The following is a 144,179-nucleotide window of genomic DNA, read 5'->3' as shown; positions in this document are numbered from 1 at the left end:
TATTGTTATATAGGTGTGTTTAAATTACATCGTGCACATGCAGAAACTCGTATTATCTTTCTGCAGGCCACCTGGTGCGGGACTTGAGTTGAGGGCTGTTTTGGGTCTGGGTAGGGTACCAGTGAGGCTGCGCGTGCAACCAAAGCTCTCTCGGCGCTCCTTCGGAGCACAGAACTGGCAAGAGTTTTGTGAAAAACAATTTTTATGTGGCTAAGAATTTCGTGCGCATCATCTGACGTCTTTTTATTTTTATAATTTATTTTCCCTTTTTCCCCCATATCATCTGGCGAAGTAAGCTAGCACTACGGCTCGGCTAACATCGCCGTTTTAGAGCGCAGCCCTTTGGCAGCCGTCTCTGCGCTGAGCCTCGTTGTCGGCGTAACCAAGTGAACGATGGCAAGACCGGCGAGTGAAATAAAAATCTAACGATGAAAAAAAGTAAAGGAGGAGAGTGTTGCGAAATTGGTAGGGGAGAGTGGTTCGCCGGGGCGGCGCGAGTCAGCGCTCTCCGAAAGTGCGCTGTGGATAATAAGAGGAGGCAGTTTGCTGCGCCGGCACGACTAGCTCGGAGGCGCGGCGCTTGACGAAAACGGGAGGGGGGCTTGCGCGTGACTATGATGTGTTTCCGATTAATACGCAGTTCGCGGTCCCTTTTTGAGACTCACTTCGCGCCGCCGACGCAGAGGCTCGTCATCGCTGCCATCGAGAGAACCCACGAGTGAGTTCTGCTTCAGCGCCCTGCTGCTGCGCCCAAATATCGCATTAGGGAGTATCGTAATCGCCAGCCAATTTTTCTTTTAGATTCCCTCTCTCTCATTCGGTATTTTGAACCTGTAGTCTAACTCTCCTATGCGTGAAAAGAAATGGTGTGGGAAGGAATGGACGCGCAGGAGAACCCTTAGCCCTGAGGCATGCGAAAAGGAGGAGTGAAAAGTTATTGAAGCCTTGCTTCTCACATTGAAACTTGGTTTGCAAATGGAAGAAAAAGGAAAGGCAGATGAAAAGATGCGTGTTATCCGGGTGTAGGCGCCAAGGAAACAGACTCAAGCTAACGAAGCAGGTCGGCGCCGTTGTTTTGCAGCCTGCACACACCTCGAGAATGAACCCCCAACTGGCCCAAGCCTGTAACTTAGTTAACGTTTATTAGCTGCACCGATGATGCCCCAACACACGTGTAATAGTAATGCAAAGATATGGTAAAGGCGAACGTGTTTAGCAAATCGGAATTTTTTATGTCCGCAGTTACAAATACCAAGAAATTGTCGAGCGCGCGCACGTGAGCGTGGGCTTCGCGGCGACCGGCCGATTGTATAGGGCTATGAGGTGGGCGTTTTAGCCCCAAAAAGCCACCTCGTTTCTTGGGCGATCCCCCACGTGGGTATATGCCACTAGAAGAGGAGCAACAACAACAACAACAACAACAACCGGCCGGCGGTTAACAAAACCAAGTAAATGCCGAGCGGTCGTGTGCGCGTGCCTCTCGACAACCGCCCGGTGTGCCCACCGCATGTTTGCAAGCCAAACTCTGTATACAGTTTTTTTGCTGTATATAGTTGCATTTCCCGTGGCTTTTAGGTAACATGAAGGCCTCCAAAGGGGGGGGGGTGCTCCCGTTGCCAGTTATTCAAAATCGATTTTTTTTTGTTTTTGGTAGCGTCCATTACATACGTGTACTCCAAGAAGAAACGCGGAGTAAAACTTAATATTGGGTTATGATAGCTGCACTGTCAAAAAAACCTTACCTTAAAAATGCAACAAAGAAAATATCGGCTCCTTGATAGTAATGAGGATGCCATAACAGCGAAAACATTAAGCTGCGTGAGTTCTATAAGAATCATTGATGGAGTTTTATAAAGTCATACGGACGCAAACACCAGGTTTTGAAACATCACATAAAAAACCCGATGATGGCCGAGAATATTGCTTTTATTTTCCGATTTTTTTCTCGTGCTGGAGCTGGAAGTTACTGTATTGACGCTGAAAACAAGAGCCACATTATCGGTGCAATTTTGCCTTTCCCAGTGACAGTAATGATATCGCGATTAGTGTGTCATAAAACACATTACTTGTGAAGATGCATTTATAGGGCGTAATTATGCATCCGTTCTGCTGGTGCAATTTCTGTAGAGACAGTGGCTGCCGGGGTTCGGGGCATGCAGTCACTCAGTTATCAGGTCCGCCAGAAAGGTGACGATCTCTCCAGGCAACAGCGTGACGATGGCATCACCAGTGTCCCTCTGGATGTTTATCTCGGGTGCAGGCACACGAACGTCGTCCATCCGTTTCGGCCGACCGCTCGCACCCTCCTCAGACCAGCGATGACGGGTCGCACCAGGGAGGAACTGGTTGGCGCCCAGTGTGAGCGCCCGCAAGTTGCGGAGCCGGTAGCCCGCGAGAAGTCGCTGCGTAGCACACACACAATAAGCACATATATCGATCATAAATATTGTTGTAAATTAAAGTATACGAGACGGTAAGGTCTTCGGTGGCGTTGCCGAATCACCCCCCTACCCGGCAACCCATGTTGCCAGACTAGGTTTCCGTGGCTCCGCCAACTGCAGCGGAACTTTGTTTTGCTTGTTTTTACTTTTTCCTCTTTCTCCTTGCCGGAGGAAAGAGAGGTTCGTTTGACTAAGTTCCGCGCAGTGCGCGCTGGCATTTGGTCGTCGCCGTTTCGCGTTCGCTCCTTCACGGCGGCCTCGGATGTGTGATCTTCGTAGGCCACACGTCGCAACCCTGGACTTTGACTGAGATCCGCTGTTAATTATTGATAGCGACGCTGGCTAGTCAGTGAGCGGAAGCGTTTTGGCCGGTGTGGTAAAATCAAGACAGACTGATCACTCGCAGTTGCGAAACAATAGCAGCGAGGATTGCTGTACTGGATGAGCCGTGTGTCTTGACTTTTACCCAACCGGCCAAACCGCTTCCGCTCACGGACTAGCGAGCGTCACTATCAATAATTAACAGTGACTCTGGCTAGTCAGTGAGCGGAAGCGGTTGGTCCGGTTGGGTGCAATCAGCTACGACTGCTCCCATCACGGCCATGATGCAACACTAATTAGACCATTGCCAGGCACTGCGCGGAACTTAGTCGGACGCAACCATTTTTTCTCCGGCAAAGAGAAAGAGAAAAAAGTAAGAACAAGCAAAACAAAGTTCCGCTGCAGTTGGCAGAGCCACGGAAATCTAGTCGGGCAACATGGGTCGCCGGGTAGGGAGGTGATTCGGCAACGCCTCCGAGGAGCTTGCCCAAGTAAAAAACGTCTGTTTAAAACGGATCAGAGTAACAGTGGTACACCTTGTTATCATCAGCGAAAGGGAAAACGCACAGACTGAAGACTGCCTAGCCAGAGCGCTAGCCATGGCTATAGACTGAGCGACCAAGCGCCGCCGAAGCGGCTGTTACAGAACGCTCGCCTGGTCACGTGGCATCGCAGTAGCGAGGCTATGAGCGACAGCAGCTGCGACGCCTCTCCGCAGTAGATCAGATGGTGCGACGTTACGCCTGCCACACTAGCGCTCCGGCAGCTCAAGGTCATTGCGATGCGATTAATTACCTTGCGAGACATGGTTAAGCAGACATTTTTCTCTAAAATGCTAGCCTACGTACTTATGTTACTAGGTAGAGTATTTTTCAACATTTTCTAGACTAGGCCGAAAGGGCACAGGGCGGGAAAAAAATCAATGTACAAGCTTCCGTCTCGAGGGAGGCTGACACGTTTTATGGCGAAAAGCTAGAGAACACGCCTTTTTTTCATATTGTAATAAAGCAGTTTCGCCACAGTTAAAGGTTAAGCATATTCTTCGAATTATTTGCGGTCCAGACAGCTTAGGTATGGCCTAGAAATTTTTAGCAAACACTACGTGAAAGCACTATGCACTTGGGATCAGCGGCACATGTTCTGGATTTTGAATATTATAAATGGAAGGATGTACATCAGATATATACCAAGCACTTTGCGAGAAACGCTTTTTTAGGGTTTATTGTGAAGAAGTATTGAAACGGTCACGCCTAAAAGTGACTAGATGATAAGGTGAACGAGCCGTAAGAAACTGCCACTTTTAGCGACAACCAAAGAAAAACAATTCGTTTTTTGTCTCTGCTGTTTGAAATATCTTCTATATTAACCATTTTAAGGACCCTTGAGGCTGGCTTTGGCTTGTCCCGCCGTCAGATTTGTACGCAACGTCACACACCCGGACGATACCATATATGCAGTGGCAAACGTATACGGACATTACTGTGTCTCTGGATCAATGCCTAATTGTAGCCGTACTTTTGATAAGATTTCGTGATTCCAGTGGAAGCTCAACACAAATTGGGAGATGAGTGTTTTTCGTGTATGTCAAGTAACAAAATTATTTTTCCAATGACCCGTAATACACATATCAAATGGTTGTAGCCTTGCGACGTGGCTAGTACCGAACCCGCTTTTGTCAATTTAAGCTCCTAATTTAAAGAGGCGTCTTGGGGCCCTATTCTCGACTGCACAAATTGCTGGCATTTCGCCCATGTTTTTTTGCGTAAGCACGACGTAAGCAATCAGTGACGTGCTGCACCTATAGCTATGGCGACATGCAGTGTAATTTGACGAGTCACTCATAAAGATCGCTACCACGGTATCAAATATTGTGCAAGAAAGATATAAAAACACTTGTCATGTACTATAAAAATTAAGACAGTAGCTGAGGCTGACAAGAAAAACATATTTCTGGAGGTCAAATTTGGCGCCAACACCACAAGGCGATCGAGTAACGTTGATCCAAAAGCGACCGAAAGGCGGATGTCGAGCTAAAGAACATCACACAATTTTTTTGCCGTATCTATTTATTTCTTTCAATCGCTTTTATTAACATAGCTGGGCTCTCTGCTTCAATGCAAGCTTTGTTGCGTTATCACCTTCCCTGCCGCCACCGCCGCCACGCCATCGTCTGCTGCTATTTACAAGTTTATGGCGTGATCACAGAAAAAGACGGCCGCGACAACGGAGTTTATCTTGCTCCGGGCCGCGACCATCCCTTCTATAACACATTAGAGCAGCGGAGCGCTACGCCTGATAACCGCGGAATGCACCGATGTCGCCGATTCACTCATTCGTCAAGTTCGACTTCAATCAGCGCTGTAATAAACTAAATAGTCACTTTTCATTGTTATTTTTCTCTTGAGTTCGATCATGTGACCCAACAGCTTACTAGGACAAGTATGGACAAATGCCATGCATTGGGTTCTCTTTGTCATCGAGAGGCTTGTACTGCCCTCTTATGTTGCGGTTACGCCCAACAAATAACTTTTATTTCATTGCGAAACATAAAAGCAAAATACTGCATGTTATTCGTATGTCCATGATCGCTGACTTGGAAGCAGTTGAAACTATAATTTCTTTCGGTAGGAAACTGGCATTAAACAGCGCGCATGCGGAACTGCGCCTGCTGCAAATTGCCGCTCATTTGGCGGCGCCGTAAGCCGGGGCAATAGTTTGCCCTATTTTGCTTGTATTTTGCGACAAAAACTGCCGCCATTTTCAAGCTGTTACGTAGCATTACGTCACTTTTACGCAGCCTGAAGTTGCCAATGCATGACGCGAATGTTCCCGCCAAGTGTTTAAATTACGTCACGCCTTCTCAGCCAATCACAGAGGGGGTGTGTATTACAAGCAGTATTGTTGTTGAATAGCAAAGACACGCTTACGTTGTCATGTCCGCTGTATTTAGTGTGGTTTTTCATTGCCGGCCAAGAATTATGCACCTTTAGTAACGAGAAATAAGGCAAACTTCGGAACTGGTGTCCGTAAACGACATGAAACGTCAAAATGACGACAGCACACACAACCGCTTTGTCAACCGGAAGCACGTGACCAAAATTGAAAGCCAATCAGAAAAGACTTCCGGAAAATTGCCTGAATTGGCGGCAATTTTTGCAGTCGAGAATAGGGCCCCTTGTTCTCCTAAATGGACTTGCCCAGGGGAACACTACGACGTCGCAACAGCAACAACCTCCCGTACAGTGGTCAAAACTGTTAACAACAACGTCCGAACGCCTGGCTTTCGATACGTGCAGTGCAGCCTGCTGATAGCCACCGGCGTGACCAGCGAGATTAGGTGACGGCGCTGCGGCAGCTAGGCATGCGAAAGCTATTGCCGATGCTTTCTTGTTTTTGGGGGAGAGGTTCGACGCCGAAAGTTCCTCAGCAGGACCGCCGCCAACGCCTATATTCAAGTTTATCTGACCCTGATAACCAGCGCTGTCTGTTTTAAATGCAGAGCATTTCTTAGCCTCGCCTCTTCCTGCGTCGGACGGCGTCCACAGCTCCGCGTCCGCAGCAGGTGCGCCTCTCCTCCTTCCCTCCTCTCACTCAACATCAGCTGACGCGCGCATGCGTCGTAGTCAGCCCGTTCGCTCCATCGCGGTCTCGGCGTAACAGGTGCGTGATAGCAGCGCGGTGGGGCGTGGAAGGGCGCGCGCTGCTTGCGCATGCGCGCTCTCCCCCCCGTACTGCTCTCCCTCTACTGCGCGCGCTGCAAATATAAAGCCGCTAGCGGTCGCTCGTGCTTCAGTCACTGCGTTGCTCCTTCCTTCCTTGGTGGACGCTCGCTCCACCCTAACGCGACTTTACTCTCTTCTCTCTACGCCAAACCAATACCAACGCAACTACGACCCAACTACCCACTCTAACGCAACCTTAGGCGGCGTTAACAACCCCCAATGCTCGGCATTTACTCGTGTTCCCCTCGCGGGAAGGCGCGAGAATTTTTTTTCGCCTTTGGTACGTTTCCGATATAAAAAAAAAGTTAAATGTGGGCAGGGCATGTTCAGTCTAACGTAGGATGTGCTGGAAAGGAGGAAGCATAAGTTGATGCAGTCGGGGACTGCTTTTATTAAAATGTTATTTCGCGCCAATAATAAACGTCTTGAGGCAATTTCTGAGTCAACGCTTATGTTTCCTCCTTTCCTGCACAACCTACGTCAGAATGGCTGTGCCCGACCCACATTCCACTTTTTTTTTATATCGGAACCATACCAAAGGCGAAAAAAAGACCGCACTGGTTATCAGCGTAAGATAACGTTCAATATAGGCTTTGGCGGCGGTCGGGGTAAGAGACTTTGGGCGTCAAACCTTGCCCCACAAAAAATGGAAGCATCGACAAGGACTTTCATATGCCAAGCCACCGCAGCGCCGTCACCTAATCTCGCTGGTCACGCCAGTGTCTATCAGCAGGCTGCGCTGCACGTATCGAAGGCCACGCGTTCGCACGTTGTTGTTAACAGTTTTGACCTCTGTACATAGAGTTGTAGAAATGAAACGTGGTCAGAACCAGGGGTTTATGCAGAATTTCGATTTTTTTGGGGTGTCGGTGGCATGTTTGTGGGGATGTTGTATAAATCCCTAGGCAGGGTGCTTGTGGTTGTGGAACCTTTTTGGGTTTTGGGGGGGGGGGGTGTCGAAGTCCTTTTGGGGGGTGTTGGGGGGGTGTTAGGGGGGTGTGTATAAATCCCTGGTAGAACGACAGCAATGGACTGCTCATGACTTCAAGATGGGCAGCGGCTATCGCGAAGGCCTTTCGAGTTATTCCAAACCTTCTTGCTACTTTGGGGCTTCGCGTTGCCGAGCACCGGAGCTTGTACGAATCCCTGAAACGCTGGCTGATGTTTGCAAATCCGGAGTACATACTCATTTTCCATATTTGAAAAAAAAAACAGACAAGCACACAACAATGAAGTGTTTTCTTGCCATCATTTGAAGGACATGTCTCTAGCGGAAATTGATAGGGTCATCATTGATAGTGGTACCCGCTACAACGGGGATACCATATCAATCAATCATCATCATCATCATCCTGCCTCAGCAAGGCCACCTACGAAAGCCCACATCTCACACAGAAACGTATCAAATAAATATTCTAAAGGTCTTTTCAAACGAGTTATTTCGAACACTTTGACGCTTAGTTGATGGTCGGAAAAAGAACTGCCTCTCTGAGCGGGCTGCGCGTTACTTACAGTGACGTTGAGCTGAGCGGTTTTCCTCGTCAGAGCGAGGTGTTCGAGGCGAAGCAGCGCTTCACTTTCCGACAGCCTTTCGAGCGTCACCACGTGCACTGTATTGGGGAGGTTATAGCGGAGTCCCGAAATCTGGAATGATGCAGGAAGAGGTCATCATCATCATCGTAGTCGTCGTCATAATCATAATCATCATCATCACCACCATCATCACCAGCCTATCTACGCCCACTGCAGGGCAAAGGCATCTCCCATTATCCTCCAATTACCCCGGTCCTGTGCCAACTGTAACCAATTTATCCCTGGAAACTTCTCGATCTCATCTGCCCATCTAACTTTCTGCCGCCCCCTGCCACGCTTGCCTTCTCTAGGGATCCACTCTGTTACCGTTAATGACCACCCTTGAAGGTACATGTCACGTGTCGGTAACTAACAATTTCATCGACGTCTTGCCTTGAACTTCCTAAGTTTCCCCCTATTTTTCCTAACGGGAGGGAAGCAGCTCGTAAGTGAAGCGGTGCGAACTCCAGTAGCTCGCGTACATCGTTAGCGGTCTACGCATGCGCAGTTGCAGCTTTTTTTCTTGCGGTGGGACGTGGCGGGCCGTTGAAGTACAAAGCCAGAACTAAAACTCCCCCATGTGTGTTCGTTGACGATCGCTAAAGCGGTGCAGTGAAAATCGATAGGAGGTGTCCAATGGGAATGAATGCAGTACAGTAGCCGAGCGACTTTTCGGGCCTGAAAAAAAAAAGTCAAAATAGAACAGCAGTCCGAAAAATCCGCCAGTCGCAAAAACGAACTTTATTTTATTTAAAACAGAACTCCAGAAGTCGCTAATGGTTCTTTGCCTTAAATTCCTCCTTCATTAACAACGTCTGCTTGCATCTTTGCAAGCGTCACGTGTTCTTCGTGAACACTGGACAACAACGCCAAAGCGTTGGAAATGTCTTGCTTTGACTTTTCAGGCTGGTCGTGAAGGTCTTCGTCGGAGTCAGAGCCGCTTTGCGGCAGCTAGGTCACTTTGCGGTCGATCTCGTCGTCCGTTGCCGCCGCGAAAACATTATGTTGTTGTCCACTGCAGCAAACTCTCAAAATGTCGCGAAAGCTCAAAGTTGGTTACCCCGGCGGGAGTCAAGCCGATCCCCATCCAATACGAAGCTGCCAGGTGGTTAGGATTGAAAATGGCGTCGTCCTGGAGTCGCCCCGTTGTTGTGTCGCGGAAAATGTCGACCGAAAAATCGAACATTTGGCTTTATTAGGCCCGAAATATCCGTTGTTCATACACATTACTCCTATGACACAACTGGCGGTTCCTCGTGCAAGTCCGGAATATCCAGCAACTTAAAATTTTTGGAGTCAGAATAAAAAAAGGTCGGCTACTGTATAGATGCTTATTTTAGTCCTAGACTACGCTCGTGTATTCCTGACTTCCACCGAAAAAGAAATTCTGTGTATGCACAGCCTTTAATGGAAGTTCCTGAAGCACACGAAATAGCTAATTGAGAATTTGAAGAGTGCGTGTGTTTAAAGGAGTACTAACACCAATTTTCGGTGTTAATATTATTGCACAGTTCGCTTCCTTTGCTCAACAGAATACCCTGGCTGAATGGCTGAAATATGAGTGGCCTGCACTCAAGAAAAAAGGTAGTCAGTACACAACCCTACAACAGTGATCAGTCATCAGCTGCTGGTCAATAACTTAACAAAATGATAAGTGAATATGAAAACACAAATTTTCTTAAAACTACATTTATAGAAAAAATGTTACAAGAAATAAAAGTCACGAGTTTGTCTTAGACAACATATACATTAATAGAAGAAACGTGAAAAATACAATATTCAAAATTATCACCTTAGACAACATTTGTGTCTCAAATAACAAATTGTAACATTGAACGGGTCAAGCAACACTTGAGCTCACATATACAAAACACAACTCTACAACAGTGATCAGCCATCAGCTGCTGGCTCAACAACTTAAGAAAATGTTAAGTGAATATGAAAACACAAATTTTCTTAAAACCACATTATAACAAATACTTGAAAATGTCACTTCAGACAACTGAAGTGAAAAAATTCTAGAACAATACAACTCGCAAATTGAAAACAGGACAATAAAATACACAAAACAGAGTTCGGGAGAGTGTTATTGCTTAATAAAATTGTAATCTTGAACACATTCATATTTAATGCATAAAGCTAGGTTCGGCTTTATGATAAGGCCACTTTGACACTCATACGCAATGCAAATGAACATTAAAAAAGGGTGTTAAAGAATTATTAATTGATGATTGTTATATTTTCCTGAGAATATTTTGTTCATTTTAGAGCACAGAAATTTACTCGGAGGCTATATGTTGCAACACCCACCACTTGATCCGCTGGCACTGGACAATGTATTTATTCCCTGGCTGTCCCTGCACGAGCTCTCAAGGTAGTGACTACCTTTGTCGCCGGCATTAAGGTGCTCAAGCATGCGCCCTTTCGCACCACCATCAGTTTCTCCAAAACTGTAAAGGTCTGCTTTGCAGACTTCACGTACTGCAGGTTGTATGCCCAGTACATGGCACATACAAGAGCGATTCCTGACGTGAAGTCAAAGACGTTAACGGATACATGTTCGCACACCACCTTAATTGAGTCGGACCCGAGTGGGCTGCTCCCCGTGTACAGCAGAGTCGGGTGCGAGTATGCAGTATTTGGGTCCTGTAAAAAAAGACAAATAATGCTGAAATTTAGTTGCTGTAAAAAAAGTTTATGTGAACAGCCATCAATATGTATAAATTATTACTCTGACTGTCTTTACTATGCCACGTGGACTAAAAAAGAAAATACCTGCGATGATAAGTTACAGGGAAAGCTCAGTTATAGTACACGCCCTGGTTATGCGAAGACCCGCTTCTTATGATTACTCATTGGGGTCGCAGCAACCTGCCCTTAGAACCTACGCATTAAATACACGGGTTGTATAACGCACAAGTACACGCAGCTAGCTTCATCTGATGCACGACTCGCAACCTGACACCCCTATTGCGGTTAAAAAACCTGCATACTTCCCACCTTTCAGGCCGCTTTTTTGCCACATTTTCCTTTAGGCTGTGGCTAGCGTTCCGTCCAGACGGAACGGAGCACTGCGGGTTATCCTTCCGTCCAGACGGAATACAACTGAGAACTTAGCGTTCCGTCGAGACGGAGCCGGCGTGAAATTTGTACAATTCTGTCCAGACGAAAGCAAAGCCGGCTGATTAGACGCCATCTTGAGTATTCATATTTGGTTTCTTTTTTGAGCGTCACCAAATATAAATACTCAAGATGCCTTTCTCTATCCGATTTTTGCCATTCGACCATCCTGGTGAGTAGCCTTATGACATGTTCGTGTTGATTGGTTTGTACAGTCTATGGCGATGCCGCTTATGTGATACGCATGCTGAGCCACCAAGATCAACTAGGTCCTATTTCCGAGAAACTGTGGCATTTATAAATAGTGTGTATAGTTCGCTTTACCAACTACCTGACTGGTTCCCTCTTTTGAACGCTTGTGTGTGTTTGCCTGAATTTCGATGTATATGTGCTTCTCATACCTTCAGTGTATTCTTTTGTTTGCTTGTATTCCTCGTACTGCAACGTCTGAGCGCATTCTCCCATGTGATAAAGAAAAAAATTCATATTTGGTGTAGTGGTTGCGCCTCGGATCCGGGTTCGATTCTCATGGGACATGCTTTTTTTTTGCGTGGTTGTGCCAGCGTTTTGTAACAGCTAACTTCGCGCCAAGTCGGTCTAAATTTTGTACTCAACAGAGCCAAGCCCGACGTAGCCATCGCTAGTTACGCTCGATCTCCTGTAATTATTACCAGTAATTAATTAACAGCTAGGGACTCGGGCTAGTCTCAGTGAGTGGTAGCGGTTTGGCCGGTTGGGTAAAAATCAATACCGACTGCTGTCGCTGAAATATTGTGAAGCGGGTGGCGGGCAGCGGCTTGGAGATCCGTGCGGATTGAGATAGAGTTAGTCCGATCATCTGTGATTACTAATAATAACTAATAATAAACATTGATTCTGGCTAGTCAGTGAGCGGAAGCGGTTTGGCCGGTTGTGTAAAAAGAAAAAACAAGACTGCTCTCAAAGTGAATTGTGTTTCCTCTGGATGGAACTTTAGTGACAGCTACCTTTCCGTCTGCACTGAACTCGACACTTTTCTCTTCGCGTAATAATTAACAGTGACTCTGGCTAGTCAGTTAGCGGAAGCGATTTGGCAGGTTGGGTGAAAATAAAAAAAAAGACAGATGCCTTTCCGTCTGGACAGAACTCGACACTTTTCTCTTCGCGTTCCGTCCAGACGGAATGGCAACTGTCACTAAGGTTCTGTCCAGAGGAAACATAACTCGCGTTGAGAGCAGTCTTTTTTTATCTTCAACCAACCGGCCAAACCGCTTCCGCTCGCTGACTAGCCTGACTCACCGTTAATTATTCACTGGTAATAATTACAGGAGATCGGGCGTATCTAGCGATGGCTACGTTGGCCTTGGCTCTGTTGAGTACAAAGTTAAAACCGACCGCTATCATCACGTAAATTGTAAATTGGGCGCTAAGTTAGCTAAGTTCACCAAGTTAGCTGTTACAAAACGCTGGCACAGCCACGTAAAAAAAAGCGTCCGGGGGGAATCGAACCCGGTACGATTGTGCCATTAGAGAGTTTTAGCTGACCGTTTTCGACGCTCCGCTCCGGTAAGGGCGGCCCGCTCAGCGCATCCGGAGCCAATGCCGTTCGCGGCCAAGCGTGCCACGCATGCGCAATGGCGCTTCCGCTTGCTATCGGAGCGGAGCGGACCGTGAAAGACGGGCAGCTAAAACTCCCTATTATCCGAGGCGCAACCCCTCCACCAAATATGAATGAGTCAAGGCCGCGTCTACTCGGCCGGTTTTACTTTCGCCTGGACGGAACTGTACAAATTTCACGCCGGCTCCGGCTGGACGGAACGCTAAGCTCTCTGTTGTATTTCGTCTGGAAGGAAGGATAACTGGCAGCGCTCTGTTCCGTCTGGACGGAACTTTAGAACTTGTATATCGTTCCGTCTGGACGGAACGCTAACCACAGCCTTTCCTTTACATTGCGCTATCTCCCGACTTGTCTCTTTGTGGCACCACTCTTTTTCTACTCGTTTCTTTACTACCCCAGTATGCTCAAGGCATTATCTCAAGCAATCGCGACTGCAGCCGCTCGTGCCGGTTTTTCTGTTCACAATCGGTGAAGGGTGCTCAGAGCTACAAGGTCAATTTTTATTTTTCTGGCTGAGCACAACAAACAAATGCTTCAAATGCCACTAACGCTTGGTGATAAGATCAAAATAACCGAAGAGACCGAAAAAACGCTGAGATACCGCGGACTCTCCATCTACATTCGTTGCTTCTTTGTTCACGAATAACAGCAGGCAGTTCCATTTAGCAAACGTCCTGCTTCAGAAAATGCCCTGTTTCACCCATTGCATTTGCATTCTTCTTGCACTTTTGCTATGTTCAGCTTTATCTCATGGCACACAGCTAACACAGCAAAACGTTTTTGGAGCGCACATATTGTGGAAGTAAATTTTTTTTCAGGAATAGGTGCTTAGGTCACGCACTCACAAATCACATGGGGACAAGTTACACAGTAAATCCCATGTTGCGGTGAACCATTTACAAAGCGCTGTTGTCTGTCCATTTTCGACTTCTCATGTCTGTATCTAGTCTGTGCTACTTCAAGATGTTAAAAAGCACTAGCAACTACCCCACTGTGGATCTTTCCAAAGCTTGACTTTGCTGGCTGATATCTTAAACACACTGGTTCCTTCCCAGGGCCTGGAGCTCCCCTTAAGGCTTCTCTTTATGGTAAGTTACAAAATTGAGGTTATCAAGAAAACGAAATTTTGAGTGCACTTCACCTTTAGGAAAGCAAAAAAGTACATGGTCAGGGCTATTTCGCTACCTGTGGTCAAAGTAACCATGAACGTTAAGCCTAAACACGTCAGCCAGCCTTTTAAAGAGCAACAATTTTTTCCCAGTTGTTCTCTCTTACATGTAATTCATTTCTTTTAGTTTAAGATTGGGTACACCCTAATATTTCTAATAGCGAGTGCAACTCAAGCCAAGAGCCCTTTGCCAATGTTGCCATCTAATTCGCAAATTAAGCTCACTGTTCTCACCAGTATCGTGAAGATGCCATCCTCTCTTTCCTTCACCAAATAGGGCAACCAAACAGGAGCGCTGACACCTTTTGCATCTGTAAAGGGAACAAACTAAAGTTGTACAGCCGAACCCAACTGATGGAAACCATTTTCATCGACTTATCCAGTATGTCGAACTCCTTCCGGTAACAGTATAGCTGCAGTGAAAAAGATAGCAAAAAATACGTCTATATCGAATAAAAATACAAGCGAAACCCGCTATATCAAACTGGAAATGACGCAGGAATGCCCCCCAACCCCCACACCAGCAGGCGTTCCGGTCTCCACCCCTAGGTGTGACAATTTACGCCTGCTCGTGGTCTTTCCTTTCCTTTTTCTTGACAATAAATTCATTCCTTCATTTCGCCCCTCCCCCCAAGTTGGCTTTTCCTCAAGGTGAAAGAGAAATACCGCCGGCACATTTATCCCGGCCGCTCATTGGCAGTTGGCGGCTCCTTCCCTCCTTCTCGCTCTCCCTCCCTATCGTAACGCACTTGCGCCGTCTAAGGCGAGTTGTCGCACCCCCATGCAAAAAATGATCGTGGGCTGTCCACCAGGTTTTTTTTCGTTCTTTGAGTTTGTAACGCTCGCGCTCTATAGGCTTTTTTTCCGGAGTGTAGCTGTGGTGGCTAGCGCTAGAAACGTTTATTTGACGGCTGAGCTAGCGCGAAGCGGCCGAATTTGCATTTCGCCGTGAAGCTGGCAATTATAAATCGAGTCAAAAGCGGTGTGGAGCTATAGTACTACAAAGGAATTGTCATGTAGTGCAAGATAACGCTGAGTATACTTAGGTATAGCTGGACATGGCGTGCACACAAATTTCCTAGCCTGCTTCCTTGTGTCTGATTTCCACGTAAGTGTGCTGGTTAAGGAGGATATTCCCCGCCTTTTTCTCACGAATGTGGCCTTGTGAACGCTCCCGCGCCACCCTAAAGCATATTAACAGTTCATTCCAAAGCCCACACAATGCTAATATACCTTTCGTTAGACCGGCGGCCTATGAACAAAACGCTTACGGTGCGCAAGCTGCAGCAGGATGGTGCGCAATTTCATGTTTATACAAAAAACAAAACATCTACGCGTTCCTGGAGCAGGCGAGACCAGCCTTGCGAGCAAAACAGAAATGGTCTCATAACGACCACAGTCTCTGCGCAAGAATCAGCCACAGGAGTAGCATTAAAAGCGTTCTGCGCACCGCCTATATTCCTCTAGCACCAGCCACCGTAAGCGTACCGACGCGGTATTCAGACATGATAACCTGAAAAAGCTGAAAAATAAAAACCGCATTTCACAATGCCTCGCCGTACCATTTAACCACAAAGCTACGCCAGCTTCCTCGAGATCCGTAGGTACGGGATTTCTGCGCACGTTAAAGATGCCCAGGTGGTCAAAATTAATCCGGAACCCTCCACTACAGCGTTCCTCATTGCCTGCGTTGCGTCGGTGCGTTAAACCCTTCAATCAATCAAGCTCCTCGAGGTACCCGGCGTTTCCTTTGGTTGATGGCCACTGCAATGGAACAGTTGATACACTTTCAACCGTTATCAAAGGGAACTTATTTAACACTAGTTTACCTTCTCAAACATTATAGTGACAGTGAGGGCTGGGGGAGGGTAGGAGGGCAGGCCCATTAGTGCTAGTAAAATCTGCGGAGCGGGCAGTACTGAGCATGGTTTGGGCGCGATCCAGGTGTCCATCGTTAGTTGCTCAAGACCCTACATGCAAAGCTATGTCGGCAATGTGACGCCAGCTCAGAGGGGGAGCAGGCGCTCGTGTGAGCCGAGCACACAGTGGCCGTAGATACCATACTATCTCGCACCGGATCACTAACAATTGTTGTCAGCGCTCTTGCGGCATGGCGACAAAGCAAACATGCGAGCGAGCAGACAGCAACATATCGCAGTGGGACACGCAGCCTCGCTCCCGACATCTCAACTACGCATGTCCGTGCGTTTTCCTCGACCGCTGCCAGGTGACGGACGGCACTGGGACCTCCGGCCGTGCGCTCCAAGGTTCGTATTTGAATTGTCCATGACTGTACGCGCAAAATTATATTCTACCAATACATACGCGCCTCGCATTTGTACGAAGTGACTGATGCTCGGCGCCGAAATAAGCCGCTGTCGAACACCTACTCGTTTCTTTTCATGTTGACATTTCGCCCCTCTGTCAGCCTGAGCCAAATTCATCAAAGCGCACTCAGCCTTCCGTGTTCAGGGTCAAATAAAAGCGCCAGAGGAAGTAAAACAAACTTTCACTGCGCCTTGGCGGTGGAGCGGCCATCGTGTTCAAGGTAGCCGTTTCGTCGGCGGTGAGCCATCCACGGCGGCTAGAGCCAACGGTCATGCTGCCCTGTTCGCATACTCAAGCCGTCGAAAAACCTGCCATTCACGCAGAAATGCGGTTGGACGTTTCTGCCACGACTGTCCGCATAGTGTTCAAGCAGCATATCTTACACAATTGAGCGTTATATGCAGAGTGCACGAAGTTTTTTCACGAGGGAAAATCTCTCGCCGCGGTGAATACTTCACTTACCTCTATCAGATCCAGTTGCTGTGTTGCCGCAGCTCCGTCCGTATATCTTCCCATATCATGGACGCTGTCCTCACGTGGAGCACGGCAAAAGCACTGTAAAATTGTCGCGACACTGACCAGCGAGACCACGTAGTTACGAAAACCGCCCTAACGGCCACAACACAAAGAACGCCCCTCCGGCGGAGCACGCAGGCAGTTCAAAAACTTCCACTCCGCCTGCTCGCCTGCTCACGGGAAACGCCTGACGTCACACCTGCGGCGACCAATAAGAGCGGCATCTCTTTTTTTTGTTGTTTTCTATGCTCCTCGTATCAATTCCCCTCTCCCGCAAAGTTGCGCCCCGAACCGAGTCAAAAAAGGGTCGCTGAAATCATGACTCTGATCTGTGACTCCGTTTTGACTCACCAAGCGTAAAAGGTAGTCGCGGCGCCGGGGACTCTCTTTTGACCACCTTTTTTCTTAGAGTGTGGGATTCGAATAACATACTTTAATTGGATGTCATTTATCGCACCGATGGTATACAGCTCGCAGAGTGGCACTCAGCAAATGGACGTCAGCGTGACATCATACCGTGGTAACTAAAATAAGTGACGCGAACACCGCTCGTCAAAAACTTGTGACGTCACTTCACACGCGCGTCCCCGCGAGCGGCGACTGGGCACTGGCGCCTTCACAAACGGGTGCACGTAGCCCGAGCTACAGACAAAACCCCGGGCCAGAAAGGCATTGTTGGCAAAAATAAAGTTCCCCACACTGGAAAGAAAGCGATATATAGCCCGGAATCGCAAAAGAAGTCGCCATCAGGACTTTTATTGGAAGCGGTAATCGAATTTCCGCCGCAATGGTAGGTCTAGCACCTTCAAGCAGCTCAGCTGGTCAGCTCCGGTGGAGGCGCGGTCGAAACAACGCCCCCACCGGCCTCCGCGGTGTTTTGACGTCCGCGCAAAGCGATGAGGTCATGCCGCGATTGTCATATGCGCCTTTCGGGATGAAAGCGCGGGAAATTGAAAGGAACGATTTTCAGGCCGTTCACAAATTAATTATTGCGCGCTGAAGTACTTCAAGTGCTGTGTCGGGTTCGCCAGACGATTAAGATCGATAAAAGCAATAAAAATGATACCTAAAATTTTCGTGTCAGTACTCTTTTAAGAGTACGTTGTAATCTCTGGAGTGATCAGTATCGCGAACATAAAAAAAGCCGACTCATAAGTGTCGCGGTATCTCATATAGCCATTGCTTTGATTAGCATAAAATTCATGGGAATAATCGTTGTGTCAATGCATGAACAATTACCTCAAGCGACAGTCTTTACAACAATGGCCTCAAATCGTCCCCCAGTTGACAAGCAATGTCGTAGGTATTAGCTATGCCAGCACATTGCGCGTTTGCGTGGGGCCTTTGTGAGGAACAACAAACAGCGCCGAAAAAAGGGACAACAGAAAGAGGCACAACGCACTCGCAACTAGTGTTCATTAGGAAACACAAAGAATATATGCACTCAAGTGAGTGCTTGCGCAGAGGGACAAAAAAAGGCTGATGCGGCTCCGAATAGAATAATGAGCTAAAAAGACAAAAGAAATGACAGGAAAAATGGCAGCATCACCACGCTGTGGATGATGGCGAGGGTGCGGAGTACGGGGACTCAAAATCACATCCAAGTTGCGCCCCGAGTGACATCCTATTTGCTCCCCGACCGTCATTCGTTTTGAGCCGTTAGTTGCACCTTGATTATTTCCCAAATGAAACTGCAACTCACTGCTCAAATCAAATTTCGCTTCATTTTCGCTTGATGGTGGGGCGCGCACGGATGGACGCGGACGCACATTGGGAGGTCCTAAGGTACTCCGCACCGTTACAGGCGAGGGAGTAAGCCGTTTGACTTTCGGGCACTAACTCACGGTCGTCGCCCAATGGGTAAGGCGAGTGACACTAACTCTGTCTGGCGTACCAGACGCAGACTCGAATCCTGCCGGTGCCTGTGCGATTTTTTGCGATTGTAAGTTCTATGCGCACGGACGCGAATGAAAATTGTGCGGTCCTAAGGTACTCCGCACCTAAAAAGCGTGTGCAAAAGAGCTGACAAGTCGCGCGAGCAAATGGCCGTTACGCTTTATTACGGGTACCGCTGTCTTGTAAAGAGTGTGCGAGGGGCAGACGGGGCGCTGCCTAAATATTAGACTAGGAGAACAATTAGGGACGATAACCAATGGCACGTATGGAAATGTTCCCTCACATTGCAAAAAGTGCGGATGCAAACCCCGTTTCGGTGATGCCTGAGGTGCTCTTCGAGCATAGAAATCAGATGGTGTCACAAACCCCTCCCCCGGATAATTGCGTCCGCTAGCAAAAACCACAGAAGGGGCGAGACAACAGTTATTTACATTTTAGCAGGGTGGCCGGCCCGTGAGTTTTTACGTGTGCCGAGATTGCTGGGGTGAATAAATTCACAACGGAGATGCTCGACTGCGTTTTGAACTATATAGGTTTACTGCACAAACAAAAAGATTACAGGGCACCGCCCGACACAAGAAAAAGGAACCTTCAGACTGCCATCATCCCGTGCGCGCAGGCACTAATCCGCCGTACACTAGGCGCACGCGCGCGCGGGGAGATTAGCGCACGGCGCTAACTAAGTAGTAACACAACAAAGGGAACCCAATACACAGGTGGGCCACTATGGCGACACTCGACCCACAGTGGCATACGCCTTAAAGGGACGCTGCAACACTTGCCATCGACTACTAGTACTGTATTTTGGGATAAAGTCTATTGTCCCAGAAATCTCCTCCCGCAAGAATTATGAAAATCCGTCCACAATTAACGAAACTACGCGCGATGAGAAATCGCGCATAATCGTTGCCTCTCAACTCGAGCGCGGACAAGGCGACGAAAGCGGCGCGCTCTCTCCCGGAGAGGGGGGCGGCTCGCGGCGTTCTCTTCGGTGGCCTTCGATATATCACATGCCGGGTAGTTTTCTCCTTTTCTCCGCAACGCGGAGGGGCCTATTTCCGGTCTGGTGCCACAAAAAAGCAGGCATGGGTGCCTGCTCGCAAGTGCGCGTTCGGGCTGGTAGGGCGTTTTTGAAGCAATAAACGTTTGTAGTCGAGTGGTCCCGTTGAAAGGGAAGTATTGAGCTCATCACTCAAACTCCGCGCGCGCTCAAAACACAAAATAAACGCCAAAACTGTGCCTACAGGTTCAGGCATTGAAGAGGTTCGTACACAGCGATGACGACGACGGAAATGGGAGAATCTAGCCGCGAAGTTGACCAGTGACAGCCGATCGGGCAGCCATGGCCTATGTGACGTCCCTTAGGCCATGCATAATGAGGACAACTGAAGAGAGAGCGGTTTGTTTTTCCGCGTCTTTCACATCGATTTGCGCGCTTACCGCTTCACGTGCACGTGTAATATTTGGCTCAGGTATTCCTGGCAGTGTAGTCTAAACGTCGCGCAGGTTTGCTTGTACTGCTCAAAGAGTGTTGCAGGCTCCCTTTAACCTTCGACCTCGGACTCATAACTCAGACAGCTGTACGCGACACGGGAAACACTCTAGAGGCAAACACTTGTTTACGCCTCGACAATGCAACTACAAAAAAATACTAACAAGTACGCAACACGCAAAACACTCTAGGGGACAAACATCGTTAACCCCGACACAGCATTCACTGTAGGACCCTAGCAGCTCTGCATGCTGTACGCCATACTCGAAATGTCCTCAAACATCAGTACCCTCATCAACAAGAACTACTAGAAACAAGACACCAAAAACCCAACCCTCAGCTCGTTAGCTACAAGTGACGCTAGAAAAAACCCGGAAGGAGGCGGATATCTTAATCCGGTGCAACAAACAATTACGAGGGGGTGGCGCGGCAAAAGAAAGTCTCTACGAGACAAGGAGAACCCGCCGGTTCACCGACGGAAAGTCACGACGCGGTGGAGCCGACCTCGCCGGGCAGCCGCTTACGTGTTTCGGGGCTCCGGGGTGCAGAAGCTGGTCGCCCATGGGGCTCGCGGCGACGGGCGAACTCGAGTGCTAAGCCGAGGCGTGGGTCGTTCCGTCGCGAGCCTACCGACGTATTTCCGCTAGAGCGCGTCAACACCGTACCCTTCCCCGCGTAGCACGTTCACGAATCTCCAGCCGACTGCCTCAAGCGACCGCTTGCGTCCGCTTAAATAACCTCCCCCGTCCGTCCCGTAGACCCACTCTGAAGTCTTCCCCATTGTTCCTCTGTTCCCCCCCCCTCTCGGGGCCCTCGGCAACTCGCCACGATCGCACGCGCGCGTCCGAGCTACCGATCGTGACGTCAAACCTCGCACCTGCACGTCCGCTGGAATGTGGCAGCCCGCTTTTGTCCTTGCAGCAGGTCCCGCGAAAGGAAGGACGCGAGTACAGAGCCGAAGGGGGGACCCCGGATTCCTGAGCAGGTCGCAAAATGGCCGACTCCTTCCGGGGGGCCGTCATGTCGGCCGCCCGGATGTAAAAAATAGATGGCCCGGCCTGCAGTTTGTGACAGATGGTTAGGGAGATAGCAGAATACTTCTACATTAACCTTTATCAACACGACTGCGAAGAAAGTAGTTTTGGGTGTGTTCAGCTTTTTTCTGTCGTCCCGTTCTTTTGCGCGCCGTGTTCCCTCCTGCGATGAGTTACCAACTCGCCCAATTTTGAGTGTCTTCTAAGGATCCCCGCCACGCTCTTTCTTTAAAATTTTCGCTATTAAATAAGATCTACCAGGATTCCACATTTCTATTCGGGTCGTTATAGAAAACGTCATTGGTCTGGCCCTGACCGCTGCCGAATCCCAAGGGATTCCCGCTGACGGTTAGGGGGTGAACGGGGGTCTAGGCTAAAGCCCTCTCCCTCGTCACTTTAGACGGGTGCAAATAAAAGTTAATTCTCTCTCTCTCTCTCTCGCTATTAAACATATGGACACGACTTCACATTCGTACTCCGCAGTACGATGTACGGAAAAGCACAGCGAAAGCCAATCGCTCGTTTCACAATCGTACAGCTCGGCTGGTGTAAGAGCAGCCCAATATCATTGTAAAAGTTGAGGTAACTCACAGTGCCTCTTTTGGGCTTCCACTGCGCCGGCCCAAAAGCAAGCAGGGGCCGGTAGACGAGTCCCAGTGCCTGGTGCCGCAACGACTGCTTGCCCTGTCCTCTGGATCCCAGAAAAAGTCGATGCGTTCCCTTAGCCACAGTGATGGTGTCATCATGCCGGTCTATTTCCTCCAAGGGTTCGGGGTTCCCTAGGTCGTCATTGGTCGAGTGCCAGCGATACACCTGCGCGTGGCATCACAGCCCTGTAGAGGAGGATTGTTGCAGAAACATCACAGACAACGCTGGGAGCCTAAAAATGTCGTCTGAAAGCGTAGTAAAGAGTGCGAAGCTTTTTACAAAGAAATTGTATGCTTCTACTCTCAGGCGGGGGTCGACGTCCGTCTACGCGTACCGTCGAAACAAAAAAAAAATTCGTCTCCACTTTCTCGCGAGTACTCGTTAGCTATCATTGTAAGGCAGGTATGCGAAGGGTAACAAGTGTTGTCCTTCCTCGTTTTTTTTCCTACCCAGGCACTCACTTCACGTTGCAGATATCCCGTAAATCTGGTAAGACAACACAAGTATATTGAAAAAAATTAGCAGTGGCTTACCTCCGCTATGCCAGGATATAGGTAGCGTGAGCTAAGGTTCAGCTGGTTCTTCTTAAGCTTCCTGGTTGTCTAGGATTAGCTGATTATCATGCTTACTGCTGCTAAAATTATTTCCAATCCAATCCAATCCAATCCAACCCAGTACAGTCCAGTCACTGCTCCTCGTGCATGTGCAGCACGGCTCTCCATGAGCCACGCAAAATGGGCATCAAGCGGCTTTGGCGCAGCGTCAGACTTGGCTACTGTGCAACGGAGGCGCACAGCTGTGCACGCGCCGGCGTCAGTGCGTCTGCCGCGGCTATGACGTCCATCCTGTGAAATGCGCAAACCGGCGAATGTGCAGACCCAATTCTCTACACACAGGTACTCCAATTGGATTGGAATCTAATCCAATCGAATCCAATCCAACCTACTCAAATCCAGTCTAATGTTCCTCGCGCTTGCGCAGCATGGCCCTTCAAGATCCACGCGAAACTCCTCAACCTCGACCAGTGTAGGTTACGCTACAAAAATTGGTCGCTAGGGCGACACTATGACCGCGCCAAGTTGTATTTGTGAAGTTGTAAACGCTTCAAAATGCCGCCTGCAATCAATACATTACCGTCTACGGAGGGGGTAAGGTTAGAGAAAACGGCTGTAACGCTTGTTTTGTCAGAACTATCCTGAAGGGAATTAACGAGAATTAGCCGCTATAATGACTCGAACATTACGCCGAGTTTCACGTACTAATCTTTGTTAGCTAGTTCGCGGTTAAGTTCTAAATATTCTGGAATTTCGGTGAACAGTCAATACAGAGACTCTTACGGTAGCGAAATGAACAGCCCCATGTTAATCCCCTGGAATAAATCTCTAGTACTCTCAAATTTCGTTCAACGAATTAACAAGGAAGTATGCTAAAATCGCAAATTATATAGAGGAGTGTTTTTGTTTCGTGCGGACATGGGTCGTCTAAGGTAACAGGCACCACAGCTTCGGTGCTTGTCCTTCTTCACAGAGTGCATTGGCGAATAATTTTTATTAATACGTAAGCATTCTAGGTCTTCTCCCTTGCGAAAATTGTGCATCGGTTAGTAATGCAACGCTTTGCGCTGGTATCACTAAAATATCAAATTCATATATGACTGCTCGATTAATGTGTTATGAACAATGCATATACGTAGATTAGTGATGCCTTCTTGCATGGGACTCGCTTTATAGGAGTCAAGCCAGCTAACAAATGACTTGCCCGTTCTCTAGTTGGCGTTCCCGCATTAATCAGGGTGATCAAAGTTAAGTCGACAGATTTTTTTAAAAAAATTACGCGCTTAGATATACGTGAAGACCATCACTACAGTAAGGGTATGCGCCAAGGGGGACACACAAGGAGGTGGTAACTATTGATGTCGCTGGCTAAATTAACTAAAGTTTAATCATTAACTTTTTAGCGGCTGCAGTTAGCAAGCATGTTTTGTATTGAAGAGTTAGACGCAATCTCATTTCTACGCGGCTTCATTTGGCAGACTTTTTCCAGTACATCCGTACTACGAGATATCGAACTGCGAAGTTCGATATCTTGAACTGAAGACCTCGCACAAGGCTCCTCCATATTTTGACGTGCCTGCTGTGTACGGTGCTTAGAATGACAACGGGGTAGAGACATAGGCAAAAGTGATAACTGGCACCCCTTCAGACTTGGCTGGCCATATCGCAGTCTGCACTAGGCGGAACCGCTATCGGAACACAGAACAAAAGGATGGAGGTTTGCGCCGGTCGTCGCTGTCTAGCATGCGTATCCATGCGAACGGCAATTAAGCTTCCCAGTTCAATATTTCGGAGTACGGATGCGCTAGAAGAATTCTGCCAAATAAAACTGCGTAAAAACACGATTGCTTCCAACTTTTCAATACAAACATGCCTCCTTACTCCTGCCACTATAAAGTTAATTATGCAATTTTAGTTAATTAGGCAACCGACATCAATAATTACCACCCAATTTTGTGTCCCCCTGGGCGCATAGCCTCAGTGTAGAGGTCACATTCACGTAAAGCTAAGCGCCTAACTTAAAAAAAAGCGTGTCCACTTAATTTTGATCATCCCGTATTTTGTGTACCGCAGAGAAGTCAAAGTATGTAAACAAAAGGTGTTTCGGTTAACACGACGTCCAAGAGGGACAATATAAAACCAGAACAAAAACAGAGGTAAAGTTTCAAGTACACTTTTCGACAGAAAAAAAACCACGTGAGAAATCCTAGGAGTACTCAGCCTGAGTACTACGAATGCGGACAGAACGCTAACGCACTAGCAGAGAACTTCTGGCAGCATTTTCATCAAGGCATTTTATCCATAGGCTTTAAACTTGCCCGCGAACATTTATTTTCTGTAAGAGAGGAAGAGGTGCTTGTCTCAAGCGCTGTTCCAGGGGTGTCTTCATTTGATATACGAGAGTGCGGAACTGATTGTTTGTTCCCTTGGAGCTATCTAAGATCTGAGACAATAAAATAAATTTGTGAAGGTATGAAGCAGTTTCACGGAAATACAGGCACCGTGACGAGTCACATTGAATAACGTTATTATTACCAGTACGGCATGCTAAGGAAGCAGACGAACTCATCTGATGCACGGAATGCTGGGAAGGTTAAGGTCTAACTTTTCCAACTAAGATAAGGATGCCGTACGTGAAAAATTTCTTGCTGAGACTGGGTTAATAACTTTTTGAAAATGTCTCTATTCTAAGCCAAAAAGATAACCAGCTACGTTTAAAAAAAGAGACGCCATTTAAAATAACGCATTGGATATAATTGCATATTTTAAGTGAAATGGTCTTTACGCTTCCTGTGCACAAGTGTCGCATTTTTATTGGGAAGCACGTAGCAAGTTTTTGACAGTATTTGCAGACGACCACTTATTACACTTCCTCTCGTCACCAAAGCGTGATCGAAGACTGCTCTTGAATGAGAAGATAATTCCAGGTCGGAAAGGTCTGTTATTTTGTCTACCGTATTGTTAACAAACAAAGCCGTTGAGTATGCCTGCTACCGTTCGATAGCTTAGATCCGACAAACCGCTCAGGCAGTTTGACGGCATCCACTACCTCGCTTGCTCTGCGCCAGTGTTGCGGAATGGGCTTCCAAATTCCATTCCGATGAATTAGAATGACTCTTGATTGCATTCCTTTCAACTCTTCTGAATGACAGAAGTTAGCCCATTCCCACTCCTGGAATGAACGGAAAGTTCAATTCCGTTTATTTACTCAATGTAAAAGCTGCCTCAGGTGCTCTCTCGAGTTACCGAGGAACACAACATGAATCTGACGTTATCACACGGGTTAAAAACTGCAAAAGTGACGCAAAATGCGTCACTTGTCACCGAAGTTGGGAGGTGGTGGTAGGTTGGTTACATATTTTGCCCAGAACAACCACCCATTGCAAAAAATCACCGTCCCTTCCTGAAGTGAGCGAGCTAAAAGTGCGTCCAAGTTTCGCTGAAAGTGCGTTATCCTATCGTTAAGCCTTCAAACTGCCTTTCCGCAAGCGAAGAACGAACCCATGCATGCTTCGATTTCCCGCTTACAATAAACGCAACTACGAACGACCGAAATGTGCACTGTACGTGGTTTATGAGATAAAGGTATACCATTCTACTCCTTCATGATCGAGGCGTATGTTGTTTTATTTAGAACCGTTCGTTTCTTGCGATTTTCAATACAGCGTTTTGCCACAATGGAAGCCCATTCAGGGAGGGGGAGGGATATATATATATATATATATATATATATATATATATATATATATATATATATATATATATATATATATATATATATATATATATATATATATATATATTGAAATGGGGTTTATTGGCAAGGGTTGCTGTGTAGGCGAAAGACAAGGAGGGCACAAGCCGAGCACAGTCGACGCTTGGAGGAAGCAGAGTGAGAGAGAACCCCGTCGCTCCAGGCGATGGCGGTGCGGCTTCCATATTCGGCTCCTGCTACCGACGACGATAAAGTGGCGCACATCTCCCGCATGGGATTGGTGACGGTCCTGATTGTTCCGGTGAACGTTGCCAGTCTTCTGCATTACAATCACCCCCGGGCGAAAAGGGTAGCCATCCTGGCGACTCAAGGCGCTGGCGAAACAAGTGGATCGTAATAGGGTTTTAGACGTTCAACATGCACTGTTTCCCGACCACGGCGTCGGAGATCCTGGGAAGGTGTTAAGGGCTCGACAATGTAATTGACTGGGGAAGTCTGTTCGATGACGCGGTAAGGGCCTTGATAGTTTGAGAGGAATTTCGAGGAGAGACCAGGAGTCCGAGTGGGTACCCAGAGCCATACACGAGAATCAGGAACGAAGCTCGGCACGGGCTTGCCATCAATGTGAGATTTTTGGCGGCCCTGTTCTTCCGTGGTAAAAGAACGAGCAAGTTGCCGGCATTCTTCTGCACGCTTGGCAGCCTCCGAGACCGGAGCACACTCAGATTGATCGGGACGATACGGCAGAATGGTGTCCAACATACACGATGGCTCACGCCCGTATAAGAGGAAAAATGGAGAGAACCCAGTCCTGGCTTGAATGGCGGTGTTATAGGCGTACATCTTCCGCGCCGTTTTCGTCAGTGCCGTTGAAGTCTGGCGGGTCTTGCTCACGCACAGCAACAGAGCACATCACAGGCCGAGGCGAGGGCGTAGCGGTTTGGTTGGCTTCGCTGGTCATCCTTTCGGGCAGCTTTCGGCTCCGGAGTTCCAGGACTGGATCGTGACCCCGGCTCCTCCACCACTTGAAATGGGGTTTATGGGCAAGGGTTGCTGTGTAGGCGAAAGACAAGGAGGGCACAAGCCGAGCACAGTCGACGCTCGGAGGAAGCAGAGTTAGAGAGAACCCCGTCGCTCCAGGCGATGGCGGTGCGGCTTCCATATTCGGCTCCTGCTACCGACGACGATAAAGTGGCAAACATCTCCCGCAGGGGATTGGTGACGGTCCTGATTCTTCCGGTGAACGTTGCCAATCTTCTGCATTACAATATATATATATATAATTGGTTGCGGCTCCTGGCTTCACGCACGCACCGTGTGTATAGAGACCTTATCAGAGCTTTTCGGTCGAGGAACCGGTAAAAAGGGGAATGTATTAGTTCTTTGACAGGATGCGATCGGCCCACTACAACAGCTTTCTCTTCAAAAAGGGTCAGTGTGACAATGGTTCTCTTTGCGTAATAAGCAGTAGGATCCCAGTACTTATAGTATTTGCATGTTAGCATGTTTTAAGGTTTCTTCTTGCGCGACGCGAGACGAAGCAGCTATTACGTTGATGTCGGCTTTTTCCTGTTTGTTTTAGAGTCTGTGGCGTGCCGTCTTGCTACTAGCTTTGAGTGCCGTTATACAAGCGTAATTAGTATTCTGTGGATAACTCACAGGCATGTCGCCCGAGCTTGCTCACATGTACACGCATTCTAAATGCTTACTTGAATGACTTCAGAGGAATTTACAGCATTTAGCACTAATGCTACTGTACCAAAGTGAGAGACAGGGGGGCAGAGGCAGGGAACACCGTTACCAGTTTTTGCATTTACCGTAGGGAAGTTGCTACCGCCTCCACCTTGACCTCCATTGCCCTTGTTTATTGCCCTGGAACTACCTCAGCCCAATCCATTCAATGCAGGACATTATCTATGACTCTCTCATTTAAAGTGGCGAAACCACATCGTGACGGGACCCCTGCCACAATACGTAAGTATGGGCAGGCAGTTTGTTTCCATGAGCGCCAACGAATATGCACGACGACCTGATCAAAATTTTGAAATGAGACCTTCCTACCCGAGTAGTGGCGGTGATCCAACTTTCAAGCCTACGACAAAGGTCTGATGAATCAGGTACGCTTGTACCCAGGCGCAAAGGCCACGTGCACAGAATCACGACTGGGTACAACTATGGCACAACTGGAGGAGAGGGCCGCACATTCGGATCGAAGCAAAGCATGGTGTCGCACTGCTTAGAGCTATTCGAAGCACTCGCAAAAAAGGGCGCTGTTGTAGCCGGAGCTGTTAGAAACAAATTGCTTTCTGCAGCTGTGTGTTCTGCATTGTCTTATATAATATCTAGTGTAATTGTATACACCAGCTGCCCAGTACCATAGCCTCCGTAGCGGAACGTGGAGGTAGTAAGTTCAGTAACATATCCGAAGCTCGGTTCTTACCCTTATGGCGGGTGCCAGGTATGCGGATCCCTGAGCCACAATTTTCTTTTTGCTGCCTTGGTTTTGATTTGCTGGAGCCCCGGATCCCCGCTGCAACACACGGTCGACAGGTTGGCGCCGTACGCGAGATGCCTGCTAGGTCGACTTGCAAGCTGCACTGCGCGCCGGTTACGGAAAGTGGAAGAGAACGCCAAGCAGACTAGCTGTTTCATGTTTCAAGTGTGAACGCTTTATAGTGTTAGTTCCAAGATTTCGCAGCATCATCTTGCGGTGAGAAAGACCGCGGTCTCGGAGCGCGCCGTTCCTAGCCCCCCCTCCGCCCCCCCCTCCCCCGCGAAGAGCCGACCTAACGGCGCCACCGGCCAGACGCACTTCCGCCGCTCGAAGTTTACCTTCACACGCCCTGCGGCAGGCTGCGTGGATTCAGTTGCTCGAGATGCCGGGTATGCGTTCTCGCTTTCATCGCCGGTGCTCCTTTCGAGATATACCGACGCAGTCGTCGCCACAGACTGAGTAGCCTGAAGGTGCTAAAAATGGTGACGCCGTCGTCTAAAAATCCCCACCCTATTCCCATTCCAATCCGAGAAAATGCGCTTAATTTCATTCCTCCAAGCGTGGTCCTCATTACATTCCCATTCCATTCCGGGATCTCGAAAAGGTGGAATGAATCCGGAGTCATTCCATTTCCCTGGTGGTAACTCGGCAACACTGCTCTGCGCACACAGTCAGAAGCCTTCCGTATTACCATCTTCAGACAGATCTAGAGCATTGACAACGAGGTTCTTGCGAATTTAAGAGCCTCGTTCGTGCTTCGTACGCAGTATCATCATATCTCGCTAATTCGCCGAAGTTCATGCACGCCATAATGGCCTCACTTCTTTCCTTCATTTTGACCTTTTGTAGCAACATTGTCTTCAGTAAAGTTAATAAAATCTCGTTAGATGGTCACTTGTGATTGCACAATCATGTGACGTTCACGACTTACATTGAAGCCTACTGGTGGATTTCGGGAATTATAAAGGGTTTCATAATATCGGGAAGTTCCTAAAGCCGCGATTCTTAAAATGCGGTTAACCGAATTTAGATTCAGAAATGAATTTTATCAAATTGTCTAAATAATGGCAGTCATACCTTGCACTCGCACAGTATCCCGGAAAGGACATGGTTTGTTATCAAATTTCGCTGCTGCAAAACCCAAATTTCGTTCGATCAGTATCCTGTGTCTCTGTTTATGGCGCATGCATAGTAAGATTAAGTTTACTACCATTAGTTCCATGTGGCCTTGGCGCTGGCTTGTTCCACCTTGGGGTCGGTCGGGAAAGATAACCATCATGAGGTTTCTCGCTACGTCCTGCGAGATGTCAAGAAGAATTCGATGGCTAAAACAACGACGTACACCAATTTTATTTACCCGGTGTGCTGGAAATGTAGCCGAGCTGAGCCCCGTCTATAAAGTGCAGAAATCATGCTTTTATAACGCAAACGTTAAGTTTGTGGTTTTGAATTTGCTATACGGTCTAAGTGACTCTGGAAGGATTGCGTTGATGCTGCGGAAACACCACGAAAGCTCAAACTTTGCTCGGCTGTACTCTTCGAATAGGGAGCAGCAAGCTCGGGTGAAAGACATGCTAGCTCAGATTACAGGAAAGAAGGGCATTTAGGCTGCCATGTAAAGTCGAGAAGGAACAACGAGTGGGCCATCAGGATAATAACAGAATGGCTGCCCAGATACATGACTAGCAATTGGGGAAGACAGATAACTCGATAAAGGGATGAGAAATTTTGGGGACAGCAGTGAATTAAGAAGGCTAAAGCAGGGAGTAGTTGAAAGTTTTTTGGAGGGTCTGCGATCCAGGAGTAGACACATAGCAGTTGACGATGATGATTCTGGTGCTGATGACGATGACGACAACAATGATCACCCGCATTTACATAAGCAGTGTACTTTATTGTTTTCCTTCGTTATTGTTCCATGGAATTTTTATGTAGTAAGGGATTTGAAATTAGTCGAACATTATTATTCGCGCAGAGAAAATTTCGGTTAATAAAGGCTTCTTCGAGGGATACTTGGTACTTTCGTGAATATAACTTTAGCATTCGCTGCATACTTATACAAGGGACTGGGACAGTGAAGCAGACAAACCATGCGTTTGTGCGCAATCTTTGCTCACGAACGTATCATTTGTATTTTGTTGAAATCATCTCTATCACAGGCACTGCGTATCTTACTTCAATGTAGATCCACGAGACGATTGGGTAGAAGTTGGCAGGTATGGGCAGCTTGTCGTCTTCATAAGTCATTCTGCAAAATTTCATACAGGTCCCGGCTTAAAAATACACCAAGAGGTTAAAACGCGAATACAAATACATCGCATGCACCGTACCATTCGCAGAGGACCACACAAAATGCCGAACGCGCGAAGATACTTACGGTGGACGCATGCACTTTTCTAAGTACAATTTCGGACACCGCAAATCATGAGTGGCTGAATGGGGTTGGTGGAGTGAGCTGCTTCGTTACACAAATTACTCAATGCTTCGTTACAGAAATTAAAAACGTGTATGGTAAAATAAAATTACTGGAAGTTCTACAAATCTCTAAAAATAAGTGATCATCTACTTATCAAGAGTCAGTGTATATAACAATGATGCCTTCTTTATATATGTGGTAGTAGCGTTGTACAATTACATGTGCATGTACGTGAGCGCGATTTCCGTGGTCTTCTTCTTGACTTTGATGTTGCCTTACCTATATTTTTCTGATCTAAGTTTTACAACCCCCCCCCCCCCTGTAATGCCTCAGGCGCTGTGGGTACTGTGTAAATAAATAAATCCCGATTCTTCGCGAGCTTGCGTGTGGGTCCATTGCGCACGCGTTGCTTTAGAAGCCCGCTTTAGTTCTAAAAGCCCGCGACGCAGCCTTTCTCGAACGCCCTTCGCACACCCCACTAAACTTGTTTTGCCTTCCAACTACTTCAGTGGTCACGTTCTCTCGCTTCAGCAAAACTTCCCGCCTGTCGCTTCGTTTGCTGTCCACCAGTCGCGGCATTCCATCGCTGTCATTTTAATTACATCGCCTTTCGACGCCGAGTAGGTCGTGCACTCGCTGCACACTTCATTTTACAAAGTGCACGAGCGCTGACGGCACGAGCAGGGAAAATGTGCGACGGGCGCGCCCTTCACAGCTAAGCAACGAGATCGGGAGCTGTGCCAGCTCAGCCCCACCTCGGCCAGCGTCGCCACCGGATTGGCTGATATCACCCCACTTCGTATGAGCTCATCCCTCTCTCTCTCTCTCTCTCTCTCTCTCTCTCTCTCTCTCTCTCTCTCTCTCTCTCTCTCTAGTCAATGATAATGGCGAAGGTACACTAATCAGTTTGGATCATCAGAGCAAAGCGATTTCCCAAAGCACTCACGTCCTGCGCACGTCCCTCCAGCCGTTGCTATCCGCGTGAAATCCGTGGCTTCTAAGGTCGCTCTGGAAGACGCTGACAGTGTCGGATCCCAGCGGGCCCGAATCGTCAGAATTCATACTAAATGAAAAAAGAAACACGCATGGATGAGCACGAAAGCGCCGGACAACGTTTCGTGGTGCATGCTAACATTGCTTAAACCGAGTGTTTTGTGAAGAAGGGCTTGCGTTCGGGCTAGTTGGTATTCCATAACGTTCATCTTAAGCGCAGAAAAAAAACAGCGACACAGTAGACAAGGGCAAGCACAGTAGACAATGACAAGCGCTTGTACTTGTCTACTGTATCCATGTTTTTTTCTGCGCTTAAGATGAACGAGTGTTTCGATCACAAATTGTCGCTGGCAGCTCACTGTAGGTTCACCCAAATATACACGAGCCTTTTTAACAGCGAAGATGTTTGGCAAATCACTATTTTTCGTGGCCGCGGTTAAAAAAAACAAGAAAATGCAGAGACGTCGTGTGCGCGTGTCTCGCGGCGACCGCCCAGCGTCCCTGGCGCATGTTTGTCAAGTAAGATTGAAAAAGAAAAAATTCAGCCTTCGCCGTAATCGTGGCAACACTTTCTGGGAACGAGAAAGACTCGAGCGGTCACCGTAATCATGGCAAAACTTGCTCGGAACGAGAAAGACACGTCCTAGCACCTTTAAGAAAGACACCTTTAAGATGACGTCCAATGATTATCGTTTCCAAAGAAACGAAGGAAGCTCACACTTATAGCAACAATGGTGGAGTAAAGGTCGTTGCGCTAGCAAAGAAGCAGCAAATCAGCTGCAAGTGGGAACTTAAACCGTCGTGATGGTCGTGCAGGTTGCGTACAGCTTCGCTACCTTCAAGTCTTACTCGTTAGTGTGAGCTTGTTTCGGTTTTTTTATTGTTTTTGTTCCAGACTTTCTGCGACGATGTAGGAAGGTGATACAGATGCGCGCTTCTTTTCTGCCTGAAGTACGTTGCGCGCGCGCAGGTATGGGAAAAAAGCGTAAATTGCTTTAACTATACTTTTCGGGCAAAAAGGTTGCGTGTATTTTCAATTTCGGCGAACAAGGAGTCACGTGTATTTGACGTGCGAGACGTTCTATTGCACGAAGCGTCGAAAAACGAACGTCAGCGTGGCTGAACTATTAGCACTATTGGTGGATGGACTATTAGGACTATGAGGGTGGACTATTAGAACGCCGACGTGGGTGGACTCACGCTTTTCAAAATACTCATTTAGCGTTTCAAAACTTGTCTCATATTATTCTCGGCACATTACTTTGGGTCATATCTTAGAAGGGGTGAATCGGGTGGCCTGCTAGAGATAATGTAATGTTCGTGTTTGTACAAACTCATTCTTTATTGTCGAATAAGCGAATGATATCTAACTAATAATGGTCAACGTGTCGCACTACAATTGCGTTTTTGACAACATATACGAAAGAACATACCGTAATTACCCGATTCTAACGCGCCGCCGATTCTAACGCACTCCCGATTTTCCAGGCAAAAAACCGCAAAAACTTGCACCTCCGATTGTAACGCGCAAGGAACTTTGTGAGCGAGAAAAACGAATGCGAGAGAAACGGACGATTTATTTCGCGAAGTAATTTCACTGATCTCACACCTCGTCGCTCTGCGAGAGCTCCTTGTCGCCTTCCGCTGACCGCAACATCTCGTCATCGGTGCCGTCAAGCGCGTTCGCGATGCCACACTTCTGAACGAACATTCAACCATGTTCGATGGGATCGTGACCCACACCTCGCACGCCCATCCTGCGAGCTTCTCCAGAGGCGTACGCTTGAGCCAACCACTCGTGAATGCGTGGAAGCAGCTCGTAAGCCGTGGAAGCAGCGCACCTTCGTTGCCGCTACTGCCATTGCTGTTATCAAGCGCTCAAGTGGAATAATTTGACAATTTCTGTGAACGCCGATAGAAAAGCCTAGGTGCCTAGATACGAAAAATTGTTGCTAAAAGCTTTAGCGCCATCTTGAGATGGCGATGGCAATGGGTGGAACAAATTTTCAGCTGTCTCGCCAGTTTCGGTTTCGTATCCGATTCTAACGCGCATGTGATTTTCCGGCCTATTTTTCCGCAAAAAAGGTGCGCGTTAGAATCGGGTAATTACGGTAAATAATAAACGATAATGTGTTTTGATTTACGTTTCAGAGCTCCGGCCATTATCTTGAAAGAACAAAAACAACAACAACCATAGCAATGACGGTCTTTCGAAGAAGGGTCACCCAAGGCTCTCGCCAGAAAACTGTGTTCGTTTCAGAGCCGGCAGTCTGTTGCATATTATTAGATTTTTCGCTTGTAATGTCGAACTCACTGAATGACGCCTTCCACGGATTTTCCATTAAAAGGTTTATGTAACAACAGTCAGATTTGGTTCATTGAAAATACCACTTTGTCGCTGTAAAAGCGAAAGTATATTCGACGAAAAAAAAAATCGGGACACCAAAAAAGCATGTTAGTCACTGGGCACTCCCAAGCCAGTTTTCGGCGATTTTTTTTATCACCTCACAGAACCGTCGATTCGATTGACGGCCGCCGACATTAACCATTGCCAAGAAGCGTGACTGGGTGATTCGAGTGGGCCCTGTAATTCCGTTTGATCGTATCCCCTGAATACTAACAAGCAGTTAACACACAGATAACTAGTTTTAGAGCTGGCCATGTTATGCTACGTTCAGACTACCGATGCAAGAGCCATATCTTGATCTATAGATTTAAAAAAACGGCGCGTCACGCAGGTCGGTTAGCTGAGACGTAAAATGATGTCATTCTTTAAATTTATTACGACAACCCGGCCTTACTTCACTTCTGCTCATATTACGCCACTAAAGCAAGAACTTTTGAGATTTGGAAGTTTCTGTATATCTGTATATTTCGGAAGGGGAGGGTTAAAAGGTTGGTGCAGTTGAGTGGAATAGATGGACAGGACTGTGAGAGGATTCGACACAAGTGCGCTAGTACAAATTACGTTTATTACAAGGACACTCTCTTCAAAACACGGTAAGAACAGATAAAACTGTACAAACGAACAAAAATGGTAGTCACATGATATGAATTCCGCACGCTCATACACGCCCGTCGTCAACCCGTGCGCCAGCAAACCCAAGAAACTCAATTTCTCCGGCCGTTAGTTGCAAAGATGGCACGCTGATGCAGCTGTCTTGTGCACTTCGAATAATTGCTGTTTTCACTATCTTCCCAGTGGGCTGGTTCCTGGATTTGAAGAGCACTTCACATCTATCAAATAACGGACTGCAAGCACCATCTTTGCAAGCTTTGCACTGGGCAGCTAAGTGCCCATCAATCAATCTTTTGCACCTACAATCCATACAAAGGTGACAAAGCGTAGATGTGCAGTGGCTTCCAGCCCACTGCGGAGTTGCCGGCAACGACGCAGCTGACAAAGCCGCCTCATCTGCCCACAGTGTCTGCGCTCAAGCTCTGCCAATCCCATTCCCGAGAGAGGATGCGGCAACACTCGTCTCATCAACGCATGTAAAGCAGATATGTCTATCTGGACTGAGGCAAGGCAGCAGTACGCTCAAGCTCTGCCAATCTTATTCACAAGAAAGGATGCTGCAACACTCGTCTCCTCAAGTGCACGGAAAGCGCAGATGTATCTGGACTGATGCAAGGCAGCAGTACACTCAAGCTCTGCCAATACCATTCACAAGAAAAGATGAGGCAACAATCGTCTCATCAACCCCATGGAAAGCGCAGATGTCTATCTGGACTGATGCAAGGCAGCAATACGCACCTCTTCACGTGATTGATCCCAAGTGCACCTTCACAATGTCACCTAGGCTTAGCAAACGCGAGGAAGCCATTGGCCACCGGCTGCGCTTGAATGTGCCCTCACGGGACATTACCTGTACAAAATCCAGCAGGCATCTTCACCTTTGTTCTACATGTGACTCACGGGAAGACATTCATTAGGTTATATGTGTGTGTCCAAAATGCACCGAGCACAGGCAGAAACACATTTTTTTGTTGCAGCAGCTGGGTGGGGGACTTGAGCTGAGGGCTGTTCAGGGTCCTTGGTCAGGTCCCAGTCAGGCTACACGAGCAACCAAAGCTCTCTTGGAATTTCTCAGGAGCACAGAACTATACAGATTTTTGAGATTGAAAATTTTGGGGCATCGATGACATCCTTTCGTTTTCATTTTTTCCTTTTTGTTTTCCTTATGTCATCTAGTGTAGCAAGGCAGCGCGACGGCTCGGCTACCATCGTTGGTCTTCGTTCAGGTTATTTTATCGCTCTACCCCCAAGGCCGCGATGTACATGATTCGCATGCTCACGCAAACGAACGTTAAGGCACCGTGCCGTTTGGCCGACGTAAGACTTTTCACATCCCAGAGGAAGGCGACAAACAAGGCATTCAACACATCTGACATACCTACTTCGATGCTTGATGCTACACTAGTTCTTTTTTGGCTGTGGGCCGGTGAGCACGCAAAACCTTGACAACTTGGAGGCGCAGAAAAGGCGACGTCCACATCCATCGTACTTGCTATTTGCTTTGGGCTATGCTATAATTTATGGATAGATTGTCACGAAGCCAAGGACGACGCACTTGTCTTGAAAGAGAAACAAGTTTATTGGAGCGAACTTGTGCTCCCCTAACAACTCAAAAGAATACAGAGGCGGCGAAGCAGCGGTCAACAAAGTGACTTGAACAGGTGAGTGTCGTCGAATCGAATGCCGCGGTGCCTGCTCTGCAGGCTTTTATCTTTCGGCGCGAGTGTTTCTGGAACCGTCGATTCACATCCACAACATTGTAGATCACAGAAGATTATTCTGGGCTACTGACGTTAGGGCGAAACAGTTTGCTTATCTGAATGTGATAGCCCGTGCGGCATAAAAATAAAGAAGGGAAGACGCGCTTTGCTAGGAATACAGATAACGGAGCCGGGCGTGGCCCGGCAGTAAAAACAAACAATAAATAAACAAACCCATACGTGGTTCGCGGCATTACCCCCCTCTAACAGTGCATCGAGCCGATGCTAAAATAAAAGACAGTCTGAACAAACAACAAAAAAAGTCCGCCATCTTGCATAGTAAGGTTTCAAGCGAACCACGTGGACGACTTCGGGTCGCGTGCGTCGTCGTGATGTTCCGGAATCGCCATCGGGGATCACCTCGTTGGTAAGTTGGCCGACACGTCGTAGAATCTGGTAGGGTCCGAAATACCGTCGCAGAAGCTTCTAACTGAGTCCGCGTCGTCGGGTGGGAGTCCAAACCCAAACACGGTCCCCTGTATGGTACTCAACGTCTCGGCGTCGGAGGATGTAGTGCCCGGCATCCACCAGCAGCGAGCTGGCGGGCCTCCTCCGCACGCTTAAGGTATCCTTGGACGTTGGTGTTGAGGTCGTCGTCTTCTACGTGCGGAAGCATGGGGTCGAGCATCGTAGTTGGCCGTCTTCCGTAGACAAGCTAGAAGGGCGTCATTTGCGTAGTTTCCTTGTTAGCCGTGTTGTACGCAAACGTGACAAACGGGCGCACTTGGTCCCAAGTCTTATGTTCAACGTCGACGTACATTGACAGCACATCCGCGATCGTCTTGTTCAGACGTTCCGTTAGTCCGTTCGTTTGGGGGTGGTACGCCGTCGTTCTTCGATGATCCGTGTTGCTGTGGCGTAAAATTTCTTCCATAATTTCCGCAGTGAAGGCCGGTCCGCGGTCCGTGATTAGGACTTCAGGGGCTCCATGTCACAGCACAACTTGTCTTATGAAAAACTTTGCGACTTCTTGTGCAGTCCCCCTCTGAAGAGCGGCGGTCTCTGTGTAGCGCGTCATGTAGTCTGTCGCTACAACAATCCACTTGTTCTGTGATTGTGACGTAGGGAACGGGCCTAGAAGGTCCATTCCAATCTGTTGAAAGGGCCTCGACGGGACGGCGATCGGTTGCAGAAAGCCGGCGGGTCTCGTCGGTGGCTTTTTTCGTCGCTGACAGTCACGGCAGCTACGGACGTAGTGGGTGTCCTCGGATGCAAGGCGGGGCCACAAGTATTTCGTCTTGATTTTTCCAACAGTGCGAGCTGTGCCGAGATGTCCGGAAGACGGGTCGTCGTGGCACGCTTCCAAAATTTCGTCACAGAGCTCTGCGGGGATGACAAGTAGATAATGCGTTCTCGTTGCGGGGCTGAAATTCTTCTTCACGAAGACGGAGTTTTTTAGGCTGAATGCTGGTAAGTGCCGCTTGAACGCCCTAGGCACGGCGACATTGCGTCCTTCGAGGTAGTCGATCGTCACGCGCAAGTCGGGGTCGGCACGCTGCTGGGCGGCTAGGTCGCTCTCCGTAACGACTCCGAGGAACGCGCTGTCTTCATCGGAGTCTTGTGGTGGTGGGTCGACGGGGGCGCGGCACAGGCAGTCAGCGTCTGAGTGTTTCGTGCCGGATTTGTAGACGATTGTAACGTCGAACTCTTGCAGGCGCAAGCTCCACAGCAAAGACGGCCAGAGGGGTCCTTCAAATTGGCGAGCCAACACAGCGCATGGTGGTCTGTCACAACCTTGAATGGTCTACCATACACGTATGGGCGAAATTTTGAAATGGCTCATTCAATTGCGAGGCACCCTTTTTCAGAGGCTGAGTAATTTTTCTCCTCCTTCGACAGACCACGGCTGGCAAAGGCGATTACTTTTCGCAACCGCTTTGCTTTTGGACGAGAACGGCACCCAAGCCTATATCGCTGGCGTCGGTGTGCATTTCCGTTTCTGCGTTTTCGTCGAAATGAGCGAGCACGGGCGGGTTTTGCAGGCGTTGTTGCCGCTCGCAAAATACTTTTTATTGGGCGTTTTCCCATGCGAAAGAGGTGCTATCTTTTGTCAGGTGCGTGAGCGGCTCTGCAATGCGTGCGAAGTTTTAGACGAAGCGCCGGTAGTATGCGCACAGTCCGAGAAATCTTCGCACGCCCTTTTTGTCTTTCGGTCTTGGGAAGTTCGCTATGGCTGATGCTTTCGCCGGGTCAGGCAGGCCTCCCGCGGCGTTGGCGACGTGTCCCAAAAACTTGAGTTCCTCGTAAGCGAAGCGGCACTTTTCAGGCTTTAGCGTTAACCCCGACGTTCGAATAGCCTCGAGTACAGACTCCAATCTTGCAAGGTGTTCGTCGAAATTTCGGGCGAATACCACAACGTCGTCGAGGTATACGAGACAGGTGTGCCGCTTCAGGCCGGCTAGCACAGTGTCTATGACTCTTTGAAACGTTGCTGGCGCCGTGCACAGCCCAAACGGCATCACCTTGAACTCATATAGACCGTCCGGGTTTATAAATGCAGTCTTCTCTCGGTCTCTCTCGCCCACTTCAATTTGCCAGTAGCCGGTCTTCAGATCCATCGATGAGAAGTACTTCGCATGGCAGAGGTGGTCGAGGGCGTCGTCGATTCGTGACAGGGAGTACACGTCCTTTTTGGTGATTTTGTTCAGTCGCCGGTAGTCAACGCAGAACCCTAAAGTGCCGTCTTTTTTCTTCACGAGTACGACCGGCGCAGCCCACAGACTTTTCGATGGCTGTATAATGTCGTCGCTGAGCATGTCGTCGACTTGAGTCAGGATGGCTTCGCGCTCGTGTGAAGAGACGCGGTACGGCGTCTGTCGGGTAGGTCGGGCTCCATCATCGGTTATTATCTGGTGCTTCGCCAGAGGTGTCTGACGTAATTTTGAGTTCGACGAAAAACACTCGCTGTAGCGACGCAGCAAAGCCGATAACTTGTTCCTTTCTTCTTGCGGTAGCGCCGGATTCACGTCGACAGGATGCGGATGCTTGAAGGTATCTTAGGGTGCGCGTTCAATGTCAGCGACTGCGATCACGTCACTTGCTTCTTGCGTTTCTTCGAGGAACGGAATTGCAGTGCTCTTGCCTAAATGCTGTTACTCCTCGGTGAAATTGGTGACCAAAACGTGGGATTTGCATTGCTTAAACCGCGCAATGCCTTTTGCGACAGACACACCGCGGTCGAGAAGCAACCTTTGATCACTCTCCACGATAGCGTCGACTTCAGGAGCAGCACCTTCCCAGTAGACGGTGATCAACAAGCTTACGCGGGGTGGTAGGGTGACGTGATCGTCGGCGATCCTTACAGCAGCACGGTGTTCGGGGTTCTGCTGCGGCGTCGTGGAGTGATCGGAGGCAGAAGTTATCGACTTGGTCTGTAGAGCAATTATTGCGCCGTTGTCCGTCAAAAAGCCCATTCCGGGAATTACGTCGCGGGAGCAGTTAGGCAAAATGACTAACTCCGCAGAGTACGTTGTGCAGTCTATTGTGACGCGCGATGCGCACGTTCTACTTGGCGTCACGAGGTGGCCTCCTGCGGTGCGAATGTGTGGACCGTCCCATCTGGTCATAACGTTCTTCAGCTTAGACGCAAATGGTCCGCTCATTACTGAATAGTCGGCTCCCGTGTGTATGAGGGCGACTACATCAAAGCCGTCGATGGACAGCTGAACGTCGGACGCCGCTTTCCTGGAGTTTCGGGTGCGTCGGGGCGTGGTATCTCGGCTTGTACCTGTTGACGGTCGGGCACTATGCGTCGTAGTCTTCGTCGTGTTCTCAGCGGCAGCTTCGGTCATGTCGGGTACGCGTCGCGCCGTTTTGCTGTCGTTGTGTTCTGGAGTCACGTCAGGGTTAGATTGGGTCGTCGGGCTGAGGGCATGTCGTGAATCATGGTACTCAGCGAGTCGCTGCGTCGTTGGAGGGTTTTCATTTTTCCGCGGTCGTGCAAGTTTACCTCCAGAAGGTGCTGCTTTTAGTTTCCTCCTCGTGGGCTGGGGGACCTTCCACGTGAGAAGCCAGCAGTGCTGCGGCGCTTCGGTGACTGATACGGGTAGGGCGATGGTGAACGGTTGAAGCGGCTGGTCCTCGGTTGGTGTTGGAGAGGTATTCTTCTACCTCAGCAGGGCGCTGGCCGTATCGGGGGCGTGGGGCATCGACGGAGAACCCTCGCAAACCGAGCCTCTTGTAGGGACAGCGACGGCAGATGTGGTCGGCCTCTCCGCAGTGGTAGCACAGCGGGCGATTATCGGGCGTTCGCCACACGTCGGTCTTCCTTGGCGTCTGGTATTGGTCTACAGGGCGTCGGGCGGGCGGCATTGGATGGCGGTATGGCTCGGCCTCTTGACGACGGGTTGGAGCAGGGCGGGGTGGACGAAGAGCTGCGGAGTAGGTCATCGCATGGGGCCGACGGGGTGCTTCTGGAGGCGTAGAAGTCCCCAGCGCCTGTTGAACCTCTTGTAGGATGACGTCAGTCAGGGAGGCCACTTGAGGTTGCGGCGTCATTGGAAAAAGATTCTGAAGCTCCTCCTTGAGCACTGCTCGGATGGTCTCACGCAATGTATCGGAGCTTACAGTTGCGGCACCGATGGTCTCCGAGAACAGTGCGTTGACAGGGCGGTCGTACTGCCTTGTTCGAATTTCTAGCGTCTTCTCCATCGCGTCCGCCTCAGACGCGAATTCCGCCACCGTCTTCGGCGGGTTACGGACTAGACAAGCAAAAAGCTCTTGCTTCACTCTTCGCATTAGAAACCTGAGCTTCTTTTCTTCGGTCATTTCGGGGTCCGCACGGTGAAAAAGTCGTTTCATCTCCTCAACGAAGATCACGACACCTTCGTTGGGGTGCTGCGATCGAGTTTCAAGCAAAAGCGCAGCTCGCTCTTTTCTCACCATGGTAGTGAAGGTCTTAAGGAACTCGCTTTTGAATTGAGTCCAGTCGGTCAAAGAGCTCTCATGGTTCTCGAACCAAGTTCGAGCAGCATCTTCTAATTAAAAGAATACATGCCGGAAAGTTTCTTCGTCGTCCCACCTGTTGAAGATGCGGACGCGCTCCAGCTTCTCCAACCATTCCTCGGGGTCTTCAGCGGGGGCTCCCCGGAACGATGGCGGTTACCGGGGCTGCTGCAGGACAATTGGCGACGTTCTGTCTTGCACCATGGTGTTGCTTGCAGCGTTCATTCTCTTGGGCCCTTCTGGCAGAAGACCGAACTCGGGTAGCAATCCTTGCAGTCGGCGGCTATCTCTGGTCGGACTGGTTTAGGCGGCTTACAGATGTCGTAGAGCGCATAAAGGCTTAGTACCCAGCACCTCCACCAGATGTCACGAAGCCAAGGACGACGCAGTTGTCTTGAAAGAGAAACAAGTTGATTGGAGCGAAATTGCGCTCCCCTAACAACTCAAAAGAATACAGAGGCGGCGAAGCAGCGGTCAACAAAGTGACTTGCACAGGCGAGTGTCGTCGAATCGAATGCCGCGGCGTCTGCTCTGCAGGCTTTTATCTTTCGGTGAGAGTGTTTCTGGAACTGTTGATTCACATCCAGAGCATTGTAGATCACAGAAGATTATTCTGGGCCAGCTATGCTAGGGCGAAACAGTTTGCTTATCTGAATGTGATAGCCCGTGCGGCATAAAAAGAAAGAATGGAAGACGCGCTTTGCTAGGAGCGCAGATAACACAGCCGGGCGTGGCCAGGCAGTAAAAGCAAACAATAAATAAACAAATTCAATGCATGGTTCGCGGCAATACGGTGCTACGGCAACCGTGCCTCTTGGACTGTTACCCTCTTCCTGATGCTATGATTCTCGAGCGTCTTAAGTTTGGGGGGAATCGTTTGTGCCACTCGCGTAATTAACTTTGCTGAATAAGCAGCTGACGCGACACGTTGTGTTGGCTGGTGAAAGCTATCATTCATTGAATGAACACACGATTTGGTAAGAGAGTTCAACAGGCAACGCTGTGCAACGGCTCACTTCACCACCTTCGCATGTGCTAAAGAGTTTGGAATTTTTCTTTTTTTTACAGTTTTATCTGTTATTCGCACGTTTATAAATACGGTCTCTGGGCAAGAAACTTCAGTTGTAGTAGCGCACTTGTGTTGTGTCTTTTCACAGTCCCTGTCCATTTTTTGTGCTCAACTGTACAAACCATGGAATACCAACAAGGCCAATCGATCACGTTGTTGAAAAGGTCTTCCGTTACCGGACTGGAGCCAAGTAAGTATAGAAGGCTAGTGCTTCCAAATTGAAGAGAGTTGTATGTTGGCTTCATGGCCCCCTTAACGAAAAGAAATACAAAATATTTTACTTCAATACACGCTGTGGAGGTGGTTGGATGGCGAAGTTGTAAACGACACTTACAACGATCACCCATGCGACATCACTTGGATTCACACACGTGGCTCTACAAAGAGTGAAACCAGACTCTGGCAGCAGTTACCTGGGTTCCGTGGGCGCAGCATCCTCGGAATCGTGTGGGCGAATGCACCGGCCACGGCTTAAAGGAAACGGAGACGAGTGTCTGGCGTAGGGTGGGAAGGAGGGTGACACGCGCGATCTTTCTCACTACCTCCCCTTCACTCTTCTTTCATGCGTCAGCCCTGTAGCGACCGGTGCGCCACAGGTCCGCCACCCCGAAGATGATGACAAAGAAGGCGGGGCTCCTCACGTGGCGAAAACCCAAATCGTTTCTTCGGCTGGACTGTTTTGCCTGATCTGGTTCTTTTTAAGGAAAACAATTCTTGGCCAATCCCCCTGAAAGGGTATGCGCCAGTTTATGGGCCACCACCACCACCACGCGCAAGCCTAGACGACGCCGGGAGCTCCTCACGAGGCGTACGCTCACGTGCGCTCGGTATTTTTTTTTTGCGAAAGCCATAATTAACCATATTTAACTCATCTATATTTGACTATATTCAGCTATACTCCGCTACACCAGCGACGATTGGTGGAGAGGGCACGGATTGCCAGCATAGCCCAAGGCATCCCGGACTAAGGAAGCCTCCCACCAGGCAGGTGCCTTAACATCAGCACCTCGTCTCAAATGAGTTTTATTCAACATTCATCATTGATAAAGTCACTGCACGATGGCCGTACTTGGCGCCTCGTGCCGGGGAGTTCTTTAGTCGTTTCTATAACGCCAATGGACCAAGCCCAATATTAAACAGTCCTGCTGTTAACACACGTTCTAATTACATTCTGCGGAGGGATTTACAAAGAAATGCTTACTCTATGTTCGGGCGCCTCACTGTCCAGGTGAACTCTACGTGCGGGCTGTTCTTGTGAAGCGCTATACTTGCGAGACGCATGGATTGAACTCCTGGTGTATCTCCTCCACCAATGGTCCCTGTGACAAAAAAGATTCAGGCATCCCGCGAAGTGGGCTCAAACACTGGTGCGCGAAAGTGGTGACCAGCATAACGAACGTCTATGAGGGAAAGCTCTCAGCTATTCAGTTGCACTTCAGGCCCGCGCCTTGGCTATGTTGCAGGGCAACGCCGCCTGTATAAACATTGCCTAACGCGTGAGCGAAAAATGGCCAAACAGCCACTTTCCGTTTGCTCTCTCTTACCCTTCCCCGCTCCGTAACCTTTCAGCATGCTTTCGTGTCCGCCGGCCAGCGCCGCTTTTCGGAGACTATGCAAAATAGTTGAAAGTTCCTTTAGCGTTACCGAGGAGGCGCTCCTACGCCTTCTTGTTTTTAATGCGAATGCATTTCTTCAGTCTGGGGTTGTCGTGCTCCGTCCGCGTGCGCCTGCATTCCTCCAGCGCGAGCGCACGTGAGCGCGCGCCTCGTAGTTCTGCCTTCGTCGTCGTCGTCGTCGTAAATGCGAATGCATTTCTTAGTCAGGGGTTGTCGTGCTCCGTCGGCGTGCGCCCGCAGGTGTTATCTCTCCGCGCTCTTCCTCGCCCCTAGCAACAGCTGTGGCGCACCTAGCAACCGGAGCAGGTGGTAGCTCGGGCGGGAGTAGCGGAGGGCAAGGGGAGAGAAGGAGTGCGCTCGGGTGTGTGAGGGCGCTCGCATCGCGGAGCTCGGCGGGAGAGAGAGCTCGCGCGCGGGGCGGGCGTGTTGCGCGGGTCTCTCTCTCCTCTCCGCGTATCCTCTCTCCGCTCGCTGCGCTCGGAAAATGTATATAAATGCTGTGGAGCGCACGCCTCTCTCCGTTATTTCTTGCCGCAGCGCACTCATCGGTGCACCCAATGCATTCGCATTTCCGCACGATCCCCTTCGGGGAGGTGGGGGGAGTTTTTTCACCATGCCTGTCTGTCTTGGTCTGTCGCTGATAAAACCGTCTTTGCCAAGAAGAAAAATCGCTTGTACTGCCGCAGGCTGATGCGGCTTTGCACGCTTATCTACTTGAATCGGAGACCCCAAAGTTTTCTGTGCGGGGCATCCCCCCTCCGTACACTCCGCGTTTCGGTCTTGTTTTGTACCCGCTGTTCGCACTCGGCATCGGTACGCACTTCTAAAATTGAGGACTGTACCGTAGAAGCGCACGGACAGCGTTGCGCAGTAGCCAACTCTGACGCTGCGCCGGGGCCACTTAATAGCCGTTTCGCGTGGCTCCTGGAGAGCCGTGCTGCGCATGCGCCAAGAGCAGTGACTGGAATGAACTGCACCGGGCTGGACTAAACTGGACCGGACTGGACTGGACTGGACTGGACTGGACTGGTCTAGATTGGACTGGACTGGATTGGATTGGATTGGACTGGACTCGACCGGACTCGACTGAACTTGGTTGAACTGGATTGGTTCGACTTGGAAATCGTTTTAGCAGCAGTAAGCATGATAATGAGCTAATCCTAGACGACCACCAATAAACCTAAAAATTACCAGCTAGTCCTTAGCACCCGCTACGTATATCCTGGCATAGCCGAGCTAAGCCATTGCTAATCTTTTTCCCTCCCCAAAAACGGTCCTGTAACCTTTATGTATGTTGCTCACCACATCCGGACCGGTTTGCAGAGAGGGAAAACGCGCGCACAAACGCGTTGCTCTTCGCACATGTGTTTGCCTCTTGAGGGATAGAGCGAGAAAGAACCAAGTGCAATGCTGTTCACTGTTTGAGAACACCAGAGTGTTGTGGCGGCACCAATTCACACGAGAGATAACCGAAGCTTTCAATATCAGAAACAACGATGAAAAGTGTCAGCCACGCGTCCGTGGCATTACATGAAAAGGAATTTTTTTTCTTGGTGAATGCATTAACTTAGTTGTTTTGCGGGTTGTTTGTTGAATGTGAACATTGCAATCTTGTGTTTATCCAACTGTATTCCTTTAACCATTGTAATCTTGTGTTTATCAAACCGCACTATCGAGATGTTGACCTGGGCACGTGTTCATTCCGAGTACATATTTGTGTTTATGCGTAATTGCGTAATAAAGACATTTGCGAGTTCGCGCCATCCTGTGTGTCTTCTCTGCTTTCGTCCTGTTTAAAGCTCTATTTAACGGTGTATCAACACCAACTAGTCCAGCTGTCCATTTTACTGGTGGTTATTACGCTGACGAGGTTAGCCTGGCATTGACGCCTGACTTGCTACAGGAGATTACAAAAAAATGATGGTAATAAGAGATAAGATAACAACGATGATGATGATCCGCATAGTTCTTTAGCGCTTTTTTATAGCCACTGATACAATCCCGCAATTCTGAAGTAAGTCAGAAGAGATTTGTCCCACGGTTAGCTCGTTTAGTGGACGACCACAGTCCCAACACGTCACTCTGTTTCACATTATAAAAAAAACTGATGAAAATAAGAGATAAGATAACTACGATAATGATGATCCGCATAGTTCATTAGAACTTTTTATAGCCAGTGATCGAATACTGGAATTATGAGGTAAATCGGAAGACATTTGGTACCACGGTAAGCGCGTTTAGGAGACGACCAGAGGCTCTACAAGTCTCTGGATTGCAGTCGTAGTGAGAGAGCCTTTCAATGGGACACTAAAGGAGGCATTCTGGGCACTGAAAATCGCGCGCATGTACAAATCCGGTGATGGAGCTCCTCGCGCACGATACAAAGAGAGCGGAGCCGGTAATTAGCCTGTTGAAGCTTGAAGATGAGGGGCTTGTGGGATGAAGCTAACGGCGATCGTGGCTGACCTTGACAACGCTGTACTTGACCTTCTTGGCGACCGGCTCCGGCCCTCTGTCGGCTGTGAACACGTACGCGCCGGGTGGCCTCAGGGCAGATAAGTGCTTCTGCGTGAAGTCGTAGGTGGCGAATGTGTGCTTCAGCCGCACAGCCACTTGAGAAATGCGCAGCTGGATGCTGGAGATGAGTCCCGTGTGAGGGTTGATGTGGACGCGGTACCTCTGCGGGGAAAAAAGCACAAATAAATGTTGTATTTGGACGCGTCAGCGTGGCATATTTAGGCGGGGCGAAAGGAGTGCTCCGAGACCTAGTCTCTGTTAAGCTGCATTGCAAAAAGTCGACGTATATTAAACTCAAAGTTTATTTCCGCGTAGCAAGGCTTTGTCGAGGGAACAGGCGAAGTTAAAGCTTGACACAACGCCCATGCCCTTTATACGGTCACAGTAGTGCTGTGGGACTAGATGCGTAGACTAGCTGTTGGAAGTACATCTCTCCCAAAGATACGTAAGCCAGCATAAACAACAAAAAACAAATCAGGGTCACAATGTCACATACAGGGCTAGGTAAGCGGGAGGAATACACATGTATGGAAATTAAAAAAAAATGCACGGTTGAACCAGGAAGGAGTTTAGTGCAACACGTAAATTTAATATAAGCGTATGTCGTCCGTAGTCGGTTCTTGTATATAGTGCTATTGTAGCGACGCCATCATCAAAATCTTCATTCAAGAACGATGGAGGAGAGCTAAACACAACCACAAACTACACCGTAAACTCTCAGATCTAAACACTAAAATTGTAGATTACACTCTCCGACTTTCCCAGGATCAATGTGGCCAAATCTGCGAACAGATGTGTGTTAACCTGGGCATGAGACGCACCTGGCAGCTTTTGAAGCATCTTTTGAATCTGAACAACTCAAAAACGGAACAGGTGCATCGCCTCATTAGCATAATCCAAAATTTTCCAGGGTCGAACTTAGACCTTATTGGCAAAGTCAAAAATATTTACCTGCCTCAAGGCGCTTGCATTCCCCTTCCACCATACGCAGGATTAGCTAACGCTACTATGGACGGCGATATAAGAGAAGCAGAGGTCAGAGGAGCCCTACTAAATATTCAGCCACGGTCAGCCCCAGGCCCAGACCAGGTAGCCAATAAAATGCTCAGGAATCTAGATGACAGCTCTATGACCTTTCTCACAGGATTCTTTAACGATCATTAGAAACCAGGCTCCCTACCTCAAAAGTGGAAACACGCTAAAATTACTTTTTTCCCGAAAGCTGGAAAATCATTGTCATTAGAACACCCTCGACCAGTTTCCCTTACATCCTGTTTGGGGAAGCTCTTTGAACACATTATTCTTACGCGGCTAGTCTCCCACCTTCGACGCTCCGAGTCTTTTCCACACTCATGATAGGGTAACCTGCTGGCCTGTTCACACAAAATGTCCTCCTCCAAATTTCCTGAAAAATAATAACACCACAAAATAACCTGGACACGGCACCTGTTCTTGCCTTAGATCTAACTAAGGCATTCGACAATGTATCCCACGAAGCCATAATGAACGGACTGCAGTCTATTAATCCGGGAGCCCGCACGTATAACTACATACGCAGCTTTCTGTCCGGTCGAACTGCAATTTTCCAAATTGGGGGCATTACCTCTGACAGGGTTGAACTTCCATCCAAAGGAACCCCTCAAGGAGCGGTGCTCTCTCCTCTATTATTCAACCTTGCCATACTAAACATTCACAATCGATTAGAACAAATTCCGGACCTGAGGTTCACCCTATACGCCGATGACATCACCTTATGGGTCACGGGCGGCAGTGATTCGCACATAGAGGAGATTCTGCAGGCAGGTGCTCAGGTCGTAGTAGAAGAAGCTGGATGTTCAGGGCTTTCCTGCTCCCCTAATAAGTCAGAAATGCTATATTACCCCCGAAAATAAATTGTAAAGTTTCTCCGGACATTAAAATTCACATAGCAAGCAAGCCAATCTCAGAGGTCCCTGTACTGAAAATATTGGGGATGACAGTTCAGTGCACAATTTCTCCATAAAATGAAAGAGCATGTCAACCAAACTATAGGGCTCATTACGCGAATCTCTAACCGTCGCAAGGGTCTCAAGGAGGCAGAGAGGATCCGACTGATCCAGGCATTTGTTATCAGTAGAATCACTTACTCACTCCCCTACTTGAACCCCAGTAAAAGTGAATTAGAGAAAGTCAATCGCCTCATCCGCCGGGCATACAAAGCTGCCCTTCACCTCCCTTTTAATACGTCTACTGCCACACTCGAGGGACTTGGGATACATAACACGGCACAGGAGCTAATCGATGCCCATTTATTCAGTCAGGTGGTCCGCCTATCGAAAACTCTCGCTGGGCATCAAAGTCTCAAGCAATTAGGAATAACCACTCTCGACGACCTTGAAGCGACATCTCCCCTCTATAGCGACATTCACTCCATTCTCATCATCAGACCAATCCCTCGCAACATGCATCCTATTCACAACGCGGGCCGTAGAGAACAAAGGGTACGATCTCTACGCAAACGTCTCCCGGTACGACCCGATGTAGTATATGTGGATGGTGCCGAATACAGGCACTACAATGCCTACGCCATCGCTGTAAATAATGACCCCAATAACCCCCCACTCGCCTCCCTGACCGTTAACTCTCCCCACCCAGCCACGGTGGAGGAGGCGGCCATTGCGTCAGCACTCCCAATGAGGCCGACCCCATCAATTATAATCTCTGATTCTAAAACGGCAGTTCACAATTTCGCTAGCGGCCTAATATTAACGCTGGCCTCCAAACTTCTGCAACAAAATCCACCAAATTCCCCAGTAGAACTTAATCTGGACTCCGGCACACGCTGGTCTTGAGGGGAATGAGGCTGCCCACAATGCGGCTCGAGGGCTTACGATCCGAGCCAGGGTCAGTCACGCTCCCTACCACGGGGCCAGATCTGCCAGGGACCGACTAGTCACGTACAATGAAATTACTACCCATTACCGCCTCTCCCGCCGTGGATACCCTCCCGCCCATATCAAACTCGACCTTTCCCAAGAACACATGTGTCGTCTTCTGCAGACGAACACCTTTCCTAATCCCGCAAAACTGAACCTTATTCATCCTCCTTTATACCCCTCCCCAGAATGCCTTGCATGTGGTGCCCTCGCCACCCTTCCTCACATCCTGTGGGGATGTCCTAAAGACCCCTTTCCTTCAATTACTTGTGATGAGCAGTGGGAGAAGGTGCTGGGGTGCTCAGACCAACAGGTGCAAACCGCTGTGGTCAACAGAGCTACCGAAGTCGCCGCTCGGCTCAATCTGGGGGCCACTACAGACACTTAGACCACAGAAAGCTCAAAAAAGTGTTGCTCAATCTCTCTCTCTCATCAGCACCCCCATTATCATCATTGTTAACTGGCCCGCGGACAGAACCCACTCTGCACGCGGTCTTGAGAGGCACCCTGTTATACGCTGTTCTCCTCGTCATTGCCATGGCGCAGCCAGCGCCATCCTAATAAACCATCACCTGCTGTATTTTACAATACGAAACGCATCCTGCAGTGGCCACAGGTCGAAAGGTGGGGCCCCGATCTGAACCGGGATCACCCAACCGTAACTGAATTCGGGAGAGGCTTGTGCCTGGTTGCCAAGGCAACCAATGTTTGAGATTGCCAGGTAATGGAGCTCTCGCCAGCGTTAGAAAACTCAGAGCCGCGGCGGAGCACGTTTTGTCAACGTTGCCGCTTTCCACCACGCGTCGCCCAAGATGAATCGATCACGTGACTAAAGCGCTGGGAAGGCTACCGATTACGGGAAAGTGGCCGGAGTAGAAGAAGAGTTATTGGTTGGCCGCTCCGGGCGGATGCGTTTGACATTGTAAAAATGCAGGAGGCGATGAATAAAGGCGTGCTCAGCCACCCCATCCTCTTTGGCCACCAACAATATTAACTTGTCTATACAAGCCTGAGAGCTGCCTGCGTAGTAACATGGGCTAATCGGCTACAGGCGCCTAAAGCAGAGAAACAATCAAACAGTGAAGTAAAGACGAGACTGAAAAACAAGACCTGCCAAGTTTGCGTCTGCGCTGCTTTCTGGTATTGCTGTGTTTGAGTGAACAATCGCGGTTGATGCCCAACACTTGTCCTTAAATTTGTAGTATTTCTGTTTTTCCTCCTCTTCGCTCTGCGTTTTAAAAGTGTTTCGCTCCATGAAAGCCTAGACGAGAAGAAATCGGAATTGTGTTTAAAAAAAAATGAACCCTTCTTCGAATTTCTGAATTAGATGGAACTAAGTCAACAAAGGTGACATACACCAGGGCGATTCGATATTAGACGATAATTAGGACACACACCCCACCATAATGATCAACCTGGTGATTGAATTGTACCCTTTATATTACCGATGAACCGCTAAACAATTTATATTACCGACGAAGACATACCCGTTATTAAGGCGAAAGCCTTGGATGGCCCTTATAACGAAAACTGAGAGGCCTTTGTTATCAAGAGAAAGGTTGTTAAAACACAAGGCATTCTCCTATGCAACCTGAGTCAAAGTCAATGTCAAGAATCTCATTGGCTATGGTGTTCCGCTGCTGAGCACGAGGTCGCGGGTTCGATTCCCGGCCGCGACGGCCGCTTTTCTGATGGAGGCGAAAAGCAAAAACGCCCGTGTGTACGATATTTCGGCGCACGGTAAAGAACCCCAGGTGGTCAAAATTAATCCGGATCCCTCCACTATGGCGCGCCTCATCGCCTGCGTTGCGTCGACGCCTTAAACCCTACAATCAATCAATCAATCGATCAATTAAAACACAGCACCCCCACAGTTTAAGAGGTCATGTTAAATAGTTCCGACACGACTATATTGCATGACCTCTTAAACTGGGGGGGGGGTGCTGTGTTTTAATTGATTGATTGATTGATTGTAGGGTTTAACGCGCCGACGCAACGCATACGATGAGGCGCGCCGTAGTGGAGGGCTCCGGATTAATTTTGACCACCTGGGGATCTTTACCGTGCGCCGAAATATCGTACACACGGGCGTTTTTGCTTTTCGCCTCCATCAAAAAGTGGCCGCCGCGGCCGGGAATAGAGCCCGCTACCTCGTGCTCAGCAGCGGAACACCTTAGCCACTGAGCCACCACGGTGGGTCTGTGTTTTAATGCGTAGCATTCTTTGCCGACTACGTACCCCCCCCAGCCGGGACCGTGTAACGCCCTGCTTTTCCACAAAAATGCAGATATCGCGTAAGTTACAACTGTAATCGCTGTCATTGCGTGAATGGAGATAACTTATGGCAGGAATTTTTGACAAACTAAAAAAATAAGAAAAATATAAAACAATTACGGAAAGCAGCAAGCCGTGTAACGCCGGTATTTCCACAATGATGAAGATTTCGTGAAGCTTCCAATTTTAATCGTTCTAATAACGTAAATGGGGATACTTGGTCGGACGAAATTTTGAGAATCTGAAAAATAAGAAAAATGTTAGAAAATGAGGAAAATGGGAAAACGTATAACGCATGGTATTTCCGCAATAATGCCGATTTCGGGAAGTTTCACCTGCAATCGTTTTAAGCGCGTAAATGGACATACACGGTCGAGCTAAATTTTGAAAAACTAAAGAAATAAGAAAAATGTAAAATAATTACGGAGAACGGCGAACCGCGTAACGCCCCGTATCTACGCAACGATAAAGATATTGCGAAAGTTTCAACTGTAATCGTTATTGGAGATATTTGGTCGGACAGGGTTTAGAAAAAACTTGAAATTTGGCTGGAAAAACTTCACACTCAAGACAGGCGGCATAAGAATGCTACGCATTAGTAAATTCTCTAAATTTGTGCAGAATATTTTTTCTGCGAAATCGTGCAGAGAACTCAGAAAAAGAATTCTGTCCTGAGCCCGTTTTTCATCAGTTACCTGGTTTTCTCGGTCAGCGGATCGCGATTCTGATATTGACGCGCGCACCAGGGTGGATAGTGGCCGCCACGCAGAGTGCATTGTCAGCTGTATGTAAGGCGCCCGACTGGGTTAAGAGATTAGGCAAAACTTTTCACCATCCGTGATTTACTGGTTTCGTTGTAAACAAGCGTAAATTGCATGACCTTATATGCTTGTGTATGACACGCCTGTACAGGTGCCGTCATAAGTAATTGGAACAGGCGTTTCTGAATATCACAAAATATTTGTCTTACTGGCTTTATGACAGCCATTACCGGTTTATGGGAAGCTTTTTCGGTTAGTTAGGACTCCTTTAAACGCACACCAATACGGCCAGGCAGTTTTGGGAAAAAGACATTTCTGTACATTTACGAGATCGTGTTCCATTTACTTTACACGGCACCTCTACACTAGTGCTGCACGCGCAGAGCAAAAGACTTGTGTGTTTTAGTCAGCAAACTGGGTGAAAATGTTACATTGACTCCTCTCCTGTTCCGACTTTTCTTGAAACACTGCGTATATCTTTCCGCATTGTAGATATAATTTTGTATGTAGAAAGAGCATGTTACTTTTTATGCGTACAGGGGATATTTGTATGTGATGCAAAAACAGTCGGAATAACGCAATGGGACACACGTCGGCTTCTCGACACGGGGGTCCCAGATTCCATTCAGACCCCGGGAAGCGTTTTATTCTTGAAGCGCTCGATGTGTTTTCGCTTCTGATCGCCATGAGTTCGTGAAACCCATTGTGTAAAGCTGACCTTCCTGCTTTGTGTTTTAATCGGACAAACGGCTCCATCAGGGATGTGTACAAAGCTTCGCTTTAAAAGCCGGTGTAGGAAGCACACTCGGTCGGTGTGGTTAATGTGGCTTGCTACATTTATTTGGAGAGCGATAGGCCCGGCCGGAACTTGGAGAGTGGCGTAGATATGCGGCGGCACAGGCGCTCGGTCGTGTTCGATCTGTTGTCGTGTGCAACTGCTCACGCTGGCCAGGCTCCGTGATTATGATGATTGGGCGCTGATGGTGACGATGGCGATGGTGTCGCTACACCGGCTTCCGGCTTCTCTAACAGAATACGGCTGCTTTGGAATCGTATAAAACCCCGAGGCATTCCATTCCACTAGGCTCTTCATAATGTGAGTTTAAACGCGTCATGTCGGGGTTTCATATAATACACCACGACGTCCTTGTGATGAAATGGCCACGCGGGCCATTTCATCACAATGGCCGCGTGATGTGATGAATGACCACGCGATAGATTGGCCGCGCAATTGAAGCCGCGAGAATGGCAGCGACGACGACAATGAAGAAAGGAGCCGCGTGGAAGTGATCAGCCCTCCTCACGCCCGATTCCTGGCCAATCCCCCACGTGCAACAACAACAGCAGCAACAACAGCGGAAGTTTGAATGACGACGGCTAGAAGCCGAGCGGCGAAAGATAGCGCGGTTACGTGGAAACGACCCCGTGGAACGCCTGTTCCACGGGCAACCATACCCTCCGCCAAGGCTCGAGAGCGCGTCTAGGCGCCGTCATCTTGGCGCTGGTGCGCCGACTGCTGACGCTCCACTCTTGCTGTTGGGGCTGCCGTTCAGCATGATCATGCTCGAGACTTACGTAGACTACACGCTCCGTCACCATGTGTCTACTCGTCTGGAGTGCTAGAACGTATCCCAACGGGAAGTGAGACCGTTTACTTATTGGTCACTGCGATCTGTTCTCTGACTTTCCCATTTGCCAGACTGTGTTCTGCCTTTCCTATGTTGCTCACGTCCTGTACTTGTCCTTCATACAGTTAAATATAGTCTTCAGTGAGTTAATCAGCGTTCGCCTCTGTGCCTGCGTGGTCCTTGGCCCATTCCTTACAGTCCTCATGCGTCCTCAAATTTGAGGAGGCACGGTGTGTACTCAAAGGTCCCATGAAGACAAAATACAATTTTTGTTCATTAAAATGACTGCTTTGTCCTGCAATGTACTGATAACAACAATACCAAATTCATCGCAAACTTGACATTAATGTTAACGAAACATATGAGCCTGTACCGCAGTAATATTCCGGCAATTTCCCTTTGACGTCAAAACATTGTTTTGTGCGATTGGAGGCTTTTTAACACGGAAATGTTTTATTCCGAGATACACAAAGGTTTCACTGATGTCATAACCGTCACGGAAATGACGCCAGTACAACGAAGCAAGTGGCCTGTAAAGGGTGCAACCCTGCCCACAGCGTCTTCTTGCGGGAAAGCAACCTTTCGTACTAAAGAGTACTTATACTTAGGGTTGTTCGTTTTCGGGTTTTATATTGCAACACGAAAGCGTTTTATGCCGGGATACGCCAAGATTTCACTGACGTCATATCCGGCTCGGAAATGACGCCAGTACACTTTTGCAGAAGCGACCCACCTGCAGGACGTCGCTCGCCAAGCACACACACAAGAGAGGCGCCGACTCGCAAATCGTGCTCACCTGCAGATTTCGCTGCACATTTCACTTTCGTGTTTTACCGATTCCTATGACAGAGGAATCAACCACAGTTTTTGTTTTCTTTTTGTGCTATAAGCCACCGCCAAGAAGCGTAACTGAGCCATTGTAATAAGGCCCCTAGTTCCCTTTCATCGCATCACTTCGATGTAACTCACGGATAACCATGTTTTTAGCGCTGGGTCATATTACGTCACCTCTGCGGTTATAACGTCACTTCAGCGGGGAATTTTAATGTTTTTAATTTTCATTGCGTTCTTTCAATTGGGAATACGCCTTGTGCGGCTGTAATGAAGCTGAATAAGTTACCAAAGGCCACTTCTTTCAAATTGAGCACAGTTGTATTGTCTTCGTGGTACCTTTAAGGTAGTCATGGCTATCTCGCTATGTGGTGGTGGGGGTCTGTCATACAATACGGACCTTGTTTTCGATGTAAGTGGCATGTTCGTCAGGAGGCCTGGCGATGTGCCCGGGCGTCGTCGGGCCAGTGGATGTCACGTGATACACAGCGGCCCCCAATGGCGGCGCGTTCGCTTGGAACACGAGCGACCAGCTCGGGGCGTACGGGCTCTCGTTTAACGGCCTGTGCAGAGGTACGACCTGCGCCGGCGCAGACGGTTCGACGTGAGAACGGAAGTCCGGGCACTTCCCGCGGCCAGCATTGTCAGTACTGGACGACGTCGGACAGAGCGTGACTGGACAAAGAGTAACAATTGATCATTGGCAAGTAGCACGTAGCGTAATGTGTAAGAATTTTCTTCGTCATATCGCAAGGGTCCCGACTTCATCAGGACTCGCTCTGAGAAAAGCTACGTTTTGGTCGAAACATAAGCACCGTACTCAAGCACAGTGTTGCCACCGCTGGGCGTCAGATATCCACTAAAAAGCCATAAGAAATTCGTCAGATTCCGCTAGATTCTAAAACATATCCGCTTAATTTTCCGCTAGGGCCTATTTTATTAGAAAAACAGTGCAATTTCGTATGATAAATACCTTTATCATTCTTAGAATCTCCCCAAAACTGCGAGAGCTGACATAACATATAAAAGAGTCTTCCAAAGAGTCTAACTAGAACACTTGAAGCTTTAGTGCGGCGGTGGTCGTCATTTGTGAACCTCATCACAGATGAGGCTAAAAGTTATAAATGTTCACACTGATGAAAAAAAGAACTCACAGGTCAACAAAAAACACATCGAGGTCTTCGGCGCCGCTGTCGTCGTCTGATATCACCTCTACAGAAACTTGTTCAGGTACTTGTTCAGGGACCAGAAAGGAGGCTTGGTTGCACATACGTTGCAGATGTCCCGATGGCACTAAGAAATGCCGCGGGAAGTTCGTAATCAAAACAACGTTTCTGGTGTCGCTTCAGCCCCGCTCTTACGGCGAAGATGGCGTTTCTGGTTTCAGGCTCCATCTTGTTCCGCAGCTTGGATTTTAGCATTTTAAGCTGACTAAACGTCCTCTCTACTTCGGCATTTGAATACGGCAGCACGAGCATAGACATGGCAAATCTGGCCACCTCGGCGAACACGTTTTCGCCGCAGGCGTCCTTACAGGAGTGAACTTCACACCAGAACGACCTTGTGGATGATATTTGCCTCCAGTTCAGGAGGGTGATTTTGCTCCACTGTTTTTAAATTTTTTCTATTGTCTCAGGGGGCACTGCCATTGCTTCCAGCAGAGGAATCAATGGCTCCTTCACGACGCACAAAGCGTTTTCGATTGATAAGAGTGATGTTTCCTGGAGAACTGTGATCTTGTAGGGACGTCGCTGACTGATTTGATCTACTAGCGTGGTAATAAACCTTATGCAGCTTTCTCGCATCACAGCTTCATCTGCGAGAAAGGACCCGTCGGTCTTTTGAGCTTTCACGTTGTTAACGTACGTCTCAAACACGTAGCCCAGATATGGCTTGGGGTTCAGTTGGTCCTCAAGTCTGCACGTCAGAACGTCAATCTGCTCTGTCGGAATTACGACATTTTTAAACAAGCTTTAAAGCAAAGTCATAAGGTCTTTCTTGCAGGGCGATTTTGAATCGGTGCACTGCGTGAGGTATCCGCCAGAAAGCCGCTATGTATGAAAATGGCCCGCCAAAAAATCCACTAGCCGCTAGACTAATTTTTTCCCCGTCAGGACAAAATGAAATCCGCCAGATTTAGCGTAAAATCCGCTAAATTGGCATCACTGCTCAAGCAGCTACTTTGTCCAAAGATTTGTTTCTTGTTTGCCCACCATTTTCCAACAAGCGTAACCGCTCTTTATCTCTCTCACCCTGTTTTCTAAAACTAATTTTTATAGAAAACATGGGCATAACGCTATTGTCGCTCTTTCAGTGGCGTTAAAGGGCACCAGGAACAAACCATCGCACACAAGAAGGTGTATAATTAGTAACTACCAATCGCGTAATGCGCAGAAGTATGTAATTTATGACCTGGAGGTTTTATGGCCTCTGATAGTAATAACACACTAAAGTGGGAGGGGCCGGTTGTAGCGTAGGAAACAAAAATATAAAAGGTTGTTCGTTTTATGAACATTTCTATAGCCTGGCTCATTGCTTAGAGCTACGCTCTACCAACCTTGCTTCACGCTCAACTACATTAGAACTTTACCTCGTGTTCTGAAACCGAGGGCGAGGTGCATAATAGAAAAAAAAATAACTCAGGCTTAACCCGTCTACACCAAGTTATTACGAGCGAAGGTAAAAAAAATGGCTGGATCTTATCTCTACTAATCTTGGATATGCAAAGCAAAAGCTTGGCTTAGTCTGGTAGAGTCTTGGTATCATTTTTTAACCTTTGATGTCACTGTATTGCTGAAAACGGCTCAAGGCTGTTCGGTCCCACGCAACGCTCACAGGATGATGCCTGGCCTCGCTTTGATTCACGGTGAACGCGGCGCAAGACGAGTCACGTAGCCAGAGACGAGCCATCGGCGCATGCGTGAGACGCTGCGGGATTGGTCAGCTGCCGATCAGCTGATAGGCTGCAACCACCACGGCCGCCGCCGCTTATGGTTAGGCAGAACGACGGAAAGCGAGGCTTTGTGCGCATCGCCGAAAGCTGGTCCGGCGAATCACGTGATGCACTTCGAGGGGTGTGTCGCAGAGGGTTTGTCTGCGGTCAAAAGGTGAAATTGCGCATCCGCGGCGAAACCGTTGAACAAAAGTAATAGAGCCTCGCCTTAAAACTGCACACAGTGCTTCGTAAAAGTTTGCCTTTGCTTGAGGTTTCACAGCCTGGTGTCCATGTATTGGCGGAGAGATGTTTGAGTGGAGCCCCCGGGCTCTGACGTAAGCTTAGGGACTCGCGCCACTGTCGTCTGCTACACTCCGCTTGTGAGGGGCAGCAGTGCCTGTGCTTCAAATCTCCCGCTTTGATGCTCTAGGGAATTAAAAAGCCTATTTTCAGTAATTCAGTTATTTTGCCAGCTTCACACAATTCTGGATAATTTCGAGTTCTATCCAGTGCATCTTTGCAGGACACGGGGGGAGAGGGAACAACTTTTTTAGCTTATTTGCGGTGTTCAATGCTCAGAGCTCCTGGGTAAGTATTCAAAATTCGTACGCTTCTCTAAAGTATTTTTGAGATGCTCTTATGAAGACTCAACAGTCTAATGCTACGTACCAAGCAGCGGACCCCTGCACGTGCATCACACAGCAGGACATTAAGCGGCTGTCTTCTATTTCTTTCGTAGTTGCTGACTTGTATCACATTAACATTTTTCCTCTGCCTAACGCATTACTAATGTTCAACCGTCACAAACGCCTTATTAAGAGGTTTAGAGATGTTTGGAAGGGTCAGAAAATTCGTGTGGATATGTTCTTCTGGCTCTCAGGCATACAGAACCCTCTTCACATAATGGCTTTCGTTATGACTGCGCGCAAGAACTGCCGCGGGCGTTGTTTATTCACTTGCAAATGCAATCAGAAGGTTTGTGCTATGCCACCGTGAAACGGTGCAGACAACGTTGCCCACATACTCTAAGGCGGCTTTTGTGCCCCGAATTTCTATCGTAACTAACCATAGTTGTCATAACGAATTGAATCTCAACACGAACAGATATGACATCATTACTGTGTTGAAGGCTTGATTTACTCGCTAACAAACGCAATAAATATTATACGTGCCGGTTTCCAGAGGAGCAAGAATCAAAACCGATGAATGTCCAAGCGGCTATTTATTGTTTCCCAACACTTTCAGGCGTAAATGACCTTTAGCGCGCCGGCGGCTAAAGGTCACTTGCAACGCCATAAATGACATTGAAAGGTGTAGCCTAGTAGAGCTGTCGCTCGAAACAAGGAATTATTGTTACAAAAATGACATTGTGGAAGATGTGAAAAAGTTGCAAAAGCAGTCACCGAACAGATGTAGGCTCCAACGAATCGTAGGATAAAGTGCGAGCTCGGGGCAAAAAAACGTACCTGAGATTCAAGCACGCCGCCTCCGTGTGCCGTGACTTTGAACGCGGGCTCCTCTGCGTACGGCAATGGAAGACGCACGTTCACGAATACCTGGAGACTTGCCGGGTTGTACACCACCACTGAAAACTGCGGCACCATTTCCGAAAAAAAAAAGGTTGCTGACACGTAGCTTGTTCTCGCGCAAAATACGCGCCACACAGAAGGAAAGCCGTCTTTGTGAGGCTGGCAGCTGGTAAGACTTACAGCAACGCAACTTACTGTCAAAAACACTAATAAAAAGTGCACCTCACGCAGTATCTCGCTCCTCGCGTGCTATGCTACGAGAGTGACCGTTTTCGTTCCCTCCAGTGTCGGTAACCAGTGTCCAGTGTCGTTAACCAGTCTCAGTAGGAGCGGAAGTGCTGCTACGTCATCTATGAACCCAGCCAACCTCTCTCCCCTCACTTCTGAATCCTCAGAAACCTGGTTTCGTCGTGTAAGTGTATGTGGTTTCGCCGGAGGAGTCATCTGCGTACACAGGACCGCCGAAATGTCCTTTTGCCTAGACATACACAGCTTCGCTTTGAAAGAGCGACTGACGATAATATCATTTCTGCAGGAGACTCCAGCGGCACTCATCCCGCTCTACAGGGATTAACGCAATGAATATACACAGTTCATTTATTATTCACTGAAGTTCGTCACTACCTGAAGTTGATTATTCGCCGGAGTTCATTACTACGTCGACGCGCAAGAGAAGAATTTTTATTCGAGGCAGAAACTCAGTAAACACAATTAGCGGCCTCGACCTGGTTTCGGTTTCGGGAATACATAGAGCCCCGTTATAAAGAAATCGCCCGTATTTGAGCTCTCGCTGTATGCGTAGTTTTCCATGGTCCCAGCTCTACTTCAGATTAAGCACATATTCCCCGCTTTTAACAAGGTACCGCTTATAACGAAGTCAGTTCCCCCCCGCGGGACTTGTAACGACGGTTTCCTGAATTGTGATCAATTCTTCTGTTGTTTAATGGTGCAAGTGTTCGTGCAAGGAGCGCTGAGTAAAAAAAAAGCGTACGTTTTAGATGGACTTACTGCTCTGTTTCCTACCAAACAGAGATTCCAGGTTTGTATGAACGCGTGGTTTAAAAAATGGTAAGTGTGGAGCACTTTCGGAGCCCGGCTTGTCGTAGCTCGTGCGCAGTCCCGCTGACGAGCCACCGCAGCCACACGACGTCACGCACCTAAGCAGAGGTGTCTAAAAGGCATCCGCTTGTCTCTCTATTCAGCCATCTGTCCAAAGGTTACGAGGACACTTGAACAAGAGGTTTATATAGACAGAACTGTTCGAAACTCCTGTAACCTAAGGCAGTGGTCATACACGACCCGATTATTTAGCGCAATAAAAACAGCAGGTACATTCGAGGCTTAATATATCTACTTAACCGGCATTCCCCACGTTCATTTAGTTAGGAATGCTGGTTGGGTTGGTTTTTACGATTGGAAAGGAAAAAAAGTGGCGGCGGAAGAAAAAATTGGCCGTGTAACATTTGCCGAGCAAATGCCGCCCTTCGCTTTCCCGCTCACCTCTTATGCTGTTCCTCTCCCGTCGCGCTCGTCTTAAAGTAAATACGCTAGACGTTTGCTGAAGTCAATTTAAATTTACCGCGTTCTTCTGGTCCAGGCCGGGTGCCTCTATGCCAGCGATGCCGTACGGCGGAGACGCACGTGAATCTAGGCGCCATATTTCAGCGTTTATAGAACCACATTTCCTTACTTCACGTGCGTTCCCAGCGGAACGTGGAATGTATTTACTGGAACATTTCGTAACTGTTGCCGTTTGATTTCTTAAAATGCTTCCAGAAGTTATAGTAGCGTGGGCGACAGAAGGGATGGAGTGATTTTTTTTCTGCAGTGGACATATTATTAAAGACGATAGTCTTTCTTGGGCTACTTAAACCCAGAAATTTTGGTCTGTCTGTATGTCTGTCTGTCTGTCTGTAACTCGATTCAGCCACCCGGCCAAAGTAAAATGCTTACTGCGCATAGTCTTATATACTCAAAGCCAAATGTAAACATCTAAGGCCGGTTTATATGTTCATACTTGTCAACGTTCTTGAACAAGAACAAGACATTACGAAAATATAACACAGAAAATTAGTACACAAGGGATATTTACAGTGTTCTTTTATTGAAAAATTCCTGGATGCTTTGTCTTTCGATAGCAAATGATATTCTACATCTACTGCAGAAAACCGCCACCTCCTGGCGGCATATAATAAATCACGCGGCAACCGCAAAGAAAGGTTCCACTAGCTAGGTTTCACGTTCTGCTTGGAACGCACTTGAACCATGGCAACGCGGTTCTATAAACCTTGAAGTCGGCCGCCTCGATTCACGCGCGTATCCGCCGTACTGCAGCGCTGGCATCGAGGAACCCGGCCTGTAGCAGTGCAACGCGGTAAATTCAAATCGCCTTGAGAAAACCTTTAGTGTGTTTAACTTGGGATGAGCGCGACGGAACAGGAACAGCATCAGAGGGGAGCGGGAAAGCCAAGGGGGGCATTTCCTTGGCAAATTTCTACGAAGACTATCGTTTTCTCACGACATTTGCAACGGAAGGAGCAGATACGTCGCCAATTTTTTCATTGGCTATCGCAAAAATTAAGCATCCATAAAGGAACACTACAAATATCCCTTGTGTATTGATTTTCTGCCTCATATTTGCGTTATGTTTTGTTCTTGTTCTACAATGTTGACAATTATGAACATTGTCACCGGACTAGGACGTTTAGATTTGGCTGTGGGTATATAAGACTATTACGCAGATTCTGTTTCACATTGCCCGGCTGTCTAAATCGAGAGACAGACAGACAGATATACAGACCAAAATTTTCCCGTTCGAGTAGCCCAAGAAATACGACGCGTTCAAAATGGCGCAGAAAGGTCCATCACGTTAGAGATGAAAGCAAGCAGAAAACGAACAGAAGTCTTGCTCGTGCTGTACCAGGCAGAAAAAAAAAGGCCGTTTATCTGCTCCTTCCGTTGCAAATATCGATGAAGGACGACAGTCGACTGGCGCCCCTGCCAAGTAAAGGCCTCCCTTCTCTTTCCCGCTCACCTCTCATGCTGTTCCTCTACAGTCTCCTTACACTGTAGAGGTTTGCTGAATCAATTTTAAATTTACCGCGTTCCACTACTCCAAGTCGAGTGTCTCCGTGCCAGCGCTGCCCAGCGGAACGTGGGTCCCACCTAGTGGAGCCCTTCGTTGATATTGCCGTTTGTTTTCTCAAATACCGCCAGGAGGTAGCGCTGGCAGCAGCAGGCGACGGTTTTCTGCCGTTGATGTAGCATTTGATTTGATATCGCAAAAACCAAACATCCATTAATTTTTTAATAAAGGAACACTGCAAATATCACTTATGTATTGATTTGCTGCTTTATATTTGCGTAATGGCTTGTTCTTGTTCGACAATGTTGACAAGTATGAACACTGACACCGGACTTAGAAGTTTAGATTTGGCGGTGAGTATATAAGACTATTGCGCAAACTTCGTTTCACGTTGGCCGGCTAGCTGAATCGAGTCACAGTCAGACAGACAGACACACAGTCACACAGACAGACCAAAAGGTCTGCGTTTAAGTAGCCCGAGAAAGACTATCGCTTTAAAACAGTTGCCAGTCCACGGTGGAATTAAAGTGTTGCGATCAGCCGAAACCAAAAGCCCCTGTGCAATCACGTAGGCTCTCGTCGGCGGCCGCCAATGGTACAAACTAGACCATGTGACGTCATAGAAAAAAATGGCCGAAAGTGGCTGGGTAGTAGGCGATGCCTCACACGTTTCCTTTTATACAGGGTGGTGCGACGATAATTGGAACACCAAAAAAAATTCGTGGCAAAACCGCCGCTCTGTTCGCACTCAAACTTTACATGAAGGTCGCATTTTGTGGTCGATTTTGTTTGACACCGGGAACAACCAGAGTTGCTGGATATAGACAGTTGCGAAACTCCCCATAAGCCCCATGTATCGAAAGCCGGTCTTCGGTTGCCCCCCTGCGCCGGGGCAAGCACGGGGCAAGTTGACTAGCCTGTCGTCTGTCGGCAGGACGTTGAAGCAGTACTCAAGTGCTTGCGGCTGCTGCCGTAAGTCATAAAAAGAAAAGCCGCAAAAACACAAGTAAATTTTACGTAATTATTGTGTTTTAATTTAAAAAGCAATCTTTATTTTACAGAATAATTTTGAATAATAATAGTTTAGCAAAGTTCCGTTTTTATCTCCTAGGTGCCGCGCGCGTCGACTTGCCCCTCAGCTTCCACGGAGTGGGGGGGCTAGCGCCGCCCGGATTCTGAAGCGGAGTTTCGCAACTGTCTGTATTGAGTAACTCTGGGAACAACGACAGTACTTACCTGTTTATTTTGAAAATAAATGAAAACGAGTTTTCCCCAAATGAAAATGGCGGCTGATTTGGGCGTGCGAGCCAGCGCAAATTGATATTTGAATGACGGCACCCGGCATGGAGTATTTACAGCGAAGCGCACGTTTGGGATTCACGGTAGGAAGTTGCCAAATGGTGTAGCAGACGATAATAAAATGCACCTAAGAAGGAGCCAAATGAGCTAGCAGACGACCAGAAAACCAGCGTTCACATTGTCTGATCGTCTGCTGCACCATTTGGCTCCTTCCTACCGTGCATCCCAAACGTGCGTTTCGCTCTGAATACCCACCGTCTGAATACCCACCTCTGAATACCCACAGGTGGCGCCGTCATTCCAAGATCACCTTTCGCTGGCTCGCACGTCCAAATCAGGCGTCATTTTTCCCTGAGCGAAGCGGCGGTTCGCTCAGGAAAAATTTCTAAAGTGTTCTAATTATCGTCGCACCACCCTGTATTTCGGATATTTTTGTAGTTTGCGATTAAATTGGTGTTATCGTTATCGGGACAAAGCCGTCTGTTTAATTAATCTAACTTGTATTTTGTCTAATGGCCACTTTGCTGAGGAGAGCGAGAGCGCGACGATCCGCCGGTGTTCTTACCTCGCGCACAGATTCGGTGTACGAGCAGTTGCTTTCGTTGAGCAGATGGCAAAAGTGTAGCAGTGGGGCATCACGGCGCGCCGCAGGCCCTCCCAGATCCAGCAGCGACGTCAGGCTCTTGGAAATCAACCCCTGCCGGTGGAGTACATGAGAGGGCGTGGTCGGATCACTCATACTATAGCTACTAGATCAGGCTTCAGAGTATCGGCACTCTTTTCTGTCATTGTTCTATGCCGCCGACACCGGCCATCGGTCGAACCGCGTCACGTGACATTTGTTAACCCCGGGATGACCCATGGGCGCTGACATTTTGTTGCCCCTGTGTTGCCGCGCGCGTGCTCTTAGGTAAGTCGTGATTTTTGGAGCGCAATGCGGCTGTATGACACGTTGAGAGGGAGTTTTCAAGCCCCCAGACAGGGTAGCGATGCCGGGCTGCTCTGTACTGGGCTGTTTCAACCGGCAGGAAGGCGGAAAACGCCTGAATCGCTTCTCGCTGGGAAAGAACGACAGTGGCCTAGCGTAACCTACAGCCACTTAAAAAGCGCAGCCTAATTACTGGCTCAGCGTAACATAGAGTCACTAAATAAGCTACGCTAGCGTAACCGAGCCTGACCCTATCGCACCGGCGCGCTGCTTCTAAATCTTAGAAAAGTAAACACAGCTGTCATGGTTGCCAAGCGGCACCCGGACCAATACCGCCCGTCAATGTCAGCAGCAATAAGTCGCATAAAGCTGGCTACCCTGGCGTCAGGCACCAAAACGGCTTCCGCTGTGCGCCAGTGTCGTTACTCCTATGCGTAGCTTATTTGGTGGCTCTAGGTGATGATGATGATGGTTAGTGGTTCTCCCTTTAAATCGGGAAGTCGGTTGTCAGCAACCGACTTGCCTGCTTTATTACTTTTACTTGCCCTGCTCCCAGCCAACCTGTACTGTCCTGACAGAGCCCTCTGACGGAGTCAGATTAAAACGCGGTACGCGAACTGGCTCCAGGGGGAGCCGTTGCACACAGAAATGTAAATTAATAGGTCACGTGTCATTGTTTCAGTTGAATCGGGTTTTGAACAGCGTGTTCTCGCCTAAAAATAAACGCAATTCACACAGGGGTTTGTGTCATGGGTGCTCGAGCCCTCTTTGCAGCACACTTTAGTCTGGCGAGCTTGGTATATCTAAAAACTCAGCTTTCAAATGTTGTAGGTCATAATCAGCCAGGCCATTTCTGCTTAAAGTGTTTAAAGTAATGCCGAGTCATTTGGGATAGAGGACAGATGCTGGACAACAATTGGTTGGTGGTCCATTTAAAAGGACAGAAAACCGATTTTTGTCGAGTATATTTCCTCTATACGAAATAAAAGGGCGTCAGTTAAAACACTTTCATCCGAAACGGGTATGCTGATAGCGCCCTAGAACATTTGAAAGCGGAGTTTTTAGATGTACCAGCTGTACGTGGCCTGTCGAAAGGAATGCTGGCAACATTGAAAGTGATCCGTGCGGCAATATACTGCACGTGAGATGAAAAGAGGTAGTTAAACCACTATACCGTTCTAAAACCACAATAATGTGGTCTTTTCTGTTACTTTATGGGGTTTCTGAATAGCGCATTGAAACCGACGGAGTTGTTTGGCCTTCTCCGTTTTCACAGGAGAAGCCGCCGCCTTTCAGACTTAAGAAAGTTTAGTGGCACATTAAAACTTTTTAAGCCTGTTTATTTGGAAATTCATTGCTTTTACTCCACTGCATAGAACGCTGGGTTTCATATGAGCTAGATGACGTGAACTCCGTAAAAATCGGTTGGTTTTCCCTTTAAGCTCGCGCTACGAAACGGCTGGTGGTATGAATAGTTTTACCAGGAGCCGTTTCGCTGTTATATACAGCAACGCCAACGCTGGTTTTTTAAAGTCAATTAGCGATAGAATGCTTTCGAATGAGCATCAACTTGCCTCGGCACTGATAAGCCCTTGGTAGAGCATTTTCGCGTAGTCCTTGGCCACGTCTTCCGTGGAAGTCCCCCTGGACAGATGGAACGGGGAAGCGCCGGTTGCTGACACTTTTCATTCGAGGAGGTTGCGCAGTCACGCGCTCACTGGTGGCCACTCACGTAATGGCGTCGTGGTGCTGCATCGTGGCTACGGCTTCTCCTGCGCACGCGCAGTTCACAGATATTTGCTATTAAATCTCGGAAACTTGCCTAAATCTGGCAGGGTAAAAATGCGAGATTCGTGTGATGCATCCGACAAAGGTGTGAGCTTGCAGTAGCTCAGGAATAAAGGCATCCTGCTCTGTAGAACGTGGTCAAAGCTGTGTGTTCAATCGGAGCAAGTCTCCCTCTGCCAAGAGGCAAGTACCTCAACTGCATTCTGTGCTTGAACACGTTGCCGGTATCTCGGTGCCAAGCACGTCACCATGTCGATGCTTGAAGCGTATGGATCGCGCGTGGTCTACACGGGCCAGCAAGCAGGAATGAATGAAAAAAAAAAAGTTCATTGAAAGGTACGACTTTTGTGGTTGTTAATGTGTGGAATCTCCAGTAGAGATAACCACTGTGTCTTGCCTTGTGTAGAGCCAGGTTCACAGATCGGTCTAGTCATCCAGGCTCGAGCTGCCCAGGGCTGCCTCCCATAGCTCAAATTTTTCTCTGATGTGTCTGCACGCCAATCGCATTTGCAGTCCCAGCTGATGTGCTATGGTGTGGGAGTGCGGCTGCAGGCTGGACAATCTGAACGGAATTTTCCAAGTTACACGATCCTATACTGTGGAGGTTTGGATAAATATGTGTTTGTATGTCTCCAGGAGGGGGCTTTCATTGCGTTTAGCTCTGTTATTTGGGAGAAGGGGAGTATAGTGCCCTGGCTGCCTTAAGGGCTTCTAGTCTTTCCCCATAGCCGTTGGATAGGGGGTTGAAAAGCTTTACCTATACCAATCACCAGACATGGTGCGTCCGCTCTTGTGAAAAAGGTTGCCTGGAGCATGCAGCCATCAACGAGGGCTGCTGCGCCAAATCAGTACGGACCCGTTCACCCTTTAGAACCTCCATGTAACTTTAGGAGGCCTCACGGACTCAACAATCATGACAGAGGAGTTCTGCGCTGTGTGCGTGCGGCTGAATGTCGCTTACACAAGACAAGGCACTTATGATTCAAGCTGTCACAGGCCACCTCCCCACTCTGCGCACTTTGCGGAGTGCGCTCTGGCACGGCGTTTCTCTCGCGTCCTTCACACACCGTGCCGACCGCGTTTTGCGCTCTAACCATCTCAGTGTTCACGTTTTCTGGCTTTAGTAGAACGGCCCCCCGGTGGCTCTTTTCGTTGTCCACTAGTATCGGTATTTCGTCGCCGTCAATCCTAGCACATCCCTTCGGCCTTCGTCCCGGCCCTGCACTCGCGTCACACTCCATTTCCCTACCGGCGCCTGCAACAGAACGCGATGCACAGCCGAAAGCGATACATCAAGCTTCGTGCCATAAAGTGTGCGCAGCGCAACGAAAGGAGGTTACTTGAACTGATAATTTTAGGGAAACCCTCTCGTGCAGATTTAGTTATAATCACCATAGCAACTCAGCGAAATCTGCTGTTCATAGCAGTACAGGGCAACTTTGGCAAAATCAGACGAACATCGGCGCGCGTATGTCTCCCCCCCATCTACATAACTGTCTCGTGTAGGCGTGGAAATGGGCACATCATTGTCTCTTCGAAAACAACGTACTTCACCGCACTCTAATGATCGAATGTTGTGGCGATTACCCTATGTAAGCAACACTTTGTAAAAATATTCGGGAAGATCTGCAACACTCACCCAATTTCCTCACATCAGAGGCTGTGCGGGGGTCTCCTGCAAGGACCGAGAGCTGCTTGCCAGCCTGTTAAGCGCAGGAACACGAGATAAAAACAGCGCATATTCTGATAAAAAGCGAACGCCAAAGTTACCGCAGGTTTAGTTCGACGACACGATATGCGACGCTCTTGAACCGCAGCAGAAGCGCGAAATTCATTGGAGCACGAAATTGAAATTAGCTTGTATTCTATCATCAACTAAAAGCACTGATGCTGGCACGAAGGAACAAGGTCAGAAGAGACAGCCATCCGCATTTTGTGGAGTGCTTGTTCTCCAGCTGAGATGAAAGCCAGCTTTTATAAAGTGGGGTATACCTACAAAGAATTTCCAAACAAAAAAGGCTGGGAACAAGTTTAATTTGCCGCTAAACTTTCTGTAATTTTACAGGTAGCGTCATGTAATGCCTCAACGTGACACTACTGTTCACATACAAACAGCTCCGACAGTTTCGATGCGTGTTTCATAAGCCGTATGAAGGAATAGAAAAAAATAGTGTGTTGCCGCCTGCCTCTCTTTTATGGTTGCCAGCAGTCATAATGGCAGCAAATCTAAGACTGGTAGCTAGATCTAAAAATTTCGCTGGCGAACGTTCTTGTTAACGTTTTCTTTCCTCCATGTTCTTGTGCCATATCAAGAAAACGGTTTCGGTTCTAGGTATTTTAAGTAATTCCCTTTCATTTGAGATAGAGAGCATATACTTCACAAAAGACGGCTGGCGGTCCTTTTAAGCTGATAAAAATTTGCAGTGCACAGTAAGAGAACATACTCATCGAGAAAGTATGGAGGCCAGCATGGCTGACGCTGTGGGCAACGATGCAACAGTTCGCCGAATAGGCAGTGGGCACGGCTATAGAGTTTCATACTAAGGTATACTATGCTCGGTTACAACTCAAGAACGGCACCACCTCATGTAGTGCATCACTCCGCCAAAGCGCCGGACCCGTGACGTCAGTGCGCGCGCGTTTCGAAAGGGGTTTCCTATGAATGCGAGATATCGTCTGCCTTGTCTCACGTAGTTTGTTTGTCGTCACTGGAGTCTTTTATAAGCATATAAAGTCCAAACAATTACGGGAACGCCTCACGCCATGTTCAAAATATTCCCAGTAACGCCCTACTTGCGCCGCGCGAAGAAACATCCGGCTACGGTGATAAGGCACAGCGGCAACTTCTGGTGCCGTTCTTAAGTTGCTACCGAGCATAAAGGGAAATCTGGCGCTACCGTCCAGGGGAGCCGCGCTTCAGCGAGCGTTCCGTCATGTACCGAGAAGGCACGTTCCACTTGACCTTGGAATGGCTTAAAGACAGGCTGAAAAGTTGGCTCTGGCTGCCAAAAAAACAACATCAGTGTGGAAGATTTATGAAACTTGTTTTGTTATTCTAGATGTGAAGCCCCCAAAAGATTAATTCGTCAGTAATTATTTAGAAGCTTCATGCACGATGAACAAGAAACAAAATGTTACCCTTTTTTGTTGATTTTAGCTTTGAGACAAAAAAGAAGCCATATGGCTAGCTCAGCCAAGTAGGCGAGGAACGTCGCTAGCGGCAATGGCACTGCCCACGGCGGCCCGCGTCTGCAGCGACAGATTTTCCTCTAGTATATATTAGTATAAAACTGTATGGTTGCAAGGACATCTTTTTGCACAATTAAGAGTATCTTATCCTTGTTTCGTCGCCACGCGAGTGAATTATCCTGTACAATTGTAGACAAAAGTCGATATTCTATGAAAGTTACTATCGAAATGAGTATTTGCGCCATGTACAGGTGCCGTCATAAGTAATTGTAGCAAGATTTTGAAATAATCACGAAATATTTATGTTAGTGGCTTTATGACAGCCACTACCGGTTTTCAAAAAGGTTTTTATATTAGGGAGGACTCCTTTAAACGCACACCAATGCAGCCACGCAGTTTCCGGACGAAGAAACTTTGGTAAATTTACGAGACCGTGTTCTAATTACTTTTTACGGAACCTGTACGACGTCTGCTGCCTATGATTCGTACCAACTATCGGAAGGCACATTATCATTCACTAGGGCAACTTGCTGGAAAATCTGACTGCCTGTCTTTAAAACCTTGTTTCTTTGGTATCGTTTAAGATACATATCAAGCAACATCTTATGTCAGACAAGTAAAACTGATAGTATAAATCTTCGTTCTTCTCTTTCTTTCTTTTACTATTTGCAATTACTATTGCCAAGTTAATCAAAAAGTGTAGCATTATTTGCTTGGGACGCTTTGACAACATTTTCGGATCTTTGTGTGTACTGTGTATGTATCTTTTCTTTGGTTTAAATTAAGACTACTTCAACTCAACTTAGCAGCCTGACGTTAGAGGCGTGTTTCTAGACGACTATTTCAGAACTAAAATTGCTGGCAGAATTAATGTCCAATGGTTTTTCGAAGTTCGACGCACGTTTTGGTTTGGGACAGCTAATGCGAGTACTCTGTGTTTGTGCGTGTGTGTTTGTGCGGGCGCAATAAACCGGCTCAAGCTTGTTCGTCGAAGGTTTTGTATATCATTCCATGCATCACCATTTTAATCCTGACTTTGACTTTACGAACACTATGCACACGGCGTTCCGTGAATTTTTTTTGTTAAAATTTCGCAGCCTACCGTCGAGATATCTACTGGATGATTGGATTCACCCTTTCCTTTCCGCTGAAAAGCATGTACAGGCTGCGCAGCCGGCGCCACATCGAATGCGATACTGAATGACCAAACGCCGGCGAAGCATCCGTTAAAACCTCTCCTAATCACGTGGTTTGCTTCCCTAAAGCGCACACGCGGACGGCCCAGCCGGCACTGAGAGACGAAGCGCAGGCAAAGCAGCAGTTTCAGCCTCGCCTAGTCACGCGGTACCGCAGCATCGAGGTTCCGCGCGAGCCAAGCGATAACAAAGAAAGGCGCAGCGTGTACACCGGTGGCTGAAGGTCACTCGCGACGCGATGAATGACCTTGAAAGTTAGTTTAGTAGAGCTTTCTCTTTGAAACATGCCGAGCTTTTTACTCGCCTGAAGGAATCCATTGGCGTAGCGCGTCATCATCTTCAGGTTCGGCCTGGTGGTGTAGAAGCCTGTCCAGGTTCTGCCACGATGATCAGTGTAGGGCATCAAGTCGCCCTTAAAGGAGGGCCAGGCCCGCGAGGAGGCGTGCAGAGCCTCCATTGAAGATTGGGGAAGAGAATACATGTGTTCAGGCTTGAATGAAACAAACGCGGTATTGGCATTATTCCAGTGCCTTAACTTGTTCTTCGAGCTAGTTCGGCCCCCATCCTAGTCGTAATCATGAAACTCTTCCCATTTTCAAGGAAGTATCCAAGCTTACCGCAATGTAGCACGCGGGACTTGAATGAACGAAATGCACTCTGGGCTCTGTGGAGCGGGATAGCTTGTTGGCCAGCTTCAAGAGGTTCTCCTGCCACGGAAACCTGCTGTCTCCTTCGACGAAGCTGAGGTCATCTCCGGACATCACCATCACGATGTCCAAGCCATACGTCTGACCCTGCACTCATAAAGGACGGAAGGGGGGGGGGTTAGAATGTCATGCATATTTGTCGTGGTATAAAAGAATGAACACAACGACGTCTACAGTAGGTGACCGGTAAACAACGCAAAGGCTCATGGGAACATCGTCTGCTCCCGCCACTACCGGTTCGAGATCTCTCCCGGTCTCCCGTACGACGGCGGCTTTTACGCTCGTGTGTGCATGTTGTTTATTTGTCACATAGTGCTTACCTTTCAGAGAAGCCCTATGTTGGATTAATCATTGTTATTCGTTAAATGCACGATGCATGGTCGTTTTTTGTCGGTGGAAACAGACAAACAACACGCACACATGGGCGTGAAAGATGCCGCCGTATGGGAGGCAAGGAGAGCTCTCGAAGCGGACATGGCCGGAGGAGACGATCTACCCATAAGCTTTTGCGCTTGTTACCGGTCCCCCATACCAGTAGAAGCACGTACCGTGGGAGTTCGGGCATGGCATGGTAGATTGTCAGCTTAAAGTTATATTTAAAGGGACCATGATGACGAACTTTAAGTTCATTATTGAAAAGAATGATTTCTATCGATAACAATGTAACCAATTTTATAATAAACTCCGAAAATATAAAGAAAACTCGGAAGAAAACACAAGTGGCGACTCGCCTGCCGCTTTCCGGCGATTTCTCTATGACATAATCTCGCTTTGGCTATTGGTGGCCACCGACCCGACCCAATGCCAAGAAGCATAACATGGCGATCGCAGCGTAGCCTGCAGCTCGTTTTGATCGAATCGCTTGAATTATAGAACACAGTGAGAAATGTTGCGTAAGCTACACTGGCCGAGGTTGAGCAGTTTCGCGTGGACCCTGAAGGGCCGTGCTGCGCAAGCCGAGGAGCATTGGATTGGATTGGATTGAATTGACTTCGTTTGGATCGGACTGGATTGGATCGGATTTGTATTGAATTGGATTGGATTAAATTGGTTGTATTGGATTTGATTGCAAATCCAATTTTGCAATGCAATGATATCGGAGTGACGTCATAGCCGTGGCAGACGCAGTGGCGTCAGTGCGTGCCCAGCTGTGCGTCTCCGTTGCGCAGTAGGCAAGTTTGACGCTGCGCCGGAGCCACTTGATAGCCTGTCGCGTGGCTCCTGGACAGCCGTGCTGTGCATGCGCGAGGAGCAGTGACTGGACTGGACCGGACCGGACTGGACTGAACTGAACTGGATTGGATTGAATTTGATTGGACTGAAGTGGACTGGATTGGATTGAATTTCTGAAGCTTAGCTCACGCTACGCATATATCCTGGCGTAGCCGAGCTAAGGCACTGCTAATTTTTTAGTTCTCGACCATAACACATCACTTCCTTCAATGTTACCTTACTCTTGCGCGCAATTTGGAACAGAAAGGGAAAAAGAAAAAATTAATTATTTATTGGAGAGTTTAGCTGTAACCTAAGAAGGAGCTGGCTACTGCAGAATTTGAAGTAATTAAAACGTACAATGGTTGTCCTAATGAACCACGAGCTTAAAAGTAAAAAGTTATATTTCAGAATTTTTTGTTGCGTTTTTTCGGTCAGAAAACGTCTTTCGACGCTGGAATGGAGCTGAGTGAGTTGCCAAAGACAAGTTGTCTGAAATTGAACCAAGTTGTATTTTGTCTTCATGACAAAATTTTATCACCGCCACGAGGATAAATAGAAATAAGAATAAATCTAAAGTAATGGCAAATACGCATGCTGAAGGAGTCCTTTCCAGAGTAGGTAACGAGACACTGGAACAAGTAGGATAATATAACAACCTTGAACAGATTGCGGTGATAGCTGATCCCAACCACGAGAAATAAATCTCTCGCACAATAAGAATGGGTTGGGGTGTGCTCGGAAAGCACTCGCAACTAGTGAAAAGTAAGCTACCTCTACCCCTAAATAGAAACGTATTTAATCAATGCATCCTCCCGGTGATTACACACGGAGCGGAGACTTCGCGCCTTACTAAACAACAGACAACAAACTTCGATGCGTCCAACGTGCCATGAAGCAAATAATGATAGGAGCTACGCTTAGGGACAGGATACGAGCTACCCTGGCTCCGGGTGCAAACTCGAGTGGAAGGTATCATGGTTCAAATGAAGAAAACGAAATGGCCGGCCATGTATACTCGGTTACAACTTAAGAACGGCAATGATGAATATTATGATGATTCCTATTGGTTTCCCCTTTGAAGCGGGGTGATGACATGTCATCTTACCAAAAAGGACTAATATAACCATGTTTTACACTCTTGGTTTAATACTAGCGCTGCTTAGGAGAAAATTGCCGCTGGTCGATGGAAGTTGCCGCTGTGCCTCATCACCCCAGCCGGACGTTGCTCCGCGCGCCGCAAGTAGTGCGTTACTGGGAATATTTTGAACATAACACGAGCATTTTCAGTGAATGTTTGTACTTAATATGCTTATAAACTACTGCATCGACGACAAACAAACTACCTGGGAAAAGGCAGACGATTTCACGCATTCATAGCAATCTCCTTTCAAAACGCGCGGGCCCGTTGACATCCGGGTCCGTCGCTTAGGCGGAGTGATACCGTACGTGACGTATTGTCGTTCTTACCTTGTTCCCGAGTATAGTACGACGAACTGACAAAAGGTGGACCCCAAGGGCGACAGAGTGGATACTGCGAGACGGAACTAGAAGAAGGGGAAGGCCAATAACTTTATGGAGAGACGAAATAAGAAAATCGGGAGACGGGCAGGGCAGGACAGAAGCAGGTTTCGAACAATGGGAGCGGCCTTTGTCCTGCAGTGGACCTAAATAGGCTGTTGTTGATGATGAGGACCCCTATAAGCACTGCTTTTGAGACTTGCCTTTAAATGACGTAGGATTAAATGGGATTAAGTGGGAATTAAGTGGGATAAAGGGTCAACGAAAAACTCAGTGACAAGAAACGTAGAAGGAAGTTCGTTGAAAGTTAGTGCGGCTGACCCCTTCAACGTTATGAGCAGTGTGTTTGTTGTAAGTCGTTATTGCTTCTCGTTCATGATACGTTTGACAAAAATTGCTGTACCGTCGTATCGTCCTATTGGAGAAACTCTATATTCCCCACCTGATACCCACTCAACTGCCACTTCTGCCCTACTCCTAATGCTGCCTACCACATGGTGTGGGCTTGCCAACACATCTTATTTCTCCTTACAAAAGAGTGTCGTTTAAAAAGAAATTACTGTTTCTGCCCAAAGGAAGTTGAAGATAAACCTGAACGCTGAAAGCTTTCTAACGTCAAAACTTCGCCAAAAGTGCGTCAAAACGTTCGCTAAAAGGGCGTCCAATCGATCGTCGAAGCTTCAAAGACCTAAATCGCAAACGAGAAACGAACCCATGCGACGATTTCTCGCGCCCTAAGCAACGTATCTACGAATAATCTAAACGTATACCGATACGTGGTTTATGAGATAAAGGTATGTTACCGTACTCCTTCTTCATTATCGATGACTGGTATTAACTAGAAGCGTTCCTTTTTTGCGATTTTCAAGTAACCATTTCAAGTAACTCTGGACCCGCGCTGTGTGTCCAGAGATGTTATCAGAGCTTTTGGATGGTGTTGCAACGTTGTCATCCCACCGCTGACAACCTGTTGCTGCATCCGTGAAGGCCGACCCGAGCCGACCTCCGTCGTCTCCGACATACGTTTGGTAGCGTGGTTTGAAGCGAGCGGCCAGCGAATGTTGCGGCCGTGAAGAAGTCCAGAAGCCGTAGGCAAACGTAACTGTTTACTTCGTAGCGAGAGATGAGCCGAAGCCAAAGAACCATGCCCTGACGGGTGAGATTACAGTACAGGACTCCAGCAGAGTGACAGCATTGATTGACTGCTCAAACTGGAATGAACTACAGCGCTTGGGGGGGGTCTATTTATACCCGAAGCGCCAATGGTCAAAACAAGCGTTCCCTCTAGATTGTGCACCCGACACTAACGGCACGGACACACACAACACTCTTTCCAGAGTTCGTGAGCAGTCGGTAGTAGCGGCGCACGCTGAGTCCGAGAGAGGGCAGAGAGAAGGTGTCCGCCCCGGACGCGGGGCCTCCGTGTCCTTGGGACAGGTCTCCGCGTGTTGCGTCGGCACACCATCGAAGTTTGATCGCGCCGACAGCGAGGCGCCTGTGAGCCAGACGTGTAACGACGCATTTGAATTGTCGGCTGCAAGCGTGAGTCACCGACAGGGAGCACCTGCTTGAAAGGCGCACGTAGTGGAGGCTTCCCCGCACAGCCGAGGAGTATTGAAGGAAGCACAGCGGTGGGCTCATTCGTAGCAGCTTCTCCGCCGGGGGTCCGCGATCCCGATGAATAACGGTCTTCAACCGTTGTCCGGAGGGATGCTTTCGGAGAGAAGTGCTCGCCAGAAGCTCGACTCCAGGCCTGGGATGTACGACACCGTGCTGGAGCTTCACCAGGTCCGGTCACTGGACGAAAAATGGCTCCTTAAGAACGTCCCTGGCTTGGTCATGCAAGCAACAGAACACAGGAAGACACAACCGCATCGCCGGCAAGTGCGACGACAAATCCACACTGAAGCTCTACCAGGCTTTTAGTTGCGATAAAATACGCTAATAACTACACTAGTTATATTTGAGCCCAGCAGTCCTTTAGCCAAGCACACAAACTTGAAACTTTACATTTCGCGTGATTGGAAATGTAACACACAAAAATAAACGTAATCGTAAAGGGCGAAACCTGCTTCAGGAAAAAAATGAAATTGAGAAAGTCAGGCGTCTACAGGCCACATCTAGCGCTGAGAGCTGCGATTTAAGCTCTCGTCATTGCCCTGAGCTTTCCCCTTTTTGAATCGAACCTTAGGTTAGCCGTTCTCTGAAAGCTGCTGCGACCGGTCGAGAGGAAATTGGTCATTCCTTTCGACGAAGGTCGAGCGCGCTGAGGTGTGAGCGAGATTTTCCAGCGTACGAACGAGAGGCGCGCAGTCCTTCTTGGAGGTGGTTTTCCCGTGATGCGATGCGAGCTCACGGCTTTGCCCCTCAGCGTGCCCGCACTGAAACACGCGCGGGAAGTACGCGCGGAAGTTTTTCCTTTCTACTTGTTCCTCGGCTTCTTACGAACGCCTTCGGCAAGCGGACATCGGAGCGCGTTTACAGTCTCTCCGCTAGGCTGGTTGGTTCCCGACTTCGGCTCAGCCACAGGCGACACCGGAATCTCAACTAGGTTAGCCCATATTGGCCTATCATCGGGAGCATCAGCTTGGAGTGACAAGGGCACGACGTGCTCTTTAGACACCTCGTGGTTTCCAACAGAGCCTACCTCGTCGTCCATAGCGTTTTCGGCAACAGCCTCAGCACGCGAAGACGGAAGCGTGTTCCCGTTCTCCTTTCTCACTGTCAGGACTACACTACAACCAACCTGCCCTGTCTCAAAAGATCGCTTAGCCGCCGGCATCACCGGAAACTCAACAAGCTCCGTGGACCGTTGCTCGAGGTCAGTTACCTGAGCTGGTGGCAGGACGGAATCGGCTTGCAAAATGGCGGGATCGTCAATACTCCCAACTGAGCCGTGGAAACCGTTCGCTTCATCTACTGCAGGCTTTGCCACAACGTCGCTCTTTTCTGAACTGCCGTCCGTAGAAACAACCTCCGTTTCAGCGGACTCCTGCTGCCTTTGGGTAGCCTTCGGGTTTACGCGTTTCAGCGAAACCTCGCTATCTCGCAAAATGTTCATGTTAAGATCGGTAGCCGTTCCCAAGGCCTCCCGCGAATTTGAACCATCTAAACATTTTGCCGAGATCTCCGAATCCAACACAGACACATTTCCGCCCTTAGTGAACTTACGTTGCCCTCTTTCGTGAGCCCCCGGAAATGTGCTATCTCCGCTATCTCTCTTAGTCACCTCGCCGTGCTGCTGGACCGCAACCGTCGCCTCGGACTCGCGCTCCCGAGCGTCTGCTACTGGCAGCGCTGGCACGGTGCTTTCCTCGCAACCGAGGTCTTTTCCGAGCAACAATTCTAAGTCAGGCTTCACTTCTTACCACTTGAGTTGAATCTCATGTTCTATTTTCTTGTTCTCGCGTTGGAGTCTCTCTCCCTCGAGCTCCGTTCTTTCCCGTTCGAGGCGCTCGAGCTAGAGGTCGTACTCTCGCATCTTTTCCTCGTTTTTGAGTTTCTGCTCTGGCATTCTTTCCTCGTGTTCCCGTAGGAATTTCTCATGTTCTTCTTTCTCTTGCTTGCGTTGGTGCTCAGCCTCGGCAGCCTGACGTTTAGCGGTCTCCCTTCCATTTATTATCTCAATGCACTCAGACAGATCGTCACCGTCAGCCCCAACAGCGAGTATAGTCTGTATCAGCTCTGGCTTTATCAGCGCGTCCGAAACATCCAAGAGCAACTCTTTTGCAAGCTCTAACAATTGCGGTTTTTTCAGCGCTTTCAAATTCATCGCCGGTCTAGAGCACTGCTTTCCCACTGCTCCATAATTGATTTGCGCGAATACCCCACATGACAAAAACACACGTCCTACCAGCTATCCTCAGAAGCCTGGTAAAACTCAGTGAAGAAAAGTCCCGAACTCACTATTGACCGGCGTGAATTCTGCGAAGTCCGAAGCTGCCTCGACGTCCGTGGTGTTGGATCTAGCACCGCTGGCTCCAGGTGTTACGAAGTTGCCATCAGACCACTGCCAACCAGTTGTTGCAAAGTTGTCATCCCACCGCTGACAACCCGTTGCTGCATCCGGGAAGGCCAACCCGGGCCGAGCTCCATCGCCTCTGACATACGTTTGGTAGCGTGGTTTGAAGCGAGCGGCCAGCGAATGTTGCTGCCGTGAAGAAGTCCAGCAGCCGTAGGCAAACGTAACTGTTTACTTCATAGCGAGAGATGAGCCGAAGCCAAAGAACAATGCCCCGACGGGCGAGGTTACAGCACAGGACTCGAGCAGAGTGACAGCATTGATTCACTGCTGAAACAGGAATGAACTACAGCGCTTGGGGGGGGGGGGGTCTTTTTATACCCGAAGCGCCAATGGTAAAAACAAGCGTTCCCGCTAGATTGTGCACCCGACACTAACGGCACGGACACACACAACACTCTTTCCAGAGTTCGGGAGCAGTCGGTAGTAGCAGCGCACACTGAGTCCGAGAGCGGGAAGAGAGGAGGTGTCCGCCCGGGAGCGGGGCCTCCGTGTCCTTGGGACAGGTATCCGCGTGTTGCGTCGGCACGCCATCGAAGTTTGATCGCGCCGACAGCGAGGCGCCTGTGATCCAGACGTGTAGCGACGCATTTGAATTGTCGGCTGCAAGCGTGAGTGACCGACAGGGAGCACCTGCTTGAAAGGCGCACGTAGTGGAGGCTTCGCCGCACAGCCGAGGAGTATTGAAGGAAGCACAGCGGCGGGGTCATTCGTAACAGTGGACCGACTGGTCTATGCGGAAATGCATTAGTTCTTTGGCGGGATGCCATAGGTCCCACTAAGAATGCTTTCGCTTTAAACAAATATTAGGGTAACGTAAGGGACTTGAATCGAACGGGAAGGCTATTTATCACCGCTTTCATCCCTACGTAGCTGTATGCGGAAATAATCTGATCTGATTGTAGAGTTTAACGCGCCGACGCAACGCAGGCGATGAGGCGCGCAGTATTGGAGGGCTCCGGATTAATTTTGACCACCCGGGGATCTTTAACGTGCGCTGAAATCTCGTACACACGGGCGTTTTTGCTTTTCGCCTCCATCAGAAAAGCGGCCGCAGCGGCCGGGAATCAAACCCGCGACCTCGTGCTCAGCAGCGCAACGCCTTAGCCACTGAGCCACCACGGCGGGTCTGTATGCGGAAATAAAGTCGTCGAGTGAAAACGTTCACGAACAGCCAGTTGTACAAACAGCAGTTTTATAAATAAAATTTTTGAGTGTTCGTTGGGCCATAATATGTGAACCACGGCATAGTGGAGTGGTAAGAATTATTTTGGGCAAAGTAAAAGCACGCAAAGTCGGTTAGTGTTAACCCAGTCGAATTTACGCGGGTTCTTTTACGTTTACTGCCTGTCAGAAATCCAGTCCGCGCCTAGGGGAGTGGGGTTTGCCATCTGACCTACACATTTCTCGAATGTTAAAAAATTTAGAGTGAAATTTAATTCCCTCTTGTTGTGAATGCATTTAGGGTAGCAGTTTCTTTCGTTCCGCAGTAATATAAACCTTCGTGGTGTAGCCATTGCATGCGGCCGAATGAAGAGCGAAAGTTTGGTCTGAAAGTTTCGTTTTTGCTTTCGCAACACCGCACCGCGCCTTGGAGCATTGCGTGCCCTGTGGGATATGGTTCATTGTTCAAAGGATCCGTTATTCAATATTTCAGAAACATTGCCGTTCCGTCTATATAGAACTGTTCACTGGTATCAACAAGCTTGCAGGCAGCGTTCCGGTCAGGTAGACCTCTTTTCTGGAGTATCATTCGGAGTAGAATAAACACGTACGCTCCAAATGATGCGACCTTAGCGTAGTTTCTGCTGTTTTTCCGTTTATTTTGTCGCGTAGCCTCTGATGAGAAAAGTGTGCCCGAATTTCTCCCCACCTGTCGTATGCCGTACTTGACGAGATCGGGAGGCGCTCTTGTTTCCAACAGCTGCGTAGTCTGCAAATAGAAAAAAAAAAAGACGCGATGCTTTGGTGCGCGTGCACGACATGCACGCACACACGTACACCCACGCGCATGCGCACACTCGCGCATACACGCGCAGTTTAGATATCTGCACACGAATGGGTGATTAGCGAAGTTAACGTATTTATTCGTTCAAGTAGTGTAAATAAAACTTATCGGTCGCGGGAAATAAAAGAAGTAAAAATAGAAAAATACAAAAATACTAAGAATGAACTAAGCAAATGAAAAATGTTTATCTTAGACACCACCCTCACCAGAGGAAGACAAAAGGAAAAACACAATGAAAAGCAGAAAAAAAACATGCCGACGGAAACCAAACTAAGCAACAAGTCACCCAGTATAGCCCAACAAGCCCAATCTGCCCACCAATAGCCAAATCTGGCAATAAAAAAAAGCGAAACGAAAGGGAAATGAATATGCCTAGGACTGCTTCAACAGTACCAGACAACACTGAAAATTTCCCTACATTTCTTCAAAACTCTAAAGCCATTGCATATAAAAGCGATTAGTGGAACAAAATTTGCAAAAAATTGGGTACACGCCAGGAAGCATCAAAACGCACTTACACAAAGAAAAAAAAAGGAAATGGTGAGGAGGTAGTATAAAAGTTATCGGAAAGCGATGGTGAAAAATCGGCGTCAAAAAACAAAAGCGAAAAACGCGGTGCAAAAAAAAACTATACTGGCCGCACATCTGCTCTCTGCTCGCGTCACTGCAAATGTCGTCGGAGGATCATGGTCTTCCGCTGCCTGCTTAACGTAACTGCTTCTCCTGTCCCATCTGCCCACCTCTTGCGCTGTTCCCTTCCTGAATCGGTCCACGTAGTGTCACTAAATAAGCTACGCTTAAGAGTACCGGCACTTCGTGCACCCAGAAGTGTCTTGATTGATTGATTGTAGGTGTTAACGCGCCGACGCAACGCAGGCGATGAGGCGCGCCGTAGTGAAGGGCTCCGGATTAATTTTGACCTCCTGGGGATCTTTAACGTGCACCGAAATCTCGTACACACGGGCGTTTTTGCTTTTCGCCTCCATCAGAAAAGCGGCCGCCGCGGCCGGGAATCGAACCAGCGACCTCGTGCTCATCAGCACAACGCCTTAGCCACTGAGCCACCGCGGCGGGTTATCCAGAAGTGTCATTTTGGTTTCTGGCTTGCAGTGTTGCCATCTCTCCCAACGAAACCGCTGCCGGTTGTGACGGGTAGAGCGTGACCGGCCACTCTACCGTCCGCGCGGCAGAGAGAGAGAGAGAGAGAGAGAGAGAGAGAGAGAGAGAGAGAGGGAGAGAGAGACAGAAGAGGCACCCAGAAACAAAATGGCTGCGCCCATATGTAAACAAATATCACGTGGTGCCGACAGACCAATGAAAATCCCGGCGGCACATAACAATGACAGAAAAAAGTGCCGATACTTTAAAAACCTTTATTTAGTGACGATAAGTCCACCCATTGGAGGTTCGGGGCGATCAATTTCGCCACTTTCACACTGCTGCCGCTAAATCTTTCGGCACTGCTGGGACTTAGCGCTAGAATCAAATAACGCTGCGAACACCAGTTTTATAGGGACGGTTTTCCTCTAATAAGCCTAATATTACTTTTTTGCTGAACAATGTTGACAAATATAGAGGATATTTCAAGAACTACACGATTTAAAATGTTTTGCCGACATAAACATCTCGCTCAAGAGTCCGTTCAACTTTGACCTGGCGGCTAGAGACAGACAGACAGACAGACAGACAGACAGACAGACAGACAGACAGACAGACAGACAGACAGACAGACAGACAGACAGACAGACAGACAGACGGACGGACGGACGGACGGACGGACGGACGGTCGGACAGACCAAAGTAGCGCAAGAGTGACTACCATCAATAAAGAAAAGGAGATCCCCGCCACGGTGGTTCAGTGGCTAAGGCTTTGTGCTGATGAGCACGAGGTCGAGGGCTCGATTGCCGGCCGCGGTCACAACTTTTCTGGTGCAGGCGAAAAGCAAAAACGCCCGTGTGTACGAGATTTCTGCGCACGTTAAAGATCCCCAGGTGGTCAAAATTAATGCGGAGCCCTCCACTACGGCGCGCCTCATCGCCTGCGTTGCGTCGGCGCGTTAAACCCGCACAACCAATCAAATCAAAGAAAAGGAGACAACTAACGTGTCTCGCAGCATAAAATCGCAGGTCAGGTTAGAAGTGTATCGCAGGCAGATTACACACGCAGCTCTAACCTGGAAGTGCGTTACGGCAGTATTTGACGTGGTAAAGGAATTACTGAGGCCGCGTTTTTTAAATGCAGAGCATTTCTTTAACTCACGATGTCAACCGGCGTTGTCGGCGTGCCTCGGCGTCCGCAACAGTCGTTCCAGGTTCTCCCTCTCCCCCACTCATCCTCTTCCGCATCACGCTACCCTCCTCGCTCTCAACAACAGGTCCGCACCCCTTCCCCTACACTATATAAAAAAATAATACTTACCGGCGCCTGGTTTCGATCCCACGACCCCGCGGGCGGAACGCAAGGTACATGGTGCTCTACCCACTGCGCCACAAAGCCGACACAGATTGGGAGGCTACGAACGCGCCTTATATCCTTGACTCATTCAAACTACGTCAAGAAGCTGCTGATACAACGCATTCACTACCACCAACTACCCAAACACTAAACGTTAACGCAATACACCCACCCCCTATGCGACGCATTTACTCGAGTCCCCTTCGCGGGGAGATGGGCCCTCTTTTTGTCTTTCGGGTGGGTGTCCTGCTTACAAGCGGTATGCATTAAGGTGTGGGAAACAACATTTTGAATTCTGCCCTTGGTTATGCACTATCTAAAAGGGGGGCGGGCGCAATAGGATGGCTGTTAATTTTTTACTGCAGTATTTTAAACACTTTTGTAGAGGACGAACACCGCAAGGAATACAACGAATAAAGAACTACTAACGAGTTACCGGGCACGGTTTGACTGAATTATGATGAGGAGTATGGAAGCGGTAAGAGAAGCAAATGCGTTTAATACATTTGGAGTCTTTTTGTATTCAGGGGATAGCAAATTTTCGCGAATCGATAACAAAGGGGAAACTAACAACGAGAATAACTGGCAAAGTGTTTGGTTCTTCCAGTGCTTCAAGGACCTGTCGTATTTTCTTTCATTATGCTTCATTTTATTCATTGTATGGTTTGGTGGTTTAGCTGATCGTAAGAGCGAGTTACAATGTTTAAATGCCTTTTTATAGTGACACAACGGAAATCAAAGCGATGCTTTGTAAGAACTTGTTTTGTAATAAATACTTCGGGAAGCTTTTAAAAGTACATTCATAATTGATTGATTATAGGGTTTAACGCGCCGACGCAACGCAGGCGATGAGGCGCGCCGTAGTGGATGGCTCCGGAATAATTTTGGCCACCTGGTGATATGTAAAGTGCGCCGAAATCTCGAACACACGGACGTTTTTGCTTTTCGCCTCCATAAAAAAAGCGGCCTCCGCGGCCGGGAAGCGAACCCGTATCCTTGTGCTCAGCAGTACAACGCCTTAGCCACTGAGCCACCGCGGCGGGTAGTACTTTCATAAGCATCCCAAGCCAGGTTTTCAATAGCTACCCAAGCCACGTTTTGATTTGAAACTCGCTTAGAGCCCTAGCAGTTTGGAATCAAAGGAAACTACAAGATAAATTTCAGTTTATTACTGCTGGTTTCTTACTATTGCTGAAGCCCGACGTATCATTTGCATACCGTTAAACGTAGAAAGTGGCGAGTTGAAGGCCTGAGGTGCATGACGGGAAGGTGAAGGGGCCTTGAAGACAAAATACAAGTTTGGATGATTGCAAACACTGCTTTGTTACAATGACAACGATACCAGCTTTGTCGCAAGCTTCAAACAAGCAATGGAGATAATAATGTTAATGTGTGAAGCAGGGTGACTTTCCCGCCTTTTCCTGGCAATTTTTCTATGACGTCTCGAAATCGTAATGCGGTGGGCGGCCGCCAGAGTAGGTCAGCGCCAGAAAGATGACTGCGCGATTATAGCGGGGTCTGTAGTTCCGTGTGGTCGCATCTCAGGAATGCAATCGTGCAGTTAACCCACTGCTATGTTTTTTAATGCTTGTCCATAATACGTCACTCTTGCCCGTATTACTTCACTGCACCCGCGAAATTTGAAAATTTTCAACAATAATTAATTAATTAGGTAAATAATTCATTCATTCATTTACTGTGGTGAAGTACAAAAATTATTTACAAAAAAAGCATATCAGGGGTCGTAAGAATATTCCTCGGTGTTGTTGCGAGAAGCAGCTTAAAATCGTACGTAAGAAAATGTAACACGCATGAATTTCCTGCATTTTTTTTGGCTACAGAACTTTTTCCGTTGCTAAGATGGAGCTGAGTGTATTACCAGAGGCAAGTACTTTCGCGTCGAACAAAGGTACATTCTTTGTTCATGGCCCAGTTCAAGATATTTCCGTTTGATTGCTATGCCGGCCCAAGAGAAACGAACAACGCTTCTCGAAACTTCGCCCACTTACATCGTATGGACACCGTCTCTCAAAGCAAAGCGGTTCCGGAGATGCGTAACCGTCTGCGGGCACCCACGCCAACAAATGCGTGCCGTCACCGCCTGCACGGCGAACAGCGCAGGTCAAGCGAGCTTAGATGGCCACGCACAGACCCTGTGAAAAGTACAGAGACCGCATTGTGATGTCGAGGTCATCAGGAAACGGCACTCAGCTTCCACGTTGTTTTCGCTGTCGCAGTGGTTAAAAAAATACCAAAACTGGGACATAAAAAGAAATGGCATTGGAAGTACGTTGAATGCTGACCTGTTTTTTTAAGCGGTACGACTAGTTAGGCCTTTTTTGCATGCTTAAATTAACGATATGCGGAAATTAGCGGCAATTGTGCCATCAACATCAGTAACAAACAGGTAGGAGGGTGGGACGCGTGTTTTGACTGCGTCTGCTTAAACGAGAGAGATGCATATGCCGCTGAGTGAAGTTGTATTGAGGAGTCGTATAGAACTGGGCGTTGTGACGAATTCAATCACTCAATCAATCAATCAATCAATCAATCAATCAATCAATCAATCAATCAATCAATCAATCAATCAATCAATCAATCAATCAATCAATCAATCGATCGATCGATCAATCAATCAATCGATCAATCAATCAATCAATCGATCAATCAATCAATGAACCAATCAATGAATCAATTAATCAACCAATCAATCACAATCACAATCAATCAATCAAGTGCTATCAAAACTAATACAAAGAAACGAAAATAAAGGAGTTACGAAATATTAATTGGAAGAATAATATAAAGTCTGCCTTTTCCGTAAGGGTTTAGAAAAGTTCGAGATATGCGTCAACAGTATACCAATCTAGTGCGTTCATTATAGTGTAGGCTTGGCACTTTAAGGGTGTTTGAATTATCAGACGTTGTGGGAACAGACTCAGACAATTATAATGGAGCTCAAAGGCGGGCAACTTTGTGCGAGATGACAACTAGTCGTCTTCGCAGTCTTCACTTAGAGCTTGTGAATAGACAGAGCGACTAAAGTGGTGTATGAGTCAAAGTGAGTGTATGCGCGGCTACAAAACCCTGGCAGCCTGGATATACACCACGAGCTTCGCGATCGCTGCGCCGCCTGGCGCCGCTTCTCCGCGGCGCTTACGGGTGTAGCGCTACGTGACTGATTGGGTCTGATGCAGTGGATTGATACTCTTTCGCTTCTTTTTCCCTTTCCGCGCCCTGAACAACTTGTTATGGCGATGTGTGCAAGCAAATGGTACGTTTAGGGCACTTCAAAAAACGGCTGCGTCTTGGTAGAATGCTCGAACGCCAACAAGAAGTAACCGGGGACGCAGTTCCGCGCGCTTCTAGTCTACGGGAGTGGGCGACGGCAGCAGCGTATTCTCACTGTCACCTCGGAATGCGTCAGGCACAAGTGAATTCTATTGTCGCCTCGTTTAGACCTGATACTGGAACAGTGAGAGGTTGGTGTCTTGCAGCGTGGACAACGAATGCGGCTTTATTTCGAATATATACGTCGTACAAAAAATGTTTCCGCGATGTGATTACCCAATCTCTGGCAATAACTTTTGCCTTTTATGGAAATACATGCCACGCGAAAATGTTAAGTATATTCCTGGGAGGTGGTTCGTTAAATATTTACCCACTCACGCCTTATAGCAAGGAACAAGGAAAGTTAATGAAACCACGGAAAAATGATTGCATGGTCTGCCAAGTCCGGAAGAAACAGAACTGCAGCTTCGGAAACTCTAAAAACGTTTGTGGAAACTTAAGCAATGTAGTGCACATTAGACCAACTAGATGCGAAATGCACTAATTTTTCGCAAGACAAGAGGGTGGGAGAAGGGGGACGCTTACCATAATTACCCGATTCTAACGCGCCCCGGATACTAACGCCCACCCGATTTTCCAGGCAAAAAAATTAAAAAACTTGCACCTCCGATTGTAACACGCACGGAACTTTGTGGGCAAGAAAACGAATGCGAGAGAAACGGGCGATTTATTTCCCGAAGTAATCTCGCGGATCTCACTCCTCGTCGCTCTCCGGGAGCTCCTTGTCTCCTTTCGCTGACCGCGACATCTCGTCCTCGGTGCCATCAAGCGCGTTCGCGATGCCACACTTCTGAACGAATGTTCAACCATGGTCGATGGGATCGTGGCCCACGCCTCGCACGCCCATCCCGCCAGCTTCTCCAAAGGCGCACGCTTCAGCGAACCGCTCGTTGTGAACGTGTGGGAGTGGCTCGTAAGCCGCGGAAGCGGCGCACCTTCGTTGCCGCTGCTGCCATTGCTGCTATCAAGCGTGCAAGTAGAATAATTCGAAGATTTGTGTGAACGCTGACAGAAAACCCTAGGCGTGCTAGGCGCCTAGATCCGAAAAATTGTTGCTAAACATTTTTCTTCATCCATGTTGCTAAAACTTTGGCGCCATCTTGAGATGGCGATGGCGATGGGTGAAACAAAATTTCAGCTGTTTCGGCAGTTTCGGTTTCGTATCCGGTTCTAACGCGCATGCGATTTTTCGGCCTGTTTTTCCGAAAAAAAGAGTGCGCGTTAGAATCGGGTAATTACGGTAACTATCGTTGTGTACAGACTCAGAGCGAAATCAAGGAATGAACGTTTTAGTAATCACACACACACAAGCTGCGTGTTCACTTTCCATTTGTTTTTCGACTCCAACGAGCAGCTCATCACTCGGCGGGTGCATTTTTTGAAGTTTACAGTAAGTATACAGTACGTAAGTTCCCAAGCGATAAACGGTGTCGTTAGAAGAGTGCGGTATCTGATAAGGCCCTCTGATTTCACTTTTTCCTAGATTCTGCAGGCTATACCTGTGTCACATGACGATGCTTCGAAGAAGCGTTTAGACGTGGTTGCGGATTACTCTGTAAGCCCGTCTCCGCGCTGCTCGTGGGAGATATATGTAGCAGATGATCGATTGCCAGCGCTGACCTCGGGACATGACGACCCAGCATTAAATGATTTGTCGTGTTCTGATCCCAGCGTAGAATATACATCGTGCTTATTTCGTAGAATGTTCGTGAAATTTACGCCCCATTGGCTTGTCCAGAGCAGTGATCAATGTCTGATGTATAAAGCGTAACTGGCGGGGTAAGGTATGAGTGCTTCGCTAGATTATGTAAGCACACAAAACCCATTTACATCGTAGTGTATAGCCGTACAGCATGTCCACCTGAAGAAACACTGCTTACGGAGAAATTGTTACTCAATTCCAGGGCAGTGAATTTACAATCAACTCCACGCATAAGCCGGTTTCGCGACGCCGGCCTGCGACCCACGCCTCGCACTCGTAAACCAACCGAATGTATCGCAGTAAGATCGCGTCCGAAGCATTTACACTCTCGTAAATACACCACATGTGCGAACAGAGTGACTGCTCCAATAAATGTGTATTTACAACGCCTACAAACGGCAAACCTTAGTAGTAAACGTGTCGCAAAAGCAGCGGCGTCAGTGGTGAGCGGGCCGGAACCTCCCGCGACTACTTCCGAAACGGGCCGCTAGGGAGATTTCAGTGGCGCCCCTACAGGCGCGCCAGCGCTCGAGGCGTATAACCTTCTTGCGCACGTATTACTCAGTTTGCACCGCACATATTTAAAGTCAAGACCTTCCCTTGTTGTGGGTCGTCGGCCTCCCAGATGAATTGCATGCGTCGGGACTCGCTCCACTCATCTTTCAGATCTGTGGATATCCGTCCCATCATCAGGCTACTGAAGCCCATCTGCAAGGAGACAGCCGAGGTCACGGCCAAAGTAACCACCAGCCGCCGTGCAAGAGTGACGAAGCCTGCGCTAACCAAAACCAATGGTCAGGCCATGAGCCGGCGTACGGGAACCAAAATATTGGCAATCAATCGCACAGTGTGGTGCCATTCTGCGCGTGAGCTGTCAAGGTTCCGTGAGATGATTTCTCGCAATGCTGCCCGAACCTTGTAAGCCCGGACCCAGAGGCCTTGGCGGCAACCATGTTCCGCCACGCGAGTTAAAATTAACTCCGTGTTTAACAGTTGCTCCGCTATATAGCGCCATATTTTCGCTACATAGCGAAACTTGGTTTTTTCCAACATACAGCGACAGACACGCGATGCAAGGTAGTAATAAGTTTACAGAGAGAGAGAGAGAGAGAGAGAGACAGAGAGATCACTGTTTAATGAGTCTGGCGATGTCAGCCGAGCTAAACCGCCTGCCTTGCTACGCCAGATGAATGCTGTGACAATGATGATTATAATGACGAAGAGGAACACATGATTTCAACTACAGTCGAACACGGATATACGAACTCCAAAGGGATTGCGAAATAGTTCGATATATGAAAAATTCGATATAAAAAATGTGGGCTCTGAGACCTCAGCTGTGGCGGACGGCCACTTACCGATCGGCGCATTCAAGAATGACAACTAATTCGGCACTAACGACACAACAGGATGCTTTATTTGCGTGAAAAGAAATAGCTGATCTTGGCCTGCTTCTTCGTCCTGTACATGGAATTAAAGACGCTGGTCTCGATATTCTCGAGGCTATCCAGGTGTCACAGCCCAGTTCCTCCCATGTCGCCGCAACTACGTAGAATCAAGCTGACCGCAGCCGCCAGTTCACCGGTGGAGTACGATCGTGTAGCCGCATCCTCGTCCGGACGATCTTCGCCACTCGAGCTATCAGCCTGGGTTCCTGCAACCACAGCTACGATATCCTCGTCACCGACGCTCTCAACAGCCTAAACATTATTGTCAGCGTTCACGAAGTCGCCAGCAGACAGTCCGGCTGGAACAGCAGCCGGGAAAAGGAACGACAGCTCGCGAAACGTGTCGTCCACGCCCTATTCGTCGTCGTCGCCGTCTTCGCAAGCTTCCGAATGTTCGGCCGTCACAAAGCCTGCCTTCCGGAAGCAGTTGGCCACGCTCTGCTTTACTCTGTTCCAGGCACTCGTCATCATGTGTATGGCCGCCAGCTGGTCAACTTTAAGCTCGGTGCCCACGCGGAGGTTCATCAAAAGCCTATCGAGGAGTCGCCTCCTGTACCCAACCTTGTACGACTTAGTCGAGTGGTCGAGCGGCTGCAGCCTGGCTGTTGTGTTCGGAGGCAGAAACTTGAGCTCGATGTTGTCGAGCTCGCACGTGGTATGGTTGGCCGAGCAGTTATTCATGAGAAGGCAAGTGTGACGCTCCGAAGCCCCGGCTTCTGGCCCTGTTGGGTTTCGGCGAAGGCACCAAGCGACCGCGGAAATCGGGGGTGCAGCGACCGCCGAAGAGCACCTTCCAGCTTTGGCGGTGTTCGATATACCAAATGGGAAAAATACCGTTCTATATAAACGTACGAATTCCTATACTTTTACACAGAATGTTCGAGGGGATAATTCACAAGTTTGATATAGACAATAATTCGATATACCCGTGTTCGATATATCCATGTTCGACTGTATTTACAAAGCCTGATCAGGGCTTGTGGCTTTTAGATAGGCCAGTAAAGCTTTTGTGGCACGAAAGGCACGTTTGGAAGAATTCCAGGGACCTAATACGTCTCTCAGTTCTAGTCCTACGGAGAACGGCCGGCCCAGAGACACTGCAAGGCACCCTCTTTGAGTACTAAATCGCGCACAGTCACAAATGAGGGGTTGCTGATCTTCACGGACACCACACTGTGGGCACAGAGGCGAGGTGGACTGATTGATTTTGTAGCAGTGGTATCGCGTGTAGGCGACGTTCAACCGCATGCGGTGGAGTACTGCTTCATCATGCTTCGATATTCCAGGTAGCATGCTAAAGTTACACTGCGGGGCGATAGAGTGGAGGGGCACGTAATGATGGGATGCCTCTGTCCAAATCGAACGCTGCATGCTCCATGTCACACTGGATGCAAGTGCTGAAGCATCTTTCCGAGAAAATGGTACCGGTACTTGTGGTCCACGTTTGTTATGCGCTATGAATGCAGCAGCGTCCGCCTTCACATTTCCAGTTATTCCGCAGTGGGCAGGAACCCACTGTAGTGTTATTTGATGACGCGCCTGCAGAGATTGAAGATGCAAAGAATGTACATCAAGCACAAGCTGATATTTGGGGAAAGACGCCAAACATTGCAGTGCAGCCCGAAAGTCCGTGAAGATGGCCCACACGCGTGCAGGCTGCTCGATGCAGCTGCTCGAGAGCTGGCGGCTGGTAATGATGAGGCAGGAAGTCACGCACTTCAGGGACCGAACTTGGTGCTAAAGGGTGATCACATTGCCTGGCCACAATCCGCAGTCACACGCGAAGAAGCTCCTGCGCGCCGAGAGCCAAGGGTGACAGGCGTCGGCAATCCGTCAGTATTCCCACGGTCGAGGTAGTTCTCGGGACACCAATGCAGGTCCTCAATATCTGTGCTTGCATGGACTCTAGAGCCTTTATCGTTCCTTTAAAGAGAGGGGCCAATACAGGTATGCTGTAACGTACCAAACCGACACAGAGCGTTTCGTATAGCCGAAGGAGAGAGTTAACAGAGCAACCGCCGGAGTTACTAGAAAGCATACGGAATATGCGCGCGATTGATGAGAGCTTGTCCTTGAGATGGCGGACATGAAATGACCAGGTGAGCGACCTGTCGAATGTCACCCCCAGAAACCTATGGTTGGAAACGTATGGGATGTCATTGCCTCCAACAATGAGCCCTTAGTGCGTGAGGTCCCGCTTCGTAAAAGCCAACGCTGTACATTTGCTTGCCGAAATTTCCAATCCTCGTGCTGCCAAGAACGCTGCAATGGAGTCGATTGCTCGCTGCAGTCTCGATAGTAGCACATGCCTGTTACAGGCAGAGCTCCATATGCAGATATCGTCCGCGTACAGGGAGATTTCGACCGACTGCGGCAAGCATTTCTCCAGGCCTATCATGGAGATGTTGAACAGCGTGGGGCTTATCACCCCTCCCTGAGGACCACCTTGGGTCACTCTGTATGGTTCTGAGTCGCCGCTGTCTGTGGACAAATAGATGTACCTATCGGAAAGGTATTCTGATAAATATGCATACATCCGGCCTCCGATACCTGAAGATTTCATAGCCGAGCGAATAGCTTCATGCGCTACGCAGTCATAGGCTGATTTGATGTCCAGGAACACCGGAATGGTGATGTTTCGCCTATATTTGGCTTGTTTGATTCTGGTTGCAAGCGCGATGGCATTATTGATGCTGCTACAACCCTTGCGGAAGCCAGAAATCTGTGACGGGTATACATTTCTGAATGTCAGATCCCAGTCCAAGCGATAAAGCACCATCTTCTCCATCAGCTTGCCTACACAGCTCAGGAGGGCTATGGGACGGTAGTAGTCGATGGCAGTTGGAATTTTCCCTGGCTTGAGAACAGGCACAATGCGAGCGTGTTTCCATTTTGGCTCTAGACGGCCAGTCTCCCACGAGCGATTAAAAATGTTTAGGAGGAACATTTTCCCCTTTTCGCCTAAATGGAACAGGGTTGTATAAGTAACTCCGCCCGGACCTGGGCACGTGGATTTTTTGATGGAGGTCAGTGCCGCAAGCAGTTCTTCCATTGAGAATGGTAATTCCATTGAAGACGACAACTCTGGGGAATCCTCACTCGGGGGCGAAGTTTACACTTGACGGTTTAAACTTACGGGAATGCCTGGACCTTTCTAAGAAGGTGAAGGCGAAAGCCAAGTTGAACATCCTGTTGATTTGGCGTTCAGTTGGCCTTGTGAAAAACTTCTAATAAAGCAATTTCGGTACAACGTGAGTTTACCCGATTACTTTCGCCACCTCTCCAGCACGCCGCAGCGTAATTCGCTTGTTTACACGATATACTGAACGCCTCGTCGTTTTACGAATAAACGATCAGTCTCTGTGCCCCCACCGCGATATTCCGGTCCGAGATAGGCACAAACCGGACACTTCTGGTGCGGTGGAAAACGTTAAGGGGCCCTGAACACTTTCGATAAACGCTTTCACTCTTTCCTTCGCATCTGGCAGCACTGCGAAAGCTACAGTTATCACCAGCACGGAGTGGCAATGCGTGATTTGCTCGTCGCACCAGATACGCCTTCCGTTTCTGCTTTGTTTTTGTGGATTTACTTTTAAAGGAACCCTGCAACAGTTGCCATTGACTACTAGGAACGTATTTTGGGGTAAAGTCTATTGTCTCAGCAATCTCCTCCCATCAAGAATTATTGAAAATTCGTTCAATATCACCGAAACTAAGCGCGATGAAAAATCTCGCATAATCGTTTCCTCTCAACTCGACCGCGGACAACGCGACGAAAGCTGCGCGCTTTCTCCTGGAGAGGGGGGCGGCTGACAGCGTTCTCTTCGGCTTCCTTCGATATGTCACAGGCCGGGGAGTTTTCTCCTTTTCTCCGCAACGTGGAGGCGCCTATTCCCGGTCTGGTGCCACAAAAAGGCAGGCATAGGTGCCTGCTCGCAAGCAAGTGCTCGGGCTGGTCAGGCGTTTTTGAAGCAATGAACATTTGTAGTCGAGTGGTCCCGTTGAAAGGGTAGTATTGAGCTCGCCACTCAAACTCCGCGCGCACTCAAAACACAAAAGAAACGGCAAAACTTTGCCTACAGGTTCAGACATAGAAGAGGTTCGTACACAGCCATGACGACGGCGGAAATGGGAGAAATTAGCCGCGAAGTTGACCAGTGACAGCCGATCAGACAGCCATGGCCTCAGTGACGTCGCTTAGGCCATGCCAGGGGTGCATAATGAGAACTGAAGAGAGCGCGGTTGGTTTTTCCGCGTCTTTCACAGCGATTTGCGCGCTCACCGCTTCACGTGCACGTGTAATATTTGGCTCAGGTATTCCTGGCAGGTTAATCTAAACGTCGCGCAGGTTTACTTGCACTGCTCAAAGAGTGTTGCAGGGTCCTTTTAAAGTTGCTATCGAAAAGCGTTCATTGCTGCAACTGAAGGAAAACCGGCCAACAGCCGCAACATTGACTCCGTGACGTAATTCGGGCTGTCCAAGAACCTCAAGACCGGGAAAGAGAAAAATACTTTTGAGCGAGTTTCCAAGTTATCTGATCGGCATAGAACAGTAATTTTTGGCTGAGGTACTTTGCAACCCCCTAATCTATTACTGGGGGAGTTGGTTGACTACGTTCTGTAAATTCAAGATTTCAAAAAAAGTTGAAAAAGTGTTGCAGGGTCCCTTTTATTACGCGTGTAAATATGCCGCGCCACACTCCTGAAACAACCTAAAAGATACCAAATCACACTAATTTATATATAAAAAAACAACGCACAGAATGGAGTTAAGGGAACACTTTACAATAATAAAACTCTGCAGAAATACAGAGAATGGTCTACTAAAGCTTAGAATTATGATGCCGTTTGTACAGATAGTGTGTTCTTCACAGCCAAATTTCTTGGTTACTTTAAAGTCTGCCCCACTAATTACCTCCATTTACGCTATTATAATGATTACACGTGTTACTACCGCAAAATCTGCATATTTGTGTAAATGAAGGGCATTCGTTGCGCGGTTCGTTATATTCGCAATTTTTATTTTTTATTTTTTGGGTTTTTCAAAATTCTTTTTGACCAATTACCTTTAATTACGATATTAAAACGATGCAAGGAGGAATTTTTTGCGAAATTTGCATTCATTATTGTGGAAATGCAGGCCATTACACTGTTCGCCATTTTCGCTATGTTATATATATTTTTATTTTTTTGGCTTTTCAAAATTCTCTCTGACCAATTATCTCCATTTACGCTATTTATTTGTTTATTGATTTATTTCACTTACTCTCGATTGCCAAAGCATTGTAGGGAGGAGTGGTTTACAGAGTACACAAAAAAGGACAAATGGGGCAAAATACATGAAATATTTTATAAACTTCCTAACTTTACTTGGTTGCGACATAAAGAACGTAATTGAGAATAATTAGTAGGGTCAAATATATGCACATCAAAAAGGCAGAAAGAAAACTATATGCACGTTGCAAAGGGAAAAAGGAAACGGAAGGGGGCACATATTGCACATCTCGAAGAGAAGCATTGACACAACGAAGCCTACAAAATAAAGATATAAATGCAGATGCAGGGGCAGCGGTGCGCTAAAACCAGAATAACGAATGAAGGTGGAACTTCCGAAAAATCTGCATTATTGTCGAAATGCAGGGCGTTGTACGGTTCTGGCTGTGGGGGTACTCGGAAGAGAATGCTACGCATTGAAAATTCACGGGCCTTGGGGAGGAAAAATTAGCACCGCTGGGGCTCGAACCTGAGACGTTCGTTCCAGAACCGACGGTTCTACTCCTAAGCTACTGAGGCTCTTTTTTGTGTTGTCCACAAGGTATTTATTGCGCTACATGCCGATGGGGGAAATGATGCTCACAACACATATTTACAACTACGTACACCTACAAATGAGTTGATTACAGATGAAAAACAGAAGTAAACACAATGAACCAATATGTGCACTTGGTTTAAAACGGGGGCAACAGTAAAGAAGTAATAATCAGGGGATACAAGTCAGGGCGAGAATCATTTTCGTCACAGACGTCTTTAAGAATAATGATCATTTGGCAGAAGTGTGATTCGGACGAAACTATAGGCTCAGCGTGCCTATCCAGCCTTCGCGTTTAGAACTGCGGATTTCTTTTAGCAGTTGCATGAAGGAGTAGAAGGAGCGTTGCAGGCTGAGCAGCAGATGACGCTGAGTTCGCGAAGGAAATGCCGGGCTTGCACTCTCGAGGGAACGGAATCTCTACCCTGGCGAATAGCGCTGCCTGGGTGGCCGTGTGTCCGAACGGATCGGCTTGCCAGGCCACGCTGGGCGTCCCGCACTGTGGGCCGAACGTGTCGTTCAGGAAGCGGAGGCCGAGAGTCATCTGGTCGATGATGGCCGTGTAGTGCGTCACCGCCTCGTCGTTCTGCGTCCAGCCACCGCCCACAAACTGGAGCTGCCCTGCAGTGTCGACACTGCTACTGCATGAATAAGCTGAAGATTGGAATAGTATCAACCATTCAAGTGGTAAAGCAAATAAAAATTCGCGAGCCATTCTATTCTCAGAAGGCGGATGACGAGCGAAGAGTTTTAGCCCACCAGTGAGAGGTGGAAGAAAATTGCCGGAAGGTATGAGCAAATATTGTTTCTCTTGAGCCTTGAAGGCGGCGATCTTTAAGAAAACGACATTCATACACGTTTATTTCGACCCTGCTCATCTTAAAAATGGGGCCTATTTAAAACTAGTTCACGTGGAAGTGCATATCGAAGTGATGAGGCGTATTGGTGGTGAGCGCGACCACGGGCGGCGCTGCGAAGTGCGCCTCCGTGACGTCGGCTTAGGGATTCTTGCACTTGTCTGCTTCACTCCGGCTCGCTCTCCCTGCTGTTTCTTTGTGCTCGGTTGACGTCTGATGCTTGTCCGCGCCACATTTTGCGTGTGCGTAACTTTTTATCATAAGAATATACTTAAAATGGCCTACACTAGCTCAAGGTGTGATTTAACGTATAGTTTTCGATACCGAAGAAACATTGCCGGCGTCGCCCCATTCTTTGCGAAGCCGGTCGTGTGCGCAACGCGAAGAGTCGGTGCTAGGCGTCGGCTTCTGTTGTGAGCAATGTTTCGAACAAAGGGAACAACCAGCTGCTAGTATCCAACAACAACGAAAATACAAGACCAAAGCAAATTCCAGGCCTTCACGGCTGTCGGCTTTGGCAGAAGGCATTACGATTCCCGGTAATCGCATGTAAGGTAAATCAGTTTTTGCAACCTTGACGAACGCCCGAAAGTATTGCATCACATCGCTTTACGTTGCCGTGGCTTGAAGTGTGCCGCCATGCACTATGGGCCACAAAAACTGTAGGCTGAGTTCCAAATAACCCATTGTGTGTATAGGCGCGTGCTGGTTTTTTACTGGCTTCCAACCAGTATGGAGATTTATTGAGCAAAACGAGCCCCGTCTACGGTAAAAATACAGTAACACTATGTTTGTTCAGAGCTGGAGGGATATTTGGTTACATTTCCCACAGCCATATCTTCTCAATATTCAGATATGCGTTACAGGAAAGCTGCAATCAAGAGGAGGAAGACGAAGAGGAGAAAACTTTATGTAACCGCAAAATCGAGATGGTTAGTGGGCCGGGTCCTCAGTCCAGAACAAGAGAGTAAGATCAATTTTGTTCTTTACGCCTGCAAATAAAAGCTGGAGAACAATAAAAACTGCTTGGAAATATTCATCGGTTTTGTGTCTTGTTATATTGCACGTATACTAGTTATTGCGTTCGTTAGCGACTATATCAAGCCTTCAACACCGTAATCATGTCGTAACTGCTCGGGTTGAGAGTCAGTTCGTTATTATAACGATGGTTACGATAGAAATTCGGAGCACCAAAGCCGCTTTCGAGTACTCTGCACAACGTTGTCTGAGGCGCGATCGCGGTGGCTTAGCACGAACCTTCTCTTTGTATTTCGATGTCAATAAACAACTCACGCTGCAAATATACACCTTCTTGCACGCAGTCATAAGGAGCCAACCTGTGAAGAAGGGAATGTATGCCATACAGCCTGAAGAAAATATCCACACGATCTTTGTGAGCTTTCCGAACTACCCCAAACCTACTAATAAGACGTTCGTGACGGTGCAGAAAAATGAATGCATCGGGCAAAGAAAAAAAACAAAAAACATTCATCTGGTACAAGTCAACGAAAGAATAGAAGACAGCCGCTTTATTTGCTGCTGTGCGATGAGCGAATAGGGCCCCGGTGCTTGGTGCGTAGCTTTACAGACAGTTGAGTCTCCATAAGAGCATCTCAAAAATACTGTAGGGAAGCGTACGCATTTTGAAGACTTATCGAAAAGCTTTGAGCGTTGAACCTCGCGAATAAGCTAGAAAAGACGAGCTACCCCCGATCTTCTGACCGATACCCTGAAGAAAGTTGTCTCTCTCTTCGTGTGCTGCAAACGGGTGGGGGACACAGCTTGAAATTATTGAGATGTGTCAGAAGCCTGTAAAAATTACTCAATTACTAGAAATATGCTTTTCAATGCACAGCAGCATCAAAGCGGAGGATTTCTAGCGCAGGCACTGCTGCCTCCCACAAGCGGAGTGTAGCAGACGACAACGGCGCGAGTCCCTAAGCCGACGTCAGAGCCAGGGGGCGCCACTCAAACATCTCCCCGCCAATAATCTTGAGAGAGGCGTCTGTTATTAACAAATCTACTCAAGATAGTAGATAGTAAATAGTAGCTGCAGAGTTGGTCTAATGCTCCTTGGGTACGTTGTAAATGGCCCCGCTTTCATGCGAAATGTCGCACATATGGCCACCGGGACGTTACCATAATTTCGTTGTCGTCGAGTTGTCATACGGGTTTCCATACAGTGACGCCGTGGAATGGGGCAAGCACACACGAACATAGCAGAATACCTGAAGACCCAAGGTTCGCAACAAAAGCTGTCCATTTTTCAACACGGAGACCCGAATCTCTGCTTAGATGTTTGTCTAATCAATCGCTTGCCCTTTTTACGTTCTCTTCGCGTCGAGCCGTTCATTCCCCACTGCTTGGCAGGGGTGAGATGACCGCACTGCTTGTGCGCTAGCTTGACAATTGTATTTGTTTTTTGCTTACGGGTATTTCAGAGTACTAAAAATGAATGTATTGAATGCAACTTTTCTAAACTTCATTCCGTCACACGTTTGGTACAGTCACCATGGAAGTCGCAACTCATTGACAGTGATCACCAACACTGTCCTATACGCGCGCAATCCAAATTACGCAAGTGCAACTGCCGACAGAGAAAGGCTCACCTGAGCGGACAAGTTGTCTCACTTTTTCCTTTGTCTCGTGTGACTGCTCATTCCACCAGCGGGAGGAGAAGACGTTCTCGGCAGACACATAGCGCCAGCTCGGATTCTTGTCCAAGGTTCCAAGCGTAGTGTTGTAGATTTTTTGCACGTCTGCGAAGCAGTGCGCTTTTTCTTTGGAGGTCTTCAGACACAGTTTCGCAAACGTAGTTTGTGGTGTGAGCGCGTCCGACGTATCGCCGGAGGTAATTACACCACTAAACCTCAGGTAGTTTGTTATTACAAGTTAGAATGTTTAATTTAGAGTGTTCAGTGCTCAGAATTACTTTAGGGCACTGTAGGTTCTTCATATCTTTTAATTTGTTTTGGTAAGAGAGGCTACGCGTGGTGTATTTTTGATAAAAAACATTGCTTCCTATCCTTAAGCATTGATCTTTTTCCTCAAATATGTTCAACAGTTACTTCGCTGTAAACAAAGTTAACGTGAGCGAACCATGCGACGGTTCCCAGAATTATTTGCGTATGTAAACTCTGTTTTATAGTTTCTGCTGTTATGCGAGAAATGCTTTATGCAGTGAACCAGTTTTAGGGGACTGAAACCGGCTCGAAGAAAGTGACGGAAAAAAATTGCTGTAATTCGGAGAATCGTCAAATATGCACATGATTCATACGCCGCTTGTCTTCATTGGAAATTTTTATAGCTAGAATTAGCTATCAGTCACCAAATAGGTTGGGCTATTTTATTTATTTATAGTTTCACAATTTCTTCTTGCCAATTAGGTACATTTACATTAATGTAGCAATTAACCGCCTCAATATTGCCAAATATGCATTTCTTGTGCAAATTCGAGGCGCTTTAAGGTTGGCCTGTTTTCACAATTTTTTGTTCGGGCTCTTTTTATTTTTGTACTTATATTGTAAGTTAGCTGTAAAACACGCACATTTTTGGTTTCGTAACTTCACTGTTACATTTTTGAATATTTTCTTTTTTTTTTCATTTTTTAGTTTCCCCAAATTTTTTGTAAAGTCACTCTCACGTTTTTATTTTTTCTATGTTTTGCCTTTTTCGGTTTCCCCATTATTTTGTTCCAGCATTTACATCTGTAAATATGTGAACACCATGAATTATGTATTTTTGTCCAGACGCAAGGCGTTACACGGTTGCTCCGTTCTTTCCTGAGCTTCTATAACTTTTTTTGTTTCTACCGTTTTTTTTTTCGTTTTTTTTTCTAAGTTCAGTTCGGACAATTATCTCCAGTTACGCTACTAAAGCGATTCGAAGCGTTGCTTCCGCCAAATCTGCACTGTTGTGAAAATGCAGGGCATTTCACGGTCCTGGCTGTGGAGTACTTGACAAAGAATGCTACGCATTTAATATCGCCGCTAGAATTCCTGCCGTCGTTCCCCAATGTGTGCATCCCATGTATAAAACAATAAAGATGCAGAAAGACCTTCGGTGTATATCTCTCAAGGCAAATTATTTTTTATCTTTGGAGAACTATCAGTGATTTCTCAAGCATCCGAAGATAAGGATCCTTTGGTCCTTACAGGAAAGAAATCCTGTAGTGCGAGCAATGGAAGCTCGTTCTGCGCATAGTACCAAGGTTGCCTTTACCACTATAAGACCCATTGTGTATTGGTGCACCCTTTACAGGCTAGGTAGTAGCAGGAGACGCGAAACCCATGCTACATCCGAGATTTTAGCGAAAGTTTTAAGTGCCCTATTCTGGGATAAACAGACGTTTTTGTAGCGTAAGCTGCACTGGCCGAGGTTGAGCAGTTTTGCATGGACACCGAAGGGCCGTGCTGCGCAAGCGCGAGGAATTGAACTGAATTGGATTGCATCTGGATTGGATTGGATTAGATTAAATTGGATTGCATTGGATTGGATTGGAAATACAATCCAATTGGAGTACGGGTGTGTAGAGAATTGGGTCTGCACAGTCGCTGGGCTGCGCATTCCAGAGGAGTGACGTCATAGCAGCAGAAGACGCACTGGCGTTGGCGCGTACCCAGCTGAGTACCTCCGTTGCGCAGTAGCAAAGTCTGACGCTGCGCCGAAGCCGCTTGATGGCTGTTTGCGTGGCTCCTGGAGAGCCATGCTGCACATGCGCGAGGAGCAGTGACTGGACTGGACTGGATTGGATTGGATTGCTGAACCTTGACTTACGCTACGCATATCCTGGCATAGCCGAGCTAAGCCACTGATAATTTTTTTGTTATAGTTGTTTTTAGGTACACAAAATGACCACCCCTGCAAAGAGTAAAAGAAAGCCTGGCGATTATCGACTACACCATGTTTGCGTCTTTTAATTTTTTTGCGTTTGTTTGTCATTTTTCGGCGCGAATTACTTCGACAGTAGCTCTGGCCACACTTCACGCAGCGGGTTTTGCAGAATCGAAGCTCTCCGCGGCTGGCGTGCGCGCCTGTTCCACTCACGTGCCGCCATGGAGTGTGAATATGTTTTGAATGGCGTGCTAATAGTTCACACACACCGGGTTGCTCGTTTTCCAACGCATCGCGCTGTAGAAGAATCTCGTGCCACCCATTTTGGTACCATTCCTGTTGACAACGATGGTCACTCTTCGCGTTCGATAAGGGACATAAAGCTTTCGCCTTAAAATCATATTTTACTACGTATGGAATTTCAACCCGGGTCTCCGGACAAGCAGTGGGGTGCGTTACCACAGCGCTGTTTCTGCACGTTTCTAGGGTTGGAACGGAGGTTAGTCCATTGCGTGCCGCGAAAAGTGTGACCGTGATGGCACGTGAGCGGAACACCGTTACTTTAGCCACGCAGAACTCCGGGTCTTTAGAAGATGTGGGGTCATATTCATCGGCTTGTTGAAATAATTCTCACCATAAGAACGAAGGAATAAAAGGGAAGAAAGAAACGCAAGAATGATGTAGCAGTAAAAAACCATCTCGAAGTAATTCTCGCCAAAAAAGCGAAGGAACGAAATCGAAGACAGATGAGCAAATACAGTGAGGAAGCAAATAATTCCTAATAAATATTACGGGCTTCCTTTTTTGAACTACGTAAATTGACTTAAGTGCTCCAAGGAATTTCAAAGTCTGTCCCGGACTGCCTCAACACGATAATTTGCTGTCTGTCTGTCTGTCTGTCTGTCTGTCTGTCTGTCTGTCTGTCTGCTGTCTGTCTGTCTGTCTGTTTGTCTGTCTGTCTGTCTGTCGGTCTGTCTGTCTGTGTCTGTCCGTCCGTCCGTGCATCGCTCTATTTTGCCTCCCGGACAAAAGAGAAGATAATTCTGAAACGAGAGTTTTATCTATAGGCAAACCCTCTCAAAACCGGCAAATCTGGGACCGCACTTGATATTTGTCAACATTATCGGGCAAAAAGAAAGCATCAGGCATATTTGAGCAAAACACCAATTCATCACTCATACTATGGGCAGTGTTCTTTAATTGAAATTAGATGAGCGCCTGATATTTGCGAAATCGAATGAAAATTTCGCGTTGGAAGCAATATTTTCACCAGAATATACAAAAAAGAGCTCGTGAGCGCTAGCCTAGACCTCGTGACGGAATTCCAACAGTATAACATTAACGAAAGGTTTCGAATGATGGCGTGCGAACAGTGGAACACGGATTGAGCGAACCTCCACCGTGGTTATTGAGAAAGCAGAGATACTGGAGGGGAACCGCTTGAGAAGGAGCGGGCACAGAACAGAGGCGCTTGTTTTGGCTGGGGCCGCATACGGCCATCATCTTTCGACGACATTTCCAGCGACGTAAGCAGATACGTGGCCAATATTTTAAGGACGATAGTCATTCTTGGGCTACTTAAACCCAGAAATTTTGGTCTGTCTGTATGTCTGTCTGTCCCTTTGTCTGTGACTCGATTCAGCCACCCGGCCAAGGTGAAACGAAGTCTGCGCAATAGTCTGATATTCTGACAGCCAAATCTAAGCGTCTAATTCCGGTGTCAATGTTGATACTTGTCAACATTGTTGAACAAGAACAGGACATCACGCAAATATAAGAAAGAAAATTAATACACAAAGGATATTTACAGTGTTCCTTTATAAAAGAATTCATGAATACTTGACTTTCGCGAAATTAAATACTACATCTACTGCACAAAGAAAAAAAAATTCACACTGTCGCCTGCCGTCGCTCGTGCCACTACGGCTTCTGGTGGCATTTTAAGAAATCAAGCTGCAACAGTTACGAAAGGGTCCACTAGATAGATTCCACGTTCTGCTCGGACCGCAAGCGGACTAGGGCAACGCGGATCTATAAGCGTTGAGATAGTGTGCCTCGATACAAGCGGGTCTCCGCCGTACGGCAGCGCTGGCATCAAGGCACCCGGCCTGGAGCGCCGGAACGCGATAAATTTAAATTGACCTGATACACCTTTAGCGTGTTTACCTTGGAAGGAGCGTGACGCGCGCGAGAGAGAGAGAGAGAGAGAGAGAGAGAGAGAGAGATTTTTTTTTCTCCAGCAGAGAAACAACATGAGATGTGTGCGGGAGCGCAAAAGGAGGCATTTACTTTGTAAATGTCGACAAAGACCATCGTCTTTTGTCGACATTTGCAACGAAAGGAGCAGAGATACCCGGCCAATTTTTTAGAGCGACGCCTCAAAATGAAGCAAAATGCGGCTGGCATGCATCACTCACACGTATTGTATATATCATCCACTGACTCCAACCACCCAGCGTCGTTGTGACTATGGCTCAGGACGTGCACGTTGATGTAGCCTGGCTTGTGCGCGGGACATGCCTGTTGAAACGAAAGTATGAGCTCCCAGTTGACAGCGGTACGCTGCAACGTTCAACGTTTTCAAAGACGGAAGCTCAACTAGGTGCCTGATTGAAACACCTGGGTGAGAAAACCGAACAAAAATTGATTTGAAGGGTGTGTAAAATTGTCGCCCCTCCAATTTATGTCGTAAACGTTGGTGGTCATTTTTAAGGCTGAGAGTCTTCAATCGAAAGGAGCGCGTTTCTTCTGCCAGAGGCACAAACCTTTTAAATTATCTTTGCCCTTTTACAATAATCTCTTAGGTTATACTTCGTACAAACGCATATTCTTTGTACAGTAGAATCTCGATAAACGGAACTCGCTTAAACGGAATTGCCGCTTAAACGGAACAGTTGCCTGTGAGTTGGTTGGTTTTGTATTCAGATAACGTAAAAATTCTCGGTAATCGGAACTAAACTTTCCGCGCCACCGTGTAAACGGAACCAGAAATAGCACTTCTTGTGAAACCCATTGGCATGGGAACCAGCTTTTTACGGTTCGGCTGTTTCGCTTTTGTTTTTTCTTTCTGCATATTTTTTTAGCCTAAGCCTCGTATCGTTAGTGATCAGCCGTGTAAGCACAGCGAATGCAACATCGCAGTTCTTGTTTCAGTCGCTCGGTCTCGATTCAGGACGCCGAGGTTACAGGGCTCAGGTCCTGCCGCCTCATTCGGGTCATCGTGGTACTATTCGCGCTTCATTACCGCGTTGCCGTCTTCTAAATTCGGTGGCTTGTAAGCACTCGCGAAGTTGAAACCTCTAGCCTCCGCGAAGATGCAGTTCCAAGGACTCAAACAAAAATCATTGATGCATTGTGTGGTGCACAGTGACTCATTGTTGCCAAATTAACGTTGTGAATGCTGTGGTGCCTACGCCTCTTGTAGGTTTCTGCTTTCTGAAAAATTACCAGCTACATTTACCTTCTAGTGCTTAGAGTTTCATGAAAGGGTATTAAGAGTGTGTACGGACATACATTTTTACTTTCACACATCTATCCTCAGTAAACGGAACTCCTGTTAAACGGAACTAATTTTTTCAGTCCCTTGAAGTTCTGTTTATAGAGAGTCTATTGTACTCAAGTATTTATGCCTGTGTGCATATGCATTTCGTGTGTTGTGATGCGTTCGTGCTCAGATGTTGATTCAGTCAAGGCTTTGGATGAATCAATATCTCCCATATGTGCGCGGAACTCCGATATACAACCAACTCGTGGTATGAAGTAAACTCTGAAAAGCAGCTTCAGAAGTTCACCAAAAATAAGCTCCGGATACACACGGCTTTAATTGTAAGGCATTACGCGCGCTGCAGAGAACGAGCGGGTGGATTCAGTTTCATCCTCGCAAGTCGTTTTTGTAAGTAAGCGAAAACCGGAGACAGCCATGTGCGAGGATTTCGGCGCACATTAGAAAATTCTATGTGGTCGAAATTATTTGGTAGTCCGCGACCGTTACGCGTCTTGTCGCGGAGGTGCAGGTTCAACGTTTAAAAGTTCGAAATTTAAACGCTGTGTGCCGCCATCCCATTGTGCCAAGCCGTCAACTAAAGCGCCGTCGACCGGAACTTCGCAAAAAAAAGAAAAAAAAAGAAAAAAAAGAGAAACTGGATGGGGCGTCCGGCACGGTTTTTCTCTCCTTTACGCAACCTAAACTAAACTAACCTAACCTAACAAACACAACACAATTATTTAAAACTCCGGAAATTAGCCTAGGTCATCAAAAGTATAATTGAAACTAAATATTTAAAAATAAAACAGCCAACAGGACTCAGATCAGCGTCGTTGGTATCAGGACGCTAAAACAGCCTCTACAAAATACTGCAAAATGATTTACATTCTTTTTGTTTATAAATAACACATTTGCATCCTATCCAAAAACAAGGAAAAGCACCTTTTTGAAAGGGTGTAATTAACGGTTAAGCGCCCTTTCAAAGGGTGAATTCTTGTGTTTTTTGCTAGAGTGTGAAGGTGTTGTAAATAGCAAAACAGCCTTAAGAGGTTTTTTTCGTGTTTTTTGCTGTGGTGTAAGGGTGTACGTAGACCGCAAAAACACCCTTAAGGATGCAAGTAATTTTGCAGCCTAGTCTAATACCCCGGCTACACTAGATTCCGAATATCCTTTGAACCAAATGTCATTTGAATCAAACGGGGTGCTTCGAATGTCATTCAGAATCCGCCGTGCTACACTACAAATTGGATGGCATCTGGAAGCTTTCACAATTGCTCGCCGTGATGTAGTGACGCTGTTGTTTCGGTGACGTTTCGGTTTCGTACAATAATACAACAATCAAATTTGGCAACAGTCTAAGGCAGTAAAATGATATCAAATTAGAAGAGACATCAGTTTTGACACTAATGTGGCGGCTGTTTGCGTAGTTCTATTTTTTTTTGCAACTGACCCACTGGTTTTGAGAGTATGAAAATTAAATATGTTGATTTCATATTTTAAGTAAATGAACGGTGAACACAGTTACGCAAAACAAAAATATTTTGTTTGTTTTAGCATTCTCGCACGCAGCGATCGAAGACGCTGCGTGCGAGAGTGCTAGAAATGGCATTTGAAGTCGCAAATGTCTCTCTCGGTGCTCATTTGGTTCGAATGTTATTTGAGCCGAATGGCGTTTCAAAACCTAGTGTATCAGCACGACTTGGCATTCGAGTCAAATGACATTTGGTTCAAATGACATTCGGACGCTAGTGTAGCTGGGGTATCAAAATTCGAATGTCGTTGGAGGGCACTCCGGCCGGGGCTGCAGCGGTGAGCGCGAGCGGCGTCAAACGGTACTCGTAGACACTGCGAAATTTGGAATTTCATTACTCACTTTCATTTCGCATGGGTTGGCTGAGTGGGCGAGGCAACCTCGTCGCGACACCGCGGACAACAGCAGAACCAGGGTCACCAGCATTACCAGTGAGGGCCGCAGCACGGCCAACCCCTGTGCGTACATGCCAACGCGTTCGACTGCGGAAAGACGGCCCCGCAGTCCATGGCGACGCTCATCCGACGCTTTGCGATCGGTGACATCACGCAATCGACGCTCGCTTTCACAAAGGGAGACGTGGAAGAGGACGAGATTTTTCCATTGTGCGGTCAGCATACGGCTCGGTCTTGCACAGAGGTTGGGTTGCACAGGCGTACTCTGAATTCCTACCTTTCCTTGCGGCGATCTAGTTTCCGAAGATCGCTTGTTGCGGGAACGATAAAAAACAAAACGAGACGACGTACTAAAGACAGAATAGAAGCCGAGTTCATTACCCTTATGAAAATGAACTTTTCCTTTCTGTTTCCTTTGTGTCTCCTGCATGTTGACTGTGTGTCCTTTCTTTTGACTTTTCCTTTGTGTTACCTCTAGGACATAAACAGGCTGTGTACTTTTTATAGACTGCCGGATAAACAGCCATGATGTTTTACCTTTATATGTACTATGGTAAATACAAAGTTTAAATTTCTATACGAAGATTTTATTTCGGATGAGAGGTATAAAACTTTAAAAATGACTTGCTTTCTTCTCTTTCTGAGTTCCGCAATGCTATTGCCCATGTGTGTACTCACGGCAAAATGAAGTCAAAAGACTTTGGCCTGTTTCCGCTGTGTTGCCTCTAGGACAAAGGCTGTAAGATAGAACTTGAATTTGCTGTCTTAATTCTTCTGTGTGCCGTAATGCTGTTGCTTATGTATGTACTGAAGGCAAAATGAAGTCAAAAGACTGACTTATGTCTTTTGTGTTGCCTCTAGGACACTGGGAGGAAGGATAACTATTTGTTGCCTTACATTCTTTTTCTGAAGATTGTGCTTCCTCAAGTAAACATAAAGTCGAGCATGTAAGCCTTAATTATACTCGAAAGGTTAAGTTTTTTTGGCTTGGCTAGAGATGGTAAGAAACAACGCCGATGGTTTGTGGAAATTCTGCAGCACTGTATACGTTATTTCGTGCTAGTGAGGTCTGATAAATTCGCAGAATTAATATTACCAACTGGTACGTTTGTATGAAACAGTGGCGTAAGAAGGATACATATTGAACGAGGCTGTTCGAAGTGCCTCGTCCCTCCCATTACGAAAAAAAAGTGGGAGGGAGAAGAATATACAGACCAGAAAAAGTAAAAAGAACACAAAAAGCCGAATAGAAAACGAAGCAATGAATACAAAAACAACCTAAAAAGTGGCTTCCGATTGTCCTAGTCTGTGCTTTCCTTCAGGGTCGTTGTAAAATGGCTTATCCTTGCAACTAAATGCTGAGCGGTGTACTGTTTTTTGGGGCAGAGCTTGCGGTAGAAATATATTGCGACAGAAAAAAAAAGGGACACAGCCAGACGAGAGCAACAAGAGCAACAACAATGTCAAAATATAACCTAAGGCAGAAAAACTTTAATTAAGGCACGGTTAAAAAAAAAAAAAAAAAAAAAGGTCATTGAGCGGGTTTCGAACCTCCGCCCTTTGAATCAGTAGGCGAGTACTTAACCTCCAAGCCACCAAAACAGTACATGATCAGGTCGTAAACCTAGGCATAAATACTTGAGCTCACATAGTCTTGCTAAGCCTCCATTTGAGTGAATTGTTTGCCTGCGTGGATTTGACGCACGGTGCTTTTGTGTGCGTGTGTGCGTGCGTGCGTGCGTGCGTGCGTGCGTGCGTGCGTGCGTGCGTGCGTGTGCGTGTGCGTGTGCGTGTGCGTGTGCGTGTGCGTGTGCGCGCGCGCGCGCGCGTGTGTGTGTGTGTGTGTGTGTGTGTGTGTGTGTGTGTGTGTGTGTGTGTGTGTGTGTGTGTGTGTGTGTGTGTGTGCGTGCGCGTATGCGTGTGCGCGTGTGTTTGCGTACGTCTGCGGGGAATAATTTTTTTATCCGGCCGTTCTGTTTGTGAAAAGCCCACAAACAGTGAATGGTGAATGTTTGGACGCTGAACAAAACACAAACAGTCAATCTAGATGTAGATGACGATGATAATAACTTCATTTGTTAATCCATTTTTATTCGCTTTTGAGTAGCAACAACTGACGACAACAAAAGACGTTGCTCGCATCAAGAAAATATACTGCCATTATATATATGTTTGCTATTATCAACTTTAACAAAATACTATAATGGCGTCTGCCTAGTTTGCTTCAGGGGTGATGATGAAGGAAGAAAGTAACTGCTAAAACTCTATGACTGCTAGATAGCCAACTGTAGTAATAAGTCTAGTCTAGGCTAGCATGTATGCAGTCATTGTTACAGGTGCGCAAGAAAAGGCGTGGTTTGTTCGTTGTGCGTGGTTTTGGTGGTTTGTTTTCGATTTGCTGGTGTTACGTGAATTACTACGTGCTCCTCCTGCCGTAATATTACGTGTTAGTGCTCTTGTGCCACCTGAAACATCGTGAGTGCTGGCAAAGCGTCTGTGTCGTCGCCGTACTGCGCTGCTGTAGCAAACGCACATCGAGGTCACCATTTGACGAAATACCTGACAAGTTGTGCGTGCCTACGTGAATCAAGAGTCTCTACTGCAAGTTCCAGTCTGTCGACGCGACGTGTGAAAAATGCTGCGTGTTCTGCCGTAAGTGATTGTTTATCGTGGTGCATGTTAAAATTTTATTACGCGTTGCCGCAGTGCTGTTTTGTTAAACGTGTTGAGTATATTCCTTGGTGTTCGGCTCGCCGCGCTTCTTTTATTGTAAATTACCGGCTGCGTCGGCGCGGTCATAATGAGCTTCCAGGAGCGGCGGCCAGTATGCTGTGTGAGTGATCGACCCCCTTGCCATTGCCGGCAACGAAAACATTATGCTGACGGCCCAGCGGCCGCCGCTTGGCTTGGGTGGATTCGACGCTAAAGCTTGTTGCATGAAAAAAAAAAAAGAAAACTGCGTTAATGGTTGTAAAACAAAACGCCCACTCCCCGATTTTTTTTTTTTTTAGGAGGCAGTTGACCCACAGTATATTTTTTTACAGGACGTAGGCAGCTTGGCATTGTTCTAACGGGTAGTTTTCGTTTACGGGTAAAGAAATGCAAGGAGGCTGCATTACATTTGTAGTTATAATACGTAAGAGTTGCATATACGTTGAATTTTCAACATTTAAGCATTGCTAGCAACTTTATAAGTAATACCACATGCACAAGGTCTTTAGGCAGTGAACATTTGACCAGATAATTGTTTAGACGTCGCAGCTTGAAAACATGCTGTTCCAGCCTGCATTGCTGGTGCAGCCACAGGGCAGCTTTCACTGTTTTAATGCAAGAAATTTTTCCACCTTCCTAAGCCCATCCAGCATCATCATGATCAGACAGAAATTCTTGTGTGGTGTGACATTATTTGTAGCTGGCTTGCATAAATTGTGTTGACCGTAACATGTTGAGCATGGGTTAAACGTGTTGATTCTTACAAATATGCATGTGATGGGGATACAATCACGGTGCGAAAAAGATTCAACAGGGCGTGGGCTTGCCACCGTGCTCCTTCACCATCCTGTTTTTTCGTTTCGTCAGCATTTCAACTTGCCTACCCCTTGGAGGTATTGGCACGCTGAGACGTTCACCATGTGCCTCAGAGAGAATTTTAATGGCGCCATGAAGACAAAATACAAGTTTGTGTTATTCGAAAGATTTCGTGTGGTATGGTGCCCCCAGCACTTGTCCAAATGCAAACGATGCTTTATTCACTGAGAAATTCATTAATTTAAGCTAAAATTTTGGTTTTCCCGCTAAATCGTGCATTTTCAGGGTCTGCAATGACATCACAGGAACCGACCGCTCTGCAGCCGATCGGGAAAGTATGGCTGAAAGCCTTGTAAGGATTGTCATGTATGTACAGTGCTCACGGATTGAAACGCGACACTGCAAGCGCGTGGCCTGCGCTACATGCAGCGCCGCCAGTGGACGCCCGTGGAAGCTAGGTGTTGCATTGTGGTATACCACGAGGATGAGAGTGTTTTGACCATAAGCTTGCTGCTTCCGGTTGCCAATAAGCGGGGCAGTGGTTCCCCGCAGCGACAGCGGTGCGCTGTCAGCGACGGCGGCGTCCATGGACGGCGCTGCATGTATTGGCAGCCACGCGCTCGCAGTGTTGCGTTTCAATCAGTGAGCACTGTACTTATTTTTTAGCTTGAAAGAACTGAAGGTGCCTTTTTTGCACCTACAAAAAACAAATTCTGTCATGTCCTGTCAGAGCGAGTATTTCACGGCATTATACCGCATATTTACGGCTTGTTTACTACTTGAACTTCCATTTTTTACAGGGCCAGGTGTTTGACATGGAGGATGTACGTTGTGAGCTACCAGAAGAATTGGCTGCCTCCTGTTTCTATCTATCCTGCACGACCTGTAAGTGGAGTTCATTACGGCTGTGAAATGCATGAAAATCTCGATTTTGAAGGCTGAGAGAACATGAAAACATAGAAAACCATTGTGGCATTCTTGTGGTGCCTTAGTGATATTAAGACATAAGAACATTGCAGAGATGGGGCAAAAAATAAGGAACCGATGAGGGTGAGAAACTTCCTGGTACCTTTCTTATTTTTTTTGTCGCATCAGGGCTGCGTCCTTGCTCCATGAATTAATTAATAACGACTTTGTCACCCTTGTTCACTGGTAGTTGCGTGGTGCCCACAGACGGTGTGTGGGGATTTTTCTTCTACCGCCTATTACAGATGAACTAGATCTTTAGACTTCTACTCAAAAGTCATATTATGGATTACATTACATGAGTGAAACAATTCCATGCACCCAGAAATAGAATTTAGGTGAATTCACTTCAATGCCCTAGATGCAACTTGTGCCTAGCAGTGAAAAGGGTGTATTGCGTGCCTTTTTGCCACTGTGTTTCATGTAGTGTAATGAGTCTCACTGGCCATCGTAGCCCCCCCCCCCTTGAACAGCTATTTACTCTAGCAAATATAATGATGGTCCTAATTGTAGAAGGGTGGCTCAGTGGCTAAGGCGTTGCGCTGCTGAGCACAAGGTCGCGGGTTCGATTCCCGGCCGCGGCGGCTGCTTTTCTGATGGAGGCGAAAAGCAAAAACGCCTTTGTGTACGAGATTTCGGCGCACGATAAAGATCCCCAGGTGGTCAAAATTAATCCGGAGCCCTCCACTACGGTGCACCTCATCGCCTGCGTTGCGTCGGTGCGTTAAACCCTACAATCAATCAATTGTAGAAGGGTACTCAGCAATTGAAGAAAGAGCTGTGGGGGGTTCTGGTTTGTGTATCAGACTTTGTTTGGAATATTGCTATGTAGCCACGGATAATGCAGGGTTTTTGTAAAAATATAGATTATCGGAGCAAACTTGTGCTCCGCAGTAAACATAAAAAAACACAAACCTCGAAGGAGTCAGCAAAGGGACGTGCATGGATGAGCGTTGGCGAATTGAATGCTGCAGGGTTTCTTTTGCACTCATTCATTTAGATCGAGAACATTTTCAATAAAAAACAGGAAAAGCTAGGATAGGGATCGCAAAGCAACACCCTTTCCATATCAAACAGGACTGCTGGTGCAGCATACAAAGGAAAAAGGGGAAAAAGACGGTTCCCTTAAAAAAGGAAAAGGATAAGATTGCAGGGTGTGGCCAGGTGCTTGTAACAAAATATTTTGTAAACAAATCAAATGGCGTGGTTGGGGGCAATATTATGATGTTTATAGTAGGAAAAACCTGCATTATTTCCGAACAGTATGAATGCTCTGTGTGCAAACATATGCAAAAATGCTTGTGTGTTTTTAGCATTTGAGTGCACGTTACAGAGTAGTCAGCTCAAGTTACTGCGGTAGCTTTCCTCATTGCTGGTAAGCATAAACCCTGAAATTAAATTTGCTGTATTCGACCGCTTTAACCCTTTCACTGTCACTGATGTCCTGGTTTGTCTTCGAATTTCTCCTCCACGGTGTCACTAACATACCGGTGCGTTTTCTGTTGTGCGTTGAAAAATTCGTGCCATGGTGCAAAGTTGGCGCACCTGCACTGTTTGTGCTATCTGTCAAATCTTTCTAGTAGCTTGTATTTTCACAAAGTACAGAGCGACCACGCCCAGCTTTCGCTGCTTGGGGGTCACTCCGTGCACTGTACATCTGTTGGGATGAGTGACCACGTGGCACGCGTGCAATGATGGGTGCAAGTGTGCTATCCACCACGTTTTTCTAGGGTTGTTTTTTATTTCTGTTCCCGCGTCTGCTACCCATCGACACAAGGAAATATAAAAAGTGAGGAGCCAACCTAGAGGTTGGTCAGTTCATGGTGATGTACATTTTGCTTTCTGTAAGCAAGCACAGACAAACAAACTAGACAATGCAAGTGCTGTCTCGTAAACGAAATGCACAATAAAACTGCTGGCTTTATAGGTTCCAAAGAACGCGTAGACACAAGCAACTACTCATGATGACGACTGATCAATGCCTGTCTTAGCATGTTCATGCAATTTTATGTTGCCTACCCTGCCCCCCTCCCCCCCCCCATATTGCTTTGTTCCCACAGTGCTGCTGCAATAATCTCATCTCAAATGTTCTTGCAAGGCTGTATAAATGCCCGTCATGAGGAGGCCATGAATCTAAACAGTACTTAGTTCTGGGTTGTGTTGCCTATGTAACAGTATGTCATATTTGATGTTCGTAAGCTCATTAGTTAGTTTATGTGGTCTAAATTTTGTGGCTAATTTTGCAACCTAGAAGTTATACCTTCTCTTTCAGGATACTTGGTTCAGTTTTGTATGGGAACACTCCTTTTTATTTATAAGCATAACCAGCAAATGTTTGAGACGTGTTTGTTTAAACCCCTTCATATGCGATCAATGCGTTTGTCATTTCAGGTTCAAGCGTGGCAGTGGCTATCCCGTCCTGTGAGGGGTAAAGATGAGGCGACACCTGGTGTGGCAGGCGGCAGCAGCACGTATGGATCCAACCTGAATAAAATAGTCAGGTTTGCAAGAGTCGTGTGATTCATGTTATTTTCGTCAGCTTGCTCTTACAGAAACAGCTGCAGCATGAAACAGTGACTGTGGAGCTGGCTGACATTTTCTACATGCAGCTGGCTGTGGGGCACTGTTATTTGACAGCATGCAAAGGGCACTCAAAAGGTGGAAGCTTGTGGGATACGTAGAGGACGGAAACATAAAGGATTCTTGGAGGACGCAGAAAGTCGGTGGCGAAATTTCAATACAGGGGACACACAAGGGACGAATGCGGTCTGTTGCCTTCAAGACATATAGGGGACACACAAAGGCCGTATGGTGTCTGTGTTGCCTTTGGGAGATAGACTGGACGCATGGAGGACGGAAACACACGGGACACTTGGAGTACGCAGAAAGTCGGTGGCGAAATTCCAACACAGAGGAAACACACAGGACGCACGCAGTCTGTTTCCTTCGGGACGCAGACTGTCTTTTGACTGGACATAGAAATTTTCATAAGGGTAAAAAGACTGCTTTGTTTCGATAGCAGCAGTACCAATTTTATGGCAAACTTTAAGCCGAGAACCCAAATATTATGGAAAATATACGAAGCAGTGGCAACTCCACAGCAACGTTCGGGCGATTTCTCAAAGAATGACGTCACAGAATCTTGTTTGTGCTATTGGCGGCCGACGATCTAAGCCAGCGCCGAGAAACACGGCTGAGCGATCTTAGTGTGGCCTCTAGTTCAGTTTGAACTTGTCACTTGAATGCTAATGTGCAGGTAAAACACTTAGGACTGCGTATTTATGGCTGGCTTGTATTGCGCCACTGCTGCCCTTATGACGTCACTTTAGCGGGAAATTTGAAAGTTTTTACTACTTTTTTCGTTTTGCTGCTTAAAAAGACGTTTCGGTGCTAGTTACCAAATGATACAGTTAAACCTGGAAATAGCGAAGTTGACAAAAATTGGAAGTTTTTCGTTACATACAGATTTCGAGTAAGAATTGCGGGAATGACGCAGAAACGTAACCAAAATGCTAGGCATCAGTGAAGGTGAACTCACCTTTCGAGGATTTATTTGGCAGTGAAGAACTCCGTGCTTTGCGCCAGCTGCTTTCGCACGAGCTTAGGCACTACACGGCACCCCAAAGAATTCAGGTTATTTGCCCTCGTAATCAAAAAAGTAACTTAAGTATAACTGTTTCAAGAACCCAACTTATGCTGAAAGCGTGTCTTTTCGCGAAGTTGTTTGCGCACTCAAAATTGTTGAAAGGGTGCTAGCTGGGATACTGTACGGGGCCGCGACGTTCTTCTTCCTCGCCGGCGGAGACGGCCTTTAAAATTGCGGGCTTTTTTTTTATATATATAAAAGACCGAACGCTTCCTTTTCTGGCAACAGAACTCATCACCGACGAAACGGAGACGAATATGGAGACGCGCTACTACACGCCTCCAGGCAGGCCTATTACGTAACCGACGCTGCGCTCACACGTGCAAACGCACGGTAGTTTCCGGTCCCGGCGAGATTCCCTAAATTAGGGCATTTCTGCAGCCGATTTTTTTTAGAAAAAGTGCAAAAAACAATGACTCATCAGCGCAGCGAATTCGTTACATCAAAGGTTAACAGTCGCAACGCCTTCGTTACATAGAGGTCGCCAACACATAAGTTTAAATAGAAGTGGCAATGGGGAATTGGAAAACTTTGTTAAATCCAGGACTTCGTTACATAGAGGATGGTTACATCCAAGTTTAACTGTAGTTCTTTTAGACTGAACAAAGTTGTAGTTTGTTTCCATGGTGCCTTTAAAGGAGCCATGCAGACAAAATACAAGTGTGTTTTGTTCGAAGGATTTCGATTTGATTCGATGGTGCTTTATTCAACACAAAGAAAGTACATAAAATGGGTATATCCAGGAGGAGGTCCCGAAGTCAAAGACTGCAGGGGGACCTCCTATAATACAAGCATCAACAAGTAAATGTTTCAACAAACAGTGGTCACAGTATAATGTTGAAACAGACAAAACAGATGTTAAGATTGCACATTGAAAGTAAAAAAAAAGCAAACAAAACACGGGATAAAAGCGAACAAAATAAACTCAAATTGACTGAAGATGAGTACGTAAGCTATTCATGAAGGAAAAAAAAATATTTGAAGCACTTTTTGTGAAGTGAGGCAAACAGTTCCATTTGTAAGCAGCAGAAAAATGCACAGCTTGTTTACCATAATTAGTTTGAGCTTTAGGAAGTAAAACATTGCTATTCAGGGAAAAACGAGTGCAGCTCTGAAGTGGAAGACATCCCCCCCCCCCTCCCTTAGCCCTGAGCAGTGGGAGCCCGAGCTGACCAGCTCCGCACCGGACCACCAGGTCCCCCTGGGGCGGCGCGCACTGGAGGCAGCCTGGACAAGAGGCCTCCTGGACTTAGGAGGCTAACCACGCCCTTATACCCCTTCCATTTGACTCATTAAACGTTTTGCCACCACCACCACCTAAAATGTAGAGCAAATAGCTCGTTCGGTAAGCTTATAAGATCTGCCTAATTTGCGTTTGCTTTTGCCAGGCTCCGCCAATCGCAGACCTGGGGCCGTTTGCCCGAACGCGATAAGTGTGGGAATAAGTTCTCAACTACGACTTCAGCGCTGTATAGGTAATAAGTCGTTTGCCCGAAACTGATACAAACGCTGGGTTAAGGTAGCGTTTCTGTCGGGTTTTCTGGCAACCGGCTTTTTTGCCGTTGCCGAACTCGACTTATTGGCGTCTTATTCGTTAGCGGGAACTTAATCGGGAACTTATGCGTACGGGCAAACGGGCCCTGGCTGGTATGACATAGGTTCTGTGGCGGGAAACGAGCGAGTGGGTCACACGGCCATTCCTTTTTCCCTAATTTTGTAGCTCATTCGAGCGAAGTTTACGTAAAAGTGGTGTCAGTGTGTCAGTGTAACGAGACAGTCTTTGAATGAACCCAACTTGTGTTTTGTCTGCATGGCTCCTTTAAAGGTTGGTGAAAAAATTCACTTTCTGAACACAAATCGGTCCCAGAACCACAGTGGCTTTACTAACGCAAAAATGCGACATCAATGTGAATGATCGCCCAGAGATCACCATACATAGATATTCCCTCATGTGAATATGGGGGCGCGCTAGCTCGTGTCTAAGCGGTTGTTACTTCTACCCAGTCATGGGCACGTTACCGAAAAAAAGTAACAGTGTTGCAGTTACAGTTACCTAACCCAAAAAAGTAACTCTGTTACAGTTACAGTTACCATTTTTCCAACAGTAACTAGTTCCAGTTACAGTTACTGCAAAAAAGTAACGTCGTTACTTTTCCGTATAAAACTAAGTAATAGCTAAAAAGATTTGGCTTATTTAATAAAAATGCACGAAGGCATTCAGGTTGTAAAAATTACACCTAGTAAAGCCTACACGAGGGGAACCTAAAGTGATGCACTCTCATGCCCAAACCAACAATCATTGTGTGCGCCTCATTTTCTTTTTTATACGGAAGTTTTGCACTCCATTATAAGGAACTTTATTTTTTGTTGCTACACTCTCGCTGCAAGAAATTTATTTGCAAACATCTTTGTAGCATAGAATTAGTTGTTTTTCAAAGTTGTAATCACTGAGAGGCCGAACTTATACTACACAGAGCTGGAGGACGACACAGCCGAAACAATCTTTCAATGTCAACATAATTTATTTTCGCCTACAATGCCGTCGCTTGGCAGCCCCGCGTAGTGAGAGAGAATGGGAAAAAGGGGACGGAGATGGCGGATCGATGCAAGGCCCTTGGAGGAAAGGGGAAACGGGCGTGGGAGTACTTCGGTTGTGGAGGTGTTTTTGAAAGCGCTTCGTTAACTTTTTATTCCGTACTTGTGGTCGGAGACGGGGACGAATTTGAGCCGTTGCCGAAGCGACGTTTGTCCGTGGGTTTTCGGAGTCGTTCTCCCGCCCCAACCCCCAGCCACCCCCATCTCCGGAATGAGACAAGATATTTCCAAAGGGAATAGAAACTGAAATGAACGCTTTACTGTTTTCCCCCTCCTCCTCCTCTCCCCTGTCCTCACAAAGGCGGAATTTTGCCGTCTCGACCGGAAAACACTGCTTTCACAATCCCAGCCTTCCACAGCAATCACGTCGCCGATCCCAGGAAGCCCTCCCTTCGTTTGCGTTGAGGCGTAGGCCGAACAAAGCTCGCCCAAGTATTCCTTGCTCCCAACCTTCAGGAGCAGATGTAGCTACTATTTTCGTTTCGGCCAGGGAGGCTTTCAAAGAACATTTCTTCGTGCAGTGGCAGCCTGGTCAGACGTCTGCGGGCCAAGATGCTGGCTGGTGTGAGGGCAACCGGGGGCCACCATTGTTGGGGTCGTCGTATGTGTGGAGGGACATGAAATTTATTACTTCCTCGACCTCGTTCGAGTACTGTTTACAGCTCTATGAAGCCTCTAGACCAGGGATCCCAAACGCGTGGTCCCCAATACGGCCAGGGGTCTCGCACAATGGTCGCAAGCAAGTGCGACTTGTGAATCGAACTCTCTAGAGTGCGCTTAGGGCTGGACGAGCGCAAGGCCGCCGAGAGACTCCCCGCGGCGTTTTATGACCCTGCAAAGGGGGCTGCACGTCGCTAATGAGAAAGAGACGCCCTGACCGGAGTTTTCCAGGCTTCCGCGAAAGTGCAGAGGTTTCAGTGCGTTGTGCGGCGTTTGTGGGTGTTTGTTTTCCTGTTCGCCTTTGTATTCCGGTTCGTCTTTGTTTTCGTATTGACTGCACTCCAGGTGTGGCGAAAATGGTGCAGCCGCGCATCGGTTCTGGCGCGTCAACATGCATCCACGTGCGCTTAGGCGCGTGTCGCAGGGTATGGGTGAGAGCGATGTCGCGCTGCTGAGGAAAATACTGCAGCTTAGAAACTTCGAGCCCTTAGTGGACCACGTGGAACACCACGCACAGGTGCACGCCTAAAAATTTCTAGTCCAGATCTTTTTCACCCATGCAAAGGGAGTGAGCTGGCATAGATGAAGTACACGAAGGTTCTCCTGAGGAAAAGCCGAAAAGTGACACGCGCTAACTGTACAACGGTCGTTAATGAGTGTTGCTGTTGGATAATTTTTTATAGAAGCAAAGTAACTGTAACGATATTTATCGTTACAGTTACTCCACGAAAAAGTAACAGTGTTACAGTTACAAGTTCCTCTAACTTAAAAGTAACTAGTTACAGTTACGAGTTACTGAAAAAAGTAACTACCCTATCGAAAAATACACCAGACCGGGTCTGATGTGTTTGAAACGGTAACATCAGAGCGGAAATTCAGACCCGGGTCTGGTGTGTCCGGGTCTGGCGTGTCCGGGTCTGGTGTGTCCGGGTCTGGCGTGTCCGGGTCTGGCGTGTACGGGTCTGGCGTGTACGGGTCTGGCGTGACCGGGTCTGGTGTGTTGGGTTCTAATCTGTCTGGGTCTAAAATGTCCGAGTCTGACGGGTCCGGGTCTGACATGCCCAAGTATAATTTATAGCCCAGGTGTAGGTTGAAACCATTAAACACCAAAAGTTTGAAGAAATATGTATGTATACCTTCATTCAAAACTGCAGCTTCAAGTTACGCCTACTTTTTATTTCTCTGTTGCCTCCTGGGCTTCGTCCACTGCCTCTTCTTCTTGGTCGGTGCTTGTCTTCGGTGGTGCTTCTTCTTTGTCTTGCTGCTGTGGCCTCCTGCGCCGCAACTCCGATGTCTTCTGCGACAGCCACATTCTGATGTTTTTCGTCGCCTTCTTAATCTTCTCCTCGTCTGACCCTCGGGCCTCTGCATAGTGCCTGAAAAATACTGAGAAGAATGCACTCATAAGCCATATACAAAAATTTGAACCACTGACCAATTGTTTTCACAGAATAATGGAGCTGCTTACTCTTGCATTGCTAACAACTGCTTGAAAAAAAGAACTTAAGTTGTAGATTCCCCGAGTTCCTTTGGCAGGGAAAAAAAAAAACAACTCACAAACTGAAACATTGAATTTATGGCCTTTCAACTCCAGCTTCGATTTTAAAACTTCACTAGGTCGTGAAGAGATTTTGAAAAAACTGTGTTGTGTGGGTATTTATAAATACGAAACCTTGCTCTACAAACTACGCATATCTGTTTTGTTGCACAATATTTTGAAATGGGTACAAATATACAGTTGGAATTTCACCAAGGCTTTCCTCCTGAGGTTGTGAAGTGACGTCCTGCTAAGAAGGTAGTGGTAGTCTATACCAGAGTCGCCAGACAGTGCAACTGCATGTTAGTTTTCATGCTTGATTTGTTTTATTTTCCCACTTCAGCCAGTTTCACGATACTCTTTGTGTTCGAAGAGTACTCATCGCTTTTAAATCTACATCCTCAAATCGAAACCCAATATGGCAAAGTATCAGATTGGGCTACAGCCTTAGGGCACCGCCACCTGTATAAACAGACAGGGACGCTTAGTTCAGGCACTCATCCGGTATGTGGCGCACGCCATCAGACGTCCCGCCTTATGTCACTGCTCGCGAGTCGCGAACACTGCACCCCCCACTTCTACAGCGCGTGTCTGTCAGTATGCCTCGAAGGCGTCAGAGAGCCACTTGGGGAACGGTAGAGAAACTGTCAACTATTTTGCATAGTTTCCGAGAAGCAGGCTGGCTGGCAAACATGAAAGCACGTACGAAGGCTACAGAGTGGGAAAGGGTGGAGAGAGCAACAGGAGAGTGGCTGTTTGGCCAGTTTTCGCTCACGCATTAGGCAACAATTATACAGGCGGCGTTGCTTAGGGCCATGAGGATAATTGACCCCACAGCAAGTAGCCAACTGAGCTTCTCAAGAGACTGTTGGAAATATTTCGGACCATTTTTTGATTTGAATTTACATTTGTACAATCAAAAGAGTTCTGACATGTATACAGCACATATAGATTTCAATTTTACTGATCTTAAAAACAGGACTTTTATTATATGCTCCACTGCACTCACTCTTGAGAGCCTCAACTTTATGAGGGGTGAGCTGCCGTTGGGGTGTCACCCCTTTCATTTCCGCCAACGTCCTGTTGGACAGTGTCCCGGTGACGGACCGTCGCGCCAGCACTTCGGTCGACCAAATGGCTGACGCAGACCTCTTCACGAAGTGTGAATCTTTTGGCACTGCCATCAGGTGGTCGTAGACATCTGCTTTTATGAGCACACCATTGGCCAGGTGCACCTGCATGCAGGAGAAATATCACATTTTTAGAAGAACGGTCATAAAATGTTCATAATCACAAAAAGCTGACAAAGGGCGTTCGTGTGCTGCATAAAAGTTCTTCAGCTTGTGGTGAGGCTTGTGGTTGCCCTTGATTCCACACATAACCCCTCATCCTTCTCATCCAGCCCATCTTCACCTAGCAAACTCCTCGTTTCTTTTAAGCAATTACAGCCAGTTTCGTGATAAACATTTTCAGGGCAATTATGCAAGTTTTCCTATTTTTAAATTAAGAGAAATCTTTCAGTGAGCAACAGTGGGAGGTCTACAATAGATGCCATTGTCAACTAGTGCAGCAAAGTCCCAATATAATGTTCTCAGATATTGTTATCCCAAATTTTCCGTGTCAAAAGCAGTTCCATCAACTCGTTGAGTTGGTACATGTTCACAAAATACACTTCATTGTATAATAATTTTTATTGTGTTATGTTTTTATTGTTTTTACTTTTATTATGTGGGCGTCCGGATTATTCACCTCAGCTGTAACAAGCACAGCTGAGGTCAATAATTCGGACACCCACATGCACAAACTGCTTCGTACCGCTGAACGCCTCACCAAAAGGTATAGAGAACGCGGTAAACGTCACCATGACCTTATGAAACTAAAATGCCATTACAAAGTAAAGCGATAAACGAATATCAAAAAGTCCTCCAATCTGAGAACGACTTGGGCAAGAGCACGGTCTCTCACATCTGTGGAGCCTCTTTCGGGGTCTGAGTGGACGGGCGAAAATAAAACTGCCCATTCTAGAAGAAATGTGCCTCCATACTAACTACTCTCAAGTGGAAGATACTCTTGTGAAGACTCTCTTCCTGCACGCCACGGCTGACATTTCGACCCTCTCACCTCTGCCTGAAATCGATATACGTGCACCGCTCGCTGAGCTCGACTCTCCGCTCATAGAAAGCGAGCTGCATATAGCCATCTCCCAAGGAAAGCGCAAATCTACACCGGGCCACGACGAAATAAAATGGCAAGACCTTCGAAATCTTCCCACATCGGGTCAAGCGGCCCTGTTAACTCTCATCAATTGATCCTGGGATACTGGGCAAGTTCCTGACCACTTGAAAATGACAACCATCCACCCCATCCCAAAACCTGGCAAAGATTCCCGAAAACTCGAGAATCTCCGACCCATCACATTAACTCCTGTTATTTGCAAGTTGACAGAACGTCTCATAAACAACAGGCTTCAACACCACCTGGAACACACAGGATGGTTCCACCTGGCCCTCACGGGATTTCGCATCAATTTAGGCACACATGATTACCTCTGGCTTCTTCGTCGAGTCATAAACCGCACATCCGGCAAGAGCCTACCTGACTACGTCCTGGCCTTTGATATGCACAAGGCGTTCGATAACGTCAGTCAAGAAGGCATCCTGCAAGAACTAGCCGCTGCCTTCCCCAGTCAGAAGGCTCAGAGGTGGATTCGCGGCTTCCTAGCACACAAACTCATTCGCCTTAACCCAAAGCAAGCAACGCCGACTACCTACTACCTTGACAGAGGAGTTCCCCAAGGTTCAATTCTCGGACCTTTACTCTTCAATCTGGCCATGAATCGTGTAGCCCGCACCCTTGAAATGGACTCAGCGGCCCGTTTCGCCTTTTATGCTGATGATATAGTTGTGTGGACCGAGGCTGCTGATTATGACTCAAAAGAATCTTTGCAGATTGAACTCCAGGCTGCTGTTTTTAGCTTGGAGCGCACCCTCTCCCGATTCCAGCTGAAATTATCCCGGTACAAGACCAAATTTCTCAGCGTCGACAGCAAGCGTTCGACCAACCATGACCAAGTCCTCCACCTCAAATCGCCAATACGATTCTTGAATCAAGAAATGGTACCATCAAATTACTTGGCCTCCAGATTAGCAGCTGCAATAGCCCCACTACATGGATCCGTCATCTTCGAACAACGTGGCGCTCCACCTTGCACCTCATTACGCGTCTATCCAATAAATACGGTGGCTCACACCAAGACGCCTGTCTCAAGCTTGCGCGCGCCGTTGCGCACGGCCGACTGCAGCGGACGGCAACCGAACGGCGCACAACGCTGCCTGGGAGTGTCTACTAAATCCTCCCACGGTTCTCGACACCACTTCAGCACATTCTGACCCACTGAACAGATCTGAAGAACACTGGCAACAAAAACTTCGTCAAGCTAGAGCCCTCAGCCGGCACCGGCTAGCCGAGGCCTCACCACCTGGTTTCCTCGCACCACTAAAGACCCTTCCCAGAGAGGGAGAGGTCTTCGCCAACAAAGTTTATGCCAACTCGGCCTATACCCCTGATGTGATTTCGAAGTGGACGAACCCGGGTGTCCCTCCTTACTCAGGTATTAGAAAAACTGTGGCAGCAACGAAACACCCAACTTGTTCCACCTTATTTGGTCATGTGCAGCCTTCTCAGACGGTCGTGTGCAATTGGTCACAAGCGCCACGGTTCCGACGTCGGCGTCAGAGCATGTCGAATATGTTCGGGACAACCCCGAAATCTTATAAATAAATCACAGACTTTGCCCTAAAAAATGGTCTCTATACGCCTCGAGCTTCGCGATCGCTGCGCCGCCTGCCGCCGCTTCTCCGCGGCGTTGACGGGATTTGCGCTGCGTGACTGATAGGGGCTCGTGCAGTGTTTCGGTTCTATTTCGCTTCTTTTCGCCTTTCCGTGTCCTAAAAAAAACTTGTTATGGTGACGACTATAGGCAAAGAGTAAGTTTAGGTCACTCAAAAAGCAGCTGCGTCTTCGTAGAGTACGCGATCGCCTGCAAGAGCTACCCGGGGACGCGGTTCTGCGCGCTTCGTCGCCGCTCATCCGGGCGTCGGCGACGGCAGCAACATATCACCCATGTCACCTCCAAAACATCAGGCACAAATGAATTCTACTGACGCCTAATTTATACCTGATACTGGCACAATGAGAGGTTGGCTTCATTTTGCAGCGTGGACAACGAATGCGGCTTCGTTTCGCATATATACGCCGCAGAAAAATATGTTTCGGGGATGTGATTACCCAATCCCGGACAATAACTTATGCCTTTTATAAGAATATAAACTATGCGAAAATGTAAAGTATATTCCAAGCCTGTGCGTCGTTAAATATGTGACCACACACGCGATATAGCAAGAACCAAGGAAATGAAACCACGGAAAAATAAATGCTGTGCCAATGCGGAATTTAGAAACATATTAGCTCGAACGGAAATGAAAAAAAAAATAAATAAACAGTGCAGCTTCTGGCATGCTAAAGACATTCGTCTAAACTTAAGCCGGGGGTAGGTTTCACTAGACCAACTGTACGCGAAATGCACTGGTATTTCGTGAGACATCGGTGAGGAGGGGAGGGGGGGGGGGGAGGGGGACGCCGTGTACAAATGCAGAGCGGAATCAAGCAATGAACGTTTTAGTAATCCCGCACATAAATCTCGCGTTCACTTTCCTTTTGTTTTTCTACTTCAACGAAGAGCTGATCGTACGGCGGACGCATTTTCGGAAGTATACAGGGTAGGCTGTACAACAAGTGATGAAAGGTGTCGTTGGAAGAGTGTGGTATGTGATAAGGCCCTCTGATTTCAGTTTTTGGTTTATTCTGCAGGCTCCCTGTGCCATATGACGATATTTCGAAGAAGCATTTAGTCACGGACGCGGATTATATTGTAAGCCCGTCTCCGCGCTGCTCGCAGAGGGTATATGTAGCAGATGAAGGTCTGCGGGCGCTCACCTCACGACAAGACGACTCTGTCGTGTGCTGATCCCCGAGTATAATTATGCATTGTGCATCATACTTCTGTTGAATATTCCCGAAATTAACACCGACTGGCTTGTAAATGGTGGTGATCAATATCTGAGGTATAATATTAGCAAACGTAACTGGTGTGCTGTCAGGTATGAGTGCTCCGCTGATTATGTAAACGCACAAAACCGATTTAAATAGTAGTGTATAGCCGTAGCATGAACATCTGAGGAACCGGTGGTTACGAAGACACGGCTAGTAAATTCATGTCAGTGTAACTACAATCGGCTCCATCATACGCCGGTTCCGCGACGCTGGCCTGTGACACACACCTGGCGCTTATACAGACCGAAAATACCACACTAAGATCGCGTCCGAAACATTTACACTCTCGTAAACACATCCCATTTGCGAACAGAGTGACTGCTCCACACAAACATGGATTTCAAACGCCCACAAACGGTAAATCTCAGTCGTGAACGTGCCGCAAAAGCAGCAGCGGCGGCACTGGGGATCGGGGCGCGGACTCCCGCGCCTGCTTTCGAAACGGGCCGCTAGGGGGATTTCAGTGGCGCCCCTACAGGCCGCGCTCGAGGCGTATAAGATGGTTTAATGGCTGACCGACTACCTGTCGAAGTTCACCAGTCACAAATGAACACCAGTGCGCATCCATCTTGCCCCACCAATGTGCCATCAAGAACTATGCCGGACACCCCCTGCCCTCAGGGGAAGGCCAGTATGTGTGCTTTGCTCCAACCGGACCTTGAGAGACAGCTACAGTGAATGCTGCAGTGAAGCTTGAACATTACTTAGATGTACTACAACTTAGTGTTGCCTTTCCCAATCCTCTTTTCCATTCCCTACCCACAGGGCTTTATAGCCTCCTTTCTGCAGTAAAGTCATTCATTCATTTATCATTCATTCATTATGTAGTCCTATAATAACTGTTTAAACCATGTGCTCTGTACTGGTGGCAGAAGCATACGTCGAACGTTTTCCACCATCGGCCTTCTTTTTTCTCATGTTCAGCTATGAATAGCAAGGCTTCAAACTGAACCCAAACTCAGAAAGGGAATAATTCCAAGCACAGATGCACTTACTTTTCCATCCTCTGTGCGCGTGCACACTGGATAAGTTTCCAGCCCCTGAGTTGATGAGCCCGCAACCGCTTTGTCAGCAAGCTCAGCATCTGCAGTATGCTGGGCTGCTGGCACACGGCATGCAGGTTGTACATGCTCTGCCGCCGGCGCAAGCACAGCAGCAGGAACTGGTGCAGCTGCCGGGTTGGGCCCACCAGCACCAAACGGTGCAGTTGCAGGCTTGGGCACCACTGGAACAGGTGCAGCTGCAGGCTTGCGCACAGCCGCAGGAACAGCTGCAGGCACCGGTGAAGCTGCAGGCACAGGTGCCGCTGCAGGCACAGGTGCCGCTACAGGCACAGGTGCCGCTGCAGGCACAGGCTGAGCTGCAGTTCCACTTCCTGCAACAGAAGCAGCTGCTGGACCATTAAAAAAAAGGCAGAGGGGAGGGGATGAAGTGAAGTATTATTTGTGTGAAAGGATGAGCTAACCCGCATGAATAAGAGTTGCTCTTTAATAGTCATTAGGAATATGACTGCAACCGAGTGACTGTCACCCAAAAGAAAAATCTACAACCAGTGCATACGGCCGGGGGTGACATACGAAGCTGAAACTTGGCACCTTACTAAGCAACTAGAAAACAAACTTGATCTGTGAAACACATAAAATTTCCTCAACACAACAAACAGGCATGTATCAAATTCTGTAATAATGTTTTGCAGCAAAAGGTCAGAATTTTTAACGGGCACTTCACATGCCAACAGATACCTTGAAATGCTGGAAGATTTGAGTCTTCCTCAGCATCGGTGGTCCAAAAGGAACAGCCCGGTTCCTCCAACGATGTCCCACTGGAGGAAGCCGTGGACTGACCCGGCGTGGCTATGAAAAGTGCTTTGTGAAACGACCAATTTTTTTTATGATGTCTAACCAGAATGTCCATGTATTAACTGTGGAATAAGGTAATGACATGTAATTCTCATTACCTGGTTTCGTCATGTAGTGCAGGAGTTGTTCCTGCAGCGTCATGTTCAGTGCACGCAGCCGCTGATTCTCCGATTTCACCTCGAAGATTTCTTTCTTCAGCTTTTCCACTTCTTTTGTCAGGGCAAGGTCACTCAGGACCTTTCCTGCCACAGCCTCCTTCGCCATCAAGCGACACCGCTTCAATGTTTTGGGGGCCTGAAATTGAAATTCAGTGCCATTATTTGTTGGCCTGCAGATAGCGACAATTGAACCGTTTAACTAAGACACCATACACAACATCAGATTAACTCAAATGCAGTTTTTCTTTGACAACAAGGAATCTGCTGAAACATCTTCTGATGCTTCGAGTACCACTTTTAAATATACTTCATTATACAAATGAAGAAACGTGGAACCCTGATTTGTCTGCTTCTTTCCAAATCTGGCTCTGATATTGATGTTCCGTGTTTATGCCCAGGAAGTATGCTGCCCAACGGAAAGTGAACGTTATTATTACTGCCCAATGGAAAGTTATTACTATGAACCGAAAATTTTGTTCGTTGCGTAATATTTTGCTTTACATTTTCTGAATTGATTGTCTTGTCCAGATACAGCCGAGCACCCATTTTTGAGGGCTAAGAAAATCGGAGTTTCTGACTCATTAGTTTTTCTCAGTGCCCGGTCAATGGCACCATGTGTGAAAAGTGGCAACAAACTGCATAGACCAGAATTTGTAGTGCCAGCTGTAATCAGCAGGTTGTTCGGGGTTTGAGTAGGTGGCCGAAAATGGCCAAGTGCAGTAAAGCATTGCATAAGGAGGTTGCATAAGAAGGATATACACATTATTTTGTGTAGTGTCCACAGATAGATTATTCAACAGCTGCAGTAACATTCATTCCTTTTTTTTATTTTATGGATACTACATTTCAAAATTCCGAATTTTCGGTAAGTAGCCTGCATCAAATGCTCGCTCTGCAGCCAGAACGCAGTACTGACTGGCTATGCATCGAGCATCATCTGCCAAAGTGTATGAGTCAAAGCTCTGGCACCATTGAGTAAAATTTTCTGCTACATTTATTACCACTGGATTGGAAATATTGCAACTTACTGTGGCAGGCTGCTTCCTTTTTGTTGCTGTGACCCGCTTCAAAGAAATGTACTCGTCCATTTCCTCCTTAGACTCTGTAAGGAAGGACAAAAAGCACTTGAATGGCCAGAATGTTCACATGTGGATGTGCTTGAGAGAAAGTTCGGATTTCTTGATCAATTGCTAAGCATCGTTAATTAATCACTATGACAAACGCAGAAGATCATCCCTCTGCTCCCTTACTCATTTGTGGCCAGTAACTGTTTATATCACTATTATGGGGCAGTGATCTATCACCGGCATTAAAAAGTTGGTAATGCAGTGGACCCTTCATAATTAGTTTCAATCAAGCGATTAGTTTCACTCAAAATTAGTTTCAATCAAAATTTCAATCAAGCGAGTCTTTCTTGATTTTTACGTAACCGGCCAAACCGCTATCGCTCACTGACTAGCCAGAATCACTGATAATTATTAATCATTATTAATAAGTACAGATGATACAGATCCGGACGGATCTCAAAGCCGCCACCCGACGCCCGCTTCACAATAATTAAGCGAGGGCAGTCGGTCTTGATTTTTACCCAACCGGCCAAACCGCTTCCGCTCACTGACTAGCCGGAGTCACTGCTAATTATTAATCAGTGGTAATAATTACAGGAGATCGGGCGTAACTGGTGATGACGTCGGCCTTGGCTGCAGTGAGCGGGAGCGGTTCGGCCGCTTGAGTAAAAAACCAAGACCGACTGCTCTCATCACGTGAATGGCAAAGTGGGCGTGAAGTACATCTATTACAAAACGCTAAACACGACAGAAAAAAAAAAAAAAGTTGCAAGAATCGAACCAGGGACTACAGCGTCCGTAGACAGCGGCGGAACCGCTACACCAAATCCCAGGACGAGATATAACGGCTAATCGGCTGGTTTTGATTTGGCGTTCAGTCTGGACAGAACTTTTGCAGTTTTTAGCGTTTCGTCTAGATGGAACGCTAGACACTTCCTTTGATAAAGCGCACAGAACAGAACTACGGGCAGCAACGCGATGGCGGTACTGCGACATCATGAAGCCAACAAGTTTCGTTCTCACTTTTTTTCTTTATTGCCGATTTCGTTCTCGCAACGAATACACAACATGTGCGGTCGAGCTAGCACTTTTTTTTTCTGGGCATAACGGTGCACAATGGCAAATAACCAAGGAACCTCTCTCTCCCGCTCGTCACGTACACACTTTGATTCGAGGGTTCTGCAACACCAATTAATAAAAAAAATCAACCACTCCTCCGTCCAAGGACGGCGATAGCGGTAAATGAACGCGAAGCTTTCTCGCAAAAAATTCCTTAGTTGTCGCCCGAGTCAGCGCTTTGACTCGAGGACAGTTTGGACGTTAGACTTTGACTGGTTTAATTGACTTTAACTCGCACGCAAGTTTAGACTTCTGATCGCAGCTGCTTTCACCCTTCGCCACTAGATTTCGCACGAGGGATTCGCTGGTTTAACTTTCAACCATCGTCGTCTAGACGGAAGTGTGCGTGATTTTTTTCCTTCCTTGACAGCACGTAATGTTCGGGCTAATGTTAGTTTGGTCGGCAGTATTTATTTGTTTGTTTATTCCTTTAGGTATTTTTGAACGTCCACTCATTTCTAGCTCTCCAAATCACACCCGTACCGTCGGTGTTGAACTAGCTCAATCGGATAAACGTCAGGCAGCGTCGGCTTCGTAACGCGAGCGACCTAGGTTCGATCCCTCGCAGAGGAAGCTTTTTTTTTCTGTCACGTCTGCGCACTTCATCAATGAAAGGCTGAAAGCTTCGGCCTGGGCGTTCTTACCTGTCATGTGCAGCAGCTCGGCCTCGTAGTAGCCGCCCTTTGTTTTCGCATTCCCCTCCCAGTACACACTGTGCATGTCACCCGCCGTGAAGTCCAGCACACTGTCTGGGCGGAACGCTTTGATGTTTGTTGACAGTGTAATCTTGCGAACATTGTCGAACAAAAATCGAACGTAAACAAAGTAAGGCATATCACACAATTAAGCAAGACAAGCGATGGATGATTGACAAATACCGATCGAGTCTAGCCACAGAACAAGGAGGCTAGCTCGAAAACCCCTAAAATAACGGTTAAATAGGTGGCGCTACTTGAGATACCGTTAGAGCAAGTGTTTTTCTTGGAGATCATGTGTCTTTGCTTTCTAGACCCTTTGCATTACTCTTAGTTGTCCCACCTAATTGAGCAAGAGGCTTATGCCAGTGTTAATTAGTACACACTCATTTAACACGCCTGAGGCTGACCCTCCAGCGTCCCGGGAGTCCCTATCAGTAACAAACGAAACTTGTTTGAAATGTTACTAATAAACTTCTTTTGTGTTTTTAATGCTTATATCTTGTTAGTAATTACTAATTGGACACTTTATCTTGCTATTATTCTGCTGCCAAATCCCAAAAGCGGAAATCATTGACGAGCCTGAGAGGCTGAGAGGCCGCGCCCGAGGCCCAAGGGCAGGGGCTATTGTTGTGCCGAAAATTCCTTTACGCCGCTCCCGCTCGTTTTGCTCGCGCCCGTGCATCGCTGTTTCCGGCGTTTCTGTTTCTAGCTTTTCTTGTATTCTATTATTGATTTTTGATCGCGTTTACCTCAGCGGACGTAATAGGGAATTATTTATTAGCTTTTTATTATTATTAAGATGATCCCGTTGCGGTCAGTCGGCGAGTGACGACTTCTCCAAGATGTCACGGCTGAGCTCACAGCATTCTCTGCTTCTCTGTGCGAAGTGGGGATGCCACCTAAACGACGCTACCGCTCTTATTTAGAGCCTGGGTCGTCTTCAGCAAAAGTGCCGCGACAAACCATATGGAGTCGACGGCAGAGGAAATCGGCTGCAACTGATGAATCTGTAAGTACTTTTCTATTCCAAAACGAACACCATTATATGTGGTGTTCGCTTTTAATATGGAACCGATTAATCTGGCTGAGACAGCTTTTATGTTACTCTGGCAGCTTTTACGTACACCGGCGCGACATTAATTAGCGAATTTGTGGTTGGAAACGTAAGCGCGCCCACGGCGCGGCGATGCGCCATTGTCAGGAGCATATATCGTCTGCTAGGCTGTTCCTTTGCGTCACTACAACCTCCCCACACACTTTATCCGCACAGTAAACCAGAGCAAAAAGTGTCTTTACAGCGACTTATTTTTTATTTTAAATTAAATAAATATTTTAAATTTTATTTTAATATGCGCAGTGCTCTAATCCGCATAACAATGAGAAAGCCCGCGTTCTCCCGGAAAGGGGGAAAATATCTTTTAGCTGCCAGTGCTTGTGTTTTAAAAACATTGCGAAAAAAAAAATAAAACGGGCTGTTAAAAATAACACTGCTTAAATGGCAGCTTAATGGCGCGGGCACTATGCGAGTATTTTTTTTTTTTTGGTCTGGACTGAATGGTAAGGTGGCGGGCAGGGGAGGGGGAGAGGGCTGTAAGGTTTTTTTTGTTTTACATCAGAGAAGTCAAACTGTAGGACAGCAAAAATTATTTCATTTCACTTGATGCAGTGAAACATTTAAAAATATGCCATTTTACTAAGGCTTATTGAAGAAAATTAATCTGATGTCAGGGTAATTGGTTTAACCAAGAAGCGGATGTAAACACATGTGCTGGAAACACAAGGTAATCATTCCACCTTCTTACTTAACCGTGTCTGCTCAGATGTAGAAACAATTTGAACCACTTGCAGATATCGCTGTAATTGTATTTGTCAGATTGTTTCATTAAAAATAAGAGTAATTGGGGGGTTGAAATATTGTATAAGCATTGTCTGCATGCATGGTAGTTTGCCTTGAGCACAAACCTGTGTTTAAGCGAGTCTCTCTCTTTCTCTCTTTTTTTTTGTCTTTTCAGCCGAGTGCTGTGGGTGAGCCTGAGGACGACGTTCTTGGTGACAGTGGTGCTTCTGAAGCCGACGCAAGTCAGCATGCTAACAGTACCACCGCTGGCAGCGGGACGCACATGGAGTGCAATGAAGTGGAAGCGACTGACCATTCTTTGGAGGCCGAAAACCCTGATGCTGACTTTGTCGGCTGTACGACTGCGGGCAGCGAGACATGCGAAGAGTTTGATGAAGCTGACAGTGAAGCTGACAATCCCGACGATGACTTCTTGGAGTACGTCAGGATTAATTCTAAGATCAAACTTCCGCACCAAACCACCACCCGTCTGCAGGCCATGCTGCTAATTCTTACATTTGTTGTAGCAGCTAGCCTTAACTGGACACAGGTCGATTCCTTGCTCAAGCTGCTTAATACGCTGATGGGAAGCAAGTTTTTCCACCGTCAAAATATGGCTTCAGGAAATTATGGGACCTCCAACGCTCGAAAACTGTGGAAGTTCACCCTTACTGCTCAACTTGCCACTTCTTGACTACAAGCTGTGGTAAAAATCAACGTTGCGACATTTGTAGAAAAACAAAAACCCTTGCGTGGCTTTTGAAACAAGGAAGCTTTTTTTTAACGATGGATGTGAAGCACAAGCTGCTTTGCTTGCTAAACAGAACTAAGGAGCTAGTTGGCAAGAAATTAAAAGAGCTTGCTGCTTCACCTTGGGGTGGCTTTTATGCTGATGTAACAGATGGCTTGGTCTATAGAAAAGCTCGCACTGAACAGAAGATGAGGTGGAGTGATTTGACTGTCACAATCAATAGTGATGGGTCACCGGTGTTCAAGTCAAGCAAACACTCACTTTGGCCTATTCAAGTTTCCCTGAATGAACTTCCCCCACCACATTGCTGGAGAAACCTCATTGTTGGAGCAATCTGGTTCCAAAAAGAACATCCACCTCCTCATCTCTTCTTGAAAACCTTTGTTGACCGATTCCGGAAGATTGGCACACTTACGTGGTCTTTTTCTGAACAAACAGTGCGATCTGCAGTCAACGTTGTGTGCTGTTGTGTCGACTCACCGGCACGAGCTGCTCTATTGAATGCGAAGCAGTACAACGGATATTATGGGTGCTCTTGGTGCTACCAGCAAGGAAAGCCTGTTGAGAGTGAGGCTCTTTTGAAACCTTATAGCACTCATGCAATTTTTGTTTTTATTACGTTTTAAAGGCTCATAATTTGCCATTCATTTCAACAAACCAAGCATGGGGAGTAGAATGGCCCCAGAACGAACAAAACATATTGTAGAAGTTGCAGCTACTGAAAAGGAGACAAAATACCTGCAAAGTGCATGAACCAACAGTTTACGTACGTAGGCTTGCCATGCTCACTTTGGTAAGTTTTGCTTCCAAGACACAGCTTTCTGTTTTCCTTAATCTTGATATTTGTGCAATGCATTTATATTTTGATTAAAAATATTGAGCCATTGCGATCATTCAAGCCACTTGGAGTAACAAATATCGAAGTGATAGCATTTTATCACAAGATTTCAGGCCCCATGTCATTAGGTGCTTCTAAATTTTACCTTGGGTCTGCAGTGTTTCACACGATGTGGAATGATGAAATTGCGAAATGGCCGACTACTTTTTCAAAGTTTGTCAGCAATTTTTTTGGCCAGAGCTAAAAATCGTTCTTTTTTGTAGGCACGAATTACTGCATTTCAGCCTACGTCAGCGGGTTAATAATCAAAAAATTAAGCTGCTACTAAAAATCTGTGGAACACTTGCAGTACTACTTGCACAGATGGCATGTTTAAATTGTGTCTTTTCCTGACCAAATAATGTTGAAAGGTCTTTGATAAAATAAAAATTAGGCATTATTTCTAACGATTGTCTTTTTTTTTTCTTTTCAGGAACAGTGAAGTATATTTTCGAAGGGGATGAGATGTTGGAGCGGTCCCATGAAATGGTCGTCACTGCAATGAAGCTTGCTGTTCAACGAGGCTGTTTCGTGGATGGTGTCAAAGGCCCATCAGCAATTGTTGGACTACCCGCACTTGACCTGGTATGGGGCTTGCCCCCTGACTATTTACATTGTGTTCTTGAGGGAGTTGTGTCACAACTTATGGACCTTTGGCTGTCTTTAGAGGAATTAACCAATAAAAATAAGCGCAAAGTTGATGAAATTGACGACCGTCTGGTGAACATTCGCCCCCCAATATTTTTTACAAGGTTGCCTAGATCACTTTCGGAGAAAACATTCTGGAAAGCCACTGAGTGGAACTTTTGGCTTCTATATTATGGTATGCCTTGTCTTGAAGGTATTTTACCATCAAAATACGTTGAGCATTTCTCCCTTCTTTCACAAAGTGTATTTATGTTGTTGAAGAGTAAAATTGAAGACTCTGAAGTTTTTCTTGCGGGTGAAATGCTCAAGAAGTTTGTTGAAGGTGTGCCTACTTTGTACAATGATGCTGCACTCACATTTAATGTGCACCAGTTGGTTCACCTTGCCAAGTCTGTGAGGATGACTGGACCGATGTGGGTGACATCCACGTTTCCTTTTGAAGGGGGTAATGGTGATCTCTTAAAGCTGGTGTCAGCAGCTAAGGGAGTGCCTCAGCAGATAGCTGAACGCTGTGTTATGAGAGAGTCACTGCAATCGCTAAAACGACTGGTGCCCCTTTCACCATTTTTAAGAGGCCGGCAACGAGCGATTGCAGGGAAAAAAACTGGGCAAGAGCAGTCCGGTGTGCTGGGTGCACCCTTGCCACCATTTCCTTTAGAAGACCGTGTTGAGCAGCTTATAACTGCAGTGGTTGGTCCTGTCACAGCAGTTTGCGAGTTCTTGAGGGTCCGCATAAATGGAGTCGTCATGCACAGTGCCAAATATGAAAGGCCGGAGCGCACTTGTTCAGAGTATTTTGAGTCAACTGATGGGAAACTGTGTAGAGTTTTAGGAATTTTCAGAGTCAATGGTGAAGTGTTGCTTCTTTGCCAAGAGCTTATTTCAGAACGGAGCTTCACACCTTTTATTTTTCAAGTAGAACACCCACCTAGGAATGTAGGTCTTTGTGTGCTCTTGCAAGAAAACTTTCTCTCACCGTGTGTGTACATAGATGTAAAGAGCAAAGCATTTCTGGCCAGAATACCAAATCTTTATGAGCGGGATTAGCCGCGGCTGAGTAATCGCTGTGTAAACCTAAACTAGGAAAATTTTTAGCTCCAAAAATGCGAAAAACAGTTTCTTTTTTTCTTATATAGCAGTCATGGTCGGAATATTTGTTTGATGGTAAGGTTTAACGTGCCAACGCAACGGAGGCGATGCGGCGCGCTGTAGTGGAGGGCTCCGGATTAATTTCGACCAACTGGGGATTTGTAATGTGCGCTGAAATCTCGTATACACACGGGCGTTTTTGCTTTTCGCCTCCATCAGAAAAGCGTCCGCCGCGGCCGGGAATTGAACCCGCGACCTCGTGCTCAGCAGCACAACGCCTTAGCCACTGAGCCACCCCGGCAGGTCACTGTCAGAATGTCAGTTTGCCGCTCAACCATGAGAGGGCTAGCATGTTACTATTGCTCTTGTTACTGGCCACACCTGCATGCTGACTGGATTATCTTCACCCCCATTTTTCGTTCCTTGTTTAACTGCAATTCATGGTATTCTTTGGTGTTTTTTGCTGTGTCAATGCTTCGAAAGGAGTGCTGGAGTTCGGGAGTCCACCACAACATTAAAAAGAGAAGCAATAAGAGTGTGCCATAAACAACAGCCAAGCTCCCATTTGGTGTGTCTAAAGAAATGTTTGATACTCATGGAACTAGATGTTTTAAGTTGTCGTGCCACCATCAGAAGAAATAATTTTGCAGATAGCGCGCGATGTGACCTCAAGATAAACCATACAGTGCTGAACTTTGTTCATGAGGCTAGCATAAAGTCTGTACTGCTCACTAGCACATCCGCTGCGAAGCAAGCTTGCGTGGCAAAAACAGTTAAAATAATTGAAAGGTTCTAGGTCTCTTGAAGGGCTGTTTTTGTAAAGCGTGGGCATTTTGCCTTTTTACAAAAGTTCTATTAGATCGGATGACTGACTTGAGCAGATGGGAGTGTTGTTGACAGACACGGTGCCGATATAAGATAACATTACGTGGGCTTTTATGCTGGATGCTTTGCAGTGAAGCTGTTTACATCTAGTGTTTCATGAATTTTCTATGTCTGTCAGTAAATCTGTGGTGGCACAAATTCTTGCACTGAAATTTTGTGCGAAAGTATGAGGTGATCCTTAGCCCGGCTTGAACGTTCGACGACAACTCCGCGGCTAAAACAACTTTTCTTGTAAAAGCGGCAATATAATGGCACCGCTTGTTTGGTGCCATTGCGCTGTCAAAAACAATGTTACTAGAGTAACGCTGGTCAAAACCAAATGCCACACCGCACGCAGGCCACTATCCGCACAGTTCAAAATGGCGGCATCGCTATGGCCCCTTAAGTTGCTACTGGCTCGTCTAGTAATGGCTACAGTACTTTTTTGGGTGGCGCTAGCTGCGCGCCACTTCCCTCAATTTCACTTGGAAATTGGCGCGTGTTTCAAAATCCTCGAATCCAAGCCCACCCTGGAGTTTGATATATGAGTATTTCAAAAAACTATCGGTTTAGATTCGAATAAATACGGTATGTACAATATGTCGTTATTGGAATAAGAGCCTTACGTGAAGTTGCTTGAATGGAAGTGGTTGTGAAGTGAGATATAGCCATTTTTTTATGTTTCAGTTGAAGTCGCTTGTTCTAAACTAACATTGAGGCATGAGAACTACTGTAGTAAAGGGTCACAAATTAGTTAACACCACATGTGGCTTTTTAAGATCTTCTATTATTGATGGGGATCTTTGTATTGCATCTCCTTCAGAAGTACAAAACCTGTGTGACTAGTGATGGTGAGGTCATTCTGTTATCAATTTTCACTGATCATCCAAATTTTATGAGTTCTATTGTGTATCTTACTGTGTTTAGCATATTCATTCTGATTGCACATATTGCTGCTACATTATGCATTAAGTCTGATACAATACTTGCACTCTGATGGTTTCTTTGTTCCTGCCTTTGTCTTGTTTGGGTATACGTACTTAAAACCAGGTTCTTTCCTTAACACCTCAGTGTACAGTGTATTTAGTTCAATCTAAGCTTAGTAGTGTTCCCGAAAGTGCACGTTATGATCTATCATATGTATATAAATGTATCTTTGTGCACGCATCTGCCTTATGATGTGAATAAGCATGTTTATGATATGGTTCTAAATAAATGCTTAGATTCAAATGTAATGCTGGTGTTTCTGTAGGTTTTATTGAATTCAAAGCCACACAACTGTAGATGCACCTTCGCTAAATAGAATACCAAAAATGAGAAAGCTTAAAATTTGTCTTGAAAGTGGGTATAAATATCCATTCGAAGAAATGCAAAGTATACACTGTTGTGCATGGCTAAGAGGCTATAAATCCCGAGATTACCTCGTCAAGGCAAACAATGCTGACCTGATTGGTGCAAGTTCAGACCACATAACCATGCCTGATGTTCCCACCAGAACACACTAAGCTGGCCCGACGTGCACAATGAACCCACCAGACTGGCCTGATGTACACACCAAAACACACCGTGCTTTCCTGATGTGCCCGCCCGAACCCACTAGACCGGTCTGGTGTGACCACCACAACCCACCAGACCGCCCTGACGTGCACTAAGAACCCACCAGACCGGCCTGATGTGTACGCCAGGCCATCCTGGTGTACACATCAGAACCCGTGAGAACATCCTCACGTGCACCAAGAACCCACCAGACCGGCCTGATGTGTACGCCAGGCAATCCTGGCGTACACATCAGAACCCATTAGACCGGTCTGGCGTGTACGCCAGGACACACCAAAGAAACCTGATGTTTACACCAGGATACGCCAGAACACATCAGACCCGGTCTGGTGTATTTTTCGATAGGGTAGTTACCGGTAACGCGTTACTAGTAACTAGTTACTGCCCAAGACTACTTCTACCTGACCATGGAGGTAATGCCGTTTAACTCCGGCGGTCTACTGGGGATAACATAACCCACTGAGTGTCCGCCACCACGAGTACAGTAGCAATAACATTTAAGTGGTTAATAACGCCCTGAAGGGTGGTGTATGCCTCAGTTTTTAAAGGGGTGAATGGCTACGCCGATAACAGCCAAAATAAATGAACTTCACAAGGACTGTCCACCAGGGCTGGAATCCTTCCGTCCAGATAAATGTATTTAAACCTGTTAGGACACCAACTCAAGATCGACCAGGTGATGGACGCCCAGTTGAGGTCCTTACTGCGGACGCCGTATAAAATGATATCATCATCAATTAGCTCATTATTTACGCCCATAGATTGACGGCGTCATGTGCGTATCAACTGAAATACTGCAGAATATCCTGTAGGAATAATTCCTGATGAAAAAAAATAAATAAAAAGCCGACGATTAGGATTTCCTGCAATGCGAAATATGAACTGTTCACGCATTCTTTATTGCCATAATCTATGGCTTTAAACCACCCCGGAACAAATATTACAAGAAATGTCGGAACGAGTTGCCGAGAAACACCATCCAACACGGCCTAATGAACCGATAGTTTCCAAGCGCTTTCCGGTACAGCGACCCACGTGACATGTTTGATGTCATTGCGCGTGCTATTCTGTTTCACTCCCGCTGAAAGGAGCCTGCCGTTCGGCTTCTGCGGATTCGAGGTAGAGTTCTGGGTGCTGGCCCTGACGGCTTGGGTTCGAGCCACAGTGGGGCTCCTTTCTTTCTTTTTCTTGTAAACTCAATTTTACGCATTGTTTTTAATGATAATGGTCATTTGGTATGTTTTAGGTCGCTTTAGGTTCGGGGCGAAGCCTATGACTACGTTAATTTAACCTTCTGTATCGCTCGAAGACACGTCACGTGGGGTGGTTGTACAGCGAAGCGTTTTGAAATACGCCTCCCGGACAATTGATTCTACTGGGCACACGCGCTTACATACCCCCGACTCTTCCTTTGCGGTGCTGGCTCTCCTCGTAACCATTGCGACTCCGTTGATGAAGCAGTCGGCTGTCGGCCCTTCGATAGCACGATGGGTGTACCAATAACTGCATTCTCCACATCCACCCTCCTTTTCATTCCCCCCGCCGTTTTGCACTCTTCCGCATTCCTCCTCACGCCACCGGCAAACTGTTTTCCTTTTCCTTCCTCTTGCAACTCGCAAGACTTTCTGCCCCGGGTTATCACCGTGTACGAAACATGGACCCAACCACTACACCGCTGAACCGAAGTAGCAGTTGAAGCAGCAGACAGCGCCGTGTCAAAGAGCTAAATAATCAGCGAAACGCAGTTTGTCGGCTGGAAAGGTGAACGCTGCTGCATTTTTACAGCTTAACTCTTACAGGCAAACGCCCCCCCCCCCCCGCCCTCTTTTTTCCCCTCGAGCGTAGACAAAAAAAAACCGCTCCCGTCCTCCTCACTTTGGCGTAGCCTCTCTACCCTTGGGCGCCTGTTCGCTGCAGGCGCTTCATGGTTTAACAGCGAAGCCGTTTAGCAAATGCTAATTTTTCGTGTGCGCAGTTAAAAATACCAAGAAACTGCCGAGCGCGCGCACGTCCCCTGCGCACCGCCCAGCGTCCCCTGCGCACGTTTGTCATGCCCAGCATACCCACTTAAGGAGCGTTCGCCGTAATTGTGGCAACAGTTGCTCGGAGCGAGAAAGACTGTTCATGGCGAACGCCTTCACAAGGTGGTGTGCAATGATTATCACTTTAAAAAAATATGACAGAAGCTTACTCTTATAGCAGCAGTTATAGAGTACGCGTTGTTGCGGCAGCGGAGAAGAAGCAAATCGGCTGCAATCGGGGACTTAAACCATCGTGATGGCAGTGAAGGTTGCATACGGCTTCCCTAGTTTCAAGTCTTATGCGTTAGTATGAGCTTCCTGCATTTTAATGCAACATGGCGCATATTACCCTTGGAAATATGTCTTCCCAACAAGGCATTACAGCTTAGAATTTATTATTTTTTTTTATGTATTATTTTCATTTAGATATTTATTTATTTATTTATTTATTAGAATACCCTTAGGGCCAGTAGGACGTTACAGAGGGGGTGGGTAACAGCATTTCATAGCACACAAAGAAAAAAAAAGAAACAAGTGTCACAAGCACGGAGAACGAAAACAACAGGAATCAAAAAAGAATGGATATGTAGTTAGCAAACACGCAGAACAAAAGGCAAGGATAGATAACGAACCCTGCATATAGTTACTGAAATTGCTGAGCAATTGCAGTCTTGAACAACAAAGGGTCTGCTTTGGTTACAACAGAGGAGGGAAGGTAGTTCCAATCGGCACAATGTTCTCGGTAAAAAGGACGTTGAAAAAAATTATGCGCGGCAAAAAAGAATGGCAACCTTATGCTGGTGATCGATGCGTGATGAGCGTTATGGTGATTGGGAAATGAGTTATCCCCTCTTTGATAAGTTCTGAAAACGTATCACATGAAAAAAAAAAAAAAGAAGTCACGCCAGTTTCGTCCGGACAGTTCAATCGGGTAGGCCAAGGTTAGATTTCATTAGGGATACGCTCGCAGTACGGGAGTATTTAGAACAAATAAAACGAGCTCAGCGGTTCTCAACGGATTCTAACGCGTTGATTGGATTGTGCTGCACGGGATCCCATATAGCGGACGCGTACTCAAGCTTTGGGCGAATTCGTGACAGGTATAGTGCAACTTTGAGGGGCAAAGCAGCGCGAGAAAAGTTGCGGCGCAAGTAGCCCTGCGTTCGATTACCATTATTTCAGATGTAGGTAACATGCCTGTGCAAAGATGGGTTGTTGGTAATGTAAGCGCCGAGGTCCTTACTTCAAGAGACATGCTGGAGGGGGACTGCGTTAATGCTACAGTTACAAGCGGAAGAAAGAAATAGACCGCCGGGTGGTTGTCATGCACTTAGATTTGTTCCTAGTTTTGTTCTTAGTTTTGCACTTAGTTTTGAGTCGCAAGCCATTTACAGGCACCGATTGGGACTCCAGGTTAAGGCTGACTTGAATAATATCGCTGGAAGCATGATCCCTGTAAGCTGGCTTTATGGATATTTGTGTGGAACGGGGAAGCCTACTCACAATTTCGCTGAATACTTCCTCGACGCGATGGCGCAATTTCAGAGCGAGTTTGTGGCCAACTAATAACCCACAAACACCTCCTCTTGTCATCCACCTTCGCGGTGTTGAATAGTACTAAATTTGTTTCAGGTGCGAAGCCCCTTAGGGGCTCGGGCTGTTGGCGTCTCCTGTCATCGTTGTCGCCGTCGTCTCATGTAGTCACGGTACTAGAACACCAGGACAATCGTTTAAGCCTCACGCTAGAACGCAACGCGTACTAAAGAAACACCGGGGCACTTTTTTACGCCTCGCTAAATGATGTTTCGTGCTTCAATTCCACGAGACTTTTGCAGCAAAGGACATAAGGCGCGTTTGTAGCATATGCTCAAATCTCGGTTCGTAACGCAGTGGGGAGAGCGCCACGTATGTGGTAATCTCGCTAAGGGTGAACACGGGAGCGCGTGGCCGCCGGTACTATCAGAGCAGCCTACCGTGCCCAGCAAGAACCATCACGCATGCGCTGTGCGTGCCGTGCGACGCTATGCTTTCAGCGCGCCCACAGCGTCATCGAGCGTCTGCGCGTCGTCTGCTATGTTTATCGCGCGTGTAGCGGTGTAGTTATCAGCCACTGTATGAATTAGTGGAAACTAGAATCCACATGAAAAATGTTTCCGTGTAAGCGGTAATTCGTTTTTTAGCTCCAATACAATGGCTTCGGCACAGGATCGTAACTCGCCCACTTGTTTCAAACAGACTCAATCAAAAGATCACGCAGATTTTAACAGCACTTTATTTTTGCAACTGCTTACAAAAAGTCTTTTAAATGTACATAGAAATTACTATATAATCTGTTTGTTTTATGGCGCAAGGGCAACGATGGCCAAAGAGCGCCAATGCAATGGTTGATCATTTTGAATGATGTTTTAATAAAATGGTGCTGTAAATGTGACGATTTTAAGAGATGTTAGTGTGGGGGGTGTATACAGCCCCTCATTTAAAGCAGCAATAAAATTGGGGAAATGGGAATGGCAGGGTAAGAATGTAAAAAATAAATAGACACTCATAGCGTCCTCCCACTCTGAGGGGCCCCGAGGTTACACATGGTATGATATGCGGTTTAAAAAGCCAATGTCTCCCAGGTAAGCAAAAAGGCGTTTACTTGGAATTAAGGGTTGATCAGCTAAAAACATCGAGGGATGAAGAGGAATCATGTGAGTGTAGAGTTCCCGGAAGTGCTTTTTCCTTGCCTTGTGGAAGTACCCACACTCAACTAAGACATGGCTGACGGATAGGCGATGTCCGCACCTGTCGCATTGTGGCGGTGGTTTGCCCTGCAGAAGGTGCGAGTGAGTAGCGTATGTATGACCTATTCGTAATCTGCACATGTATACTTCCGTTGTTCTGTTGTGTTTTTCTGTGTAGTAGCTGCCTAATTGGGGTTTTATAGTGTGGAGTTTGTTATCTGTCTGAGTGTCCCAGTGTTGCTGCCAGCGTTGTCGGATTGCCTTTCGAATGAATGGTTTCCAGTCAAGATAGGGAAGCTGCTGAACGTCGACGCTGCAGCGAAGTGCTGCCGCAGCGGCGCTCTGGTGTGCGAGTTCATTACCAGGAATGCCACTGTGTCCAGGCACCCAACACACGACTATGACCTGTTTTAAAGCGTAGGCTGCCATTATCTCTTTAACTAACCTGTTCAGCACAATGTTCCTACTTGGTTTTCCATAATGCAGTGCTGTCACAACACTCAATGAGTCTGTGTATATAATGGATTGTTGTGTCTTTGTTTGTATTATGTGTTCTAGCGTAATTAATATAGCATGTGCCTCAGCCGTAAATATACTGGTGTTTCTGTTTAGTGTCCTTGTGCTGGCAAAGTTGGGACCGTGTGCAGCACATGCCACAGCAGTGGCAGTTTTGGAGGCATCTGTGTAAAAGGCAGTGTACGGGAATTTGTTTTGCAAGTGCAGGAAGTGTTGTCGGATGAGTTGTGCGGGTGAATGTTTTTTGTAAATTTCCTTGAACGACATGTCACAGGTGACAGGGCGCAGTTGCCAAGGCGGCATGAACTCAACGAAGTCAGCTTTGTAAGATTCTGATAAAATAACCCCAAGTTCCTCCGCATCCACCTTCACTCGGATAGAGAAAGGCAGAGGAAGCGACGGACGGCTCAAAAACAGCCTTTCGGACGCTTTGTTTTCAAGAATAGCATTTAGCGGATGACTATTTAAGGATGTTGCCCTTACGCAGTACAAAAGTGCCATGTATGTACGCTGGTGCTCTAAGCACCACTGATCCGTTTCTGCATAGAGGCTTTCAATAGGACTCGTCCGGAAAGCCCCGGACGCCAGGCGGAGCCCCAAGTGCAGCACTGCGTCCAGCATTTTTAGAGCTGTTTTTGAAGCAGACCCATACACTACACTTCCATAGTCTATACGGGACCTGACAAGACTGTTAAAAACACGTAAAAGGCATGTTGTATCTGCACCGTATGACTGGCGGGAAAGGACTTTTAAGATGTTCATAGTCTTCATGCATTTCATTTTAAGTTGTTTAATGTGTGGGATGAATGTAAGTTTATCATCTAAAACTACTCCAAGAAACTTGTGTTCTCTTTTTACGGGTATGTCAACTCCCTTAAGTTGTATGGTTGGTTGCAGATGGATCCCACGCTTCCTGGAAAAGAGAACACAAGTGCTTTTCTGCAGATTTAGGATAAAACCATTTTTGTCTGCCCACTTGGCTAGTCTGTTCACAGCAACTTGGATCTGCCGTTCACAGATAGAGGAGTTGCATGACCTGAAGCTGATGTGAACATCGTCTACATAGATTGAATAAAAAATGGTGGGTGGCAGTGCTCTCCCTAACGTATTCATTTTTACAATGAAAAGTGTGCAGCTAAGTACTCCACCCTGGGGAACGCCATTTTCTTGTGTATACGTCCTGGATAATGCTGCACCAACTCGTACCCGGAATGTTCTATCTGATAAGTAGCTTTCCAGTGTGTTCAACATGTTTCCACAAATGCCGAAAGATTTAAGGTCATGCAGGATGCCATACCGCCAAGTGGTGTCATAGACCTTTTCGATGTCAAAAAATACAGATATACAGTGCTGCTTATGGGCAAAAGCTTCTTTAACATAAGATTCAACAGCTATAAGATTGTCAGTTGTTGACCTGCCCAAGCGAAAGCCTGCCTGGCAGCTATCAAGGACACCATGATATTCCAAGAAATAGATAAGCCGTCTATTGATCATCTTTTCAAAGAGCTTGCTCAAGCAGCTTGTCAAAGCAATAGGGCGATAGCTTGTCACAGAAGAGGCATATTTCCCCTCTTTCAATATAGCCAACATAATTGCCTCTTTCCAAGCATGAGGAAAGTATCCAGCACACCATATCTGTTGTACAAGAAGAGAAGAGTATTGAGGGTATCTATGTGCAGGTGCTGAATCATTGTGTATGTTATT

General features: G+C 47.3%; 2 protein-coding genes and 4 long non-coding RNA genes across 6 annotated transcripts; 2 read left to right on the top strand and 4 right to left on the bottom strand.

Annotated features, from left to right (window-relative positions):
* Nucleotides 1-1,940: 1,940 nt before the first annotated feature.
* LOC144164034 (uncharacterized) lies at nucleotides 1,941-16,931 on the bottom strand. Its single transcript, XR_013321010.1, has 5 exons — nucleotides 16,732-16,931; nucleotides 14,176-14,252; nucleotides 10,628-10,702; nucleotides 7,997-8,128; nucleotides 1,941-2,402 (listed from the first exon to the last, which is right to left on the bottom strand). It is a non-coding gene; the product is annotated as an uncharacterized LOC144164034 (long non-coding RNA).
* Nucleotides 16,932-29,825: 12,894 nt separating this feature from the next.
* LOC144164033 (uncharacterized) lies at nucleotides 29,826-32,099 on the bottom strand. Its single transcript, XR_013321009.1, has 3 exons — nucleotides 31,981-32,099; nucleotides 30,794-30,866; nucleotides 29,826-29,915 (listed from the first exon to the last, which is right to left on the bottom strand). It is a non-coding gene; the product is annotated as an uncharacterized LOC144164033 (long non-coding RNA).
* A 14,781-nt stretch (nucleotides 32,100-46,880) lies between these two features.
* LOC144163769 (lysosomal alpha-mannosidase-like) lies at nucleotides 46,881-101,457 on the bottom strand. Its single transcript, XM_077694494.1, has 12 exons — nucleotides 101,448-101,457; nucleotides 99,011-99,160; nucleotides 95,969-96,165; nucleotides 71,928-72,104; nucleotides 71,615-71,761; nucleotides 68,565-68,628; nucleotides 66,870-66,909; nucleotides 66,712-66,781; nucleotides 64,775-64,906; nucleotides 59,763-59,888; nucleotides 55,762-55,941; nucleotides 46,881-47,114 (listed from the first exon to the last, which is right to left on the bottom strand). Exons 1-12 carry the CDS (start codon nucleotides 101,455-101,457, stop codon nucleotides 46,881-46,883), a joined length of 1,527 nt encoding a protein of 508 aa, XP_077550620.1.
* A 7,510-nt stretch (nucleotides 101,458-108,967) lies between these two features.
* LOC144164276 (uncharacterized) lies at nucleotides 108,968-114,107 on the top strand. Its single transcript, XR_013321128.1, has 3 exons — nucleotides 108,968-109,296; nucleotides 110,973-111,057; nucleotides 113,530-114,107. It is a non-coding gene; the product is annotated as an uncharacterized LOC144164276 (long non-coding RNA).
* Nucleotides 114,108-119,122: 5,015 nt separating this feature from the next.
* On the bottom strand, nucleotides 119,123-130,068 carry LOC144164273 (uncharacterized). Its single transcript, XM_077694786.1, has 7 exons — nucleotides 129,536-130,068; nucleotides 127,734-127,807; nucleotides 126,646-126,841; nucleotides 126,431-126,541; nucleotides 125,684-126,063; nucleotides 120,586-120,811; nucleotides 119,123-119,425 (listed from the first exon to the last, which is right to left on the bottom strand). The coding sequence occupies exons 1-7, from the start codon at nucleotides 129,723-129,725 to the stop codon at nucleotides 119,214-119,216; spliced, it is 1,389 nt and encodes a 462-aa protein (XP_077550912.1). The 5' UTR covers nucleotides 129,726-130,068; the 3' UTR covers nucleotides 119,123-119,213.
* An 82-nt stretch (nucleotides 130,069-130,150) lies between these two features.
* Nucleotides 130,151-135,743, top strand: LOC144164274 (uncharacterized). Its single transcript, XR_013321127.1, has 3 exons — nucleotides 130,151-130,598; nucleotides 131,602-132,744; nucleotides 133,488-135,743. It is a non-coding gene; the product is annotated as an uncharacterized LOC144164274 (long non-coding RNA).
* Nucleotides 135,744-144,179: the final 8,436 nt, after the last annotated feature.

The sequence above is a fragment of the Haemaphysalis longicornis genome, unplaced genomic scaffold (assembly GCF_048455015.1).
Source record: "Haemaphysalis longicornis isolate Haplotype H1 unplaced genomic scaffold, Haemaphysalis longicornis Haplotype H1 scaffold_13, whole genome shotgun sequence".
Classification (NCBI taxonomy): domain Eukaryota; kingdom Metazoa; phylum Arthropoda; class Arachnida; order Ixodida; family Ixodidae; genus Haemaphysalis; species Haemaphysalis longicornis.
Note: the sequence above shows the minus strand (reverse complement) of the source record. Positions and strands in the feature narration are given on the sequence as shown.

What these genes read in the sequence shown, in the direction of transcription:
- LOC144163769 (XM_077694494.1), bottom strand. An exon ending in GAGACAACTTGTCCGCTCAG is followed by an intron (nt 96,166 to 99,010) that starts GTGAGCCTTTCT and finishes TCGACACTGCAG; the next exon opens with GGCAGCTCCAGTTTGTGGGC. An exon ending in ACGCCAATGGATTCCTTCAG is followed by an intron (nt 68,629 to 71,614) that starts GCGAGTAAAAAG and finishes TGCGCTTAACAG; the next exon opens with GCTGGCAAGCAGCTCTCGGT.
- LOC144164273 (XM_077694786.1), bottom strand. Translation starts at nt 129,725, where the DNA reads ATGCCTTACTTTGTTTACGTTCGATTTTTGTTCGACAATGTTCGCAAG. An exon ending in AAAGGAAGCAGCCTGCCACA is followed by an intron (nt 126,842 to 127,733) that starts GTAAGTTGCAAT and finishes TTTCAATTTCAG; the next exon opens with GCCCCCAAAACATTGAAGCG. An exon ending in AAATCTTCCAGCATTTCAAG is followed by an intron (nt 126,064 to 126,430) that starts GTATCTGTTGGC and finishes CTTCTGTTGCAG; the next exon opens with GAAGTGGAACTGCAGCTCAG.